The 144,179-nt window shown below is 39.2% G+C and overlaps 5 protein-coding genes and 1 non-coding gene across 12 annotated transcripts; 4 read left to right on the forward strand and 2 right to left on the reverse strand.

Annotated features, from left to right (window-relative positions):
• Window positions 1–11,957: 11,957 nt before the first annotated feature.
• LOC132629584 (small nucleolar RNA R71) lies at window positions 11,958–12,063 on the reverse strand. The gene has a single exon (XR_009578352.1). It is a non-coding gene; the product is annotated as a small nucleolar RNA R71 (small nucleolar RNA).
• A 31,020-nt stretch (window positions 12,064–43,083) lies between these two features.
• LOC132626734 (probable WRKY transcription factor 48) lies at window positions 43,084–46,689 on the forward strand. 3 transcript variants are annotated; one of them, XM_060341705.1, is made up of 4 exons: window positions 43,084–43,681; window positions 43,901–44,044; window positions 44,277–44,767; window positions 45,923–46,689. In XM_060341705.1, the coding sequence occupies exons 1-3, from the start codon at window positions 43,245–43,247 to the stop codon at window positions 44,731–44,733; spliced, it is 1,038 nt and encodes a 345-aa protein (XP_060197688.1). In that variant the 5' UTR covers window positions 43,084–43,244; the 3' UTR covers window positions 44,734–44,767; window positions 45,923–46,689. The 3 variants fall into 3 exon arrangements, with proteins under 3 accessions (XP_060197688.1, XP_060197689.1, XP_060197687.1); XM_060341706.1 differs by lacking the exon at window positions 45,923–46,689 and adding an exon at window positions 45,880–45,897; XM_060341704.1 differs by lacking the exon at window positions 45,923–46,689 and having other exon boundaries at window positions 43,085–43,681; window positions 44,277–45,022.
• A 2,501-nt stretch (window positions 46,690–49,190) lies between these two features.
• LOC132626735 (uncharacterized) lies at window positions 49,191–55,293 on the forward strand. 4 transcript variants are annotated; one of them, XM_060341709.1, is made up of 6 exons: window positions 49,191–49,423; window positions 51,075–51,189; window positions 53,257–53,622; window positions 54,588–54,618; window positions 54,701–54,760; window positions 54,843–55,293. In XM_060341709.1, exons 3-6 carry the CDS (start codon window positions 53,618–53,620, stop codon window positions 55,041–55,043), a joined length of 297 nt encoding a protein of 98 aa, XP_060197692.1. In that variant the 5' UTR covers window positions 49,191–49,423; window positions 51,075–51,189; window positions 53,257–53,617; the 3' UTR covers window positions 55,044–55,293. The 4 variants fall into 4 exon arrangements, with proteins under 4 accessions (XP_060197692.1, XP_060197690.1, XP_060197693.1 ...); XM_060341707.1 differs by having other exon boundaries at window positions 49,206–49,423; window positions 51,075–51,185; XM_060341708.1 differs by lacking the exon at window positions 49,191–49,423 and adding an exon at window positions 49,456–49,723 and having other exon boundaries at window positions 51,075–51,185.
• A 351-nt stretch (window positions 55,294–55,644) lies between these two features.
• Window positions 55,645–57,074, forward strand: LOC132621240 (peroxidase 40-like). The gene is made up of 4 exons (XM_060335429.1): window positions 55,645–55,952; window positions 56,024–56,215; window positions 56,295–56,460; window positions 56,549–57,074. Exons 1-4 carry the CDS (start codon window positions 55,698–55,700, stop codon window positions 56,944–56,946), a joined length of 1,011 nt encoding a protein of 336 aa, XP_060191412.1. The 5' UTR covers window positions 55,645–55,697; the 3' UTR covers window positions 56,947–57,074.
• A 798-nt stretch (window positions 57,075–57,872) lies between these two features.
• On the forward strand, window positions 57,873–73,113 carry LOC132628732 (uncharacterized). Its single transcript, XM_060344495.1, has 3 exons — window positions 57,873–58,206; window positions 72,481–72,556; window positions 72,900–73,113. The coding sequence occupies exons 1-3, from the start codon at window positions 57,873–57,875 to the stop codon at window positions 73,111–73,113; spliced, it is 624 nt and encodes a 207-aa protein (XP_060200478.1).
• A 13,340-nt stretch (window positions 73,114–86,453) lies between these two features.
• LOC132626737 (flowering time control protein FCA) lies at window positions 86,454–114,926 on the reverse strand. Of its 2 annotated transcripts, none has more exons than XM_060341712.1 (18): window positions 114,317–114,926; window positions 109,345–109,415; window positions 108,638–108,716; window positions 104,172–104,254; window positions 104,043–104,094; window positions 103,846–103,913; window positions 103,234–103,300; window positions 102,602–102,681; window positions 102,446–102,513; window positions 102,244–102,306; window positions 102,003–102,165; window positions 94,033–94,116; window positions 93,378–93,890; window positions 92,869–93,063; window positions 92,580–92,786; window positions 92,470–92,505; window positions 87,283–87,328; window positions 86,454–86,974 (listed from the first exon to the last, which is right to left on the reverse strand). In XM_060341712.1, exons 1-18 carry the CDS (start codon window positions 114,618–114,620, stop codon window positions 86,967–86,969), a joined length of 2,187 nt encoding a protein of 728 aa, XP_060197695.1. In that variant the 5' UTR covers window positions 114,621–114,926; the 3' UTR covers window positions 86,454–86,966. The 2 variants fall into 2 exon arrangements, with proteins under 2 accessions (XP_060197695.1, XP_060197694.1); XM_060341711.1 differs by having other exon boundaries at window positions 93,378–93,938.
• Between the last annotated feature and the right edge of the window lie 29,253 nt (window positions 114,927–144,179).

Consider the following 144,179-nt stretch of genomic DNA (forward strand, 5'->3'; position numbering starts at 1 on the left):
TACACAACAAATATTTCAAACTATTCGGAATAGGATTAAAGCCTTTAAAGACTAGTATCACATACAATTAGTACCCTTTTCTCTCCATATTCCTTGTGGGATTCGACCCCAACCTTGTTTGGGTTATTATATTTGACAACGACCGCTTTACACCACTCATAGGTGTAATTTGACCGTATCAGTGACACTGTCCGGAATGTAATCTACCGCACTGGCTGCATCGCGGTATTGGGGGTCTCCTCTGGCTATAATCTCCCCCAAACTGAGAACCTGAGGCTCTCGAACTCTGACCCTGTCCTGAATGAAAGGAGCGATCAAATCTCCTACCCGTAACCTGAGGAGGTGCACTAGTCGCCAACTGGCCTGAGTGTCTAGAATATGCCTGTCTTGATCCCCCTCTATAGTCGCTAGCGGCACCCATAGATCTGGCTCTCTTATTTCTCCCTCTATCAATATCACGATCACTCCTTTGCGGATGTTGTTGTCCTTCTAAATTTTGGGCATGGGCTTGGATGCGGGAAATATCCATCCCATCTTGCAATGAAGCCGTCAAGCAGTCCTTGAACAAATGTGGCCCTAAGCCACTCACAAATCTATGCACCCGATCTCCCATGTCGGCCACCATAGTCGGAGCATACCTAGCGAAAGAATTAAACTGAAGGATATACTCTCGGGCACTCATATTTCCTTATTTCAAATTTAAGAATCTATCCGCTCTAGGTTGGCGGACCTCGGGTGGCAAATAGTGGCGGATAAAGGCATCTACAAATTCTTGCCAAACGGGAGGAGGCGCATTCTATTTTCTTGATGATATCCAATTATTTTACCATAAGACCGCCACATCCCGGAGTCTATAAGATGCCAACTCCACAGATTCAGTTTCGGAGGCATGAATAATCTTCAATGTTCTCAACATTTCATCAATAAAACTTTGCGGGTCTTCATCCGGCTTTGACCCAAAAAACTCCAGAGGATTCAAACTCATGAAATCACGGGCTCTAGTACTAACGACCCTGTCACTTGAAATCGAACCCTGCCGCTGTGCCTGGGCGGAAACTAACTGCGTCAATAGATGAATAGCCTTAGTTACTTGTTGACCGGAAGTAGCCGGTGGAGGAACTGGAGGCATAGGAGCTGGAGCTGAAGCTTCTTCTTGTTCTTCTATAATAGGCGGAGTAGGAGAAGTATTAGATGGAGCCTCATTATGTGATTCCCCCTTTTCTACATTCATTGGCGGCTCCCTTTCTACCCGCCTTTTCATCGTAGTATTGCCCTTCTGGGCGGCTGTAACTTTTCCCTTTAGCGGCATTTCTGAAATCATAACACACTATTAGGGAGGAGAAAATATTATACACGGCTCTATCGCACGATCTCATAGGAAGAAGAATGGTCATTTTCCCTAAATGCCCTGTAGCCTCCTATTTATTAGTGTGGCGCGCAACACACCATAAACAAGACTCTACTAGACACGGCTCGTAGCAATTTCCTAGGACTGAACTGCTCTGATACCACTTTTGTCATGACTCGACTAGGGGCCATGACGGGTACCCGCGGCTAACCACCGAGCACCGCTCATACCATTACCCATCGTACACATCAAGCGTTCATTCATTAACCTTATACTCAAATCATGGGAAAAACCACTTTTCACTTCGAAACATAATTACCTTTATATACATAAGCCCTCCGGCTATCAAAATAATATATATGTACATACGAGGAGAAACCTTGAAACCATATTACCCACACATACGTATCTACGAGCCTCTACTAGAGTACTAGATATATGGACGGGACAGGACCCCGTCATGCCCAAAATATATATATACACAAAAGAATAAATCAATGGCACCTTCGGAATAATAGGGTGCTCTCAAAGTGTGCTAGTAGCTCCTACGAGTCTGGATCGCCTCCCTGCCTACTTGTGGGCATGAACACAGCGTCTAAAGAAAACGGACGTCAGTACGAACAATGTACTGAGTATGTAAGGCATCAACAATAATAATACATCAATGAAATAAGGAAGCATCAAATGAGGAGAAACCTGTAACTTACTATCAATTATAAAAGAAATAATGCATGTTGGCTTACTCCATAATCATCATCATATCATGTATGCATATTTGTATAAGCTTCCCGACCATATAGGTACGGTGTGATAATCATTAACCCGCGACCAGGCCTCTCGCGTCCGGGGTAACCATCTCATGCCGCCCACTAGTGGTGTCTGCCCATGCCATCTAGACATAGTGTATATGCTGCCCGCCTTAGCGGTGTCTGCCCGACCATATAGGTGCGGTGTAATATCACCATCATGTACTCATCATAATGCATGCATACAAACTCAAAGACAACTATTATTTATCGGGGTGACATAAGGTCGTGAACCCCCGATTTCATTATGGAGCATTCATAAGCATTCTGCTTCACCTTGATGGAATTAGCATATAAGGTGAGTGTATACAATAAACAACATCAATGGATCGTAATTAACATCATTAGCTTTTGTAGAAACATCATATCGTTTACTCTAGGATCGCCAAGTTAGAAGGTTGAAAACAAAGGATGTTGCATCGGTTAAAGTGTTGTGGTGAAATCATAATAATGAGGAAGCTACTTGGGAAGCAGAAGAGGACATGAAGAAGAGATATCCTCACTTGTTCCCTATTTCAGGTATGAGTTAAATTTTGAGCTATTCGTTCGCAAGGTGACTGTGTGGTTAAAATTCGTGTTGGTTAATTACCTTCCTAGAATACTATCCTCATTCGGGGACGAATGATCTTAAGGGGGGGGAGGGGGATAATGTAACACCCCGTAAACTTGAACTAGGTGTGGATGTGTAAAAATCTAGTATTAAGATGATATTATATCTATATGAATCCATTCTTGATAAATTCGAGTGGAAGATGGTCGTTTTGAAGTCAAACCAACTAGTGAAGTTCTTAAGGCCTCTTAAATTCGCCTAAGTTTTGGTAGGTCTGTCTTCTGGGCTATTTTAATGAAAATGTGTTATGAATTTGGAAAAACTTTCTTGATGAAAGTTGTAAATCTTTGAAATATCTTTTCAATGGTAGGTTGCCCAGCCCAAGAAAAGTTGAGTACAAACAGTTATGCCCGTTTTACTGAAGCTTGTCTTCGCTGGAAATTTGGCCTGTGTTACGGTGAGACATTACGGACCGTAACACGTGTTACGGGCCGTAACATGGAATCATAACATCTCAAAAATCACCTGAACTGTCTGAAAAATTCCACTAAAGGACGGTCCAAAGAACGGTCCGTGACACGAAGGACGGTCCGTCCTTCGGGGGCGTCATTTGGCCCGTTTTCACCAGAAAAATATAAATAAGACACTTGTTTTGTTTATTCCTCCACTTTCTAAACAACCCTAAGGACGAAAATCATTCCCCCAAGTCTTCAAATCAAAGGTAAGGACATCCTTAACATTACTAATTCATTCTAACATCAAACCCATGATTCTTAACATGATTTTTGTGACAAAAACCTAGGGTTTGCAACATAATTCATTCTAAAGTGATTCAAGCTAGGGTTTTAGTGTTCTTTATTAGAAAAGTGAATTGTTAAACCTTGTTTAACAAATTAAGGTATGTCTCTCTTTTAAAAACCTTATCATGGATATATGTTTTCTTCTCAAAGGTTTTTTATTGAATAAAAATGTGAACTTTTCTTGCAAAACCCTAATTCATGTCTTTACTTGTGGTTGGTGTGCGTGAGGAGACAAGCCCACATTAAACCTTGATTGTATTATCTTCTATATACGTATATGAAATCATAATCGTTTTCTTCTATAAATTTTATTCAAGATTCTTTAATGAATGGGAGGAAAAGTAATCTTTTCATGTTTCTTGAACTCTAATTCATGTCTAAATGATGGTTAATGTGTGTGAGGGGACAAACCCACATTAAATCTAGATTGTAACAAACCCTATATATGTATAAGTTATTATGAATGTTTTCCTCCACGAGAGATGCTTAGTAATGCTAGTTAAGAGTTGATAATGACATTCTAATTGATGAATTGAGACATGGAAATCTTTTGTAAAGGAGTTATATGTTTTCAAAACGTTGATTGGAATGACTTATTCTTTCAATATGGCATAATGAACTTTAATGTTATTGATGGTGTGACTACTTTGAGATAAATTGTGAATCGACTTCTATGCCATGGACCTTGTTGTTGTGTTTGTCTTCCTATTCGGGAGGAGGAGTAGCCACTATGGATCCTAGTGTATTAATTGCCTTGCCATTCGAGGGGAAGAGTGGCCACTTCCGGGTTCGCTACCTGGAGCGTATTAATTGCCTTGCTATTCGAGAGGAAGAGTAGCCACCGTGAATCCATATTCTGGTGTATTGCGCAGTGTGCCTTGCTATTCGGGAGGAAGAGTAGCCACCGTGAATCCATATTCCAGTGTATTATGCAGTGTTGTTGATATTGAGTTGGGCCTACATGGGCGATTGTGATATCCATCTTTATTATGGAACTGGTATTTATGCCTGATCGATTTAAAGCATAATTGAAACTGGGATTTTGAAATGGCTTTATAAACTGTTTAACAAATGATATTAAGAATCATAAAGTGGAATGACAGTTTTTATACTATCTTTTCAGAATTGATTTCTTTATGTATTATTATATTTTATTTTTATATTACTTATTGTCTCCGAGGCACTCACTGAGTACGAAGTACTCAGGCATACCATTTTTTTTATGGTATGTTAGGTAACAGAGGAGAGCAGGTTCTTGATACTTCAGGCGCTTAGGAAGGACTTGTTGTTGCTGCTGATTTGGTGAGCCCACACGTTCATTCATGGGACACCCTATTATTTTGTTCATTTATTATTAGTTTTTGGGATGCGTCCCGATGAGTCAGACTATTACCTCTTTATCCTAGAAGCTCCATAGTATACATTCTTGTGGGTAGTTATTGAGTTTTGTTAACTCTTGGGCGTTTGTCACGTTTTGATTAACTTTTATGATATTAAAGACTTCCGCTTAGTTAGTTCATATATGCATGATTTGCTTACCTTTATTTTACAAACTGTTGGAGGCGAATGTTGAACCTGGCGGGTTCAAGTGTTATTATTTTATCGTTTAGGTTCTTTCGATGTTGTTCATGACGTCGGATGCCGGTCACGTCTAGGTGGGTTTTGGGTCGTGACAAGCTTGGTATCAGAGCCTAGGTTTAAATACATCCTAGGATTATTGTCGGTGTCTGTGGAGCTGTGTCTAGTGGAGTTTTCCTTGTGCAACCTGATCACCTGCATGACCGAGAAACTCCCAGGACATTTATAGGTGTTTCCTATTCTTCTTGATTCTAGATTGTTCTGTAGAGCTTAAAGTCCCTTTTAGGATCGTTCTAATTCGCTTGTTAATTTGTGCCTTGTAGAAATGACTCTGACGCGATCCAAAAATGGTAAACGAGGACGTCCCACGAAATTTAACCGAAATCTTGGGGGCGCGAATGCTGGTACTGGAAATGAAGCTGGAAATCAAGCACCACCCCCAGCACCGCCTGCTCCTGCTGTTCCTGTTGCAGGTGTGCCTGAGATTGGTACTATGCAAATGGCTATTCAAATGTTGACTGCTTTGGTTGCGGCTCAGCAGCAGCGTGGAGGTGTGGGACCTCATGGTGGAGGCAGACTTAAGCAATTCCTAGACTTAAAGTCACCAGAGTTCTTTGGGTCACGAGATGTGGATGACCCCCAACACTTTTTAGATGAGACCTTTAAGGCATTGAGGGCAATGGATGCCCAGGATTCAGAAGCTGTGAGGCTTGCTTCGTATCAGTTGAAGGATGTTGCTCACGTATGGTTTGAGATGTAGGAATCTGAGAGAGGTGACGCTGCTTTAGCTCCGACGTGGGCTGAATTTGAAGAGGCGTTCATGGAAAGGTTCTTGTCTAATGAGGAAAGAATTGCTATGGCTACGAAGTTTGAAAAGCTAGAGCAGGGTAACAAGTCGGTTCGTAAGTATAGTTTGGAGTTCACTCGTCTGTCAAAGTATGCTCTATACATGATTCCGACTGAAAAGCATAAGTTGACTCGTTTTGTGAAAGGCTTGGTACCACGTATCAAGTCTGCATGTACTGCTGTTGCTATGTCTCCTACTTGCACTTTATCATCTCTGGTTGGGTTTGCTGAACAACAAGAAAGTTGGAAAAGTGAAGAGAGAGTGGATCGAGATTAGCACAAGAAGGCCCGATCAGCGGGTGGTTTCAGTGGTAATAATTATAAGGGAGAGCAGAGTAAAGGGTATTCTGCACCTGCTCAGTCTGGCACTTATTCCCATGCTAATGTGCCTTCTGGTAGGCAAGGCCAGAATAATAATAATAATAATAATAATAATAATAATAATAATAATAATAATAATAATAATAATAATAATAATAATAGTAAGTTTTCGCAGGGAAGTAGTCGTCCGCCAGTGTGGGAGGATCGTATCTGTCATCACTGTGGTATTAGGGGGCATCTTAAGAGGGACTGCAGAAAGTGGCTACGTGAGATGGCTGCTATGAATAACCAAAAGAATGATTCGCCTGCTTCTGCATCTGCTAAAAATCCGCCTGCTGGTAATGCTATCAATAATTATCAGCATACTCGTAATAATGGCAAAGGAAAGGAAGTTGCTAATACTTCTGGTGGAGGGACAACTCGACTTTATGGGTGACTCGTAAGGAGGCAACTGAGGCTTCTGACGCTGTGGTTACAGGTATCCTTACCATCTGTTCTCATGATGCTTACTCATTGATTGATCCGGGTTCAAATTTATCCTATGTGACTCCTTATTTTTCTCTTGATATGGGTATGAAACCCGAACCTTTGTTGGAACCTTTTGCTGCTGATACACCTTCTGGTGTTCCTGTTATTGCTTCTAGGGTGTATAGAACTTGTGTTGTTGTGATTAAGGGACGTGAGACCGTGGCTGATTTGTATGAACTTGAAATGGTGGATTTTGATGTAATTATGGGAATGGGCTGGTTGTCTGCGTGTTATGCTAATGTGGATTGTCGCCATAAGTTAGTTCGTTTTGCTTTTCCCGATGAGCCTGTTATTGTGTGGGAGGGTGAAATTGCTAAGCCAAAGGGTATATTCATTTCCTATCTTAAGGCTCATAAGATGATTACTAAGGGGTGTATTTACCATTTGGTTGTTGTCAATGATACAAAAGCCGTAGTACCCGAATTTGCATCTGTTCCCATAGTCAGTGAGTATCCCAAAGTATTTCCCGAAGATCTTCCTGGTATTTTTCCTGATAGAGTTATTGATTTTGGAATTGATGTTATCCCCGACACCCAACCTATTTCTCTTCCACCTTATCGTATGGCTTCAGCGGAGTTAAGGGAATTAAAGGATCAATTGAAGGACTTGTTGGATAAGGGTTTCATCCGACCAAGTTCCTCACCTTGGGGTGCTCCAGTCTTGTTTGTTAGGAAGAAGGATGGGTCCCTTAGAATGTGTGTTGACTACCGTCAGCTTAATAAAGTGACCATTAAGAATAAGTATCCCTTGCCTAGAATAGATGATTTGTTTGACCAACTTCAGGGTGCTATGTTCTTTTCAAAGATTGACCTGAGGTCTGGGTATCATCAGTTGAAGATGAAGGAGGAGGATATCCCGAAAACTGCTTTCCGTACGCGTTATGGGCACTTTGAGTTTCTAGTCATGTCCTTTGGGTTGACTAATGCGCCTGCTGCATTCATGGATTTAATGAACCGTATGTTTAAGCCGTATCTAGACCGCTTCATTATTGTGTTTATTGATGACATTTTTGTGTACTCTAAGAATCGTGAGGATCGTGCTAATCATTTGAGGATAACTTTGACAATACTTGAGGAGAACGAGCTGTATGCAAAATTCTCTAAGTGTGAATTCTGGCTTGATTCTGTGGCTTTCTTGAGCCATGTGGTGACTGGTGACGGCATTAAAGTAGACCCTCAGAAAATTGCAGCGGTGAAGGATTGGCCTAGACCCACTAGTGCGACTGAAATTCGTAGTTTCTTGGGTTTGGCAAATTATTACCGAAAGTTTGTGGAAGGTTTTTCGTCAATAGCCTCTCCACTGACTAAATTGACACAGAAGACTGCTAAGTTTCAGTGGTCTGAAGCTTGTGAAAAGAGTTTCCAAGAGCTTAAGACAAGGTTGACTTCGGCTCCTATTTTAACGTTACCTTCGGGGTCTGGTGGATATGTGGTGTATTGTGATGCTTCTAGAATTGGTTTGGGTTGTGTGTTGATGCAGAATGGTAAATTGATTGCTTATGCTTCGCGTCAGTTGAAGAAGCATGAGAAGAACTATCCGACTCATGACTTGGAGTTGGCTGCTGTGGTATTTGCTTTGAAAATTTGGCGTCATTAGCTGTATGGTGAGCATTGTGATGTTTTTACTGATCACAAGAGTCTGCAATATATCTTCAAGCAGCGAGAGTTGAACCTCAGGCAGAGGAGGTGGTTAGAGTTGTTAAAAGACTACGACTTGAATATTCTGTATCATCCTGGTAAGGCTAATGTGGTTGTTGATGCTTTAAGTAGGAAATCTATGGGCACGTTGGCTTATTTGCGTGCTCATGACATGCCCATGGGAAAGGATATTCAAAGGCTCGCTAGTCTTGGGGTTAGGCTTGATGAAACTGAAGATGAAGAGGTAGTGGGAATCACTCTATCACGGTCTGACATGGTGGAAAGGATAAAATCCAAGCAATATGATGGCGAACTTTTGGCAAAGCTGAGAGATGGAGTGAAAAGGGGTGAGTACACTTCATTTACTGTTGGTACAGGTGATAGTGTTCTGCGGTTGCAAGGACGATTGTGTGTTCCTGATATTGATGGTCTTCGACAAGAATTTGATGGAAGCCCATAGTTCTAATTATTCAGTTCATCCGGGATCCACCAAAATGTATAAGGACTTAAAGCAGCATTATTGGTGGAGAAGCATGAAGGTCGATATTTCTAACTTTATGGCTAAATGTTTGAATTGTTAACAAGTGAAGGCTGAACATCAAAGACCTGGTGGTCTGGCTCAGAATATCGAGATTCCGCAGTGAAAGTGGAAGTGGGAGGTGATCAATATGGATTTCGTTGTGGGTTTACCCTGCACAAAGGCCAAATTTGATTCGATTTGGGTGGTCGTAGATAGACTCACGAAGTCTGCCCATTTTCTCCCAGTAAGGACGTCATATACCGCGGCGGAGTACTCTAAGTTATATCTAAAGGAGATAGTTAGGTTGCATGGTGTTCCGACATCGATTTTATCTGACAGAGGTATAATGGTCACCACCGCCGTGCCGCGACGTTAAATCAAGCGCTTCTTGGGAGGCAACCCAAGTGTAATGTTTATTTTTTAGTTTATTTTTTTATTACATATAGGGTAATGGTTGTTTTGGTGCAGGAATATATTGCAGAAAATATTGCTGAAAAGTAGGTAAGTTCAGTTGTAAGAAACTATCTCGTAACATTGCAAAATACGCCTGCAGTTTACGGACCGTATTATCGTAAACCAGGGCGTATTTAACAATGTCACAAAACAGTAAGCACTGCAATGTCACATGGCAGTTTACGACCATGGAGGACGGACCGTATTTCACAATACGGTCCGTAAACCTGATCGTAAACTATCATGAGGCAATACAGTGTACTGCCCGCATCAACATCTCTAAATACGGGTCGTAAATCACTTTACGGACCGTATTTAGAATAAAAAAAAATTAGGGCACGATCGAAATATAATAAAGGCCAGCGTTTAAAATCAAGGGCAGAGAACAATTATTGTTTGACATGATTGATTCTTTATATGACATTGTGATTATTGGGGTATTGTGTGTGATGAATGACTACTTAGGAGGTCACAAGTGTAAAAATGATTGTCCTTATGCCAATGTGTGTGTGAGTTGTTAATTTAATTCTGTTTAAGCATGTATAATCTAGAACTTGCCTGGTTGGTCTTGTTTGAAATTTGAAAGTTAGTTTGGTTGTGAAATGATCTTAGGCTTTCTTTGTGTAAATAGTCACTTTGCCTAAATAAGCCTCACCAAAAGCTGAAAATATCACTAGTTTCCCTTTTTGAGCCTTTTGACCTTTTTCTTGATACGCCGAATGAAACCTCACCCGTTGTAAAATATATCCATCTTCGCACCTGTTCCCTCCTTGATGCTACTAGAAAGATGAGGCTATGTGCCTAAGTTGGGGGTGAATTAAAAATGTGAAGTAGATGTAAGAACATATGTTGGGGGTGGTGGAGTTTGCTAGTAGAGAGTCGATGTGGTAGTTGCATATATATAAAAAAAAATCAGAAAATTGAAACACAAAAAGAATTGCCAGTTGGATAGGAATAAAACCACATCGAGGTCGAAAACTTGAAAGAAAATAAAGGGGCTGGAAAGAAAAGAGGCGAATCAAAGTGAAGAGATGTTGTAGTGTCAAGGAGGGTGAGTCACTAATATCCAAAAAGTATCCTACCCGTCCCTAAGCCTACATTACAAGCTGAAACAAGTCCTAATGAGATCACAACCGAACGAGCCTAGGATGAGAACATAGAAAATAAGGGCAAGCCTATGGTATTTGCATGTGTAAATATGAATTTCTTGTTGTATATATGTGTGTTGGGACATTCTATGGTCTATGTGAGGGCATAAGGATGAGAATTGAGCAATAGAAAGTGACCACCTAAAGTAGCGTTTGTGTGCATCATAATATGTTCGATAATGTAATGTCATGCATTGAAGCTTCATTGTTAGTCATAGCGTTCTTGAGTTGTGTATATTGCTTTGAAATAGAAAATTGGGGTGGTCCTTTGAAGAAAAACATGCATGCCGGTGGTTCAGAGTCAAAACCAATGTAGACATTGTTATTCTATGATATCTAGGTGTTAGATTGAGTCGTTGTTTGCATGGCTTGCTTGAGGAGAAGCAAATACTTTAAGTTGGGGGTGTTGATATGGCGTGATTTTACGCCACAAATCGATGCTTTTTTGCTATAAGTTTTACTTGTTTTTAAGCAAATCTATGTGATTTTACGTGATTTTTAGTGTTTTTCAGGTGACGGAACAAATTTGGCATGACAATAGTTGAAAGTGCAGAACCAGGTCGTAAACTCAGTTTACGGTCCGTATTCTACAATAAGTGCATTCATATAATGATCCATTATAAGTATATCAAGATCAATACCCATGATCATACACTCTATCTAACGGGGACACAACCTTAGTTTCTTTTACCATAAATTTCCACCAAAGCAAGTAGATAGCAATTAGTTATAGAAAAACCAACTTTTACCAAAATCATCGGATTAAGACATTAGACCTAGAACTTAGCATCCTACGACTTTAGTAACCTTTTCACACCATATTCCCTGTGGGATTCGATCCCAACCTTGTTGGGTTAATATATTTGACAACGTCCGCGTTATACCATTAATAGGTGTAATTTGAGCGTATCAAACTTTGATTAAAGTCTTTTGCTTATTCCATCACACCTTGTTTGCTACTTTGTGTAAACTAGGTGAACATGAATCAAAATCAGCAAAATCAGCGTGCTGGTAATCAGGGGAATCGGTTGAACAATCAGGCGAATGAATCTGATGATTAGAATATTTTCGTTGATCTTGTTCCAGAGGAGGACTATGCATCTGCTATTGTTCAGCCTCGAGTTGGAGCTGCTACTGTGAAAATTGACTCCTCTCTATACCAGCTGTTGAAGCTTGAGGGGTACTTTCGGAACTCTACCGAGAATGACCCTCAACGTTATTTGCAGAATTTTATGGATGTGTGTGCTAATCACATCCAGAACAACGTTGCACAAGATGCTATTCGGTTGAGGTTATTCAAATATTCCTTAGCTGGAGAGGCAAGATCATGGTTCGAGAAGCTGCCCAGAAATTCGATTACTTCATGGGCAGAGATGGTGACCGCTTTTCTCACAAAGTGGTACCCCCCTAGCAAGAAGGCTGAGATTCGTGACAAGATATATGAATTTAAGCAGCGACCGGGGGAACAACTATATGAAGCCTGGGATAGATTCAAGGAGTATTTGCAGAACAGCCCGAATCATGGTTTTCCAGAACATATATTGACGGAGAAGTTCTACCGAGGGTTAGATCCAGTGACACAGTCAGTAGCTAATAATGCAGCTGATGGTTGTTTTATGAACAAGACCTTTCGACGAGTGACCACCATACTTAACAAGCTGACAACTCATAATCAGGCTTGGCACTCAAACAATGCTGATGTGGTACCGTATGGTAGTGCTATGATCCAAAATATAGTGAAGGAGAATCAAGACACCCAACAAACATTGGCAGAACTTGCAACAAATAGTTCCTTGCTGACGAAGAAGTTTGATGAATCTCAAATCAAGAAGGTAAATGTTTGTGAGGATGATACAGTTTTTCCAAAAGGGATGTACCATGCTCAATATGGTCCGTTCCTTGATGGGCCACATATGCAGGTTGAAGATGCGAATTATGTTAATAACTCTCAAGCGAGTTATCAAAGACAGAATTACCAAGGTAGCTATCAGAATCAGAATCAATGGAGACCTCAGCAAGGTCAAGGTGCTTACAACAACTCTGGGAACTACAACAATAATTATGGTGGTGCAAACCAAGGGAGCTACAACAACAAAAACAATTTTGGGAACAAGAGTTCCAATCCTTATATACCACCGAAAGGGCAGTCAACAGAGCAAGGTAGTTCGAAAGTTGAAGCAATGCTTGAGAAGATTCTGGCCAATCAATCTAAGTCTGAAAGGACTTTATCTGGGCTGATAGAAATAGTGGGTTCCCATACATCGGCTATTCAGAAGCTTGAGTCGCAGATGAGGGATATTTATAGAGAGCAGCACCCTCCTAAAAAGGGAGGGATTCCGAGTGACACTATTCTGAATCCCAAGAATGGGGGAGGCGGTGTAGACCGTGTGTTTGCCATCACTACTAGGAGTGGTAAAACACTCCAGGGGGCTGCTGAGAAGGTGATTGATCTTGAGCCGATAGATGAAGAGGATGAGGTGCAGTCTGAAACACCCATTATTGCTGATGAGATTCCTACTGACAAGAAGGTTGCTGATATTCCAGAGATGGTGAGAGATGCTGATGACACAAGTAAGCAGGCTGTGAAAGGGGCTCTCCGCCCTTTGACGCAGCTATTCAAATCTAAACCTCCCTTTCCTCAGAGGTTGGTAAAGAAGAAGGAAGATGCTAAGTTTGAGAAGTTTAATGATCAGCTGAAGCAGTTATCTCTGAATTTTCCCTTCTTGGAAGTTGTCAAGGAGATGACCGGTTTTGCTAAATATTTGAAAGATCTGCTGACCAAGAAGAAGACGGTTCAACATGAAACCGTGAGTTTGACTCACACTGTGAGTTCCATCATCTCAACCACAACTGTTCAGAAAAAGAGAGATCCTGGGGCGTTCACCATTCCTTGTTCTATTGGGCACCATGATTTTGCTCGCGCTTTGTGTGATAATGGGGCGAGTATTAATTTGATGCCCCTTGCTATATATAAGAAATCAGGTTTGGGGATGCCAAGGCCAACTACGATGAGGTTGCAGATGGCTGATAGGTCTATCAAAAGACCTGTTGGGGTGGTTGATGATGTAATTGTGCGGGTTGGTGATTTTATATTGCCCGCAGATTTTGTGATTCTTGACTGTGCTGTTGATCGGGACATTCCTATCATTCTGGGGAGACCTTTCCTTGCTACAGGGAGGGCTCTGATGGATTCGGAGAAAAATGAAATTAAGTTCCGAGTCAACAATGAAGAAGTGACGTTTCAGGCTCGCAAAGGGATGAAGTTACCAAGTGCTTACGAGAGTATTTCGGTAATTGATTCATTTGATGTTGTTGATGAAGCAGTGGAGTTTAAGATGGAAGAAGAAAGTTCGGGTGAAGCTCTAGCTGGTATTCTTATGAATTTCGATGCTGAAGACCTGGAAGGCTATGTGGAGACAGTTAATTCACTTGGTGGGTTGGGCTCATATTCATACCACTTAAAGAAGCTGAATCTCGATCTGGAAAATAGAACAACTCCTCCAGCAAAGCCTTCGATTATTGAGCCACCTAAGTTGGAGCTTAAGCAGCTCCCATCACATCTGAAATATGAGTTCCTTGGTCCGGACAATACATTACCGGTGATTGTTTCAACCCTATTGACTGAGGAGCAGATTTTTCAGCTGTTGGAGGTGTTGAGGGAGTATAGACGTGCTATTGGTTGGACCATACCAGACATTCGAGGTAGTCCATTTGGGATATGTGAGCACAAAATTCAGTTGGAGGAGGGTAGCAAACCGAGTGTAGAGCATCAGAGGCGACTGAACGAGAATATGCAAGAGGTCGTCAAGAAAGAGATCATCAAATGGCTGGATGCGAGTGTGGTTTACCCAATTGCTGATAGTAAATGGGTGAGCCCAGTCCAATGTGTTCCTAAGAAGGGCGGCATCACTGTTGTGCCGAATGCAAAGAATGAGTTGATCCCGACTAGAATTGTCACCGGATGGAGAGTTTGCATGGACTATCGCAAGCTCAACACAGCCACTTGCAAGGACCACTTCCCTATCCCCTTCATTGATCAGATGCTTGATAGGATAGCGGGGCGGTCCTACTATTGGTTCCTTGATGGTTATTCAGGCTGCAATCAGATCAACATTGCTCTAGAAGATCAGGAGAATACCACTTTTACTTGTCCTTATGGGACGTTTGCATTCAGCCGGATGCCTTTTGGTTTGTGTAATGCACCAGCAACTTTTCAGAGGTGCATGATGTCAATCTTCTCTGACATGGTATAGGATTTCTTGGAAGTGTTCATGGATGACTTTTATGTGGTGGGTGATTCATTTGAAGATTGTCTTGGCTATCTGGGTCAAGTGCTAAAAAGGTGTGAGGAGACCAATCTGGTTTTAAATTGGGAGAAGTGCCATTTTATGGTGAAGGAAGGAATCATCCTCGGTCACAAAATCTCTGAAAAGGGAATCGAGGTCGATTAAGCGAAAATTGATGTGATTGCAAAACTTCCACCACCTATCTCAGTCAAAGGTGTCCGAAGTTTCTTAGGACATGCTGGATTCTACAGGCGCTTCATCAAAGATTTCTCCAAGATTGCCAATCCAATGTGCAAGCTTCTTGAAAAAGAGGCTAAATTTGTGTTTGATGATAAGAGCCAGAAGGCGTTTGAGGAGTTAAAAGAGCGTCTCACGACTGCTCCTATTATTCTTGCTCCTGACTGGTCCTTACTATTTGAACTAATGCGTGATGCTAGTGGTTTTGCAATAGGTGCTGTGCTTGGGCAGAGGCACAATAAAATTACGCACCCGATCTATTATGCAAGCAGAACACTGAATGCTGCACAGATGAATTACACAGTGACGGAGCAAGAGCTGCTTGCCATTGTGTTTGCTTTTGAGAAATTTAGAGCCTACTTGTTGGGGTCCAAAGTAGTGGTTTACACAGATCATGCAGCCTTGAGATACCTCATGGCAAAGAAGGAAGCAAAGCCGCGACTGATCAGATGGGTGCTATTGCTGCTGTTATATCCCGCATTTTGTGCATTCGGATAATTCACGATAATCGCGGGAAGATTAACAAGCAAGGCCTTATTTTTATTGTGTTTGGCATATGAGTTGTTTATGAAGAATTTAGAAGCGGAAATATTAAGAAAGGCTAGGGGAAAAAAGGTAAATTTACAATATGACTCGTGGAAATATGGAGGAAGGCGAAGGGTAAATTTGGAATTTTGAAAAATTAAAAGTTGTCATGAAGTGCAAAACAAAACACAAAAAAAAGTGGGCTTGATCTTTTGGGCCAAGGTTGGCCATCCACCCTCCTTAATGGGCTAAGCCCATGTAGAAATTAAATAAATGAGTTTAAAAGATGACTAATTAGTCATCTTATTCATTGAATTCTCTAGAAATTTCAAGACATGAAGAACAAAAGAGAGGGAGAAATAAAGACCAAGGCCATTTCGGCCAAGATCAAATCCAACAAGAACCTTGGAGAAAATTTTCTTTAAAAATCATTTTCTACTAATTGAAGGGTCCTTAGCAAGTTGGAGTGGTCATTGAAGCAAGAAAAGCACATACTCATACAAGTTGTGAGTTCTAGCCAAGTGAAAAAGTGAAGAAAAAGGTAAGGTTTCATCTCTTTTATGTGTTATGGATGGTTTGTGAGTATTATAATGTGTGGAAATGGATGAAATTCATGAAATATATGCATGCTGGTTGTAGCCGTGTGGGTGGTTGACTTATGTAGAAGTGATGAATTAAGTTTACTTAGTACCATGATTGTTGTGGTTATAAATGGTTCATGCATGTTGTGGTATGTTGAAGTGAATGAAACTCATGAAAATATGTAGTGTGCATGTGTGGCCGTGTGGTGCTAGAGAGTGAGCAAATTTTATCTTGTATGTTGGTTGTTGTTGTAGTGAAATCTATGGTGGAAAATGGAAGCTTAATAATTTTAGTTTAGGTGGTAATTGTTGGAAACTTGTTCTAGAAGTTTATGAAGATTGAATATGATGTTCTTGCATGTATGACATATAAGGTTGTTAGTATGGTGTTGTTGGAATGTATATTATCAGGTTGTTATTGTTTTTATTGGAGTTGGAAGGTTTTGAAAGAAGTAGTAAATTGATTAAGTTGTTATAATGTATCTTGGATTGAATATGGAAATTGTTGGTGTGGTTGTTGAAATTATGTTGATAGTTTGGCCGGGTTGAATTCCCGGATTGTCGTTGATTAAATTTGCCAAGTTGAATTATTGGGGGATGGTGTATTTACAGGGGAAATGCTGCCGAAATTTCGGCAGACAAAGTGTTACTTTAAAGAATCAACTTCTAAACGCTCTAATCAATGTTTGGTAAACGTGACCAAATTGTAGATTTTGGCGGATTTGCAACTTGAATTTGGAGTAGCATAAGGAGCGGAAAAAGGTATGTAAGGCTTTACCCTTCCTTCTATGGCATGTCTTAGACGTAATATGTTGGATATGAACCTCGGGGACAACTCTACCCTCCGGAATCCGCGCCTAAAGTTTCCCCTTTTTCATTCAGTGGAATTGAATTAAAAATTGTGTGAAACGTTGGAAAAACTTCTTAAACCTCTAGAACTTGCATAAATAGGACCCGACTACCTTAAAACCCTCACAAGTAACACCATGACATGTAACATATGAAAATTCTGTACGCTACCTCATTCGGCCCGAGGTGGGCCCGTAGCTCCCGGATTTTCCTTATGGCTCCGTTTGACCTATTTTGGAGTAGAATCCAAAGAAAGCTTTTGATCCTTGTTCCGTTTATCCAACGACAAATACTGTACCCATTCTAATGAGAATAATCCTATGATGATAATGATAACAATGAATGAAGGAAGAGAATATGTCTATGATAAGTATGAGAAGAATGATTCCATGACTACGGGTCTTAAGCTAAGGATGCAATATGAGTATGAAAGTATCAAAGTAGTTCTTGACCTTAAATTCAAATCCTTGGTTATGACACCATCTTCTAAAGATTCCAAAGGCATGACCCCCAAGTCGTAAAGTCTCAAACGTTTTTCTTGTATCTTCGTTACTTGCAAAAGTTATATGTCTATAACTCCAAGGTATAAGTCTTTTCCTAATAGTTCATAATTGTTTATTTCAAAATGTCCATATTTTCCGAAAGCCAAGTTTTAAGAGATAGGAAGCTCTTATGACTAGGATGATGAATATGATCTTACGATGACAACGATGAAGTCAAAGATGAGAAAATGTCTATGATAGATATGTTGACGATATGTTCCTACTATGTATATGACAATATGACAATGTTAAACTATGTCTTGATATCTCAACTCTATTATGGGTAATGACTACTTTAAAGGTTCCGAACATATGAAACGATGCCTCATGACCCTATTTTATATTTTCTCATAATGACACTCTTCATTGATAGTCTCGCCTTATGATACTAGTTCCTTCTAGGTAAGACGAAGCGATCACGGTTATTCCATAATGTAATCGGAGGTCACCGACCTTACGTCACTCCGATGGATACATGATTTTTTTTGGGCTCTCCTGCATGCTTATATGACATATGTATATAAGATATGTATATGCACATGGGGTGGGGGAAGGGATACATGGGGGATGGGAAGGGAAACATGTTTCATTGCCACCTGGTCAGCTGGCTTATCATCCCGGACGCGGGATGCCCGGACGCGGGATATATGGGCGAGCCGACGTATTTCGACGCTATGTGGGCGAGCCGACATTGTTCGGTGCTATGACATGAGATGATATGATATGACACGACATGATATGACATGACATGCTATGACAAGATATGCTATGACACGACATGACATGACATGATTTGATACGATATGAGATGATATGATAAGATATGACATGACATGACCAGATAAGTATGCATGGTATCCGCCCTCAGCGGCACTCATATGTACAGGTTACTCTTTTATTCTATGACATGTTTTACGTTTCCATGCAGTTATTATTCACACGCATATTTCTTACTATGTTACTATTCTTGCCTTACATACTCAATACATTGCTCGTACTGACCCCTCTTCTTCGGGGGCTGCGTTCATGCCGCGCAGGTACACCCAAAGGATGCGAAGTTAGCATAGAAGATGTTCTAGCGGAGTTGGTAGGCTCCACTTGTCCTGGAGTGCTGCCAAGTCAGAGTATATGTACTATGACGCTATGTTCGAGGTTAGAGACTTTGCAGACAGAGTCGTGGGTATAGAGTGTCAGCTTTGTAGACGGCTTCGCCAGTCAATATGTTATTATGTCTCATGTCACGGGTCCCACATGATTATAGACTTTACTTATGAAAAGAAAAAGAAAAAAAAGGATTGGAGAGCTTACTATGTATTTATTTCTTAATTGGTTCAAAGGATTATATGTGTAATAAGAGTCAGCGGGTTCGCTCGGCTCCGAATGTGGGGTCGAGTGCCCATCACACCCTAGTAAAGTCGGGGTGTGACAGCTGCAAGAGTTTTATTTTGAGGTGAAGGACCGCAAGGGTACTGAAAACCAGGTTGCTGACCATCTCTCTCGACTTGAAGAGGCTGGGAGACCTTCTGATGAGCTTGATATAGATGATGATTTTCCAGATGAGAGGGTGTTGGCTGTGTCAAATGAGGTGGCACCGTGGTATGCTGACATTGCCAATTATTTGGTAACAGACATAGTTCCAGAAGATATCAAAGCCTACCAAAAGAAGAAATTCTTGCGGGAGGCTCGGCAGTACTATTGGGACGAGCCTTATTTGTTCCGAACATGCGCTGACAACATCATTCGGCGTTGTGTTCCGGAAAGTGAAGTGATGGCGATTCTAAAGGCGTGCCATGACTCTCCTGTTGGGGGTCATCATAACGGAAACCGGACTGCGTCTAAGGTACTTGAGTGCGGCTATTACTGGCCGACTATTTTTCATGATGCTAATCTATTGGTGCGGTCCTGTGATCAATGTTAGAGGCAAGGGAATATCGGCAGAAGGCAAGAGATGCCTACGAATTTTGTTATGGAGGTAGAAGTGTTCGATGTCTGGGGGATTGACTTTATGGGACCCTTTGTGAGTTCGGGTGGCATGAAATACATCTTGGTTGCTGTGGACTATGTGTCAAAATGGGTAGAAGCGGTGGCTTTACCTAATAATGAGGCCAAGTGTGTTATGGGTTTCCTCAAGAAGAACATATTTACTCGTTTTGGTGCTCCGAGGGCTATAATCAGCGATGGTGGATCCCACTTTTGTAATAGAGCTTTCGCGGGACTGATGGAGAAATATGGTGTAAAACATAGGGTGGCAACACCTTATCACCCTCAGACAAGTGGACAGGTTGAAGTGTCCAACGGGGAGATCAAGAGTATTCTAGCGAAAACAGTGAATGCAAATAGAACTGATTGGGCCCGCAAGCTCGATGATGCTCTACGGGCATACCGGACTGCTTTCAAGACTCCGATTGGGACTTCACCCTTCAAGCTTGTATTCGGAAAAGCTTGTCACTTGCCGGTTGAACTTGAGCACAAGACTATGTGGGCGCTGAAGAAACTGAATATGGATTGGGAGGAAGCAACCAGTCTCAGGTTGTTCCAACTACATGAGATGGATGAATTTCGGTACCAGGCATATGAGAGTGCAGCACTTTATAAAGAAAGGATGAATCAATATCATGACAAGAAGATCCTGAAGCGAGAGTTCTACAAGGGTGATCCTGTATTGCTGTTTAACTCTCGATTGAAGTTGCTGCCTGGTAAGCTTAAATCAAGGTGGTCGGGTCCGTTTGAGGTGGTAGGTGTTTCACCCCATGGAGCAATTGAGTTAAAGTCCGAAGATGGTACTCGGACATTTAAGGTGAATGGGCAGAGATTGAAACACTATCACGGAATGGTCTCGGAGGAGAGGATTGTCGATCGCTACAGGTTGAAGCACCTCGGAACGAACAATGATCTGGTGTACCAAGATAAGGAGTGAATGGTCACCACCGTCGTGCCGCGACGTGAAATCAAGCGCTTCTTGGGAGGCAACCCAAGTGTAATGTTTATTTTTTAGTTTGTTTTTTATTACATATAGGGTTAATGGTTGTTTTGGTGTAGGAATATATTGCAGAAAATATTGCTGAAAAGCAGGTAAGTTCAGTTGTAAGAAACTGTCTCGTAACATTGCAAAATACGCCTACAGTTTACGGACCGTATTTCACAATACGGCTCGTAAACCAGGGCGTATTTAACAATGTCACAAAACAGTAAGCACTGTAACGTCACATGGCAGTTTACGACTATGGAGGACGGACCGTATTTCACAATACGGTCCGTAAACCTGATCGTAAACTATCATGAGGCAATACAGTGTACTTCCCGCATCAACATCTCTAAATACGAGTCGTAAATCACTTTACGGACCGTATTTAGAATTAAAAAAAATTGGGGCACGATCGAAATATAATAAAGGCCAACGTTTTAAATCAAGGGCAGAGAACAATCACCCCCATTAACTTCCTTCCATTAATTTTCCTTCCATAGAAATGGTTCTTCCCTAACTCCCCCTCATTCCCATGATTTCCCACCATAACCCATCATCTTCCATCTTTCTAAACACCATAAATACACAACTCACACCCAAAAACAAACCCACCCTCACCAAAATTCGAAATCTCTCTGCCCTAGGTTTAAATTTGTTTGTGATTGAAGTTGTGCTCTCAAAATCTGTGCTTATAGTGATCTATTGGTTCATCATTTAAAGGAATAGGCCATAAAAGGAATGCAAAGAAAGCGGGGGCCCAAAGCACGGGCAAAAGAAAGAAAGCGCGCTCGGATTCGAGGTTGATAGATGAATCTTCCAATTCGGAAGGGGAACAATCAGGATCCAAGTACGTCGAGGTTATACTGCCACCAAAGGTCAGGGGGCCCCAAGCAAGACACAGCGGAAACGCCATCACATCCCTCACCTATGACCCCGTCCAAGTCTGCGTCGGAATCCTCCCAGTCTGAAGAGGGGGATTATGACGCGGAAACATCAAGCAGGGGGGCAGCCACCCAAACGGATCCGGAGAGTGACTTAGCAGGGCCTAGTGATGGTAATGATCTGGATGATGGTACGCCGCCTAAGGGTCGTAAACTGGCCGTAAGGACAAAACGACTGGAGGAAGAAAAACTGCGGTTCTCGGTAAAAGGGTCAAAACTGGGGGACAGCCGCCGCGGAAAATATTTGAAGAACGGCGACTGATTTTCGATGGTATTTCGGCTCATCCACAGTTGGATGATACCATCAAAGGGTACAAGTTAGATGTGTTCACTCATTAGCCGGGAGAGTATGCTCCGCATATTGTGCGGGAGTTCTATGCATCATATGGGGTTGTCTTGATGTCGATGAAGAAGCCGAGTCGTGCTTGGCATGAGATTCCCATGCTGGAGAATGTGACAGTCCGGAACTCACTGGTTGATATTTCCTCCAAAGCCATCAACAGAGTCCTGTTTGGTGATGATTTTGCGGCTCCTACTGATCTGACTCATCTGAGCCTGTTCCTAGACAAATGAGACAGGAAAGACAAGAAATCTGTGAGGGAATGGACTGCTGCAATTATCACATCTGAGCCACATGAGCAAAAATGGACTAATGATGGGAAAATCAAGATTGCTAAAAGCTGTTTGTCCACAGAGGCTAAGTTTTGGTGGACGTTGCTTCGGTTTAGGATCACTCCAACCCAGGCAGATAATACCCTCTCCACCAGTCAGGCAGTCACGATTGACTCATTGATGTCCAGGTACCCGATGAATATTGGGGAGCTAATAGCTGAGGAGCTGCATGTGCGGGCACACAAGCCCAACCAGAACATGGTATTTCCGTGTCTTATCACGGAATTGTGTAGACGGGCAAGGATATTTCAGCTTCCAGACTGGGATGGTACCATCACAGCTGCTCATGTGGGGGATTAGAGGAAGAATAAGGTGAAAAGCAAGAAGGACCAAGAGGCAGATCAGTCTGGTGATGACGAAAACACTCAGCTAGAGTTGAGTCCGAGCCGTGCTTATGGGACTGATCCAGTGGAGTCCGAGATTGGTGCTGCTACCACTGGGGCTGATGCTCCTACGACAGGTGTTCCAAAGGCTGTCGATACACAGGATTTTGCAGCCACACTGGGTGTTTCTGAGGCGAGACCTCCACCACCACCTCCGGCCACACAGGGCCCTCCTTCGGGGTCTGCCACTGCCGCTGCGACAGCTGATCCTGTTGATCCAGAGCTGGAGTTGCTGCGCTTCAGCCATGTTAACTACAGCCAGATTGCAGTCAAAGCGGTGAGGACTGAAAGGCAAGTAGAAAAAATATTGTAACAATTTAAGCCGAAAGTGGTGAGAATAGTGCAGCAGTTGGTTACTGAGGCGACCACAGAAATATGTGCTGAGTTTGATAAAAAGCACGAAGTGTATCAGGCTAGACTAGACAGCTTTGAGGCGAAATTGTTGACTCGAGAGCAGACCACACCCAGTGGGGAGTCTAGTTCATTGAGGAGTGAGTTGGAGAAGCTGAAAAAGGAGCTTGAAGCACTCAAAGTGCAAGGTATGGTAGTCGCACCAGTGCCAGCACCACGTGCCATTTTGTCTACTACGTTTAAGGTGCTGGATCTGCTGGATTCTGAGGAGGAGGCGGAGGATGCGGAACCTTTTGTTCGCGAGTCGGGAAAGAGGGTCCGTGAGCCATCTGAGGACCCAGAGGGGTTGGACAAGAGATTGAAGAAGACAGAGAGGAAAGAAATGTAGAAGGAAGAGAGTGGCGCCGTTACCGGGGAACGAACCCGGGTCACCCGCGTGACAGGCGGGAATACTTACCACTATACTACAACGACGTAAAGAAAAAGGAAAGAAAAAAGGGTAATTTCAAAACCGTATTCCCCAGCAACGGCGCCAAAATTTGATACGCTCAAATTACACCTATTAATAGTATAACGCGGACGTTGTCAAATATAGTAACCCAACAAGGTTGGGGTCGAATCCCACAGGGAATATGGTGTGAAAAGGTTACTAAAGTCGTAGGATGCTAAGTTCTAGGTCTAATGTCTTAATCCGATGATTTTGGTAAAAGTTAGTTTTTCTATAACTAATTGCTATCTACTTGCTTTGGTGGAAATTTATGGTAAAAGAAACTAAGGTTGTGTCCCCGTTAGATAGAGTGTATGATCATGGGTATTGATCTCGATATACTTATAATGGATCATTATATGAATGCACTTAATCTCTATGTGAATCTCTACTATTTCCCAATAAATAAAGATTACGTCTTTCTATGATTTTCCCAAATATAAGAAAGTAACCATGAAGAACGATTAATCATGCCAAGTAAATTCTTCTTATTCCTAAGTGAATTTGTTAAACAAAGTTTAAAGCTTTGAGTCCTTGTTAGTTATTCTTACCAACCCTAATTATTTTCCCAAATAAATCAAGGTTTATGGCTTTAATCAATGTTTGCAACCATTAATTATGAATGAATAATGAAGAATAACTAAAACCTAATAATCCATTATGTGTATATCAATCACAAACCCAATCACAAAACACCCATCATTGCGTTCACAACCTTAGTAAGGAAAATTAGCTACTCATGACAAAGAACAAGAAATAAAAAATTGAAGAATTCATAATTGCTTACTTTGGAAGAAAAGAGGAATTGATAATACTTGAATTGATGTTTGAATCTTCAAAAACCAAAGAGTATTTAATGTTCTAAGTCAAGAGACAAAAATATAATAACTGATGTCTATTAAAAACCCTACAATGACTATTTATAGGTTTTGAAAACATAAAAGTTACAGATTTGCACTTTGGTCCCGTCGTTACGAAATACGGTCTGTAAAGTGAAATACGGACCGTAAATCAGTTTACGACCAAGTCGTCCTTCTACTTGTGATCAACTTCCGTCTTTTGGAATACGGACCGTAAAGTGGTTTACGGCCCGTAAACTGCCTGGTCGTCTTTCAACTTCCAAAACTCAGACTTTCTGCAAATGCTCGAATGGTTAAATACGTGTTGGAATACGGACCGTAAACTGAAATACGGTCCGTAAACTGAGCTCGTATTTCACCATGTTCTCAGCCTGCCTTTTTGTTCTGTTTATTCTTTAATACGACCTGGAATACGGCCCGTATTGTAGAATACGGACCGTAAACTGAGTTTACGACCTGGTTCTGCACTTTCAACTGTTGTCATGCCAAATCTGTTCCGTCACCTGAAAAACACTAAAAACCACGTAAAATCACATAGACTTGCTTAAAAATAAGTAAAACTTATAGCAGAAAAGCATCGATTTATGGCGTAAAACCACGCCACAACAAGGTATGCAATTTACTGCTCACTTTTGGAAATCCTTTCAGGAAGGTTTGGCTACTAGAGTGAATTTGAGTACTGCTTTTCATCCTCAAACTGATAGGCAAGCAGAGAGGACCATTCAGACTTTGGAGGATATGTTGCGTGCTTGTGCAATTGATTTTGGAGGAAGTTGGGATGAACACCTACCTCTGGTGGAATTCGCTTACAACAATAGTTATCAAGCGAGTATTCAGATGGATCCTTATGAGGCTCTTTATGGGAGGCGTTGCAGATCTTCAATTGGGTGGTTTGAACCTACCGAAGTAGAATTATTGGGTCCTGATTCAGTTCATGAGGCAATTGAAAAGGTAAATCTTATTGTGCAACGACTAAAGACCGCTCAGAGTAGACAAAAGTCTTATACGGACATGAGGCGTAGGGAATTGGCATTTGCTGTTGGTGACAAGGTTTTCTTGAAAGTTTCACCTATGAAGGGGGTAATGCGTTTTGGCAGAAAGGGCAAGCTTAGTCCTCGCTACATTGGTCCTTATGAGATTACTAGAAGAGTTGGGAAGGTAGCTTATGAGTTGAGATTACCGGCTGAGATGTCCATGGTTCATCTGGTGTTTCACATTTCGATGTTGAGGTTGTATAAACCTGACCCCTCTCATGTGTTGAACTATGAAGAGGTTGAGATTGATGAATCCTTGTCTTATGAAGAAGAACCAGTTCAGATTTTGGATCGCCAAGTTAGAAGGTTGAGAACAAAGGATGTTGCGTCGGTTAAAGTGTTGTGGCGAAATCATAATACTGAGGAAGCTATGTGGGAAGCAGAAGAGGACATGAAGAAGAGATATCCTCACTTGTTCCCTATTTCAGGTATGAGTTAAGTTTTGAGCTATTCGTTCGCAAGGTGACTGTGTGGTTAAAATTCGTGTTGGTTAATTACCTTCCTAGAATACTATCCTCATTCGAGGACGAATGATCTTGAGGGGGGGATAATGTAACACCCCGTAAACTTGAACTAGGTGTGAATGTGTAAAAATCTAGTATTAAGATGATATTATATCTATATGAATCCATTCTTAATAAATTCGAGTGGAAGATGGTCGTTTTGAAGTCAAACCAACTAGTAAAGTTCTTAAGGCCTCTTAAATTCGCCTAAGTTTTGGTAGGTCTGTCTTCTGGGCGATTTTCATGAAAATGTGTGTCGAATTTGGAACAACTTCCTTGATCAAAGTTTTAGATATTTGAAATAGCTTTCCAATGGTAGGTTGCCCAGCCCAAGAAAAGTTACGTACAAAATGTTATGCCAGTCTTACTGAAGCCTGTCTTCGCTTGAAATTTGGCTTGTGTTACGGTGAGACGTTACGGACCGTAACACGTGTTACGGGCCGTAACATGGAACTGTAACGTCTAAAAAATCACCAGAACTCTCTGGAAATTTCCACTAAAGGACGGTCCAAAGAACGGTCCGTGACACGAAGGACGGTCCGTCCTTCGGGGGCGTCCTTTGGCCCGTTTTCACCAGAAAAATATAAATAAGACACTTGTTTTGTTTATTCCTCCACTTTCTAAACAACCCTAAGGACAAAAATCATTCCCCCAAGTCTTCAAATCAAAGATAAGGACATCCTTAACATTACTAATTCATTCTAACATCAAACCCATGATTCTTAACATGATTTTTGTGACAAAAACCTAGGGTTTGCAACATAATTCTTTCCAAAGTGATTCAAGCTAGGGTTTGAGTGTTCTTCATTAGAAAAGTGAATTGTTAAACCATGTTTAACAAATTAAGGTATGTCTCTCTTTTAAAAACCTTATCATGGATATATCTTTTCTTCTCAAAGGTTATTTATTTAATAAAAATGTGAACTTTTCATGCAAAACCCTAATTCATGTCTTTGCTTGTGGTTGGTGTGCGTAAGGGGACAAGCCCACATTAAACCTTGATTGTATTATCTTCTATATACGTATATGGAATCATAATTGTTTTCTTCTATAAATTTTATTCGAGATTCTTTAATGAATGGGAGGAAAAGTAATCTTTTCATGTTTCTTGAACTCTAATTCATGTCTAAATGGTGGTTAATGTGTGTGAGGGGACAAACCCACATTAAACCTAGATTGTAACAAACCATATATATGTATAAGATATTATGAATATTTTCCTCCACGAGAGATGCTTAGTAATGCTAGTTAAGAGTTGGTAATGACATTCTAATTGATGAATTGAGACATGGAAATCTTTTGTAAAGGAGTTATATGTTTTCAAAACGTTGATTGGAATGACTTATTCTTTCAATATGGCATAATGAACTTTAATGTTATTGATGTTGTGACTACTTTGAGATAAATTGTGAATCGGCTTCTATGCCATGGACCTTGTTATTGTGTTTGCCTTGTTATTCGGGAGGAAGAGTAGCCACTATGGATCCTAGTGTATTAATTGCCTTGCCATTCGAGGGGGAGAGTGGCCACTTCCGGGTTCGCTACCTGGAGCGTATTAATTGCCTTGCTATTCGAGAGGAAGAGTAGCCACCGTGAATCCATATTCTGGTGTATTGCGCAGTGTGCCTTGCTATTCGGGAGGAAGAGTAGCCACCGTGAATCCATATTCCGGTGTATTATGTAGTGTTGTTGATATTGAGTTGGGCCTATATAGGCGATTGTGATATCCATCTTTATTATGGAACTGGTATTTATGCCTGATCGATTTAAAGCATAATTGAAACTGGGATTTTGAAATGGCTTTATAAACTGTTTAACAAATGATATTAAGAATCATAAAGTGGAATGACAGTTTTTATACTATCTTTTCAGAACTGATTTCTTTATGTATTATTATATTTTATTTTTATATTACTTATTGTCCCCGAGGCCCTCACTGAGTACGAAGTACTCAGGCATACCATTGTTTTTTTATGGTATGTTAGGTAATGGAGGAGAGCAGATTCTTGATACTTCAAGCGCTTAGGAAGGACTTGCTGTTGCTGCTGATTTGGTGAGCCCACACGTTCATTCGTGGGACACCTTATTATTTTGTTCATTTATTATTATTTTTTGGGCTGCGTCCCGATGAGTCAGACTATTACCTCTTCATCCTAGAAGCTCCATAGTCTACATTCTTATGGGTAGTTGTTGAGTTTTGTTAACTCTTGGGCGTTTGTCACGTTTTGATTAACTTTTATGATATTAAAGACTTCCGCTTATTATATGCATGATCTGTTTACCTTTATTTTATAAACTGTTGGAGGCGAATGTTGAACCTGGCGGGTTCAAGTGTTATTATTGTATCGTTTAGGTTCTTCCGATGTTGTTCATGACGTCGGATGCCGGTCACGTCTAGGTGGGTTTTGGGTCGTGACAATTCTAAGCTACCACTCAAAGATGTCACTATTCTCACATTTATGGCCTATTTTCCATCTCCTTCTACAATCCAAATCTTTCAACCTCTCAATACCTTAAACAATATGGAATGATCATAAACTTACCTTAGATAGTGTAGCAATAAGCCTTGAGTGGAAATACTTCTCTTGCACCAAAACCCTAGTTCACTTCCATAGGAATTCCTTGGCTTGGATGAAATTTCATGTGTTTCATAAACTTAACTCTCTTGGTTTGATGAAGTTGATCTTGAATCTCTCTTGAGTTATTGTGGAAGAAGTGTGTGGAACCCTCTAGAATCCTTGAGAGATATGAAGAAGTGTGGGAAATGAAATTAGTGAAGTGGGATCACATTTATATATTTGAACTTAACTCAGCCCGTCGGGACTTCCACGGACACTTATACGGTCCGTATAACATTGTACGGCCCGTATAAGTGGTCGTGGTTCACCACCAGGGAAACATCATCTCTGCTGGGTGTTATACGGACCCTTATACGGACCGTATAATGTTATATGGACAGTATAAGTCGGTCGTATAACCCCATTTCCCCGAAATGATCTCCGTCGTTCGTTTGACCTCCAATCCTTATGGAACCTTCTTGACACTTGTTTAACACCTCCTTACCAATCCAAGGAACATTATAACTCTTCTCCAAAACATCATTAAGCTCTCATTAATTCGATACTCTTAAATCTTTCCTAACGCACAACATATACCTTGCTTTCCTCAACAACTTTCTTCTCTTACCTCAAATGCCTTTGAAATCTCAATTAGGATCCTCAAATGTTATTTCTTACTTATCGAGACATCGTATACATCGTACCCTTCGTTAGTCTATCCACTGTACATTAACAGGAATTTTTTCGAGGTGTAACACTTAGAACCCAGTAGCTTTAAAGAATTAGAACCCCGAACCCACAAGCTTTGAATCCTGGCTCCGCCTCTACTTCTAACTTCTCTTCCTTAAGGGGGGGGGGGGGTGTTGGATAGGCTTTTAAAAAGTTTCTTATAAGATAAAATCCAAAAGCCATAAGTTTGGCATTTGGCTTATTTTTGTACTTTCCTGCCAAAAAGTAAGTGCTTTAAGCACTTTTTATCTTTGCCAAACGCCACAAAAACTAGAAAAGTGCTTAAAAGCCAATAAGCACTTAAAATAAGCCAATCCAAACACCCTCTTATTCTCTCTTACTTTCCTTCATACTAACCAAAAGAAATTCATGTCTTCATCTTCCTCTCCTTCCCGAAATCAAGCCCTTGTTCCTTCAGAGGAGCCGTTGGATAGAGCTTTTGATGCCTTTTCCGACTGTGGGACCCACTTCTCCTCCTCCTCCGCCGACACCAAGCAATTGATTTTGGATCCACTACTGGAGACATTGTTCCTTCCATTCTTAACTTCTCAAACTATTTTGGTTCAAGCTAGCAACTAAGATTGGTCTTGGGGATACGTTTTTTGATATTTGAGACCTCTCTCCATCAGGTCCGCCTCGATTGCCAATGGGGTCCTGAGGTGAAAATTTTTCTGGCCTTGGAGAATGTCAGTATTGCTCACCATGCCCTAGGCATATCGATGGTTTATACCCACCATTTCACCATAGGCTTTACTTTGCCAGTCCATGAAGTGATTGAGACGTTTTGTCGCCGTTATCAAGTATGTGTTGCTCAGGTGGCACCTCACATCTAGAGGATAGTGCGGTGTATCCAATTCCTGGTAGACCAGGCTGAGATTCCCTTTACCATGAATCACTTGATTCATCTGTACTCCCCTCGCCTGTTCCGGGAAGGGATGATACACTTGGCCTCCCGAGGTTCTCGGGGCCTTATCACCAGTGCCCGAGGATGACCATGACCGGGTTGGTATGATCGATTTGTGATGGTGCATACGGACCTTCTACATCGCATATCTGCTGATCCTTTCCCTGAACAATGGAATCCCGTCTGTATGTATCCCTTCTTCGCACTATTTTGTCTTTTTTTTATCTTGTATTGATAGGTGTTGCTTTTAACCCCCTGTCTCGCATTTCTCAGCGGTCCTGGTTGAACAAGATTTCATGCCCGACCTCTTCGGATGGGTGATGGCCATCCTGCACACATCCCCCGAGGTTGAGAGGACCCGGAGGAGTATCTTTGCCAACCGCTGGAGATGTAAAAACCATGGTAAGTCAGGAAGAAGTTCCTCGATTCTATTTTGTCCCCCTTTTACCCTTTTTATTTCTCAACAAAACTTCTCTATAGGCCTTCCTGTTTGTGGATCATCATTCTGAAGAGTCCCTTCTCGAGAGAAAGCCCGGACTAATATCGCGCTGGCTGATACCGCTACTTCGGGTTCTCGCAAACGAAGATCCTTGAATCTTAGAGGGGATAAGTTCCTAGGTTAGGACTCGCCGCAGGCTTGTCCAATATTGGCAAAAAGCCATGCAGAGGGTGGTCGACTTGGATGTAGATGATGAAGGGGCGGCGACTGGTGAAGGTGCCAGGGGCTCATCTGCTGCTGCTGAGGAGACCTACTATGGGGATGCCAGGGGTGCACCCGGCGATCATGGTGCTGGCCCTTTAGTTCGGCCGTCTTCTCCTGACGGGCCTCGCCTTGACTTGGAAGCATCCCTTTCTCACCTAGCCGAACTATTTCTTCAGGTATGTAGTTTATCCCCTTTACGTAGGATTCTTTACTGTTTCTCACGAAGGAATGATTTTTTCACCCGTTGTTTGCGCAAGGTCATGCTAGAACGATTTTCGTCATTGATAAGGTCAGGAGCATGCCTCTCTCCATTAAGAGAGTTAGAAAGAGTGAGGTTCGAGAATTTGCACCTTTGTGCAGACTTTTCAGGGTTTGCATCTTGCCATATTGCCATTGAAGAGCGGTGGCGAGAAGCCAAGAGAGCTTTATCCAATCGAGAGAGGGCTTTCCAGCAACTGACTGCCACTTATCAGGAGCTCCAGGAGAGGGCGGCTTGAGCCGAAGAAGAAGGGGCCATCGCCCGAGGTAGGGTGCAAATTTTAGAAGCTTCCCGAGCGCAGCTTCGAGCTCGTCTTAACAGATTACAACTCCTTCGGGCTGCTGATAAAAATATGGCTAATTTCATGAAAGACTTTGTTGTTTTGAAGAACCGGGCGGATACTCTCCTGGAAGTTCTCGAGGGCTGCATTACAGATCTTTCTTCAGCCTAGACAGAAGCTGAGGTGGATGTAGCTTCCACCGAGATTGCTCTGGAGGACCCCATGATGAGACCCCCTCTACCTCTGATGCTTCTGACGATTCTTCGGGTGGTGAAGGTGCCCCCTCCTGCTTAATTTGTGGTCACATTTTTGCGGGCATGTGTGCCCTTTCAGGATGTTATGGCCTGCGTGCCACTTTTATATTCTACTTGTTGGATATTCAGGCTGGTGTGCCCTTAGAATGTTTGGTGCTTGAGCCATTGGGCTCTTTTATTTTTTGCTTCCGCAATGAATGATGTTTACGTGCTTATTATTATTTATGTGTTCATTTTTACGCTTTGACAAGTGCTTTGTTTGCAACAATCATGATTACTAGTAATCTTGTTGGCTTTTATTTTTAACACTTAACCGTCATGGCGTGACCACTATGCCCGTCTACCAGAACTATGTTCATATCTGGGTGTTGGTGTTTAAGTTAAGAACTGATGACCAATGCACGCATCTTTTATTTTAGCATTTTTTGTTTGAGGTCATCATTCTTAACTCAACACGGGCATGTCACTTCCGGAAATACTTTTTGCGATCAAGAATTAATCATCTGATTCATAATAAAGGGGGGCCCTCGATTTCGATGCTGATGAAGAAGACTTCTCAACCTCATTTAATGGCACAAAGGTTTATGAAACCTGCACGCTCAGAGGCTCTAAGGCCGTGTCGTGTGTTTGAAGCGGTTTTACTGGGCCGTGTGGCCTTCGAGTTCGGTTATGGCCCGAACATTTTGAGCTCATAAAGTATCTTGTCGAGAATAGTTGGGAAATAAATGTAGATTCTTATTCGATTCTTGAGTATGGGATGAGATGGTCATCCTATTTATACATGAACTTTTTTACAAAATCTTAATAAGAGCAAAAAAAAAGGACGGGGCATTCTCTGCCACTCGCCATCAGTCCTAATCATTCTGTCTTTCGGGAAAATTTATGCTTTAGCGACCTTGCTAATCTACCAGGTATCCCCTTCTCTCTCTCTCTCCCGGTGCTTGGATGTGCGATGCCGGAGACTTTGAGGATCAGGTCACAGGCATTCCGAGACTTTTCGAAGACTTTGGCCCCGACCAAGTTGGGACACGTTTGGAGTTGTTGCCTCGTTAAAAATCTTGCCGGTAAAATCCAATTGGGACAAAACTGCAATCAAGAGGCCCGGACTGTAATCAGTGACAAAGTCCTCCAAGACTTGTGGCTTAATGTCAGTCTGGCATTGACAAGCGACATTGTACCCGCATACTTCTATTGTCCAGCTCGCTAACCTACCCGAGAGCTCGGGTTAGTGTAAGATAGTTCGCAACGGGAACGTCATCACTACGTAAATCGGGTAACATTAGAAGTATGGTCTCAACTTTTCGGGTCGTGTCTATCAGATCCAAGGTCAACTTTTCGAGGGGTGGATAACGCACCTCGGCCTCAGATAAGGCCTTACTAGTATAATAGACAAGTGATTACGTACCTTTTTCCTCGCGCGCCAACACATCACTTACCGCGGCCTCTGAAACTGCAAACTAGATGAGCAAGGGTCTGCCTGCCCCCGGCCTGGTGAGCAATGGTGGATTCGAGAGGTATTTCATAGATCTTTCAAGGCCTGTTAACATTTCGGGGTCCGTTCGAAGTGATTCTTATTGTTTGGATACGTGAAAAGAACCTCTGGCAACGTTTGGGTGACCTCGATTCCCCTGTTGGTCATGATGAACCCTCAGAATTTGCCGAAGCCTACTCTAAAGACACATTTTTCTGGGTTCAGCTTCAGGTCATGGGCACGAAGGATATCGAGCGTTTCTTGCAAATGTATTACATGTTCCTATATTCCTAGGGATTTGACGATTATTTTATCTAAATAAATTTCTATACTCCGACCTACCCGTTGTTTGAACATTTGATTGGTTAATCGATGAAAAACAGTTCCCATAATTTTTTAAGCCAAAGGGCATGATATTATAGCAATCAGTTCTATGTTTCGTAACGAACGAAGTCTTTTCCTGATCCGCTGGGTCCAACCGAAGTTGGTCGAACCCTGAGGACACGTCTAGGAAACTGAGCAACTCGTGCCCGGCCACTGACTCGATAACTTTGTCTAGGTGGGGCTTAGTGTACGAGTTTCTCATGCAAGCCCTATTTAAGTCTTTCAAGTCTAAATATATTTGAAAACTGGCGGGTCTCTTAGGGAACGTTACTACATTAGCCAACCAGGCGCCTTTTCTTTGTTTGATGGGCTGGCCATCTAGATTCATGCTTATCTTATGGGCGGTCAATTCTGGAGAAATCCTTGTCATATACAAACCCGACCAAGTGAAGCTATTCATGTTAATTGTCAAGAATTTGAGTGATTCTTCCTGGGACTCTAGGTTTTGGCTCGAGACCAGGTATACCTATTCCTTTGGCAGGTCCGGACAATAAGCAGTCAATTCCAGATCCTCCGCCGTAATGCTTCATGTGTCTGCTTCTTCCGGCGCGATGAATCCTCTTGGTATCTTTACCTGCGATTCCCTGCTGGGTGGGCTTTTGCCCTGTCCTCCCTCGAGTTTGACCACGGGCTGGGTGCCAGGGCCGAAATTCTGTAATTGTCAGCGATTTTCGCCATTTTGACCCTCTTTCGTGGTGGTCAGGATTGCATTCCCTCGAGGGGTTGGAAACTTCGGGATCTGATGGAAAGTGGAAGGGACTGTCCCTATGGTACGTAATCAGCGCCTCCCTATTATTAGATTGAAAGGCATCGAACAAAGCCTTCGATGAGACCCCTTCCATATGCGTAGTTAGCTCGATCTGTCCTGGGGATGTTAAAGTTAGAGAATTGGAGAGATATTACCAATGCTTTAGTGTGTGATCCCCCGAAGTCTTTTTCTTTCTGCTTTGCTGATCGCGACACAATCTCCTAAATGATCCCTCCCACCTTTTCTGGGAGGGGAATGTACTCTGCTTGGCGGCCCTTAGGACACCTCACCGATAATTCTCCCTTCGAAAATCACATTGACCGTACCCAAGGGCGCCCAGACCGCCTATTCAAGAATTTTTTTAGGTGCCCCCTTTGCCATAGATCTGTCACATCATAGCGCATGTGCTTGCAGTTTTTGGTCGAGTGCCTCGGAATGGCATGATACTCACACCACAGCTCTACGTCGCGCCTATTGGGGTTAGATCGCGTTGCTACTGGGTACCTTTCTTCCTTCATTCTTTTTATTTCCATGACCAGCTCATCATCCTCTATGTTAAAATTATACGATGCCACACTCAGTGGGCCCGGGTCGTTCAGTGAGGTCTTCGGCGGTGTCCTTATCTTTCCCGGGCTGGCCTTCATATCGTGGCCTACGAATTCTTGCGTCGCCCCTTGGGGGAAGGAGGGCTACGTATGGTTCATACCAATTTCTCGGGTTTCGTTGCCTGACGTGAGAAATGTTCATAGGTTTTTCCTGCGGCTTGCTCCTTGTTTCAATTCGGGCACCGGTTCTGAGGATATCCTCTATTCTAATTTCGGCCGCGTATCTATCGTGTACCTCGTCCCAGGATTTGGTTGGGCACTCCTTCAGGCGCTTCTTTAATTTTCTCAACGCATCCGAACCATTGGTGTTCAAACCATCCGTGAATGCCGCTGTGGAGGTGGTTATGTGTTTTTTCGGGTCTGTGGTTTTGTCATATTTGGGTATGTCCAGCATCTTAAACTTCTTTGGAATAGGTGCGGGGGCCGTGCTGAGTTTATATGGGATCTTTCCATATTTCCTTGCTCCTGCCCCTTTCAAAATGGAAGGGACCCTGGGTACCTAACTCATTCGGTCATAGAGCTCCTTTTCCAACTTGGTGATTCTTGTTAGATCTGCATTGCGCCCAACTGGCTGCAACTCCACCTGTTCCGCATTTGTTTCGGGAGTCCCGGGTGCCTTGAAAATCTTCAGGTTATTCGAAGGGTGGCTGATCGGCGCTTTCTCAGTCAGAGAATCCAAAAGCTCCTCTATACGTTCCTTCATCGCGTCGTTCAATGCTAGGACAACAACCCACATCATTTTCGATGAGGGGCCCTTTGCTTTGTACATTCCCTATACTCTATAGCGAAGGCGTCTTTTCCTTTTTTTTCCAGAGTAATGTTTTCTAGGAAACATTTCCCTACTTTCCGCTGATCGGTTAGGATGGTCTTCCTTAGCCGGGATCTCGTCATGAACCTCCATCGAGGGAGGCACTGCCTCCTCTCTTTCCCCCTGGTTATCCAATCCCGGGTTGTCTTTCACATCAAGGTTTTTCGGTTCACCGACCGTGAGCCCTGCGGATTTCTTGTTTTGGCGGAAGTGCTGCTACTGGACGTGCTACTAACTGATCCAGGCATGGTCAAAAGTGCTCCACTAGAACAACTCCAAATGCAAACAGATTTTAAGAGTTTCTGCTATGAATCAGGACGACTCCATACCTGTCTATCCCCACAGACGGTGCCAAACTGTTTTCCGGTGAAATCGGGTTTAACCAAAAAAATCAGTTAGAGATTTATTTTTATTGGGTTTAAAAACAAGTGGGTCCTATCCAACCCTGAGAATTCTTTGGCGAGATCGATTTGGAGTGATGTAGAGCACGGGTGTAAAAGAATACGGAATAATAATGCGGTAAAGATAAAAGCTAATAATAATGAACTTTCATGTATATTGCTTAGAGAAAATAATAGGGTTACAAATAGTGAGAGGAAGGAGATGATCCATCGCTTCTATCTAGCCATCTCAACAACACTGGGGGCCTAAAGCTAAACTTCAGAGTGAGGCCCTATTCTTTTTTAAATGAAAGATCGTCATATGTATTTTTATTTATTGTCAATTTTTCTAGCTTTTTTAGAAGTGAAGTCATTAATTACTGTTTTATAAGTGATTTGTTCTAACAATTCTTTTTCAATTGATAATATAGCTAATTTATTCAATCTATCTTGAGACATTGTTGATCTTAGATAAGATTTTATCAATTTTAATTTTGAAAAACTTCTTTCGGCTGAGGCAACAATTATATACTCCCTCTATTTCAATTTATGTGAGCCTATTTCCTTATTAGTCCATGCCAAAAAGAATGACCATTTTCATATATTGGGAAACAATTTACCTTTATGCAATCATTTATAGCCACACAAAATATATGTGAATCATATAACACCACAAGTTTAAAAATCTTCTCTCCTTTCTTAAACTTCATGCCCAGTCAAACAGGTTCACATAAATTGAATGGAAGGAGTATATAAAATACATCTTTAAGGAAAATATGGGACCCCAAAAAAGTTGAGGCCCCAAGCGATTACTTTATTGGCCTTATGGTCGAGCCATCCCTGCTTCCTTATATAAGCCAAAGGGAAACTTTTCTAACCGCAAAGTTCAGGCGATGTGACATGACTGTAACCCCACGTGCGTCTCTGCCATGACACACTGATCGAGGCTTGCGGACATGACCCGAGTTGGTGAGGGTGAAGGCCAGCTGTGTAGATACCCCGGACTTTTTGAGCTTCGGGCGGTGAAGACTAGCCCGGATGCGTGTTTTGCCCGATACAGTAGCGAGTTCGATTTTGTCGTCATTTGGATTTTTAACAGAAAGTTCTAACCGGAGTAGGAGTATTTCGTAATTGTAGAGACCTCTTAAGTGCTCTATGAAAGATTAACTTGATGACAAGTGAAATGATGTTGATAACGTATATGTTTGGTAAATGAGCTAGAAAATTAAACTAGGAAAACTACAAAATTTCCTAATATAAGGAGACAAACTCGAAGTTATGGTCTTCTTTTTTTTTTTTCTTTTTTTTTAAATCGTTTTTATTACATAGGGGGGAAGGGAAATGGGGAGGGGATTACAATGTGGGGATTCGAGCCCTCACCAACAAGGTGAAAGTTAAGGTAGTCAACCAACTGAGCTACTAGATCTCTACGAAGTTATGTTTTCCGAAATGTAACATAAATAAATTTTTAAAGGGTAAAAAGATAAAACGTCAAAATCTAATGGCACGCGCTATTTCTAGATGGGCTTACGTAAATAAAAGGGAGATAACTGCTGATGTTAAAAAGAAAATGTGAATTTTTGTCCGAAGTAAATCACAGTTAACAGCTCAACCTATCTTTTGGGGAAAATCAAGTGTAGTAGGAGTATATCTGATATGATTATTAACATAATCTTTGTTAGGGAAAAGAAAATGTCTGCTCCACGTATTCGGCAAAATGTTACCCCTGGTTTGGTATAGTGGTATTCAATTCAAAGTATTACTATCGTCAGATGGGGAAGAGATTTCATGATGCTTTCAAGGAATATTTTAAGAAAATTGTATTTTATTTAAATTGGATTAGATTAGAATTGTCCGTCTATTAGTTAGGAGAAGTGACATTGAATGATTATTTTTTTCCGCTTTAAATAGTGATCAAGGTATGTAGTTTATCTGTGGTAGTTTGAAAACACAAGAGACGCATTGATAAAAGGTCACAATATATCCGAAGAATATTTGATTTATATCCACTGCGTAAAGATATAATTTGTGTCAATTAACAGGGTAATTGTATTTTACACAATCAGCATAGTTTGATTGATTTTTCAAGGTTATTTAAGAACTTTTCAGATTATACACTCAATCTCGCACAGAAAGTTACCTCAAGTTGCTTTATAGTTAATACAAAATACCCATACATTGTCATAGCTAGATAAATATTTAACTCATCCAAGAGTTGCAGCTTTACACCGTAAATTAATACAGTATGAAATTTCATGTGCATTTTATTTACTGCAAATTCTCCTTGTCAGCAGTGCCACCAAAAGATTACCATAAAAGCCAGCAATCAACTAACCATATTGCAATTAGAGGAAACAAAGGGGAATAAAAATTAGTCTTATATTAAGAGTGGAAGCGTAGTTTATGAACAAAATGATGAAAAAAGAAAAAAACGTGAGGACAGGGATGGAGCAGAGGGGAATAAAAAATTAAGGTAGGAAAATGAAAGAGAACGTAGAATGCAAGTAAAACCTGGAATTAAGAAATCTTACAATATTTGCATGTGCTTTGTCTCTATAAAGATTACACTACAGTAAATATTAGCCGTCTGTTTTGGGACCATGCTCCGTGTATCATGCCGTCTTTTCTTCTCTTCTTCTCATTTTTGGACACCATTCACTATTTCCCCTAAAAAACTCCTTATCTAATTGGCCCTTAATTATTCCATTGTTAACTACTCCCTCCATTCACTTTTACTTATCATTTTTTAATTTACACGCCTCTTAAAAATTAATAAATAAATTATATATTTTATCATAATATCCAAATTAATTGATGTATAGTCTCAGTAGACTTAAAAAATAATTTAAAAATGAGTAATTAATGTTAAGAGTAAAACAAGAAAGAAAGTTCGTCTTTTTCTTGATATGCTAAAGTGGACAAATACAAGTAAAAATTTCTAGTTAGTATAGTGAACAAGTAAAAGTGAACGGAGAGAGCATGTAAAAAGAAAAAAAAATACAAGATATATAAAACATCGCATGCAGTAATAGTATCATATATAATATAAACTTAAACATGAAGAGGAGGCATAGATATAAGAAAAAGAGACCCCGAGATCATTTGACATAGGAAAACTAAAATATTCTATTTTTCAAGCATTGAGACTATGGCGATAAAATTAAACAGGGGGATTATGCATGTTAAAGGTCATGTTAGGGTAATCAGCTAGCATAAACCAATTTCATTTTCAATTTGTCTACAAAAGGAAAATCTGTCGCATACTGATGTTGTCTGCGGCTGCTTGTTAATAGGTATAACATCACCAGTAAATAAAGGGACATTTTATGTTCTTTTTCTGTTCCCAAACATGACGAGAATTTACTAAAACCTGTGTGGTGACAAATTATATATATATATATATATATATATATATATATATATATATATATGTATATGGCAATTAATGAAATTAAAAGCAAGTGATTATTAAAGAACCATGTTATTATACTTTATTTTTGGTACGAATGTTAGGTGGATTTATGCTAACCATATTGGTTGATATTTCTTAGGCTGTTTTTCACTCTACAATACTTCAAACTAGTTTAATTTCGAAATTGGCTAGTATTTGTAAACAGTGAAATGATATTTGATTCCCAAATGGGTCCTCAGATAAAAGTTATATTCTTGTTATATGTTGTTCCATAATATTATAGCTCTTGACAAATACATTCGATTTTATAAAAAGCTAACATATATATTCCTATTAAAAGATCCTTCTCAAAGAAAGATAATAAAAAAGATCGATGGCATCACCAAAGGTTTTGTTAAAATACAACCAAATGATATAAAAATTGAATGAGGTTGGCTGCGGCAATATATTTGTTTATTTCTCTAATTCATCTGTTTGCTTTATATAGCTACATTAGTCTCATCTCGTATATGATTCTCATGAGTTCCTTTGTGTAATTAATTTCAACAATTCTTGAAAGCAAATTGGAGTTCGCTTTTTTTTTTTTCTTCCAATTTTCTACGACGAGTGGCAGTAAACAAATTTCACGCATTACGTAATTATATAGATTCGAAAGCATATATTGTGATCGGCTGAAGCTACGTACCAAATTTGGGTCCCTTAGAACTATAGCGATTGGAACCTATCAATAACATCATATATATTAGTTAGTAAATGATCATCACTATAAGGACTCTTCTTAATTATGGTGTAGACTATGCAACCATCATAGCTTAAAAAGACGAGGGCCCTATATCATTCACAAAATAATTCCGATAGACCAACTATAGAAATAACACCAAAGAATGTGACTTTGATTGGGAAAAAATAGGAGGTAAAATAGAAATATATACTAATTCACTATACAAAAGTAGAAATAATAATGATGATAATATTACCGGAGCAGAACACAAACTTAACACATGTGACACATAATTTATATTTCACGCATCTTGTTTGTAGTTCATAAGTAATTAATAATTGGGACGCTATATAATAAATTACCGTGGTTAGAAATGGCACATGTGCCTTCTGATTGGGAAAAAATAGGAGGTAAAATAGAAATATATACCAATTCATTACATAAAAGTGGAAATAATAATGATGATAATATTACTTACTGGAGTAGAATATAAATATTGCATGTAACACATAATTTATAGTGTACGCGTCTTAGTAATTCACAAGTAATTAGTAATTGGTGCGCTGAATGTCATTCTGACTATCTGTATTAAAATTATCTTTAATGATATAATTGATAACGCGCGAGACTTTAAGTTAAAATAGTAACTGCGTTAAAATTCATATATCGAAAAAATGAGAAAAAAATTAGGAAGTGTGAGAGGAAATTAGAGAAGAGGGAGGATTGAGAAATCATTTTTACAAGATTTTTATTTTTATACATAAGAGATTTAAAAAGATTATTTTCTTCTATTTAATTTATATAAATGGCTATAAGAGATCATTTCCGCGTATTGAGAAGGGAAGGAGGACATTTACTAGGCGCTTGGCCATAGAAACCAAATATTTTTTCACTTTATTTGGTACTTTTGAAGTTGAAGTTGAAGTTGAATGAAGTCATGTTTGGTTATACTTTTTGCAAAGAATATTTCGTTGTTGAATGTATTAAAAGGTGTGTTCTAAATTATACTTCAAGTTGTATTTTGAAATTTTCATGACCAAACGCTGATTTTCAAATAAAGTGAAAAAAATTTCTGGAAAAAAAGTGAATAATTTCGCATGGCCAAACGAAACGGGTCCTAATTCTTTTCCCTCAAGAAAGAGTGATTGCTTTGTAAAGGGGAAAATGGGGAAAGGAAGGGAAGAGCACAATTGTAAATGAGCCAAAGTTTCTTTATAGCACTTTACTGTTCACACGTGTAGGATGAGCCCCCATTCACACTCTCCGGTAACCGGTCAACAAAGACGCGTACGAAATCGCCGAGTATTTTGCCGCAGCGGTGGTCCTCTTCCTCCTACATTTATTGCAAAAAGCTCCCCTCTAGCTGGAGATATAGTAACGTGCATACTGACACTATATGTTATGAATAGATTAAGCCTTCTATAATCTATAGGATTGCTATAAAATATAATTGTTTCAATTTATGTGAACTTATTAACAATATATTAAGTTTGTGAAATATTTTTGAAATTTGTAATTGTAATTTTTCAAAGGTTACTCCCTCTGGTCCATAATAAGCAGTAATTCTTTTGGCTTTTGACACGGCTTTTAAGAAAATACTAATTCTTAGAAAAAAATAGATTTTTAACTAACTTATTCTTAATTGAATGATCCTTATTTAATATAGTTTCTTGATTACATAAAAACTCACTTATTTAAATAAGGGTAAATTTTAAAATAAAAACAATTGATACCTTCTTAATTATGTAAAAAGAATACTTATTTTGGACCAAAATAAAAGGTCTAAATGATACTATTAAAAGTAAAGGGCTAAAAGTTATGATCTTAAACATGTCATATATTTGTGCGCACTAGAATTGTTTTTTATTGAAAGTAAAATGAAAAGTTCAATTAAATTATTTCTAACTTTTTTTAGAAAATCATAGTAAAAAATAAATATAAATTAAAACGGGTAGTATATGGTGGTTATTATTGTGTTCTGAAATTTCTTTGGTTATATAGTACTAGTACGTACTATGAGAATGCAAGTGCAGAAGATAGAAATAGAACTTAAAATCAGAAGTGATATAGTGAATACAGGCAAGGTAAAAAAGGAAAAAGCATTTGTGCGATCAAAAGCAATAGATGCAAAGAAAAGATAGTTTCATTAGTAGAATTTGAAGTTTTGAACTCTATTTTTAAGCAGTGGAGAGCAATAACTGCAATTTCAATCTCAGGTTATTATTTTTCAAGTTTAACGCTGTGCAACATTAAACTTCTTAAAATTTGTTATGAATATGACAATTGCGAAAAGTTTATAGGTAATTCTATAAATTAAGCAATTTTTTCTCTTATCATGATAAAATTATTTATATTACAGGTTTTCGTAACAAGTGGCATTGACAATTTGACATCAGCTCCCATAAATTTTGTTTTAATTAATTTATACAGTAAATTTCATGGGTGGTCATCCAGCTTTATGGCTATTAAGCAAATGTCACTATTCCTTTTTTTGTTGCATAAAAAATATTTAATTTTGATCGGATTTGATAAAATCCTACCTGAAATGTGAGAAAATAACAAAAATATCCCATATGGTTGAGGGTAGGTTCAAAATGATCAGTTAAGTATGTTTTTGAGCAGTTTTGATCTTTTAAATTTGCCAAAAATGAAAATTTACTCCCACCCTTATTATCCTTTCTCAAATGTCAAAATTTCTTAGCGAGCTTAATTCGGTATCTATTGCCTAAAGAACTAACAAATTCCTCTCAAAAAACATCAATACATACATTGGAATTGGTGATGTGAAATCTAAATAGGGTATTGTACCTTGCGTTTAGAATACACACAATGCACACTGCTGCGGCAGAAAATATTTTAAAGCGGCCATTATTGTCGTTCACATGCATTTACACAATGTTTGAACAATAATCAAATAAATAAACTTACCTAGTATCATGTCAAATTGTCAATTAAATAAATCAACTTACTCAGCATGGTCAAAACCAGCAATTATTTTCCATTTGAACACGGTCGTACTCCACCGGCATTTACCGGTCAACTTCAAACTCCTAGGTGAAAAAAAAATACCCCACCCCCCCTCTCCCCTCTCCTCCCTAATAAATAAAGTGCCGAAACAAACAAAAAAGTCTCTTCACTCTTCAAACCAAAAACATAAAGCCTATACAAAAAGTCTATTTTTCTCTCTCTCTCTCTCACTGCCTTTTGTTGTACAGTGTAACAAGACTAGAGTTTTGAGCAAAGAGATAAAAAATAAACCACAAATGAAGAAGAATCTATGCTTTTGATCAAGTCCATGGATGAGAAGGAAAACAACAATCTTAAACCAGAAACAAGTACAGCCTTATTCTCCGATCATCAGATTCCGGCGAGTAATAGTAATTATTCGTTATCAAGCATCTTTGATATGCCACCATGTGAAACAGAAAAGGGTTCTTCTTTAAGTTTAATAGAAACCATGTTTGCTTCTCATGATCAAATTACTACTTCTATATTCGATTTGCTTCAACCTTCACCACCACCACCACCACAACCCTTATTGATTAATCCATCTCAAGCACATGTAGCCAAGATTCCATCTGAGAATATTGTAAATACTCCTAATTCGTCGTCCATTTCTACGTCATCAAATGAAGCTGCACCTAATGATGATCAACAGACGACTAAAACAGTAGAACAACAACCTGATGATCATCAAGACAAGAATAAGAAACAGTGAGACTTAATTAAATTTTGCATCTTTATGGATAAAGACAGTCTTTTTTATGTATTTTATAATAAAAGTTTTTTTTATGCATTAGTCAACACAATATCCAGGAAGATCTTGGTTTAATGGGGTTTTTTCTTCTTTACGCAAATGATAATCTGATTATTTGCAAATTAAATTGGGAAAAAGAATTAATGATTGGTACTGTTTTTGGTGGACTTAATTAGGTTAAAGCCGAAAAAGAAGAAGCAAAAGAGGGAAAGAGAACCAAGATTTGCGTTCATGACGAAGAGTGAAATTGATCATTTGGATGATGGTTTTAGATGGAGAAAGTATGGTCAAAAAGCAGTGAAAAACAGCCCCTTTCCCAGGTATATATTCACACCTACACGCAAACACACGTTTACACACACAACTGCATAGACATAGTAATTACTAATGGTCTTAAATAAATGCTTGTTTATCTCTTAATTAGCTAGCGACAATCTTTATTTCCTCCAGTTCTTTTATAATCATAATGGAATACCTTTCTTGCTTTCTTACTTTTTCAACTTTTTATACCATTTCTGTTCTTGAAATGACATGCAAAATTTTGTGATGAAGGAGCTACTATCGTTGCACCACTCCAACATGTGGTGTGAAGAAGAGAGTGGAAAGGTCATCTGAAGATCCTTCAATAGTTGTTACAACTTATGAAGGTACTCACACACAACCATGCCCAATTACACCACGTGGCAGCATCGGCATTCTGCCAGAAACCACCGGGTACGGTGGCTCAATTGGTGGTGTTGGTAGTACTTCCTCTTTGTTTTTCCCGCAATTTCATTATCAAGTGCAACAACAACAACAACAACAATCGACCTATTTTCAGACACCAACATTACCTATAAACTTTACTAGTACTACTAGTGATTCCTCCTTGTTTTCGACTACTAATTCATCCCAAGAGAGAATGTTTTCGCCTTCTACGTCTTCTTCTTCCTCTTTGGCTAGAGATCACGGGCTTCTGCAGGATATGGTGCCATCACAAATGAGGAGAGATCCAAAAGAAGATCAGTAGGAACTAAAAAGGGCTTTTTCTTTATGATCAATTGGTATGTTATTTTTCTGAACTGGTGACTAATGATAAGGTTATGATCTTTAGATATGAAACCCCTCAAATTAACTATTAGAGACTTTTCCCCTGATTAATTATTATTATTGTACAAAGACTAGCTTTTCAGCTTATTAATTAACCATAGCAATTAAGTTCTTTTCATTTATGGGGTTAGCTCTTTCATGTAGCAGGATTCTTTGTACTTAATTACTAATATTTCATATTTTTGAAGATTCTGGCCCTTCATCTTTAATTTGTATTCGCTTATCTTGTGCCTCTCTTCTTCATGTAGTTTTCTTTTTTTCGGGTAGGGGTTAATTTCTGTAGCTTTAAAATTACTGAATTGCATGCATGTGTATTTGTTCTTGACATCAGCGGAATATATTGTCCAGACATTTAGGGTTTTCTCATTGAGTTAATTTGTCAAGGAAGCCTCAAAGCTAGCTGGTTCGATCGATCGGAATATATACAAAAGCAGCGTAAGAACCCAAAACAACTATGACAGATTTGCTTTATTTGAAACTTCCCCTCTTTTCTTCTTGGATGAAATTCTTTTCTCTATATCTTTTTAACTTTAACCTCTCGCTGGAAAAAATAAGAGACAATTGAAACCCCATATTGTTCCTACTAAAAGTCACTATTTTCCGAGTGAAAAATGTTCAGTGACTATTCCCACAGATATTTTGATTGAATCACTAAGAAGAAAAAATAGTAGTGTTTTCACACAGAAAATTAGGAAGTTTCTCAACGTTTCAATGGGAACCTGTTCCCACCATGTGTTTTCCCAGTGAGCTGATTCAGTGGAAATAAGGTGGAAAATCATGTTTTATAGCCAAATTTTCCACTGAATGTCGGTGGAGAAAACCTGAATTTCTAGTAGTGCCATTTCTTATTATCTAATAGTCACTCCAATCAAATGTTATACTGATGACCATATGAAATAAGAAATTATAGTAGATGTTCTCTTATCTAAGGGTATCGATTTCTAACTCTCCACTAAGGTAGCCACCAAGATATGGCTTTAATTAATTTTTTCCTATATATAATCTTAAGGTAATTGCGATTACTAACTTTTGAGCTAGTGTATTGTTTCTTTTTCTGTATAACCAGCTGGTATTCGGTACCCACTGACTCGACTAATCCAAATTCACAGCCACGTAAAAGCCCATTGAAGCGGAGAAACATTTACTGCCAGAGGTTTCTACATTCTTAGAGCTCGAATACAGGACCTCTAATTAAGGGTGGACGGGCCTCATCCCACCACACCTAGAAGTAAAGTTGTTATGTTGATCAGTTGTTATCTTGATCAACTCTATGTATAGCCTTGTACTAGAGCAGCTATATGATATAGTATCAATTAACTTGAACTTCCATTGTACCATGGATCATGTTTCATCACTTCATTATTTAGTGAAGCATTGTAGCTAGCTCAAAAATGATAGTGATGACGGTGGGTTTGCTGGCTCAGTGTTCCATTTTAAGCTAAATCTCAAGGAGCTTTCATCACTAGGAGGGCAAAGGAAAGGATGTATGTGATGATCACTAGGAGCATGGCGTCAGATCTTGTTAAAGATTTTTAATTAATGCATAGTTCAAGTACTGGAGTTGGACAGCCATGTCCACATGACAGTCTTTTTGCTCGAAATGTCCACTTCAATTCAATACCATAGGCTAGTTCAGGCCAAACATCATTTCTTGCCTACACCATTCTGATTCCAACTTTGATGCTTAACTGTTCACCAAACTTTGCCTTATATTAATCTCTCCACACCTTCTACTTCCTCTTCCCCATCCTTCCATATTAATTACTACTATATACTTCCCTATATCCAGCAATCTATTTCCAGGCATATATATATGTTACATGGTGATTCTTCAATTCCCCTTCACGAGATTCTTTTTTATTCATACATATTTGTACAAAATTCTGAGCACGCTCCTATTTCTGTCAGGTCATGTGTTGTGACAAGATCGGGCAGGGTTTTAGAGGAGAAAACATCATATAATTCATCAATGCCGGATCAGATGACAATAATTAAACAGAAAAATGACTAAGTAATGCTGTTATACTTAGTTACATGTAATTTCAATATTTTTTTAACTTTAAAATCTTAAAAGCTAGCACATGATCAGAAATGTTCTCTTTTTGGGAAGGATGTAAAAAGAACCTTTTAGAGAAAGAACTTTCCCATACTAAGGATGTAAAAAGAACCTTTTAGAGAAAGAAGTTTCACATACTTAACGCCATATTTGTTTAGAGATATGTATAAGTATTTTGCAGATCTTTCATCACTTTTGTGTGATCGAGGTCAAATAAGCTGTGAGTATGCGAATTAATAACTTTGGCAAATTTGCGCCTCATTACTCAAATATTGAATTAAAAACACACACAACACCTGCATAGTGCTTTTAATTAATTCCAAAATTAAATTGATTTCTGTCATCTTTAATAGTATATAGTTGCATGTTTCATTTTGATTCAAAACTTTTGAATGAATCCAAAAGATCAAAAGCTAAAAAAGCATCGCCATTTTTATTCCTGTATTATTTGTATAGTTTAAAATTGAAGCTTTCCAATTAACCAAAAGTTTGAAACAGCTTAAATGTCGTAATCGAGCTTCATTCGTCTTGTTGACGCAATTTCACATATTAATGCATGAGCTTATCTCTAACTAGATGTACTCTCTCCTTTTAGTTTACCTTAAACTTTTCGATGTACTCAAGGATTTAAGTGTGTGGTACGTTTCTCGGGAATATTTTCTGTGCTTGATAAATTGTTTCTACATCATTTTCAGAATTTCAGTGTTGGTCGGGTATTAGGTAGGTAACTTCAATTAATAATAGAATCTGGAAGATGATCAAGTATGGAAGTGGTCTTATTTGAATGTAAGTTTGACAAAGTTAATGTTTCGTTTAATCAAGTGAAATGACATGGATCAAGAATTAAAATATATAGTTCTAGAGGAAATTATTTAAATGAACATTCTATGTATGTGTTACCGAACACACCCGATTGTATTTTAAGAGAAACACACAGGTTTGTAGCATTTCCAGGAACTATTTGCTTGAGTCAAAATTAAGCAGCTAGCTACTTTAATTTCTTTTTCTTCATAAGGAAATCGGTGATCTTAGTTACAGCCAAACAAAAATAACATGATGAATGCGATGGAATCGTACTTAAAGCTGGAGAATTCTACATAAGGAATCAGAATTCAACAAAAATAATTGGATTTCACTGTAAAGGGACGTGAATTTTCAAATATTCTCTGCGAGACACTACATTGAAATATTCATCGTAGCTGGATATTATTGTATTTTTGCCAATTTATTATTCTTATATCACGTTAGTGGTATTTCCCTGTACCTATATTTCATTATTTAGCCCATAGTTTTTCCCGGATTGGCGATAAGAATGCGTGGAAAAAGGGTCAAGAATGAAAGTATGCTGAAACTTCTTAATACCTATCCGTATAAAATATACAAATTAGTCAAAAGTAGATCCCTTTACAATGACTTATAGGAAAGAAGATCATAAAGTGAAGATTTCATGAATTATTTGACTATAAAAACAAAATACTCACGTATTCATGGTGAGTTCTTGTACAAGAAACCTCTCTACGGCATTTACATCACTTGAGTAATGTGATTATACAAAATTAACAAATGATTTATAAAAAATTTTCAGCATAACCAATGAAGATTGGCCAGTTAGTTATCGTTGAAGTTGTATTTTAGGGTGCGTTCGGTATGAAGGAAAATATTTTGTCGGAAAATATTTTCTAGGAAAATAAATGAGTTTCTTACATACTTTTTTGTGTTCGCTACGTAAACCCAAAATATTATTCTAAACGCATTTTTATATAATCTAGACAAATACTATGAGAGATGGGGGTGTGGGGTAGTGGGATGGGGGCTACAGGGGTGGGGTAAATATGAGGTATGTCGGAGGGTCGGAAGACTGCAGAACTTTCTTTCCCTACTTTTACTAAGAAAGTTATTTTTAAGTAATTTGTTTTCTAAAAAATTTGACCAACCAAATATGGAAACACGCCGTTAATAGTAAGGAATTGAGGTCTTGGACAATAAAATCCGAAACAGCCCAGTAACGCTATTTGGGTTAAACTTGTGTTATAGCCCAGCTGAAAAACCTAATTGGGCTATAGTAGACAAAGTAGAATAACCCATTGGGCTTTTGTGGAATGTACAATTTGCAGGATTGCCCTTCGCTGGAGGTGGTCTTTAATTTTTACCCCTCAAAATGATGATTTTTTTTTTCCACCTCATTTAGGAGGATTTATAGTGATTCCACACTTCCCCTCCAGTGTGACTCGAACCCAGGACCTACCGGTCGTGGGTGGAGGTGCTTAACCACTGAGCCATCCCTCACTTGTCAAATGGTGATTTTTAAATTCTGCTCTTCGGGTAAAATTTTTGTCCGTGCAAATTCTGTCTATATCCATGTAAATTCTCCTTAGACCCAAATAGGCATAATTTTGCAAAGTCTGCGTCACGAAAATTCTGCCCTACAACTTTTTGTTAACTCAGCTGGAGTTCAAACCCACAGTACATGTATTTAGCATTTGGTCCAATGTCTCTACCTCTGAGAAATACATTGTTTCCGGTGGCCAGCTACCTTCTCTCCACAATCGCCGAGGTCAGTTTCACCACTACGGAAATTATTTTGTTTCTTTCTTTATCTTCTTCAAACTTTTACTTTTCGCTGTATAAACTTGACCTCAAAGTTTGTTTTTCCTACATTCTACTTTAAATGCTCTCGTCTCAACTCTGAAATGCACAGCCACACAGAGGTCCAACTTATTATTTGTTTGATCTTTCCGTTGCTTAAGTTCAACGCATTGTGTGGCATATAATTACTTGGTGAATTTAAACACCTTTCATTTCTCAGAATATGCACATTTTACAATGATTTCCTCTACACATGATGTCGCCACAAGTAAGAATTGGTAATTCATTAGAGGCTACTCTACTGGGCTGCTAGTGTTTTACACAGGAAGCTTTTAAAATTGGTGCCTTTTCAATAAACAGTTAGTAAATAGAGGGTGTTGGGAGTAGAAAAACCTTGGTTCGTGGTGGTCAAACTCTTTGATTTTTCATTAAAAGTTTCTTGCTTTTTGGGAGGTGGTATGAATTAACTTGAATGAAGTTCTAAGGGTCCAGTAATCATTTTTTTGCATGTCTAGATCATATTAGAAATGGGTTTAGTTTATGATTTTGTGTTGTGTCATTATTCTTCTAGTTAACATACTTTTACAATTCAAGGTAGGGGTAAGGTGTGTACACACACTACCCTCCCCAGACTTCACTTATGGGATTACACTGGGTTGTTGTTGTAATTCAGATTGAAGTTTCAATGGCAAAAGTGGAGAGATATTTTCATAAAGTACCAAAAACAACTTCCACGTCTCAAAATCAACCTAATGAGTCTATTATAAAACGGGATGTTTACATTGTATAGCTCCCCACCAAAATAGTAGCCAACAAATGTAATATTTTTGTATACTAATGAAGATACTCTCTCCATTTCAATTTGTTTGGCTGGTTTTGTCTTGGCACGGAGTTTAAGAAAGTAAAGAAGGCTTTTGAATCTTGTGGTATTAAAACTAAAGATATGTAGAATGTACCAAAATGTCCTTTAATCTTGTGATTTTAAACATGTCATGTGAAAAGTTAGAATTAAAGAGTCGCCAAAAAGGAAAGAGGCATTCTTTTTGAAACAGTGTAAAGGGGAAAGTAAGATAAAAAAAATTGAAACGAAGGGAGTACATATTTTGTACATAATAGTGTATATTTTTTGTATATTTGGCTAGCGATGTAATTATTTTTTGCCGACCGGCCGAATATGTAACTTTCCCTTATAAGAAAACATTTCAAGAAGTGAAAACTCGTAGAGTACAATTGTAATAATATACTTGAGTTATGCTTTCACTAGTAGAATTTTCTTTTGTTGACTTGTTTATATTAGTTTTACTTTATATGATTGCCAGTTATATTACAAGTATTTTTTTTTTATTTAGCTAATATTACGCAGTTTGATTTTAAAATTACGGTGAAGGCATTCATGGAATTTTTTATTTGCTTCTTCAAAGTGTGAACACCCTCAACGAATTCCACCTTCACCACTGCTTGGAAGTATTTCTTACATAATTTATTTATTTTTTTGGTTACATAATAATTTGAATCAATCAATTGAGCGTGTTTCAAGCTAGAGTCGGCTAACTGATGAGATTGAATGGTTTATCAAAATAAAGAGTTCTCTAAGATATAGTGGTTTTACGTTATTGTAGGCAAGATGAAGCTTATTCGGGGTGTCTTATGGGCTGCCAATGCTTGCCTATCTCGTTCTTCTCGATATCATCCTCAAGTTTTCAGGACCTTTTCTGCACTTCCAAATTTTGGTAGGTACTATTTATTCGATTCTCTCTCAAAATTCCATTACTGTCATGCCAAGTTGCAATTTTTATAACTACAAATGTGCGAGGTTCGGTTTTCTCGACTTTATTTTGAATCCTATCATTGTTGTTCAGCGATTTTCTATGGGCCCAATTTGCTTTTCGTGCTTGCGAAGCTAAAAGCTTTTGCTTTAGTTACACACTGAATTTCTTACACACTTTTTGGTTTTAAAATCTGGTTTGGATACTAGTTTTATTTTTTTTAAATGCAAAAAGATAAAAACTTTTAATTGATGTTCAGAATGAAGTATTGCTTGCTAGTCTACATAGTTATAGGACAATGCATTTTTGCAGATTGAATATAATGTGAAGAGGGAAGCTTCTCCAATGTGACCTCCTTTTTCCATTCACTGATAATTTTAGGAGTTGATGGAAACGACAACTTCTTTTTTTTCCGACTCAAAACTACACCCCCTGATATTCTATTAATCTGGTGGCCCACATCAAGATCCATCTTTGAGAAAATAACAAAAACCATGGAAAATCTGGTAACGCTGATGTTAGTACTATTGGTTTTTGGCACCAATCTACTACTGATAAAATTTAGAATCGGTCATGACTTGTAGCAGATATTTGTACCAAGAATGCAAACCTTTTTTCCCAATTAGCATCAAAATCCCAAGTTGCTCCAAATGGGCAAAGTATTTCTTCCATTAAATCAAGATTAGGTGTTTTAATAGATTTCTGGGTTACCTCATCATCGACATCACGAAGGTTGTACAACTTGTTGATCATTGCCACTAAATAGTCGATAGTCATCCTTCTTTACAATGGATTCATTGGTGCTTTTACTAGGTTATTGTAAAATTCCATTACCAATTCTCTGGTTGTTTTGTAAAATCCTTCCACTTATGGTGCTTATTGATTTTGTTGATGAAGACATCTTATATGTCATCTTTGGAGTTGAAGTCCATCCCCTTTTCATCGAGTGAGGATTTTTTTTGTTTAAAACCATTTATCACCAATAACAAAGGATGAGGATGACTTAAATCAGTATTTTGGAGAGCGAGAAACGGAAAAAAGCGACGAGGCTCTCTTCACCGAAGCAAGAAATCATTAAGATGTCTTCATCAAAGAAATCATTAAGCACCATCAGTGGAAGGATTTTACAAAACAACCAGAGCATTTTTATGTGGATTTGGTCATGAAATTTTACAATAATCTAATAAAAGCACCAACGAATCCATTGTAAGAGGGATGACTATCGACTATTTAGCGGCAACGATCAACAAGCTACAACCTTCGTGATGTCAATGATGAGGTAACCCGAACATTTAACAAAACTCCTAATCTTGATTTAATGGAAGAAATACTTTGCCCCATTTGGAGCAACTTGGGATTTTGATCAAATTGGCCAAAAAGGTTTGCATTCTTGGTATGAATATCTGCTTTAAGTCAAGACCGATTCTAAATTTTGTTAGTAGGAGATTTGTGCCAGACACTAATAGTACTAACGTTAATCGATTTTCCATGAGTTTTGTTATTTTGATGGATCTTAATGTGGGCCCCTGGCTTAATAAGAATATTAGGGGGTGTTATTTTTAGTTGAAGAAGTTGTGGTTTCCGTCAACTTACTAAGAATATAGTAAGTTGTGTTAGCTTGAGGAGGATCCAAGAAGCATGATGATACGTTTAGTAAGTTGTGTTAGCTTGAGGAGGATCCAAGAAGCATGATGATACGGATCTTAAATGCTGAAGTAACAAGATAGACACTGGCCACACTGTTCCTTTTGAAAATCGTCTGCCTTTCATGTTGGACAATCCAAACTGAAAGGGCAGTTTGGCACATTCTACATATCTTTAATTTAAGACCACAAGTTTCAAAAGTTTTATTTACTTTCTTAAACTCCGTGCCAAGTCAAAACCAAACAAACAAATTGAAACGGAGGGAGTACTTTTTTATTGTGGAATTATGTGCTTCTTCATCATTGTTCATCATCAACTTTTTCATGTATATCCATTTTCTCTTTTATCTACACCCCTGGTAATGGACACAACTTTCCTTGTCACTACACAGCCGCTGACGATAAGCAAAGCACCAACTCATTTGAGTCTGCTGAAGACTTTCAAAGATGAATATTCGGTGATAGTACGGGAAACAGGCCAAGTTCAACCTCCTTTTTCAGAAAGCTTGATAGGGCTGAAAAGTCCTATGATAGATCTGGTCCGGGATCCACGTTCAGTTCTGGGAACAGATCTAGTTTACTGGATGGTCTGGTGAAAGTTTTGATACATTATCAGATGGGATGGATGGTAAGTTGAAGGAAGCAGCCAGATATTTTGAGTTTGATCCTGATGAAGTAGAGAAAGATGATTATGCTTACAGAGCAGATATGACCTTTTGGCCTGGGAATACTTATGAAATCAAGTTATGAGTAATGAGGTAGCATTTCTTGCATGCTTTTAGCATCTTGAGTATCATTGCCATATGAGGATATGTCTCATTGTGGTTTTCGTATAACTTGCACCCTTTGACCTTTCAACAGTTTATATCAAACATTCAGATGTTTGGGCTGTGCTAGAATTGTATACTCAAAGTGCTTATTTCCTAGTACACCTTGTTTTCAAGCTTCGTTCTCTGTGGCAAGAGCAAAATTATGGATGGTTAATTTGTCACCATAACTCAACCTGTCCTCTTTTGCGCTTTTTTCTCTATGGTGCTGTCATGTCCACCTCTAAGCTTTTCATTATTATCTGCAAGATCTTGATCTTAGAAAACCAGGAGTTCGCAAGCCCTTTAAAAGGGACGAATTTGAAACTACGACAGAGGAAGTTCTGCGCAAAGCTGATTTCAGGGTTGGTATTCTTGGTTCTGCATCATTTTGACCATCTGTCTTTAAAATGCAACGGCGACATACCCAGTGTAATCCCACAAGTGGGGTCTGGGGAGGTTGCTGTGTACGCAGCCTTACCCTACCTAGTGTAGTTAGAGAGGTTGTTTCCGATAGACCCTCGGCTCAAATAACGCATATCAAAAGTCAAGTATGTAAAGCAAATATAGTAGTGAAGAAGCCAGTCTGGAAATAGTGAAGAAGATAACAGTAGCAACAACCAATAATACGATAAACGAATTAAATGAAACCACAAGTAATAATAAAATCGAAGAATAAGATAGTAGGAGAGTAATGATAACAATACTGATAAGGAAACTAGACAACGCTCGACTACCTACTAACCTTCTACCCTAATCCTTGATCTCCATATCTTCGTATCTAGGGTCATGTATGTCTTTAAAGTGTATTCGTAATATCTGCATGTGGAAACACCCTCAAGCACGTAGATTGCTTATTTGATATACTTAGCCTCAAGTTTATCTGCTGATCAGTTTATTGTTACTGAATAACACAGTCCAACTGGAATGTTGCTTACAAACATACAGGTGTGTTCCTCCTGAGAATTGCCTCGTAATTATGGCCTAACGGAGTTATCTTATTTATACGTTTAACAAATTTTCAATACAGAATGTGAGGTTCCTAGCTAACTTCATAACGGAGGCTGGAATTCTCAACAAGAGGAGCAAGGTTAGTAATCAAATCCATCGACTAATTTTGGTGACTGAATACGGGAAATGTTTCTTATTATTTCTGTTTTGGTCATTTATAGACTGGAATTAGTGCCAAGACTCAAAGAAAGATTGCCAGGGAGATCAAAACTGCCAGAGCTTTCGGTCTGATGCCGTTCACCACTATGGGAACAAAGCAGTTTGTATTTGGTAGAACAATGGAGGACCTTGACGCAGATTATGAATATGAGATGTACGACCCCAATTTTGTCGATACAGAAGTTGGTCGGGAACCTCTTTAAGATGCTAGTACTAGTTACTATTTGTTTTAATTGACCATGGTTTGTCCTTGAGGACGTGTATGTATTCTCAGTTATGGCTATGAAAAGATGCTCTATTAGCTGAGATTTTGTTTCAAATTACATATTGCTTCAAAGGACTGCCCTACATAATACACATAGGTTTCATTGTATATCAATGATTTAGCTGTTGGAGCTTTCTTTAGTTATTGTCTTTTGGACATTTTCGTAAACCTATTGGCTCCAAAATGTAGTTCCGATAAATTGCATAAACAACTAAATAATGAATATCAAATCATTTAATTTAGCAATCACATGTTGCAATTGCGATAGGATGCCCTAATTTCATCCTTTCTCCCAAGAAGATGAAGATCCAGTTGCCCAAAATATGAGAGCTGGAACTAACCTCATGTAGAGCAGGTGGTATTAGGTGGATTGTTATACACCATGGGACCTCTCATGTGATGTTCATTTTCCAATTTGACTCATTAGCCTTAGACTGTGTCTTCCTCTCAACTGCTCTTCCTTTTTCTGTTTGCACTTTGCAGTTAGCATTTCCTCTATTTAAGGCCTCAACTTTCAGTATTAACTTCAAAAACCACAACTTCCAATCGAATTTTCTCATCAAGCTGCTATAAAACCCAAAGAAAAAATTGAATGGCTCCCTTTCTAGCTTCTTTCTGCATAATGGTACTGAGCTTTTCAGTAACATTTGCAAGCGGAAATATTGTTGCCAACAAGTCGGAGGAAACATGCATTGATGCATCCATCGTGTTAAGTTTTGGTTTGTATCAAAACAGCTGCCCAGAAGCTGAAGCTATCATCTTTTCATGGGTGGAAAGTGCAGTGTCCCCAGACCCCAGAATGGCTGCTTCTTTGCTTCGTCTTCATTTCCACGATTGTTTCGTTAATGCAAGTCACACATTTTTTATTTTATTTTGTGTATATTTTTTATGTTCAATAATTATGTAAAAGTGTTTCAGGGATGTGACGCATCAGTACTGCTGGACGATACCCCTAATTTTACCGGAGAGAAAACAGCCGCACCAAACCTGAACTCATTAAGGGGTTTTGAAGTGATTGATTCCATCAAAGCTGATCTAGAATATACTTGTCCCCAGACTGTATCTTGTGCTGATATTCTTGCTATTGCTGCTAGAGATTCTGTTGTCCTGGTATATATATATCCTGTTAAAATGATTCAGTTACAATATTGGAATTTTCTACTAATGCATGCATGTATATATATTGCAGTCAGGAGGTTTGGGGTGGCAAGTGCAAATGGGGAGAAAGGATAGTTTAACAGCTAGCAAAACAGCAGCAAATAACAACATCCCTGGACCAAACTCTAATGTAGCCACTCTTGTTTCCAACTTCCAAAATCTTGGTCTTTCTCTTCAAGACATGGTCACTCTCTCTGGTAAATTTTACACAAGCCATTGGTAATTGTTTTTCTTTTTGTTAATTAAGATATTTCGCTAATGTAAGAGTAATTAACGATATTGAAGGTGCACATACAATTGGGAAGGCTAGATGTGCTACATTTAACTCCAGGCTAAATGGGGGTAACAATCCAGACATGAACTTGGATTTCTTGCAGTCACTGCAACAACTATGCTCAGTTAACACTACACTAGCAAATCTTGATGACATGTCCCCATCAACATTCGACAATCAGTACTACGTTAATCTTCTCTCAGGAAAAGGCTTGCTTGTCTCTGACCAAGTCCTAGCAACTGGAGATGACAATACTAGAGAAATTGTGCAGAATTATGTGGACGATCCATCTGCCTTTCTTGAGGATTTTAAGAACTCCATGCTCAAAATGGGAAGCTTAGCACCACCAACTGGAACAAAAGGCGAAATCCGTGTTAATTGTAGGGTCGTTAATCAATTTAATTATTAGGGGAAAAAAAAACGTTCTTATTAGACTACTGTATTAATTAAAGTTGGCAGGTATTAGCCGCAATGGCCAAATTTGTAACGTCCCATTACTATTGATATCATTATATATATGTCATGTGTGTTAATTTCTTCTCTTTAAGCACTATTTTGATTTGTTTTGTATACGGTAAGAACCGGGGTAAAATGTTATGACCTTCCGACGAGAGGTCGGAGCAAAATAGGCACGTGGACTTCAAAATGTGATGTTGGTTCGAGCTCGGTGATTTGGATGAAACGAAGTCCGAGGGGTCATTAGGCCGAAGTGATGCTGGTTAGCATAAACACGAGAAATTCGTGATGGGTTGGATGTCTCGCCGCCCATCCCACCGTCCGTTACGCTACAACTGTTGTGCCGCCATTAATAGCAGTAATTAGTATGTTTTACCATATTTGGGGGGAGCATTAGGGTTTTAACTCTTGTACTATAAATAGAGGCAAACCCTCTCATTAGGAGGCATCGGATTTTACTCTCATACTCTTACTTTGTAAAATTTCATACGCAAGTTCAAGTTATATAGCAAATTGGCTCGGGCACATAGCTTCATACTCTGCACCGGACCAATTTCTCAATTTCAAGCAATACACGATACAGGCCATTTCTGTCTCTATTTGTTACGTGCGATTGATTATTAACTAATTGTTATTCCATATTTCATTACGTATTTCATATTTCGATACGTTAATAATAGATTAAACCACGTATCCTTTAAAGTGCGTATAAATTCAATTGTTACCTTTTTAGGGGTAAACAGTTTGGCGCCCACCGTGGGGCTAAGGGTAATAGTGGTGATTTGTTTGCAACCTTACTTTCACTTGTTCTCTTGAAGTTGTGATTTCATGTTAAACACAAAATGTCAAACATCAGCCAATCAATTCACTTGAACAATAATGGTGAACCAGGTCACCACAGACAAAATTAAGGCCATCGAAGATATTGAAGTGGTTGATAATGTGAAAGCAGTGCAAAAGTTAACCGGGAGGATTGCATCTTTGAGCAGGTTTATCTCTCGGTCTTCAGATAAAAGTCATCGGTTCTTTTCACTGCTGAAAAAGAAGAATGACTTCGTGTGGACACCGGAGTGTCAACAAGCTTTGGAAGAGTTGAAGCAATACTTGTCGAGTCCACCCTTGTTGCATACACCAAAAGCAGACGAACAATTATTTTTGTACCTGGCAGTATCCGAGGTTGCGGTAAGTGGCATTTTGGTTCGGGAAGAAAAAGGTACGCAATTCCCAATTTATTACATAAGCAGAACTTTGGGGGGTGCGGAAACGCGATATCCTCATTTAGAAAAATTGGCTTTAGCTTTGTTAAGTCCATCTAGAAAGCTGAAACCTTATTTTCAATGTCATCCTACATGCATAGTAACCACATACCCGTTAAAAAATATCATGCATAAATTGGAATTATCTGGTAGGTTAGCAAAATGGACGGTAGAAATTAGTGGTTATGACATTGAGTATAAACCCAGAACGGCTATAAAGTCTCAAATTTTAGCAGACTTTACACCCGCAATGGTTCCCGTGGTGGAAAAAGAACTTTTGTTAACTTCGGGAAAAACCTCAAGGGTCTGGACCTTACACACTGATGGAGCATCGAACGTGAAAGGGTCCGGACTAGGAATCGTACTTAAGTCTCCCGCAGGTGATATTATCCCGCAGTTAATAAGGACTTTAAAATTGTCACGACCCAACCCCGTGGGCCGCGACTGGTGCCCTACTTAGGCACCCCAAACAGACTCACAGCCAGATCATCGTATTCAGACTCATTCAAACTCAACATACGTTATTTGAACTGAAAATGAACAACAGACGCCAGACACGAACATTTATCGAACACTTATCTTAAGCGGTCGCCCGTTCAATTTAGTCAAATCAAAATCAGAAAGGTGGCGGAATATACGTCGCCCAAATGCACACACACACATCAGAAGGGGGGGCGGAATGTACATCGCCCAAATGCACACACACGTACAAACTCAGGGGCCGTCTTGGCCATAGTAGCGTACAGGCCGCTTAAGAAAGCACAACAGATTCACATACAAACACACCGGACCCACGACCCACAAATGTGACTACAGGCCTCTAAACAGAACAGAACATACGAACATATGACGGGACAAGGCCCCGCCGTACCCACACATCCACAAATGTACAGAATACCCACACAACAAAAGGTATGTACCAAAAGTTAGGCTCCGGATCAAAGGGAGCTCTCCAACACAGCAGAATGAGTAGCCTAAACCGGAGGACCACCCAAACGAGCTTCTGTACCTGCGGGCATGAAACACAGCCCCCGAAGAACCGGGGGTCAGTACGGGAGAAGTACTGAGTATGTAAAGCAGAAGGTACAGAAATCACAAACACAACTGGAGTCAGAAGAACAAACACAAACGTCAAAGTAGCAAAGCAAACCTGTGCGGAAGGCAAATGTACAAATGCAAATGAAATCATGTATAGGGTTTAGGAACGTGGTCACCCCCGACGCTGGTGCCACAACACATCATAACTCCAGAAGTTTTCAAATCTCCGTACAGTCTCCAGACACATCATATCACACACATATCACATCATCAGAACATATCAAATGCCATATCACATCATAACTCCATAGACGGTGACCGGCCCTATGGCGAGGCCTCGGAAACCGTATCACATCATAACTTCCGAATATGGTATAGCGCGCACGATCACAAAGCCGGCCCGGGTACCGACGAACGAATTCATAGTGGATGGCACGAACGGAGTAGTGCAGAAACCATATGTATATTAAAAGTAAGTTACCGGACTCGACATATAGTTACATATAGGGATATACCGACGCCAGAGGGCTCGGTGTAGAAGTCAGGTCGATCGAAATTAATGTATGGAAGTCGCGAAGTTTCAGACTGCAGAACCTTTGGAAAAACCATTCACGGATCATTTTCCGAACATCTAACATCATTCATAGTGCAAAACGTTCCATGACGTTATAGAAATTTTCAAACGAACCTTTGAGTCACAGACAAATGATTACTTTTCATATCGAACGAAAACAAACCAAACAAGTTGAATAAGGGAAGCCTCGGGGCCTGCGGGCCCACCTCGAGTCAAATTGAGGCGGCGGACACAAATCACTGACCCTAGGCTCCATAGAGCCATCTACGAAAGTTTCGGAGAGTTTCGGACACAACGGCAAAAGTTATGAAGGTTCGAACATTCTTTCAACCAAATACAACGAATAGGGTTCAATTGCGCTGAATGAATAGTATCCAAACTTGAATCTAAATTTCCAAGAGCAGAGTTATCCCCGAGGGTCCGATCTTAACCTAGTATGACTAGGACATGCCAAAAGAAGGATAGGTAGGCTTTACATACCTGGATGGCGCCTTACGCTCGTCAAACCTCAATTCCCGTTTCGTCCGAAAACTGCAAATGGTCACTTTTACCAGTAACTATTCATGAAAGTTAACATTTTCATCTTTGGGCTATACTTGGCTACCGAAATTTCGGCAGCACTTCCCCTATAAATCTAACATCCCCGAGACTTAGCTCGGCTCAAAATACAACAACAACAACAACCCAAACATCATCAAACAACAAAACCCATAATCAAACCACTCTAGCTTCACAATCCTACCTTACTACACAAGTTGACAATTCTTGATTCAAACTCCAAAATTCCAAATCTACATCCATATCATTCAAGATTATTCATTCACATTACAAACAAGTTCCAAACCATATACAAACTTTCCCAAAGTTCATTACTTTCCATATTTCATTCAAAACATCAAAAGTCACGACGAACATTCTAACTTGCGTCGTTTCTTTCCGAATTCATTAACATCAACTATAAATCAGATTTAAAGTCTTTAGCACCCTAAATATACAATGATATACACACTTATACCGAAGGTATACCCATTCCGATAACGTCCGAAATCATTTTCCAACGCCCATTTAATTCACTAACCAATCATTTACGTCCTAAATGTTATAACGACGCCACAAACCAACTAAACAAGATAAAATTCCCATACCTTTGCACTACATATAACTCACGGCCAACATACCATATACACACACACCCACGGCTTTCTATATACATCAAAGTTACGGGATTCTCGTCTATTCTTAATCCTTAACACATTCATAACAATTCTATAACATTAAAGGGGCAAAATTCTTACCTTTTCTTGAAAACCCGACTTGTCGCAAACGAGGTTCTTGTGCCAAACTAATTATACCCCGTTGAAGAGGGCCTTGAGTACTTCACAACTATGTAGAAATTAAGATTTTTGAATCAATAACCAAGCTTGGAAATTTTTCTTTCCCTTTTTCTTTAGCTACGGCCGAATGCCTCTTTTGTGGTGATCTTTGATTTTTTGTTCTTTGTTCTTGATAATCACTAAGTATGAATCATATATATCCACTTATAGATCATGTGCATGGCACATGATCATTAAGAAAGGGCTTGGGCCATTGATATGGCCGGCCACCCCTTCAAATTATTGGGCCTCATTTTGTTTTGTATTTCCTTGGCCCAATTCATAAAACATCCCGTTTTGTAATTCCCGAGACTAATTTCCGAAATTCCAAATTTATCCTCGGCCTTCCCCGGGGTCTTAACATTAATAATTCCATAACCAACATAGTCATATTCACTAAAATCAAATTATGTCCTTATAACACACAAGTCGTAATTATTTCTCGATTTCCAATTATACGAAAACGCGGGACATAACAAAAATCGACTAACAATGAGGCCGAGTATGAGGCTATGATTGCAGGTTTAGAGCTGGCCAAAAGCTTGGGAGCTAAAGTCATCGAAGCAAAAGGTGACTCGCTTCTAGTCGTGAACCAAGTTAACGGGGTTTTTGAAATAAAATATGAAAGGATGCAGAGATACTTGGAAAAAATCCAAGTGATTTTGCATCGATTTAAGGAATGGACCATGCAACATGTACCAAGAGAACAAAATAATAAGGCTCATGCATTGGCCAATTTGGGTTCGTCAGTAGGGGCGGAAGAATTTAACTTCGGTACAGTCGTTCAATTGAAGAACTCTGCGGTACAAAACGGCTATGCCGAGGTAAACACAACAAGTTTGACTTGGGACTGGCGCAATAAGTATATTGACTATCTTTAAAATGGGATCGGATCCTAAGGAGTCCAGAGCTCTTCGGACCAAAGCGGCGAGATTTTGCTTGATTGGCGGACAATTGTATCGTCGATCTTTATGTGGCCCTTTGGCTATATGTTTGGGGTCTGGAAAAACAGATTATGTGATGCGCGAAGTCCTCGAAGGGGGCTTGTGTCAATCATTCGGAACAAAGTCGTTGATGCAAAAGTTGATCAGGGCCTGTTATTACTGGAATCAGATGGAAGAAGATACAAAGGATTTCGTCCGGAAGTGCGACGAGTGCCAGAAGCACACACCGATGATACACAAACCGAGGGAACTGATTCATCTTGTCCTGTCTCCATGCCCATTTATGAAATGGGGAATGGATATTGTCGGACCTTTGCCTTGGGCTCCTGGTAAGGTACGGTTTATTTTATTTATGACTGACTATTTTTCTAAATGGGTTGAAGCGCAGGCCTTTGAGAAAGTCAGAGAAAAGAAGGTCATTGGCTTCATTTGGGTCCTATCATTTGTCGGTTCGGTATTTTCACGACCCAACTAGGGGCCGTGACGGGTACCCGGGGCTAACCACCGAGCACCACTCGTTCTACTACTTATCATGCTCATTAAACGTTCTTTTATCAAATTCATACTCAAATTATGAGAAAATCATCTTTCATTGGAAAACATGCATACTTTTATATACATAAGCCTTTCGGCCATCAAAATAATATATATACATGGCGGCAATCTCGTGAGACCATAAAACCCACACTACGTATCTACGAGCCTCTACTGGAGTGCTAGACATAAGGACGGGACAGGACCCCGTCGTGCCCAAAATATATATGTACACAAAAGAATAATCATAAGCAGCTTCGGAACAATGGAGTGCTCTCAAATCAGCTACTGGCTCCTACGAGTCTGGAGCGATATCACCTCCCTGTCTACCTGTGGGCATGAACACAACGTCCAAATAAAACGGACGTCAGTACGAACATTGTACTGAGTATGAGAGGCATAAACAATAATGATACGTCAATGAAATAAAGGAAATATCAATGAGGAACATCTGTATCTGACTGTCAATTATAGAGGAAATAAATTATGCTGTCTTACTCATACTCATCATCATATCATATATGCATAAATGTATAAGCTGCCCATCCATATCGGATCGGTGTGATAATCATTAGCCTGCGTCCAGGCCTCCCGTGTCCGGGGTACCATCTCATGCCGCCCACTAGTGGTGTCTGCCCATGTCACCTAGACATGGTGTATACATATAGCTGCCCGCCTTAGCGGTGTCTGCCCAGCCATATAGGTGTGGTGTAATATCATCATCATGTGCATGCCATAGGCTTATCATATTCTCATCATACTATTATCATAATGCATGCATAATAACGCAAGAATAGCTATACTTTATCGAGGTGACATAAAGTCGTGAACCCCCGATTTCATTATGGACATTTATAAGTATTCTGCCTCACCTTGAAGGAAATAATATATAAGGTGAGTGTAAACAAAAAATGACATCATTAACGTTATAGGAACATCATATAATGAACTCTAGAATCTCTATACTTTAACTCATCATCATCATTAATGGGCTCATAACATATCTCTTATCTCATATAGCTATTCATGAACATAGGCTCATAGTTTTTTTTTCGGAATGTAGGAAATCATGAAGAGGAAGGAAAAGTCATGCCATAGGATTCATGCCATTAGAAATAAAGGACTAGCCTCACATACCTTTTACGTTGAACTAATCTATCGCTTGCTTGTTCTCCTTCAATGCCCACGTTTCTACCTTCAAGAGAATTCGCATTAGCATTAGTTAATCGACCATAAGAACGTGTCACTATTTCTAGGGAAAATTGGGCAGCATTTCCTTTGTTTCTACTATTTTTCCCATACTCTATATCAATTCCCAAAAATTCATAATATACCAATATCGCAAACAACAATCATCGTTCATCTACATTTCTAACAATTCACCATTTGCCTTTAATTTCTCCACAGTTATGGTTATAGCTCACTATAGCGTTTTCTCATATATAATACTTATTCCATGTTCTAAATGTCATTCACAAACTATTTACAATCACAACATTCCAATATTCATAATTCAATCCAAACTATTGTTCAATAATGACACTATTCACTCATTCATGACCCATTTTCTATGTCTTTCTACAATTCAAGTGTCTTAGCCTTCCAATACCTTAAACAACATGGGATGACCATAAAACTCACCTTAGATGATGGATGAACAAGCTTAGAGTAGAACTTCTCTTCTTGCTCAAAAACCCTAATCCACTTCCCTTGGGTTTTCTTAGTGTAGATGAACTTTTACTAGGTTTCACACACTTGATTTCATGGTTTTGGTGTAGTTGATCATGGATTTCCTTTGATTTCTTGTATATGAGTATTGGAGAGTGTTATATATTTTTATTGAAGAGAGGAGAGTGGAAAATGAAATGAAATGAAATGAAGGAATGGTCCTTATATGATTTTAATTTCTGTCCCGACCAAGATATACGGACCAACATATGGTCCGTACATTTTATACGGGCCGTATGTTTGGTCCTGTAGGTTATGCCCCTCTTGGCTAAATATACGTCCTAACATACGGCCAGTATATTTTATATGGTCCGTATGTTGGGCCGTATAGTGCCCAGCTGTTCCGTTTTCGTTCTCGTCGACTCGTTTGATCTCCCCATCCTTATGGAACCTTCTTGACACTTGTTTAACACCTTAATACCAATATAAGGGACGTTATCACTCATCTCCATGACACCATTGTGCCATCATTAACTCGTCGTCCATAATTCCTACCCGACACATAACATATCCTTTATTTCCTTTGACAAGCTTCTTCCTTTTAGTCAAATGTCTTTGAATCTCGATTAGGATCATCAAATGCTATTTCTTACTTATCCAAATCATCGTATACCTTTTTCTCCTCGCTAGCCTATTCACTGTACATTAACGGGGAATTTTCCAAGGTGTAACAGGTATTCCCACCGAGATAACATGTGATAACGACTGACAGTTCATTGGCAATAAGGTTAATAATTTCCTCAAAGGTTTGAAACTTAAGAAGATTTTATCAACTCCGTATCACCCAAGTGCGAACGGGCAAGCAAAGTCAACAAATAAAACCATTATTCAAAATCTAAGGAAGCGCTTGAAGGAATCTGAGAGCAATTAGAATGAGGTTTTGCGGAAGTACTTTGGGCGTATAGAACGACCTCAAAATCGAGCACTGGTGAAACACCGTTTTCCCTAGTTTATGGTGCGGAGGCCTTAATTCCTGTGGAAGTTGGGGAGCGAAGCATAAGATTCCAGTATGCAACGAACGAGTTAAATGACGAGGCTATGACTGTAAAACTTGACTTAACAGATGAACTTTGCGAGACTGCGTTGGTCCGTTTAGCAACACAAAAATAGCGGATGGAAAGATATTATAATCAAAGAACGAACCTTCGGCACTCCCAAGTTGGGACTTTGTACTACGAAAGTTACCCTTCACACCCAAAATCCCAACAATGGGAAGTTGGATCCGAATTGGGAAAGACCGTGTAGAGTAACCGGGATAACTGGTAAATGTTCATACCAACTAAAATCTGAAGATGGCCAACAGTTGAAAAATAATTGGAACGTGGCACACTTTAAAAGATATTATTGCTAAGGTATGGATCGCTAACCCTTTGTGAATTTCTTACGTTGTTTGTCAATTTTACCATGCAGGTACAGACCGGAACAAAGTCCAAAAGGTTAGAATTAGGTCTGAAAACACGTGTTGCACTCTTTTTCCCTTAGCTCGGTTTTGTCCCAAAGTAAGTTTTCCGACAAGGTTTTTAATGAGGCAATAATGTACAACGTGTTACTTTCATATCGAAGGCCAGCTAAATGTTGGGGACTGCCCAACATTGGCTTATAGTGTTTGACTCCTCCTACTTCGAACACAAACACTAGGGGACTGTTATACCCTCAACAAGTCTAAGGTAGCTCGATGAAGCCTCGACAAGTTCGAGGTAGCTCAATAAAGCCAGATATTTTTTGCACTGTTTGCACTAGGATTTGTTGTAAGGGCTAAACGATCAAATGAGTCATGCCCGGCTAGTTTAGTTGCTATGGCAAAAAAGTTCGAAGGAGTCTTGCATCAGTTGTTTGTACAAAATATGTTTGAAATGAGAAAAATACTTCGGTTAAAATTCGTGTCAATTATACTCTTGCATGAATATTTACGTAAACATTCTTTAGCAATTAATCTTTGAAGCCCACGGGCTACCCTCAACAGGGGACTGTCGTCACAAAATCAACGAAACAAAACGAAGGCATTAAAGCCATAGTGACCCGAGCCTAATTTGTAAAGACTTTAAATAGTCTAAAAGGGGTTAGAAGTAATTAAAATTTCAACCCGTATGCCTGAAGTGATTTGGAGACGTCCGAATTCACAAGCATAAAAGTAATGCCCTTACATATGTCATCAAGAGACAATCACTGGCAGAAAAAGGCACGGTATAAAACGAACCTAAAAATTTTAAGTTCTTGTAGTTAAGTTGGTTCGAAATTTCGTTAAGGCGAAAACTGTTTTAAAGATTTACTCAAGGCCGAGCTTAGTTCGTGTTTGGATAGGGTAATGTTAGTAATGTTATCTGATTCAGAAGTCATTCGTTTTAATCTTATTTGGTTAAGTATTGAAAGAAAATGCTCGAAAAGCAAACACCGACGGAATAAAGTCGAACCGAAGCTTCCATTTCATATAAACAAAAGGGTGGAGATTAACCTTGACAAACTTACAAATAAGTCAAAAGAAAGGAAAATACAAAGGCTTTCTAAAAACCTATCTAATCCTTCGAAGAGAAATCAGAGCCAGGGCCTTCGGGATCATCCTCCGAGCTATCTTCGAGGAGTGTTTTCTATGCTTTATCCTCGACTACCCTCTCTTGCTCAATCTTGGCAACAATATCCTCAATGCCACCCTGACCTTTTTCTAAAGCAACCCTCCAAGAATTCTATTTCATGTGCTCGGCCTTTAGCACAGACTGAGCCCCGGCCGCGTCAATGTCAGTACGGGCCTAGTCCTGTTCATCCAAAGCTTGCTATAGTTGGGCCGTCAATTCGGTATTTATTTGACTTAGGGTGTTGACGGCATGGGTAGAAGTTTCAAGCTCACCCCTGAGCTCTTCGTTATCTTTGGCCCAATTTTCTGCCTTTTCCTGGGACACCCTTAAGATCTCTTTCCCAGAGGCCCTCTCAGCCTTAATCCGGGAAAACCTATCCCCGATGTTGACATCCTCAACCTTGAGAGAGTCTACTTCTTACTTCAGTTGGGCGATAGTAGCCTTGTGCTCCTCGAACTGCTTAGCAGAGGAGGCATCCTCAATGAGCTTCTTGATGTCTGCCTCAAGGACGTCATTTTTCTCGGTCATATGCTCGAGGTCATTCTTGACTCAGAGGGTTTCTTTTTTAGCTTCATCAAGCTCAACTCTGAGAACCGAAGGATCACCAATTTATTGCAGCTGATCTTCTTTTTGCTACATGAGAAGTTTAAACTTCTCGATTTCTCGGCCTTGGGCGTCCAATTGGCCCTGCAGATTATCCATCTCCCGCATAACATGAATGAAGCCTTCGTTCTCAAGTATGATAGGCTATAAAGGGAAAATGAAGCTAAAGATTAACAGGCCGTAAGAATTACTCGAAGCAAATAAAACTTTTAAAAGGGTGGAATGTTTACCCGGTTGGCAGCGTCCATGCTCTCATTGAAGAGACATTTCCAAGAGACTCTCTCCATCTTCTACCTATCGAATTCCAACACGAGGGGTCGAAGATAGCTGGCTACCCCGACAGGATGAGATAAGAAACTGGTATCCTCGGGGATGGTGATAGTGGCCAACCTCATCTTATTTGAATCGACGCTCGGAGCCGGGAAGGTACCCACGAGCTTTGATCGCAAACCATATTCAAATTCCTTGGGGGACCTCCTCGGCTGTTGTGGAATAGCAAGGTGGCCAAACCCAGAGGCACCTACCATCACAACGGATGTGGTAACGTCCCCTTCATCGGGGAACATACTATCGAAATCATCCTGCCCGAAGGTACCGACAGAAAGAGAAAGAGTTGACACGTTTTTCTTAGCCCTCTTGGCTACCGGATCCTATTTCGAAAATATGCCATCCTCAACGATGACAGTATCCACTTAAGGTACGATGACCTTTAACTGAGTATGATTTTGGAAGGTTTCGACAATGGGGACTGAAATATTTTTAGTCGTGTCATCAACAATGGGTTCGGTCAAACCAGCCATGACATTCTCCTCCAAAACATCGACTGGAGCAGGATCCGCCTCGGTAGCAGCAGTAGTGGCGGCATCGGTCCTGACTTCCGCTACCAATATATCATTATTCGGGAAGTCTCTTAAACCTTGAACTTGTGAAGGGCCGCCATCAGCTTTGGAACTTTTCGTTATTCTTTTGACCCATCAAAGATGACTTCGGGGGCTTGGAGGATTCGGCGTTCTTTTTTACTTCTCGGGGAATGGCATGGATCCCATGGGGATTATCTCCGCAGTTTTAACCACGACGAAATGTTCCAACCAGTCTTGGTCTCTGTTCTTATCGATGCTGGAAATGATGGGGTATTTCCCTCGTTCATAGAGCTTTACAACCCCACCGGGAAAGATCTGCAGACTATATAGCTGGATCAAATGGTGTAAATAAATTTCACTTTGACATTATTCTCCAAAAAGCGGAGACAAGTTACAGTCCGCCAAACGAACGGACCAATTTGTGCGAGGCATATATTGTACGTTTTGCACATATCGAGGATGACTTGATCGATCGGAGAGTCAAGGTTGAGTGTGAAATGATAGGTGTATACGTTTGAGTATCCGTCCCTAAAGGTGGTAATGTCGTCATCCCGATCTGGAACAACGACCTCGGAAGGTCAGACTGTCCGGCCACAATTAGTTCGGACTCATGGGAGGCCCTTTTCCTTGATCGAGGAGGGGTAACATTTGACATCATAGCCTCTATCAAAAAAATTCGGGGACTTTTTCAGAGCTGCCTCGACCGCGAATTCGGCGTCGAAGTGATAGTTCGAAGGCAAAATATCTTGAGCTCGGGGTTCGTAGAGATCGACCTAAGTGCTAACATGGAGGCTAGCAACGACGTCGGTCGCCAGAGGTGGAGAAGCGGCCGGTGAAGCGTTTCTAGAAGAAGAGCTGGAGTTCATTGCCATTTCTTATGACGATTTGAAAATTGGGATGAAGATTTGAAGATTGGAACGAAGATTTGAAGATTAGAATGAAGATTTGAAGATGGATATGAAGTTTTGAAGGTTGGCAGATGAAGATTTGAAGGAAAGCAAGAACAAAGTTAAAGATTCGGAGAAGTTCAAAGAGTAATTGATCGAGTGGTAAAAAGTGAAAAATTGAAATTTTATAGAAGAAGAGTAATAATGGCGAGACGTTCCAATCTGAGAATCTAAGGGGCAGACCAATCAGGAAGACACACATGTCTGAAGTCAGAAAGACATGATGTAAGAGGACGTCTGATTTCCCGCCTGTTTTCGAAAAGAAACTTACAAGAGAAGATACCGAGGTTATCATTCCACTTTCCATCACTCCGATAAACTTCGATCAGGGAAGTGTGGGAACTATCTGTATACGGTAAGAACCGAGGTAAAAAGTTATGACGTTCCGATGAGAGGTCGAAGCAAAATAGGAACGTGGACTTCAAAATATGATGTTGGTTCAAGCTTAGTGATTCGGATGAAACGTAGTCCGAGGGGTCGTTAGGCCGAAGTGATGCTGGTTAGCATAAACACGAGAAATTCGTGATGGGTTGGATGTCTCGCCGCCCATCCCACCGTCCGTTACGCTACAACTGTTGTGCCGCCATTAATAGCAGTAATTAGTATGTTTTACCATATTTGGGGGGAGCATTAGGGTTTTAACTCTTGTACTATAAATAGAGGTAAACCCTCTCATTAGGAGGCATCGGATTTTACTCTCATACTCTTACTTTGTAAAATTTCATACGCAAGTTCAAGTTATATAGCAAATTGGCTCGGGCACATAGCTTCATACTCTGCACCGGACCAATTTCTCAATTTCAAGCAATACACGATACAGGCCATTTCTATCTCTGTTTATTACATGCGATTGATTGTTAACTGATTGTTATTTCATATTTCATTACGTTAACAACAGATTAAACTACGTATACTTTAAACTACGTATAGATTCAATTGTTACCTTTTTAGGGTAAACATGTTTATTTGGTTTAAATTTAAGATAATGACTACACAATTGGATGACTATTTAATAGTTCCAAAGTCACTTACGACTTAAACAAGAGTATCAATACTTTCCTAATCAAAAGCTATCTGTGATAGTTTCACATACTGCAGGTTCCCAATACCTAAATGACCGCATTTGTTTATGTTCAGTGAGTGCTCCTTAATTATACACCTTCATCCTACTTTTTAATTATGCGCCTTCATTTTCCTTTTCCATTTAATATTTTCACATTTTATACCAAAGTTGTAGATCGACGAGGAATATTGTCACGATCCAAATTAGCTCCGCGTGATCAATACTGAAAGTCTGAACATAATAGTCATAACTCATAAAAACTGTGTAATACTGAAATTACGAAGTAATTAGGTGGCAATTAGGGTCGGGCTAGGCAGGGCAAGCCTTGATCCGCGCTGCCCTGCCAAGTTTTCCAAATTTTGTCCAGCCTCTTCCTGCCCCATTTATACACTTTCATTTCTCTCTCTCTCTCTCTCTCTCTCTCTCTCTCTCTCTCTCTCTCTCTCTCTCTCTCTCTCTCTTTGTATTATTCTATTTATATGTTTTAGATTTTTGGGTTACGCTATTTAAATAACATAGGAGAACGTATTGTTTTCCCTGTTAACTACAGCCAAAGAATAGCACGCTGTTGAGTATTATCCAGATAATTTTATATTTTCATGCAGCTCATGCAAGTGTGGAACTTTTTAATAGTAATTTGTTAGTAACAAAGAAGCGATCCTTTGTAGACATTGAAAAGAATATGAGTTTCTTGTCATTGCCTGCCTAAACAATTACTTCCATTGCCCTACACTGTATTTTCAGCCCTGCACTTCATATGAAGTTATTGGTCACTTTGGGTCTTTCTACGCTTAAATTTTCTTTTAGATTGAGTTTATAACAAAACGTTTATCGTTTCTTCTTAAAAATAATATAGTAGTAATTTTTATTTCTTTGATTAGACGCTCAAGCTCAACATGTTAATGTTAAATAGGCACAGAACAAAAAAAAGTTCAACTGAATCATTTGGGCCTGGCCTATTTTTCTATATAACCCACCACCTTCCTTGTCCCATTTAAATTTCTATTAAAATATTTTTTGTCCTCCCATGCCCTGCTCCAATTGCCATCTTTAGGGCAGCCGAGGAAGGGGGCCACAAGGGTGATATGGTGTCCAGGCCAGCTTGCGTACCTCAACTAAATTCACAGGATATCTGCTACATCCCACCTGCAACAAGTATCAAGTAACTCTGTCCACCAAGACTTAAACAGATAGGGAAAAAAACACCTAATGTTTTTTGTCTCCTTTGAGATTTGAACCTGAAACTGTTTACCCCAAAAAAGGTATAGCTGAATTTGTTAAGCGCGGTCTAAATGATACGTGAAGTGATTTGTTATAGATAAGAGTAAGGTAATAACAATTAGTAATGAAATCAAGTAAATGTAAAGCAATAATGTATAAAATAAATCTGGTCCGTAAGAACTCGGAGAAATCTCTTAATGAGAATGACTCCGATTGAACACTCAGCCTTTAAGAACACTTCGAACCCCGAAACAAAAGAATATATAGAGAATAAAGTAATTATGTTGTATTGCTATATGATTTCAAATGATTTACAATAGAATGAGAACCTCTACTGATACTAGAGTTATGGGGTGCATGATCCATAAATCATGCCCCCTTGATTACCAATATTAATGCTGCAGTAAAAGGAAATTAAAAGGTGATAAAGGGTCATAAAGCCTAATAAAAACTAATAAAGGCTGGAGGAATCTTGGAGTCTTTTGTAACATTTCTATAACGATTACATCTTGAATTACTTCTTATCGGCCATAGGTTTGCATCCGGTGTCATCATGGTTGAGTCACCACTGATTGGCCATCCTTTCCACGTGTCGCTTCCTAACTCGTCCAACTCTTGAGAACGGGTTTTACTATATACAGATAATTCCCTCATTACTCACTAAGATGTGACCGGAAAGTGGAAGATTTTCCCCTTTTGCCAGAAATTCATGTAATCACCATCGCGACTGCCTTATTAAAAACCTTGTCAGAAAATCCAATTGGAATAAAAACCAGGCGAAGGGAAAAAGATTGTAGGACTTAGGGATTCAGATGACAACTCTGCCACTGGTTTTTCTACCGTCAACGGCTGGTTGGTGCTGGAAAAGTAGCACCACCGCAGAAAGTTCGATATCAGGTTTTTAGTGTTCACTGGAACTTTTAATCTCTGACTTTTCACTCTTGGATTTTTAGTTTTACCCAAAACTCTTCTTTGAGTTTTCACTCTTGGGTCTATAGTTGTACTCGAAACTTTTCTTTGAGTTTTGACTCTTGGGTCTTTAGTTGTACCCGAAACTTTTCTTTGAGTTTTGACTCTTAGGTTTTTAGTTGAACCCGAAACTTTTATACCTCACATCCTCAGAGACCACATATGTTAATGACCACAAATGTTCTACTTTTGGTTCTAGTAAAGTCTGAGAATTTAATGCATCCAGTTATCTTTACGAGCGGGAAAAAAGGCATCCGGCCTTTAGCCATTTGATTGGATGGCTTTGTAAGAGAGGGCCCTCTTATGTTTATGGTGCTTGTGAGAGGATGTATCCTGTTCATCTGGCAACAATTGTTCGGATTCGTAATCCTTATTTGATTATAAGTGTGAACAAATTTAAAATTGATTTTGTTCATTCGGACATATACGAGAGTGTTTAGAAGGTGCAAGTTTTTCTTCATTCTGTTTCTTGAACGTACACAAGTGTTTAAAACTTTGCATATACGACAATTTACAGGAAATGAAATTAAATACATTGCAAGAGAATTGCGGTCGGGCTGACATCTATTGGGTCTAGCTGATTCCTGATTCTGATTCCTTATATATTTCCGGGGCTGATTTGGCAGTCCCAAGTCCTTTTCTTTATTCCGGAGGCAGTTCGTGCTATCTCTGGTATCCTATACGGACATGATGCCCTTGGGCACAATGCTTTTTTTGTCGTTGTTCCGAGCCATCTTCATATGCTTCTGGTACTTATTGTTGCGGTTTTCGCTGCTTTGATGCGACAATCCCTAGTGTTCGTAGAAATTATTATTCTTTATCTAAGTTGTTTTTTGGCGACTCGCTCCGAAAATGCTCCTGCCTCCTATCAATCCACGATCATGACGGATATGGTTCAAACCGATGTCTGGAATGCCTCCGATCAAAGTTCAATTGACCTTGATTCCGGATCGTAGAAGATGTTTATATAGCTACCTGATCATCTTCTACGCGAATCTTTGACTCATACCTATTGTGAACATCCACCCAAGTTGCCGCGAGGTATTCCAGCAAGTTTTCCTTTAACTTCAGTGAAGCACTTGAGCTTTTTGGGTTCAAACCCTTAGTGAAAGCCTCTGCTTCCTATTCATCTAGCACTGAAGGAAACATTATGCATTGCTTCTCGAACCTTATCACGAATTTCCGCAATAGTTTTATGTTCTCCTGGGATATTTTGAATATATCTGCCTTTTTTGCTCATGCATGTGCCTTGATAAAAACATCTACAAGCATTTCAAAAAAGTTAATTGAGTGTTCAGGGAGTAATGAGTAACATGTCATTACCTCCTTGAACAATGTTTTCCCAATTTTTTTTAATAAAACTGATTCAATTTCATCTGGTTGCATATCATTGCCCTTCAAGATGAAAGTATATGACGTCACGTGATCTTAAGGGTCTTTGGTTTCGTCATATTTGGGCAGATCCGACATCTTAAACCTTTTAGGGATCAATTTTGGTGATGCATTCAGTGGGAACGACAACTAGATGTATCTCTTCAAATCTGGCCCCTTCAACAACGGTGATGGCCCCGGGATCTGATCTATCCTCGAGTTGAACGCCTTGAGCTCTTTCTCGTTCCGGTCCAATCAGCCATTCAACTCTTTTTCTTTTCCAACTGACTGGACAAAGCCTGAAGGTACTACATGAATTCCGGTGTTGCATTGTTACCGGAGCAATTACCGCTACCTTCCCTTAGATCCACCACTGTGTTAGCCAAACCTGCACCGGTTCCATCATTTTTTCCTGGAAAAGCTGCAATCGCCTTTTGCTGCTTCCCCAGCATGTCAAAGATTTTTGCTAATTCTGATCTGGCAACTCTTACTTCGTCTCATCATCATCATTGTCATTCAGAGACAAATCGTTCCCAGTGTGTTTGGATCCCTGAGGCCAAATCATGGGCTAATTATTTCTTCCGTCGACTTCTCCTGTAACCGGATCAATCTCTTGAGCAGTTGTGTTGTTCAACACATCATTGACTTGATTTCCAGTGTTTTCCATAATTTTTAGTTACGTTATTTCACAAAATTGTAAGTGATTAATAAGGTAATTAGAGCAACAAAACAATATCACAATTATCCTTAGCCCCACGGTGGGCGCCAAATTTTTTACCCAAAAAAAGGTACAATTGAATTTGTTTAGCGGTCTAAAAGATAAGTGAATTGATTTGTTATAGAGAAGAGTAAAGTAATAACAATTAGCAATGAAATAAATGTAAAGCAATAATGTAATAAAATAAGTCTGGACCGTATGAACTCGGAGAAATCTCTTAATGAGGATGATTCCGATTGAACACTCACCATTAAGAACACTTCGAACCCAAAACAAAAGCATCTCCCTCTCTCTATATATAATTGCTGGACTTAAGCCCAGTGAGGTGGCAGCCACACAACTCAGGATTCATATTTATCTTTTTTGTCAGATTTTTGGACTTTTCACCTACTTTTACCAAGCTTACGCTCAGTTAAAAAAATGGAAAAGGGCCAAATATACCCCTCGTTATACTTTGGATCTAAATATACCCCTAACATTATACTTTGGGCACAAATATACCCCTTCACCCTTAAAGTTGACCAAGGTGGAGGCCAATCCACATGACATTAATATTTTAATAAATAAAATACCATGTGGCATGCCACCTCATAATTAAACTCAATTTTACCCCTCCCCTGCCCCACCCCCTCCTTCCATTTAATCTGTCACCATTAGCACCCCCACCCCGCCCCTCCTTCCATATCATCTTTCAACATTAGCACCTCCCAAAAACATAAAGGATTGATATACCATTTTGTGCACTTTAGTTTCTCCATCCAATATAGTTTCCCTTTAATTTGAAGTTTAATAGATGCCATATGATTATGTGTAATAACTATTGTTTCTAAATTGAATGTCTATTCTTGCAGGTTTGGGATGTCTTGAGTAATTATGATGTCGTTTGCTTATTCTTGGACGGAAAGATGGACTTAGAATCTGACAACGAGGCGGAACAATGTTTCTTTTCTACTGCACTTCAGAGTAATGCAAGACGATACGGGTGCAAAGTGTGTGTTAGGGGGGGGGGGGTGTTACACCTCGGAATTTTTCCGTTGGTACGCAAGTGAACGAACTGGTGAGAATGACATTTGATGACCCTAGTTGAGATATTAAAGATGTTAGAGATGAAGGAAGAGGATTGCCAAGAGAAGGCAAGAGCATTTGATGAGTATCGGAAAGGAATTACGAGCAACGAGTTAGAAAGGACTTGATGATGTCTTAGAGAAGAGTTATAATGTCCCTTAGATTGGTATTGAAGTGTTCAGCAAGTGTTAAGAAGGTTCCATAAGGATCGGAGATCAAACGAAGTGGCGAAACTAAGTTCAGTGACTGGTAGGTTATATGGCCCATTATACGGACCGTATAATGGACCGTCAAATGGTCACAGTGAAGGTTGCTCACTGGTGACGTTTTACGGTCAGTTATACGGACCGTAAAACCGTTATACGGACCGTATAACGGACCGTAAAATGGTCACAGTGAAGGGGTGCAGGGCAGGTCCATTCCACGGTCTATTATACGGACCGTATAACCATTATACGGACCGTATAATGGACCCAACAGATCAGTGAATGGGTTATTTAATAGGGACCAAGTTCATAAAATCATTTCCACATTTCATCCTCTCTCTAAAACATCTCTCTACAACTTTTATACAAGTTTTCAAGGGTATTAATCCATCAACAACATTAAACAAGTAAATCCAAGGTAGAAACCCATCAAGGGTCATTTAAAGTCAAGAAACCCAAATGGAGAAAAACTAGGGTTTTGTTCAAAGTGGAGTATTATCAACCAAAGCTTGTTCCTACAACTTCTAAGGTAAGATTCATGATTTTTACATGATGTTTAAGGTATTGGAGAATTAAAATGCATGGATTGTAGAAAATATGGTCCACTAGGTCATGAATGATAAATAGTGACGCTTTTGAGGAGTAGTTCGAATTGAATCATGATTATTGTTGTATTGTGATATAAATGTGTTATGAATGATGTTAAGACCACGAAATGGACATTGTATGTGAATGGGCAAAGTTGGATATGGTGACCATGAATGTGGATAAATGGAAGTAAATTAAGAATGTGGATAATGTGAATGATTAATGGCAATTGTCATGATATTGTGAATATGTTATTGACGTTTGGGAGTTGAATTATGCTATGAAGGAATGTCATACAAATAAAGGAGATGCTGTCCGATTTTCTCTAGCTTTAGTCATGTATGCTAGACATCAATTCTAATGATAGTATGACCTTAATGAAGGTAGAAACGTGAGCATCGAAGGAGTACGTGCAAGTGTAGAATAATTCGACGAAAAGGTATGTGAGGCTAACCCTTCTTTCATAAGGCATGGTTCTTGGCCAAATTCCTAAAATTCCTCTATATGAGTGTGTTGCCTTCACATGGTTAACATTCTGAGCTCATAAGCTCACGACCCTTGATATGTACTATGATTATACTATGTTCCTCGTATGACGAGTAAGTCCATAATGTAGATGTAATGATAACGATGAGAATAGTAATGATAATGATATCAAAAATGATGAAAAAGGGTGCCTACGGGCTATTATACTTATGTGTGCCTATGAAGGGCTATAATGAACCCCGAGCTTATGATGCCGGGTAAGACTATATGTATATGACTATGTATAAAGTATGTATACGATTACGTAACGCGCGCACACATCTGCAGATGGTACGGATAACCCTGAAGCCTTGGTAGGGCTAGGTGGAAATAACATTGAGCCTTGGTTGGCCAAGTATGTACGAAACACCGAACCTTATGGTCGGGTACGCTATGTATGTATATAAGGATATGGCTATGTATATGAAATGAATATGAATGTGATAAGACTATGTATAAGAATACGAATAAGGACATGTATACGAATATGAGCACAAGTATGGTACGAGTATTATTATCGGATACGAACGACGATGTATGCAAGTAAGCGACATGATGATGATGATGATATTACTGTCTCCCCTCCTATGCTATCTATTATGCTTTTATATTGATGTTGATCATGCTTTACATACTCAGTACATTCTTCGTACTGACGTCCTTTTGTTTGTGGACGCTGCGTCATGCCCGCAGGTGCACAGGGAGACAGACTTGATCCATAGCTGCTTATTCAGAGATTGCATAACAGAGCTCCATTTCTTTCGGAGCCGTAGCTTTTGGGTACTTACTCTTTTGTGTATATAGTTATGGGCATAGCGGGGTCCTGTCCCGCTTATACGATATGTCATACTCTTAGAGGCTCGTAGTCATGTGTATGTGGGTAGAGATGTTCGCCCATGTCGGCCCATGTTTTGTATATCATTTTGTCGGCCACGTTGGCCCATGGATATTGATGTGGCATAAATGCTTATGATGATATAAATGTGCGGTTGTCCATATGGGACTAGTTGACGAATGAATGGAAACGCATGTATAATTATGTGGTTTACCTAGATGAAGTATAAGAGTAAGCTAAGAGGGTGCTCGGGTGGGCTAGCACCGGGTGCTCGTCGCGGCCCCGAGCCGGGTCGTGACAGGGGGTTGGTTGGTAAATTGGGATTTGGTTAGTGAGGTAGCATGCCATATTACATTTACTTCATTAAAATATTAATTTCATGTGGAATTGGGCTCTACTTTGGTCAACTTTAATGGGAGGGGTATATTTGGCCTTTTCTGATAGTATAGGGATATATTTGACCCTATTCCAAAAAAAAAAAAAAAACCACCAGTCACGCCTTACACTCTGTTTGGATAGTTGTTTCCCGTGGTTCATTAATATACATTATGATATGATACAGTATGGTGTTGTATTGTATTAATGAACACAATGTTTGGATAGACTGCATCGTTTGTTGTGGTTTAATAACAGTTGTTTTGTTTGGTTTGACTAAATGATACTGTATAATAACTTGTAAGTTTACTTAAATACCCTTAACTCTTAATTAGAAGTTAGTTTATATATATATATATATATATTAATGAAACTCAGGTAAAGAATAAAATAAAAACTTTAAAAATAAGTAGGAGGTGAAGGGTGGGTCGGGTGGGGGTGAGTAGTTGTGGGTGGTGAGGTGTAGTGCGCGGGGGTGGGTGGTTGTGGTTGTTTGTGGTTTGAGGATGGGAGTAGTGGGTGGTAGGGTAGGATGGGGTTGGGTGGTGGTGAGGGGTAGTAGGTGGTAGAGTGGGGATGGGTGGCAGACGGGTGAGGTGGTGAGGGTGGGGGTATAATGGAGAAATGAAATACGTAAACATTCAAAAATCACCAAATCCGCGATTATAAAAATTAAACTTTTTCATGGTTATATAACCATGTAATTACAATGGGTTTACAACACCATACAACATAATTTTAAGAACAATGTATAAATATGATTTCACAGAAAATCATACATTTATGAACCACGGGACAAGACACCTTTTAACTTTTTGTAACTGATCTCCGTTTACTCCTCTTCCTCTTTTTTTCCCTAGCGTTAACTTTTGGTCTTGCTTTTCCCACAAACGATATCCATGGCTACCATTTCCAAAGTGAAGAACAACAAGATGTACTTAACAGATTTTATAAAAATGGGGCAATACTGCCCTCGTAAAGGAGTATTGCGATTCTTAACTCCTATTTAAATTTTGGAGTTTATTGAAATTAAATCCACCATATACATCAAATTCACATGACTGGTGCAGTGGTGCTTACTAGATTTACACCGACGACCGGATATAGTCATAGTCTTTGCCTCTGCTTGCCACAAAACGTCCTCTTAACGAATACGGTTACATATACTCCCATTCTGCCTTTGAAGTGATTAGTTTTTGTTAATTCAGTTTATGTCGTCGTTCTTTTCAGAACTAGCAAAAGCTAGGGTTTGTTCTTTTACTCAGTAGAAACATAATTTTCTTGTGCTTTGCTAGGATATATTTCTTTTACTCAATAGAAGACTTAATTTTGTGAATTTTCTTGTGCTTTGCTGGGAGATATTAGGATAGCAAATGCAGAAAAGAATGATCTTTTAAAGGATATCTAGACAAGTAACACGAGAAGTGAAAATGCGGTTGTTGATATATACCTTTATAAGTTGATGTCTTTTTTTTTTTTTTAAAGTGCTTCTGCAAAGTGAGCTAGTTAAGCGCAAAGATTAGATTTTTAAGGCAAACATGACCATAGAAAGGCTACCCAGTTCATTTTTTAGAGAAAGGCTACCCAGTTCATTTTTTAGATTATGGAAATGAGTTTGATCTTTAAGACAAACAGAACCATAGAAAAATCACAACTATTTTGAAGCAAAGGTTGCTGTTTAGGACAATGACAATAGAGAGAGATAACATTCATTATCCGTATTCTTGAAATGGGTACTTGTATGAATTTGTGAAGAAAAAAAATGATTTTAGGCCAAACGTGACTACCTAAAAGATTATGACAGTTCCTTCACCAAAGTATCGAAATAGGTTCTTGTGTGATGTGGGTTGGCTGAGCAAAGTTTTGGTTTTTAGAGCAAATATGATGATATAAAAAGATTAGAACAGTTTGTTCCCCATATTCTCTGAATGGGTACTTGTGTTACATAGGGTTGTTAATCAAAGATTGATTGTTAAGCAAAAATGGCCATGGAAAAAAATAATGTAGTTCATTTTCAAAATTCTCGAACATGGTAGTTGTGTCACGTGGTTTAGTTCAGAAAATTTGTTATTTTCAGGGGGAAAATGGCCATAGAAATAGTACATCAGTTCATGCTCAAATTTTTTAGAAGGGGCATATAAATATGGTTGGCTGTACATGTGTGTTTCCGTGTATCTCACTTTGAAGAAACAGTTTTGTTTTAGTATGATATGATTATTAAGGTGCAGAAGTACAATGCCATAAGCTGATCCATAGACAGAGATTATAGCACATCCCAGTCAGGCACATATCGAAGAAATCTAATAACGCAAAAAGTTGGAAGCTGCTTTGACAAGGAAGCACTTTTTGGACATAGAAAAGCACAGTTTCTTGGATAAGAATGATCAGGAAACTGAATTTTCTGTCGCTGGAAGATCATGTATGGAGACATGCTTCTCATTTCAAGTTTCAGAACCAAAAGCTTATAACCAACCTAGACGATGAGGCTAAATGGGTTATAATTGAATTTATCCACACCTCTATGATGTTCTTACCTGTAGTGAAAACCCAAATTAAAAATGCAACTTTCAACCCAGGAAAATAAAAATAAAAAATAAAAAGAGGTTGAATATGGATTCAGGGAAGGAAGATGAAGTTGATTTAAGATTTTGTACTTGAACGTGGTATGGCCAAAAATGATAAAGCTAGGCAAGATGCTGAAAGAATTGCAGTTAAATTACTTGCTTCGAGTGTAGAAGTTAAATGACTTATCTCTCTCTATCTATCGTTATTTATTTGATGTCAACTATTATTAGCTCATTGTATTGATCTAGCTCACGACCTGATTTTTTCAACTGGTGTTGATGACTTGGAGTGGCATACTAAATGGATAAAATATTCATCTCCTTAATTATATATAGTCATACCGCATAAAGCTTTGTGAACATTGATTTCACTTAGAGAAAGATGTGTAAGCATACAGTGAAACTGTTAGACCTCTGTTGATGCACATGAATTCTCTTTCCAGCCATTGATCTAACAAAAGAGGCCCTTTGATGCAAAGATAGCTACTTTCTGATGCATGTTTTTGAATTGTGCAGAGCACTTACGGCTGTAGAACTTAAGAAGAAGGTAGCTCCCGGGAAGAAAGTTCACACGCAATGTTGTTAACACTGTAATAACATATTTTCATATCCGGTAAATCAAAACTGGAGTCAAGATGTTTCCATCAAAGTTGTCAACCCTGTCTTTAATAACACAGAAGTATTATTTCAAAACTCAGTTACTCTTTGAGATAATATTTCTCTGTTATTTCAACCCACTCTCAAATGATTTGTCTTTTATAGTCACTTCGACTCATTGAAATTTCTAACTTGGTTTCTCCCGTTTATGGGAGCTTATGCTGATATCTCTATGATTTTCATACTTCTGTAACTTTCTTCTCACCATACATACAAGGAAGAAAAAGATCTAGACCTGGTAAAACCATGTGCCTGAGTCCTTTGACAGTGAGAAGTTGCAAGTGAACTTTTGTTACAGTGATTCAAAGATTTAAGAGAAAACAGACAGAATTCGAATTTAAGTACATTATCTTTTTTTACAACATTTTTTTACAAGGTGACTGGAAAAGCTGTGACGATTGACGAGGCTATTAACCATGTGCACTCCCTCTACCACCGAGTTAAGGTAAATACTTAGGCTGCTTTGTTTTATAATACGCAAAAATTGTCTTTGCAAATTAGTGTCGAGTTTCCGGATAAATATTTGTTTGATGTGCTTTGCCAAAAAGAAAAACAACCTACAACTTCCGTTTCAATTTGTTTGTTGGGTTTTGACTTAGTGCGGAGTTTAAGAAAGTAAAGAACACTTATGAATCTTGTGGTCTTAAATTAAAGATATTTAGAATGTACCATTATAACACCCCGTATCTTAAAATAAAGGTTAGACTCGTATCGTTAGAGTTTCAGAGGAAATTTGAAGGTTTGAACGTTTTGCGAAAGTGGCTGAGGGGCCTACTTCGGGTAACCATAACACCTTGATTCGTTGGGAATTTGGAAAAGATTCTTAATGAAAGTTGTAGTACATAGAAATACCTTTCTAGGCATATAAGGATCAGGCCAATCGGAGTCCGGATCAAGTAGATATGATCGTCTCAAAGTGGCTAATAGAGGGGTGCTCAGATTCGATAGAATCGGCTAAATTTTCGCTAGGTCTGTCTTCCATCCCTATTTAGTGAAAATATGTTAAGAATTTGAAAACACTTAAAACATGAAAGTTGTATCTCTTTAAATAGCTTTTCAACGATATATTGTGGAGCCCGAACGGAGCTTTGTACTAGGAGTTATGCCCATTTTACTGAACGCTATTGACTGAGTGTAAAAGTGACAGGGGAGCTCGCCGAGCTCGCCCCCAAGTGAGGCAAGGGTTCGCCTTGGACCGCGCTCAGCGAGGTGGGGGTCCAAAAGTGGGAAAAATTCAAGAAAATCATCTAAGTGTAAAATGGACAAGGGGGATCGCCCCAAAGCGAGGCATGGGTAAGCCATAGACCACGCTCGGCAAGCCTGGGGATCCAAAATGCCCCATGCTATAAATTCAACACTTAACTCGAAATTTCAGTTATTAGACATTACAACTTCGTTCTAAAGCCCTAAGCAGTCGTTTTCATATTCAACTAGTCTGTGCTGAGCCTCAGTTCTCCGAGGCCCTATCTTTATCTTTATATTCACTCAGTTAGCAGACAGTATTTCAGTATTAAGGTATGCCGAGGGCCTTGTCCCGGTAGTCAGTCAGTATTTCCTTATTCAGTAGAGGCTTCACAGATTACAGTCAATCAGATATTTCAGTATTTTGTTGGATTATTGAGTTAGCCCTTTTGGCTACCACTTATTCAGTATTGCAGACTTTTAGTATTTTTTCCGCACAGATATATATTTCAGTCAGTTTTTCTCACTCGATTAGCGTGTGTTTATCATACTTAGATATCAGTATACCATATGTTGATCCAGCCGTCTGATTGGTTCGCTCGGTCACATGCAGACAGGCACCGAGTGCCGCGTTACGCCCAGGTCATGGTTCGGGGCGTGACAACCACAATGCCCTTTAATCTTGTAGTCTTAAGCATACCACGTGAAAAGTTGAAATTAGAGAGTTGACAAAAAAGGACAGTGAACGGATTAAAAAGGAAAGTAAGACAAACAAATTGAAACAAAGAGAATAATATTTAAAATATTTCCAATTCCTTAATTTTTAATCTTAAGTTGTAATGCATGTTCCAACTGATTGAGAGGTAAATATTACTCCATCCGTCCTATAATAAGTGTCACCTTAGTCAAAAACACCCACATTAAGAAATCAATAATGCAATATAAAGTTCACTAAATTACCCTATATATAAAAATAAATTACTTTTTTCTTTTGATTAGAGCATGCATAAGTAATAATCCTTTTGACACTGAGAATTCAACAATACCAAGTTATTATGTGACTTTTCCAATCATCATTTAGATATTACTTTAACTTGTCATTTTTTGTTCTAAGGGTAGAGTTGGAAAAACTAGTCAATTTTTGTCTTGGTTTTCTAAGGTGATACTTATTATGAGATTTTTTTGGTTAAGATGACACTTATTATGAGACGGAGGGAGTAGCAAAATAGCTGAAATTCTGTATATGTATGCTTTCATGCTATTTATCTCAATGAAGTTGGCTAATCTGAATTCGGGAACGGACTTCAACATGAAACGTCTTCTCTTGAGGGATGCAAGTCACTCAAAAATATGTTGTTACCAATGAGCTTTTGACTTCTTGAACATAATAGTTAATGAATTATGTGACAGTTTCATATGATTCGATCCAATGGATTTTTCAGCATACAAACAGAGGAAGCTGCAGAGTTCGGATTTTGGAGTTATAAAGCTGGTTTAGCGAAAAATTTAGTTCCTCTAGATCAGTTGAGAATAAAAAAAAGCCAGGATGTACAAAAGAACTCTTAGTACAAACCTTAATCATATATCAACTTGAAACAGCCGCTTGGCAGTGGTGTAATGACTTATTATCTCCTCTGCAGTAGCATTACAAGCTTTCTTTTACTTTCTTTTTTGATTGTAGCCTGTTTTACTCATATTTTTCTTCTATATGACCACTCTGTTTAATACTATTTTATTTCATTCCCTCTCGATTATTTTCATTTTGGTGATTCAAACTTCCAATTACTTGTGTTTTTAATTAGTATCTTAATCACCGCTTATACAGTTCTTGATTGGTGTTTGAGACTAATGAGGAGCTAGCATATATGAAGGTAGCAATTGCAGTGATGAGGTCAAGTATGAAAAAGGAGGAATGAAGTACCATGTGAAAATTAAAATGGTTGAAGAACATGCATGAAGAGGATTAATTATCATGAAGTGAAGGAACTTGAAACAATTTTCCCATTTTCTTTAATTTATCCTTTCCTCCTTCCCTCTCTTAGATTTAGATATTCCTTTTACCCTATAATTTTGATAAATACATTATGCGAAGCACAGACAAATTTACTAGTATAGAGATAAGAGAATAAAGTAAGTATGTTGTATTGCTATATGATTTCAGATGATTTACAATAGAATGAGAACCTCTACTTATACTAGAGGTATGAGATGCATGACCCAGAAATCATGCTCCCTTAATTACCAATATTAATACTGCAATAAAAGGTGATAAAGGATAATAAAGGGCAATAAAGCCTAATAAAGGCTGGAGGAATCTTGGGATCTTCTGTAACATTTCTATAACTGTCACATCTTGAATTGCTTGTTGTATTTTTAAAGACAAATACGTTTACACCAAAGTTACTGAGTTCGGCCGAAACCCCGACTACTAGCTCCGCCCCTGGCTCGAATGACCTGTCTCTGCATCCAAAACGATAAGGATTGAGTACACCGTTACAAGTTACAACACTTAATAAATCTATTGCCAATTAAATGGCGGAAAAAAGGCGTACTAAGAAACAACAGCAACAACATGAAATAACATAACCTAAAATGAATAAGTAAGATAAATATTTCATAACTGAACTAAAACACTGAACTGTACTGAAACTATGAATTAAAAATTGATATATGGAGCTGTAAATTGAGAACTTAGTTTGAAATACAACTTTCCGATGTAACTGAGAATATTCATGCAACTTTTATCTTGAATTAGAGTTCGTAATTGTATTGGCTAAAACATGTTTAATTGGTTAAAAACAATAGAGTTCTAGCCAAGTTACAGGTTTGGCCCGAAAAAAAAATTACGCAGACATCTAAAGAAAAAATAAGGAGAAATACAATTGGGATAAAATATGGATTATATATTAAGAAGAAACAAGAAGTAATACAAATTGAAACAAATAAGTCATTGTATATGATTACATTGTTGAAAACACCCCTCCTTAAAAGTTATTTCATTATATATTTTTTTGTAACCCCATTCGCCTAAAAGAGTGTATCATGTTCTGTGTCACGTCAACGTCTAAAAAATCAAGGCTATCAAATTGCCAAATTTGGAACGGTAGCGTGATCGAGATTAGTTCAGGCATGTAAATGAATAAAACACGTCAAATTAGGGGTATCCTAAGTATTCCTCCATTCAGCTTCTCCAACCTTAGTCACAAGCTACATCGCAATGGAGCTAAATTGTCAATCTTTGTTCAACAGTTCAAAAATCTGATTGGTTAGGGAAAATGTTTGTAAAAAGTTGACATTTTTCGAAATATTGCCATTTGATATTGTAAGAGTAAGGACTTCGGATGGAAATTGTGATGAATACGATACCATATTTGGTCTGATAATGGTGGAAGCCTGGTGGTGTGGTTATTTGTTGCCCCAAAATATAGTGCTGATTGTTTTGATAATATATCGTCTGATATTTAAAGTTTTTGCACCCACTTTCTTAACACTTCAATATTTGGGACCTGAAGTAACAAACATATACGATGATATAATACTGGAGTTGCCAAATTGCATGATACGAACAAAAATAGGCCAGAGTTGCCAAATTGCAGGAAACGAAACAAACAATAGGAGATCACGTGGAGTCCTAAGTAGCAAAAACGTAGAGAAGGAAAATATGAACTCGGAAATATAGACGTCAAGCAGAACATAAAACAAGAGAACGTCACTTAAGAAAGCTATAGCTCGTTATACATGTTAACATACCAAAGACGGGCCATAGGACACAAAGCACGTAATAAAAACTAATGAATGGTGGCCCAAGCAGATAATAATACAAGGCAATGCAACCATCTCATACACAACAAATTATGACGCTCGAATGATTTGGTTTTGTTGAGGCTGCTGGGGAGGGGGGTTATTTCTAGACTACAGACATCTTTAAACCGGACTATGGGCTCTGGTATAATACGATACAGTAGGGGCTAGTATCAAGAAAAGGCTGGAAACCTTGAGGAAGCACACAATGTAATCTCTAAGCATTCAAATCTACCACATGGATGGGCATGGGAGCATCGACTCCTTGGGATAGTGTACTCAACACTGTAAATTTCTCTACCAAAAGATATTCACAGAGTAATGCTACATCTCCTTTGTAATCAGGTAACACAGTACAAAATTGTGGCATCTGCTTCCAGCTAAGTGCATCATTTAGCCACAAAACTCAAGCTCCTGTGAACATAAACAACAATAACTGTAAGTAAGCAAATTCTCAACTGTAAAATAAAAGACATGGACAAGCATGCCACTCAGCAAAAGATGCAACGGCCTGGCCATTGCATAGCCACATCCAATGTGAAAAGCCCATCTCAATTAAACAGTAACTTTACATCTCCAACTCACAGCTGATGCATAAACCCTAGTTCTAGAATGTTTATATGCTTGAACACCAACCCGCCAAAACAAAAGGGTTGCAAGATTATCAAGACACTTTAGCTATTTATTGACCAACTTAATAAATTCTGTAGAAAAGAAGAGACCTGCAGGCTTGTTTTTCCACATCCATTCCTGAGAAGCTTGAATCCCCTGTGAAGAGTAAGAAGATTAGAGGATATGGCATTCAAATGCACCACAAACAAGTCCATCCCCTCTTAACTGATAGTCCTCAATCTATTCATTAGATAGCTACACTAATAAGAACATTACGAAATAATTGAGGATCCTTTAATCAATCAACTTGTTCCTTACTGTTACTGCAGATATGCATGAATCACGCTACATAAATTTACCATATATATTGATGATAAAACAAAGACCAGATAATAACCTATATCATTGAAGATTTTTTTGCGAATAAAAGCACAAAAAGTTTAAACTCTAGCAGAAAGTTGAACTGCGATAATGTAAAGCATGATACCAAAAATGGCCCTTATGGCTCAATTGGAGCTTACAGGTTTCTTTGACCACTAACACAGCGAAGGTTGCACCAAACTGTCTTTACACTAAAGAAGAAAGCCCCCTCAAAAGCAGATTAGGGGTTGATGAGGAAACAGACATCAGTGATTGTCAGCCACTATTTTGCTACTTCGACTTAAAGCCACTTGACTGTTACTAGACAAAAGAAAACCAAAACCAAATAGAGACACGGAGTACTTGGACCCGGAGAAAACACATCCAAACAGAACGAACAAAATTTTCATCCTTTCCCTTCTCAGCTGCGGGGAAAAGTATGGTCACAGGCATTTCGTCAAGTACTGTGGTAAGGAGTGTAGAACCCATAACAGGAAAAATCTTTCATCTTCACTCTTCAGCACCAAAGGGTAATGCACACCAAAGGGAAATGCAGAAAGCAGGTATCAGAAGAACATAAGCACATAGATGATTTCATTGCTAGAGACTGAGTTCAAGATATTTCTACTTTTTTATTTACTTCATAAGGAGTCAAATTGAAGAGACAGGATGGTAAGATATGACTTAGTAGTTGAAGCGGAAGAAAATGCTCTCAGGCACGTCTATTGAGGAAAGGTGCTAAACTCTTTTCAATCACTAATGAGTTCTTTACCGGGCACTGGGACATCAGAACCCTTTGGAGGATATTAGTTTTTCTTCAATCATTCATTAGTGATTGTTTAAAAACTATATTTAAGGATTCAAATGGATTATAGAATTTATTTATCGGCAAGTGACTAAGTCATTCGAAATTATTAGGAGTTATTCAAAATCAGGAACATGGTACGAATGGGTGGAGCGCAGAAGGCATTTAATCAGGAGAATGTCTTTCCACAATGCATTTGGCCTCGGAGGGGTTTGGCAATCTTCGCAAAAAATGGGATTTCAAGGATCATCCGGCAAACTTTTACTGTTCTGATAAATTGAATAACTTTGGTAGATTTATTAGTCAAGTAGCAGTGCAAAGGTAACGCAGATCTGTGATCAGTCTACCAGATATTTCATTCAATGTTTTGCAGTTGAGACGAAAAGATTTGCTGACAGTGAAGTCTAATTCTTTTTTATGAAGCAATAAAATAACTAACAGATGGCATAAATACCCGTATACAATAAGTATACCAAAAGGTAGAGGAACCTCACAAAAAGATATGGTTCTCAACGAAAGACACCCACCCATATATAATGGGGTCTCATGGGTGCACCAAAACATTATAAGGGAAAAGAGGCTACTCCTCAAAGCTCAGGTGTACAAAGCTCTTCTTTATTATCTAAAGCTCTTATATTTTCATCAAAATTATCTAAAGCTCTTATTTCTCTCTCCAAATAGTCCACATTAAGTGCAAGTGAGGCGGCGTCCCAAACCCTACGTCATCTTCTCCGCCTTCTGAAAGTTCAGCTGAACATTGCTTCTTTAATTGTACCTGGCATCACCCACTGAAAGCCAAACCAACCCCGTACTTATCTCCACAAACGAGATGCAACCAGACAATGTAATAGGAGGTGGTTCACATCTTCACCCGAGCATTTACATATGAAGCACCAACTGACACACGTAATTTTCCTCTTCCTCAAATTCTCTGTCATTAGAATCACCCCTCGTAGCTAACCACTTAAAGAAACACACATTTCTGGGTACTCTAGGAATCCATACCAAAAGATAAGGAAAGGTTTCCTCCTCTCAGAAGCTTCTCATAGAAAGACTTAATAGAAAATATGTCATTATTCCCCTCTCCCCACCTCCAAAACATGTCTCATGTACTAGACTTCCTACATATGTTGATACACAGACTTGGTAAATAGCCAACCAAGGAAACTCAGATCTTTGGCACAAGTTCATCCAGCAATCGGGTGATAATCAAAGGGGTCTCCACTCTGTCCGATGGCGATTTTCTGGATAGGTGTTGGTTGGGAGTTTAGACAAAGTTCGAAAATGGGCACCACGAGTGGGGTGTATGAGATGAGTGGGCTTTTATCTTCCTTGGTACTTTGTGAAGCTAAGTCTGAGAAACTCTAGCCCCCAGGCTCATCCTAGCTGCGTATGGACTAGAAAAATCCAACTGTATCCAGTTAAGGATAGGTGCCAGAGATTAAATTATTAACTGGGATATTGGGTGCGAGCCAAGTTCTCCTCCAACTACTTACTTGGGGATGCCTTTGGGATCAAGGCACAAAGATATGAAAATTTGGGATTGGATGCTAGAAAGATGTGAAAGGAGACCGGTCAGATGGAAAGTCAGTAGTTGACATTGGGGATAGATTGATTTAATCAACTGGACTCATTACCAACTAATATGATGCCTTTGTTTCCTTTACCAACAAAGATTGACAAGATATATGAGGCCTTCAAAAGGAACTTTATATGGCAAGGAAACAGAGAAGGGGTGTTTTCATTTGATAAAATGGAATACATTGATCAGAAGTAAAAAGGAAAGGGGTCTGGACCTAAGGAACTTGAAACTACAAAACTCAAGTCTACTTACGAAGTGGCAATGGAGATACGGCCTTAAAGAACAACTCTTGTGGAGGAGAGTTATCAGCGATAAGTATGGGAATGGGATGCATTGAATTTCAGATGCGGTCACCACTACTATGGCACAAGTGTATGGAGAACAATCAGAAGCTTATGGTCCTCTTTCAAAGAAAATACAAGCATCAACGTCGGAAATGGAAGAAGACATATTTTTGGATAGATAACTGACTTGGACAGGGGTCTCTAAAGATCCTTTTCCCTGATATCTTCAGTTTAAGTTAACAACAAGATGCAGCAGTAAATCAAATAGGGGACCGTTGGGTTGGAACTTGAACTTCAGAAGACTGCTACAGGATAGGGAGATACACAGAGTTGCTGAGTGTATTTCTGCCCTGGAGCATTCAAAGGGTTTGAGGAACAAGAGGGACAAACTAATCATCTTATGACGGTTTGATTCATACTGGTCAACAAGCTACATTGTGGCCTTGGAAACATACATGGAAAGTCGTTCCATACAAGGTAGCTTGTTTTGTCTGGCTGATAGCTAAAGAAGCCTGCCTGACTCAAGAAAACTTAAAGAGAAGGGCCATTCAGTTATGCTTAAAATGCTCTCTCTGAGGGAAAGACTCGGAAAGTAACAATCATCTGCTTATTCACTGTGCAATCACTAACCAGCTTTGGCAGCTTTTCTTAAACATGAAGTCATTAGATGAGCAATGGCTAGACTGACTTGTGAATTATTGGCATGTTGGAGCAGCTTGGGCAGAGCCGCAGAGGTACCCGGCAGAAGAACAAATGGAAAATAATACCTGCTTGCATTTGGTGGTCTATTTGGAAGAAAAGAAATGCAAGATAATTTGAAGATAGATACACTTCCATCCAGAAGATCAAGTTGAACTATGTCTTACTTCTTCATTTTTGGTGTAATGAAAGATGCATACATAGATGATTCTGAGTCTATTTTAGAACTTTTAGAATCTTTGTAGAATCCTCGTAAGTAGCACCAAGGATCCACTGATGTAACTTTGTTCTATAAATATAGTTACCAGCACTGCCATTGTGCTCAAGTTCTATAATACTCCCTCTGTTTCAATTTGTTTGTCTTAGTTTAAGACATAAGAAGACTTTTGAATCTAGTGGTCTAAAACTAAAGATATGTATAATGTACTAAAATGTCCTTTAATCTGTGGTCCAGTGTTTAGGATGGCGAAAGGCGAGGCGTGGCGACAAGGGCGAGGCGTGGCGTGGCGAGCGCCTTTTAGGAGCGAGGCGAGAATTAACACAAAAAATTAAAATATTAAATATGCATATATAAATACCCAAAAATTCAAATACTCAACAAAATACTAGCATATATTTCAATTGAAAAACTAAAAGTAGATAGTTGATAGTTGATACTAAAGTCTAAAAGTCTCCAACTAGATAGTTAATACGTCATAAGGTCCCTAAGTGTTAGCATTAACCAAATTATAACGAAGCAACATCTATTCTTCTTCAAGATCTAAAAATTCTTCAACCACAAGGCTAATCTGCTGCCGGAATTGGGTCACCGGCCGGCTGCCGGAAAGTCAGATCTGCCTGGAAAAGGCTAATCTGCTGCCGGAAAAAGCCAGCCAGAAGAAGAAGAAGAAGAAGAAGAAGAAGCTTACCTGAAAGTGGCTGAAACTGAAGGTGGCTCTGCTGCTGCCGGTGGAAGTTGGAATAAGAAGAAGAAACCAAAGAAGAAGGAGGAGGAGACGCAGCTGCTCTGGAAAAATGATGAAATAAAACCCTAGAAATAATATTTTACTCTTTATTCTCAATATGTTTTTAAAAAGTCAGCTCTTTTTTAAAAAAAAATCAAAAGGTGACGCCTTGCTCGCCATACGCATTCGCCTCGCCTTGCTCGCCTTGCCTCGCCTTTCTGAAACTGCCACGCCTTAGCTGGCTATGGCGAGGCAGGCTCGCCTTGCCACGCCTCACGCCTTTTGGCGTAAGGCGAGCGCCTTTCATAACACTGCTGTGGTCTCTAACGTGCCATGTAGGATGATGAAGTATAGAGTTGTCAGATTAGGAAAGATACATTCTTTCCAAAACAGACTAAAAAGAAAAGACAAACAAATTTAACCTAAAGGAGTACATGTTACCTTTATTGAGAAAAACTACATGACTTAGTAGTTGACACTGTACATCACAAGCTATAAATTCTACGTTCACCAGCCTGGCAAATATTTTACTGGGAATATTAAGGGCCATTTTCTACAGTTGAGTGAATGATTTACAGAGATTTAAAAAACATATGATCAGAACAATAGTAGCATAATGGTACCTGAATCGATTGTTGACCTGTCATTCCAACTGGGTACTGGAAAATCAAAAACACATAATAAGATATCCACTGAAATCCAAGTCCTCTGAAAAGTATGGTTAAATACGAACCAGAGTAGCTTGAGAAGCTTGTTGCAATAATTGAGGAGGGCGCACTGGGGTTTGGACATGTGTTGGAAGCTGACTCCGAGGCTGTGCTTGCATTTCAGGAACTTGTTGGGAAGGAAACCCCCGTGGTTGAACCTGAATATCAGACTGTTGGACCGACAGTTTTTGCTGCTGTTGTTCATATGATATCAGCTCCTCCGGCTTTTCCCACTAAATTTCAAAAACAATGCATAAGTACTTAGTAGGTGGCCTAAAAAATAGAATAACCGCAGGCACTACAGCAGATATTTACCCTGCTTTCTCCAGTAGTACTGTTGTAATAGTACTTGAATCCATCAGGGGACGTGTGCTCTGTCCAATTACATTTCACCAGACTAGTAGTCTGGTTGATTCCAGATGCAGCAGCTGTAGCAGGAAGTGCATCTGCTTTTGGTTGGACAGCAGTGGCACTAGGTGCCGCCTGCAGAACATGCCCAGGCCATGGAGACTGCAGGACAACATACATTGTGAGCAAATAACCTCAATTCGAACAGTAACATTTACTCTCAATACTCGAATATTCTTGAAATATTTATAGTAATGGTGAGGAAAACACAAAACTGAGCCCCAACTAGAACTGGATGAAACAAAGGACATAATGGGCCATAGATGATAGAACATACAAGTTTATAGAGAACAATGGCCAGTAGAGACCATATATCATTCCAGTACCATAGGAAATTATTTTCAAAAAGAAAAAATTGAGAACCGCAAAATCCTAATTTTCAAGAAATTCCATCATGAAAACTTTCTCAAGTGTACCTGTTGTTTAGCATCTTGGGTGCCCTGGTGGACTGCTGAGCTTTGGCTAGATGGTTGCATGAGCTGCAATTGTTGCTGAAGCTGAGTAAAGGTTTGCTGTGATGATTGAAAACTCGCCTGCAGCGTTTGGGTCTGTTGAGACAACATCTGTGCTAGTTGGGAAGGTGGTGGATGAAGATGTTGGACCAACTGCTGCTGAAAAGGCTGCTGGTTTGTGTTTGCAGATGCAGCATGTATTTGCATGTTGTTACTTAAAGGTGTATGTCCCATGGGAGATGTCATATTATGCTGCACCTGAGGCTGAGAAACAGTTGATTGACCAGTCAAACCAAGCGACTGCTGCAACGGCATTCCCTGACGGAAAGGACTTTGACTGGCAGAGTTGGACATTTGTACTTGATTTGTCTGTCTGAATAAAGCATGAGAAGTTGGTCCCTGTGACAGAGGTGTTGAGGCTGGAGGCTGAAGCTGCACGGAAGATGGTAAATGCTGTGGTGACTGAAGTGGCTTCTTCTGTAGTGGAGAAACTTGTGGGTCAACAGTGGGGAATTGTTGAGTAGACTTGCCAACAGAAAAACAACTTAGCACAAAAACAACAAACAGAAATCATTCTTAAGATTGAAATAACATTAAGCAAGTTTCTATAAACACATACCAGTTGCGATGGAGGAGCAGAAGAAGCCGCAAGTCCTGTAAGCAACCCATTTCCAGTGCCACTAACACCACCGAAGGTGCCACCCTAAAAGTTTGTGCAAGCAGATACACTGTAATTTATATACAGATTGAGAAACTAAGCCCACAGGCAACAACATCTTCTGGATATTCAATAAACTATTTCTCCATCAAAAGTTAGTCAGGGGCAATTTCTTCTGGAAACTACATTTAAATAAGTTGTAGTCTCATAAAGCGTTCCAATTAAGTATTCTGATACATACAACCAAAGGCCACAACCATACAGATGGTCTTCTACTCAAATTATGCCTAGCGATAACGTTGATACCACTTTAGCTCGCATTTTGCTATTAGGAGATCACAAAATCATTCAGATTAGATCATCAAACACAAATTATAAAGAGTGACACATTGTAAATTGGGTTCTAAAACTAAAATCCTAGATGAATCAAAGCAAAAATTTAACAGTGAATTCTAAAACCTGATGAGAGGACATCAGAACACAATCAAAGAGACATGATAATTTATGCCTCTATTCTATTTATTAGTATGTTGGCTTCTAGATAAGACAAATATCAGATACAAGTCATAAAGAAGCAATTAATGTTTGAATTTAGGAGTAATCTTTGTTTTATACCCCCTCTGTCCCAAAAATGTCACCTTGAGGGTTTCAAGGAGAATGTGAAAATGTGGTGGCTATCCTTCACTGTTACGGGCAGACCGGGGTATATTTTAGCTGAAAAACTGAAAATGCTAAAAGGAAAGATGAAAGAATGGAGTAAATCCAACAGAGGCAACTGGAAACAGGAAAAAGAGGAGATGTACACCAATTGGCCAACTGGGAATCCATCCAGGAACAACGAAGTCTCACAGATGATGACCTTCTTCAAAAAACAAACCTAGCTTTGGATTTTGAGAAGGTGGTTAAAATGGAAGAGATAGGGTGGAGACAAAGATCAAGAATTCAATGATTGAAACAAGGGGATCAAAACACCAAGTACTTAGGCAATCAAAAGTTTCTATCAAAATCTTTACAAGGAGCCAGAGGAATGGAGACCAGAATTACAGCTCATGAACCCCACATGTATAACTGAGAAGGAGCAGAAGTGGTTACCGAGAACAATTTGATGAAAAGGAAATCTTAGATAGTATCAAGCTACGTGCTATGGAAAAGGCACCTGGTCCAGATGGATTCCCCATGTCCTTTTATCTTACTTCTGGGATCTACTCAAAGATGATATCAAGAACACTGTTCATGATTTTCATGCTGAGAGAAGTTTCAATGCAACTTATGTGGCTCTCATTCCTAAGAAAGCAGGGGCCTCAGAATTGAAGGATTTCAGACCTATAAGTCTGATTACTGGCATGTACAAGGTGATAGCAAAGATTCTGGCTGAAAGGTTGAAAAAGGTGGTAGACAGGCTGGTTAACAAACACCAAATGGCTATCATAAAAGGGAGGCAGATCATGGATGCCGCACTCATTGCAAGTGAGTGTGTGGACTCTAGATTGAAAGGAGATGTGTCTGGTGTCATGTGCAAGCTAGATATTGAAAAAGCTTATGACCATGTAAATTGGGAATTCTTGGTGAACTTACTCAGACAAATGGGATTTGGGGAGAAATGGCTGGGTTGGATTAGGTTCTGTATCAGCACTGTCAGATTTTCTATTCTTGTGAATGGTGAACCGGTTGGATTCTTCCCATTAGGGAGGGGACTTAGACAGGAAGACCCTCTATCTCCCTTTCTTTTTATTTTGGCAATGGAAGGATTTGACAGTATGATGAGGATAGCAATACAAAACAGGTGGATCAGAGGTTTTCAAATAGGAGGTATTAGAGGGCAAAGCTAAGGAAATCTGTCATCTGCTTTATGCTGATGATACAGTTATCTTTTGTCAACCCATTGAGGAACAGATAAACTACATCAGATTGATACTTCTGTTTTTTGAGACCACTTCAGGCTTGAAAGTAAATTGGGGGAAGAGTAATTTGTTCACAATCAAAGAGGTTGCCAACTTGCAGAGTCTGGCAGAGATACTAGGCTGCAACATGGAACATCTACCTACTGTTTATTTAGGCATGCCACTGGGCAACAGACACAAAGAGGCAATGATATGGGATGGCATTGTAGAGAAGGTTGAAAAGAGATTGACAAGGTGGAAGATTCAATACTTATCTCTTGGAGGAATGGGCATCAGAAACCCTGGGAGACAGAACAATAGCCTCTTAATGAAATAAGAAGGTCAAGCTTTATGGAAGGAGGTTATCAAATGCAAATATGGTGAATATAGCCCAAGGTGTAGTAATGTCAGCTCTACACCCTATGGAGTTGGGGTCTGGAGAACAATCAGAGATCTTTGGCCTAAGCTAGCAGGGAACATTACCATAAAAGTGGGAGATGGTAGTAAAACAAAGTTCTGGGGAGATGCTTGGAAGAATCAGACCCCTTTGAAGGAAGATTTCCCTGATTTATTCATCATATGCAACAATCCTGAGGCAACTGACAACGAGTGTTGGACTACTCAAGGGTGGGATTTGTCATTTAGGAGACTTTTGAATGATTGGGAAGTGGACAGGGTGGCAAATTTGCTACATGAACTAGAGGGCTTCAGTGGCACTACCTCAGATTCAGACTCTATTAAGATGGAAACATAACAAGGATGGGAAATTTTCAGTTAAAAGGGTCTATGAAATTGACAATGCACAACAAAACAGAAACCAGCAAATTTTGTGGAACAATGTCTGGAAAAATATAGCATCAACTAAAGTGAAATGCTTTACATGGCTGGTAGTTAGAAGGGCTTGTTTGACTCAGGAAGTTTTGAAGAGAAAGGGACAGATCATTGTCTCCAGATGTCCACTATGTGGGGAAACAGATGAGACCAACAGCCATCTCTTTCTGCATTGTAAATTCACTGCACAGTTATGGGCTTTATTTTTTACCCTCACAAACACAAAATGGACCATGCCTGAGCACACTGCAGATCTACTGAGTTGCTGGATTAGAAGAGGAGGAAGCAAGAGCCAAAAGAAATGGTGGAGAATTATCTCACTGTATCTGGTGGACTGTGTGGAGAGAGAGAGGAATAGCAGAAGCTTTGAAGATAGGTCCAATTCCGTTCACATAGTTAAATGGAATTGTATTGTATCTTTTTATTTTTGGTGTAAAGAGAAAGAAATAGAGGAATCAGAGCTTGTAGACTTGTTAGGCTCTCTGTGAGTAGTATCTATCCTTTTTCTTTTCTATTCCTTTTTTAAGGTTGCCAGCATCGCATATGCTGAGGAATACAACGTTACCATTGTTTAAAAAGAAAAAAATGTCACCTTTCTATAACTAGAAACAATTTAACTTTAAAATTCTCCTTTTTACCCTTAATGAAATGATTTATAGCCACACAAATGTCTAAGACTTGTTTTAGACCACACATTTCAAAAATCAACCTTTCTTTCTTAAACTTTGTGCCAAGTCAAATGGTGCCACATAAATTGGGACGGAAGGAGTAACAAGTATATGAGTAGTTTGTGTTTGAATGGTAAGGACAGGTAATGAAATTCCTGCATTCACAAAACCAGAGATCACCCAAAGAAATTTGACCAAGAATGCAAACACAACAGTCTTTTCCCATCCCCTCACTCCCACCCCCACCCCCACCCCCCAACCCCGGTGGCCAGCAACTTTCCGGTGGCCTCCCCAGGTAAGTTGTCTCTCTCCTAGGGTTTGTGACAACCCTATACTCCTCTTCTTCTCCTGTCTTCTTCCTCTTCTCTCCTCTCTCCTTCTCTCTGATCCGACATATTCGAGCTCCCAGCCGTGAACAGTGATTCCGGCGTGAATAGGTTTTGTCTAACTGGAGTTGGTACCTCCAGTTTTTATTTTTATTGTTTATTTTTTAATTCTCTGTCTTTTGTCCTTGCAGCTAATTTGAATTCTTGCACTACTTGTTTCGTTCTCGTCGTAGTAGTTACACTTTCATCTACATTATTGCTAACTTGTGTTTTAATATTGATTCCTGCCTGGTCGAGTAGTTTATATTTGCTTTACTGGCTTTGGTAGACGATGGTAGACTAGGGTCATGTTCTCGGACGGGGGTGAGGGTTAGAGAGGGTAGGTGGGTTAAGGGAGTCTCTAGTCTGCGAGTAGGGTCTTGGAATATTGGGACTCTAACGGGGAAGTCCATCGAACTAGTTAAGATTCTTAAGAAGAGAAGGATTAACATAGCTTGTGTCCAGGAGACTAAATGGGTAGGATCCACGGCTAAAGATGTGGATGAATATAAGTTATGGTTCTCAGGTAGGTCGAGGGATAGGAATGGGGTAGGCATTTTAGTAGATAATGACTTAAGAGAACAGGTGGTAGGGGTTAAGAGGGTTAGTAATAGGTTGATGACGATTAAGCTAGTCTTTGAAGGGTTTATTTTGCACATTATTAGTGCTTACGCGCCGCAAGCGGGCTTGGGTGAGGAGGTGAAAAGACGTTTTTGGGAGGATTTGGATGAGGTGATGGGAGGTATACCGTCCACTGAGAAGCTATTCATCGGAGGAGATTTCAATGGGCACATTGGGTCAATTTCAGGGGGTTATGATGATGTGCATGGAGGTTGTGGTTTCGGGGACAGGAACGGAGGAGGAATTGCACTGTTGGATTTTGCAAAATCCTTTGGGCTGGTGGTAGCCAATTCGAGTTTCCCAAAGAAGGAGGAGCACTTGGTAACCTTTCGTAGTTCGGTGGCTAAGACGCAGATAGACTTTTTACTCCTTAGGAAGGAAGATAAAGGTCTCTGTAAAGACTGCAAGGTGATTCCGAGTGAGAATCTAACGACCCAGCATAAGCTCTTGGTGATGGATTTGGAAATCAAGATGAGGAAGAGAAAGAGGGTCGTGGATGACAGGCCCAGGATCAAATGGGGGAGTTTGACCATGAAGGGTGCCCTGGAGATCGGGGAGAAGTTGAGGGCTATGGGAGCCTGGGAGAGTAGTGGGGAAGCGACCGACATGTGGGATAGGACGGCCAGTTGCATTAGGGAAACAGCTAGAGAGGTGCTGGGGGTCTCGAAGGGTAGTCGTGGTCGGCACCGAGGGGACTGGTGGTGGAATGGAGGAGTTCAAGAGAAGGTGGAAGCAAAAAAGGTGGCGTATACGAAGTTGGTAGACAGCAAGGATGATGAGAAGAGGCGAACGAATAGGGAATTGTACAAGAGGGCGAGGAAGGAGGCAAAGTTAGCAGTTACGGCGGCAAAGACAGCAGCTTTTGAACGCCTGTATGCAGAACTAGAGGACAAAGGCGGGGATAAGAAGTTGTACAGACTAGCCAAGGCGAGGGAGAGGAGGGCGCGTGACTTGGATCAGGTGAAGTGCATCAAGGACGAGGATGGCAGGGTACTAGTGGAGGACGCTCTCATTAGACGGAGATGACAGTCATACTTCCACAAACTCTTGAACGATGGTGGGGACAGAGATATTGTGTTGGGAGATTTGGAGTACTCTGAGAGGTGTCGTGATTTTGGATATTGTAAGAGTATAAAGATTGAGGAAGTTAAGGGTGTTGTCCGTAGGATGAGTAGGGGTCGAGCGACCGGGCCCGATGAGATTCCTGGGGAATTTTGGAAGACTGCAGGCAGGGCAGGTTTAGAGTGGTTGACCCGACTCTTTAATGTCATCTTTAAGACGACTAAGATGCCCGAAGAATGGCGATGCAGTACAATGATTCCATTGTACAAGAACAAGGGCGACATTCAAAGTTGCAACAACTACAGAGGGATCAAGCTGCTAAGCCACACTATGAAAGTGTGGGAAAGGGTGGTGGAGATGAGGGTGAGGAGAGGCGTGTCTATCTCAGAGAACCAGTTCGGATTCATGCCGGGGCGCTCAACTACAGAAGCTATTCATCTTGTACGGAGACTGGTGGAGCAGTATAGGGAGAGGAAGAGGGACCTACACATGGTATTCATCGACCTAGAAAATGCATACGACAAAGTGCCGAGAGAGGTTCTATGGAGATGCTTGGAGGCTAGAGGTGTACCTGTGGCGTACATTAGGGCGATCAAGGACATGTATGATGGGGCCAAGACCAGGGTAAGGACTATGGGAGGAGACTCAGAGCACTTCCCAGTGATGATGGGGTTACACCAGGGATCAGCTCTTAGCCCATTTTTATTCTCCTTGGTGATGGATGGGTTGACGCGGCAAATTCAAGGTGAGGTGCCATGGTGTATGTTATTTGCGGATGACATAGTCCTGATTGACGAGTCTCGCAGCGGGGTTAACGCTAAGCTGGAGGTTTGGAGACAAACTCTGGAGTCTAAAGGGTTCAAGTTGAGTAGGACCAAGACAGAGTACTTGGAGTGCAAGTTCAGTGAGATAGTGCATGAGGCTGATGTGGAAGTGAAGCTTGGCACCCAGGTCATACAGAAGAAAGATAGTTTCAAGTATCTTGGGTCTATTATACAAGGAAATGGGGAGATTGATGATGACATCACACACCGTATTGGTGCAGGATGGATGAAATGGAGGCTTGCCTCTGGAGTGTTGTGTGACAAGAAGGTGCCACCGAAACTTAAAGGCAAGTTCTACAAAGTGGTGGTTAGACCGACTATGTTGTATGGGGCGGAGTGTTGGCCAGTCAAGAAATCTCATGTTCAGAAGATGAAAGTGGCGGAAATGAGAATGCTGCGATGGATGTGTGGGCACACTAGGAGCGATAGGATTAGGAATGAAGTCATCCGAGACAAGGTTGGGGTAGCCTCAGTGAAAGACAAGATGCGAGAAGCGAGGCTGAGATGGTTTGAGCACGTGATGCGGAGAGATGCAAATGCCCCAGTGCGGAGGTGCGAGAGGTTAGCCAGTGACGGTTTCAGAAGAGGTAGAGGTAGGCCGAAGAAGTATTGGGGGGAAGTGATTAGACAAGACATGGCGCATTTCCTGCTTACCGAGGACATGACCTTAGATAGGAGGGTATGGAGGACTCATATTAGGGTAGAAGGCTAGTAAGTAATTGCGTTTATCCTTTCTTACGAGTAGCTATGTTGCTCTATAGTTTCTTGTCTCTTGATTTCTGCGAGTATCTGTTGGTTTATAATGGTTTATAATGGCTTATTTACTTTCACTGTTTTCATCTTCATAACTGCTTTGATGTATTTGCCCGTATTTGACCTTTCTTATGCTTTCTCTTGAGCCGAGGGTCTTCCGGAAACAGCCTCCCTACCTAAGGTGGGGGTAAGGTCTGCGTACACTCTACCCTCCCCAGACCCCACGTTGTGGGATTAACTGGGTATGTTGTTGTTGTATGCAATAAGAAAACCTGCATCTGCAGATAAATCCAGGATGTATTACAGGTCTAAGAATTGGTTCTAGTTATGACTATAGCATGTATAGCATGTAGCACCCAAGGATGTGGCCTAGTGGTCAATGAAGTGGGAGCAGAATCATGAGGTCTCAGATTCAAATCTCAGCGAAGGCAAAAAACACACTAGGTGATTTCTTCCCACCTGTATTGCTGGGATGTAGCAGATACCTGGTAGAATAGTTGAAGTGAGCGCAAGCTGGCCGCCGGGACACCAATGTCAAAAAAAAAATGACCATGGCATGTATTGGTAATAAGGATGATTAATTCTAGTTTCCCAGGAAAGGGTAGGTAACAGATGGTGTCATTTGCAGTAGTCCATACCTGATGTATCTCTCTAATTCCTACCTAGCTAGACATATTTTTGAGGTAAAAATATATTTACCAGAACTGGCTTGCTTCCCCCTGCAACTATTGACCACCAACATACACAGAAGATGTACATTTACCGTGTCACCCCCCAGTCTATTTATTATACAGGTTTAGGATTGAGTACATATGAATGCTTGTGCTCAAAAAGGACAAACAAATAATTACAGCAACACAGTTGCAGCTTTCCCCTCATAAACAGTTTATCCGACAGCAACAGAGGATTCAACACTGTTTTCCTTACCAAAGCAGAAGGCGTTGTTGTATCAGCGGATCTAGGAGGAAATTGATTTCCAAACCCATGCATCCCTTGGTTGGAAATTGGCCTGAGAATTTGTGGACTCATAGGACGCCAGGCATTAGGGCCAACTTGGTCTTGCAAAGGCTCGCCAATATTAGGCGGCGGTCTACATACCAGAGGAAACGAAGAGTCAGTTCTATATTGGGGAAAACCTCAGTTGCATATGCAAAAACTTAATTAATACCTAATCCCAGGTGTTGGGAAGCGAGGTCCAACACCAGGTCCACCAAAAGCTGGTCCACCACCTCTGAAAGGAGTGAAAAAGAGTGATAAAGCAAATTATCACTAACTAGCAGAAAACAACAAATGCACTGGTTCAAGCGAAGCCCACTCTGGAACATCTTTTCTTTTCATAAAATAAAGCACATTGGTATCTCATGAAATACCTAGGTTGTTCTCCAGGTTTAGGTCTCTTAGGTTCAGCAAACCGAACAGTTAAAGGTTGATCGCACCCCTGGAATTGTAAAGGCAATTACAAATTGATAAAAGGATTTAATAATGGTATCAAACCAGGAACACAACTATTAAGATCATAACCTTACCCTCATTGTATACTTTCCACTCAGAGAGTTTATAGCTGCCATTGCCATATCTCTATTAGAATATTTGACGAATCCACAACCTTCAAAGTAGTTAAAGTTAAATTAGTGAGGGTGAAATAAACTACCAACAATACACCCCAACACTTCATGCTTGAATTATTGTTTCAAATGTTCAGCATCCCCCAGTGCAAGTAATCCAGGCAGTAGTTAGAACTCAGTAAGAGAACAAACAAGGACTATGGGAAAGCTAAGATTATATTTTTCCCTCAGAAAAGCGACATCTAATTTTTCTTTTTACACAATTAAATTAGTGAAAACAAAAGGACCGTGCACTTACTAGTGTCAAGACAGGTTAACATGACAATATGGCTCCAGAGACCATTTAATCTATTGGTCAAGGTAAACAAAATAGTGGACATCTAAGAAAGGATGAGCCTATAGGTAAATACTTATAGCTGCAAAGCACCAAAGGAATGCTCAACAATAGTTAGCCATAAGTTTGCTTCAACCTGAAATATGGAGTTCAGAGCCTTTAGGCACTATCATGGAAAAGAAACTGGGTCTCATCGTGCATAGCAAGCACAGACAAGGCGCGCATTCATACAGAATTAAAAAGACTCAATAACACAAACCACGACTCTGCTTCGTATCATCACGCATGAGATAGACATCTTCAACACGACCATATGGTGAAAATATCTGAAAAGGATCGAAAAAAACATATTTAGTTATAGTTACTTCTCAATAAATAAATACACTACACAACAGATGAAAAGCACACAAAAAAGCAAATCATTCAGAAAATCAACAGCATTTCATATTCCAAGCCAAATCTGTTGACAAGAAAAGCTATGTACTGTGTCGTGTCACATTCACATGACATGATGGAGTAATATGTGCATCACCAAATTGGAAAGTTTTTCAATACCTCACTGGTGGGCGACTACTATAATTAATCCACGAAGACGTGTGTAAATGTATGTATGTTATGAAAATTAGATGGGGCTTTGAAGATACAAGGAACAAACTTTCTTTTTGTGGATCAAGAAAGGAGTTGCATGGTTTGGCTACGACCTATGCACTCAAAGAACCAGGCTCTTTGAGCAGCAGCTATGCAAGAATGCAAAGTTGTGGATTCGTCACATGCTACGCGCATTAATAGAAAGCTATCTATGCAAAAGATGAAATTCCAATCGGAAAAAAAAAAACATGGGAAAAGAAAGAATATCTTGGCATGTACGTACTTCTTCAACTTCCTTCTCTGTAGCTTGTTTGTTCAGTGACCCAACAAATAACTTGTACTCGACTGCACCTATCAAAAGAGAAGAACAAAAAATGAGTAACAAACTAACAAGCATAAAGTCCCTTTCAACCAACTCAAACGAAATACTATCTGAACTAAACTGCTGAGGTAACTCAGTAAAAAGAGAGTAGAAATTACCAAGGCGTTCACGTTCACCATCTGCATATCTGACTTGAATAGGACCAATTCCCTGGTAAATACACAGATGAATTAAGAATTGAAAAATGAGCCAAAAAAATCTTCCAGTATCTCAGCAGTAGAATTTACCCCAGGCAAAGTATATTGATTGTGCAATGCTCTTATAGCTCTGTCAGCTTCAGCTGAAGTAGCATACTTAATAAAACAACATCCTGCAGAAGTCGAGTTATATCCAGATGTTATCAGATTCCACAAACTTCTCCAGCATGATACATTAGCAAATACATAGAATGGACTTAAGGGATAGCAAAAGGGTAATAAATCACTAATATAACAATGAGAAGTTCGCGACAACAAATCATCTTTTTTTTGCTGATGTGCAAAATCAATAGTTCAGTTATAAGCCCACAAGGCTTCGGGCTTGAACACGCATATATGATATTCATTCATCCCATCAACAGTGAGGCATACACGCTGCTTGTTTAAGTCAGCCAAATACACCACCCAAACGGGTAGGTATCTCTAACGTAGATATGAGATCCAATCAAAGTCATGTACTTCCTTAACCCCATATAAGACCATTTGAAGCCCCAATGGCTTTACAATGTTTGACTATTCCAAAGACAAAATTATGATAGTTCCAAGCCTCTTCCTCTCAATCTCTCCTCGGTCACTGATGACTGAACTGAGTTACTGAACTCAGCCTTCTCAGAATGCTATTTCAGAAAGTCAGGTTGAAGGAAAATGAAAATAAATCAAAGAATTGAGGGAATAATATATTCTGCAATTGTAACATTTTTCTTTTTCATTCAGTTAATCACACAAAGACTAAATAGTAGAAGAGGAGAAGCAGGAACGCCCTGTTCTCCCAAAAATTCGAGAAGTTAAAATAACCAAATACATTTTGTAGGTAGATAGCGCTATTGATTGACCACAGCGTGGAAGCTTGTAATTTTCTTTGTATCTCGGAACATGCACTTCATAAAATCATAAAAATCGGAGTAAATAAGGGTGCTTAAAGTTGCAACAAAAAGAACAAGTGCCATCTCAGAACTACAAAATTAATAACTAAGGTGGAGAAACAGAGGAAATCTTGTAACTGAGAAATCATTTGAAAATTAAAAGTTTACATAGCACAGAATTAATACAAATCAAAATACTCCAAGTGGGGATTCTTCCACTTAATCAGACAACACGAATGAGGCTAACCATACATCACTTGTCAAGTATGTAGTACAATCAAATATTGCATAAATCAGGACAAGGTATGCAACTTATCACCAAAAACATTCAATCACAAAATATTCATAGCCTGATGCAGATCGATTAACAAACACTTATAAAGAAGTGAATGAAGGACAGACATGGGAACTGCATCAAAGACCAAGAAGCAGACAATGGAAATAGCTTAAAGATACAAAGCACAAAGAGAAACGAAAGAGAGAACCCCATCACTGAAAATCAGTATCAGTAACCTGACTCCCATGTGAAGCAACTGACAACAGTACGCAAAGCGGATAGCACATTAAACCACTTTAACTGTAATATATCTCAAAATAAAAACCCGTACTCCCCTGAATTTTGTTGATGGTGACAGACATCAAACATCTATCATACCACTATTACTTTTTTCCTGATATATTTTCTACAGTTCCCTAGAGACTTTAGTGGTGAAAGTGTTCTCATGCATGCAGTGTTGACCAACCGTGTCATTCATGCAACTGCTCTGTCAAATCACCAACACTATCCACCTTTTATGGCATAATGATGATATATGGCAAAATTGAAAAGTAGCAACACTCAGGGTACAAACCATACACTCACTACCAATGTTTATAAAGCAGGACAATAATATGAGGGTCCCATGCAGACAAAATAATCTGTTGTTAGCTCAACAAAGTCATGAGAAAATAATATGCTGTTTGATGGAGCTTAATGAACACACATGCTATGCAACTCATGGGTTTTGTTAATGGAAAAGCATCAGAGGGACCTTTTCCCCAGAGATCGCAATCAATAATACACAATCAACCACACTAGTAGAATGAAGCCAACCACAGATAAAATAATACATCTTACAAGGAAATTGCTAAAGCAGCCTGCATTTGATGATGAACTTCATCAAGAAAATTACACATACTATCCATTAAAGTACTCAAATCATATATCAACCATGCCACCACACGGCAAAAAGCAGTGTGCATAACCCTCTTTGTTCTATAAGGATGTTACAACCCTGTAATGGAGCAAATCTAGAATATACACAATGCGGCATACGATGAACATGCATTTTATTAATGAGCAACTACCATTACATCTGACAATTGTTGTTGACCCTGAGGCCAAATCTCAAAAACCAACCGCACCAAGAGCATTACAGTACTTAATATTACATCCAGATAAATTAAAACGCCTAGATTATCATAAGAACCTCATTCACCCGTGAACATCATCAAACAAACATTAAGAAGCATTCACTGAGGAGTTCACTTGCATTGAGGTAAATAATCCAGATATCCACAAGGCCCCAATTAGCACAACCAATGAGCTGAAGATGGAATATTAACATCCTAGACATCACATTCATCCGGGTAAATATTTAAAAAAACCCTGGGGATACATTCAAATACGCGATATTGCACCAGCAAAATAGAAAATGGCAATGACATGCCATCCACGCATCTACCACCAGACACACTCATTAACCATGCACTGCATGTTGCAAATGATAAGCGTACAAGATATCAAGGAGCTGTTAACTAAAGCAGGCTGTGGCTTCATAATCAACCATATGCATTCATCTGACCAGGATATGAATGGAGAAGAATAAATGTCAAAATAAGGCACTGTAGAACAATTTCACTATTATCTCAAACCATTATCATATGAACCTCATTCACCCGTGAACATCATCAAACAAACATTAAGAAGCATTCACTGAAGAGTTCACTCGCATGCAGATATCCACAAGGCCCCAATTAGTGCAACCAATGAACTGAAGATGGAATATTAATATCCTAGACATCACATTCAGCCTGGTAAATATTAAAAGATCCTGGGGATACAAATACGCGATATTGCACCAGAAAAATAGAAAATGGTAATGACATGCCATCCACGCATCTACCCACCAGACACACACATAAACCACACGCCGCATGTTGCAAATGATAAGCATACAACATATCGAAGAGCTGTTAACTAAAGCAGGGTGTGGCTTCAAAATCAACCATATGCATTCATCTGACCAGGATATGAATGGAGAAGAATAAATGTCTAAATACACAGCACTGTAGAATAATTTTCACTAGTATCTCAAATCAATCATAAGAACCTCATTCACCCGTGAACATCATCAAACAAACATTAGGAAGCATTCACTGAAGAGTTCACTCGCATTGGGGTAAATAATGCAGATATCCACAAGGCCCCAATTAGCACAACCAATGAATTGAAGATGGAATATTAGTATCCTAGACATCACATTCATCCTGTTAAATATTTAAAAGATCCCGGGGATGCATTCAAATACGCGATACCGCACCAGACAAATAGAAAATGGCAATGAAAAGCCATCCACGCATCTACCCACCAGACACACTCATTAATCACACACCGCATGTTGCAAATGATAAGCATACAACATATTGAGGAGCTGTTAACTAAAGCAGGGTGTGGCTTCAAAATCAACCATATGCATTCATCTGACCAGGATATTAACGGAGAAGAATAAATGTCTAAATACACATAGCACTGTAGAATAATTTCACTAGTATCTCAAATCAGCATCTAGCAGCCATGTCAGCCACGATACTCTGATGAAAGAGAGAATCTATTCATTTGCTCTGTTGTTTGTTGTCATACATCAACCACTATGAAAGATAAGCTTCAGATGAAATCTGGGCAAGCTTCAATAAGTCAATCATTCCCCAGAAGTGAAAAGTAGATAATATTGGACTGCTAATTAACACGATAATTTACCAAGAAATACTTTGCAATTCATCACTAACTTCTAAAGGAGATTTGCTAAACATCCAGTTGGACACACCATCTCTATTTGATGGCACAGATTCACATCCATAAAACATTCCAAAATTGGATACTATAGAGAGAAGCATGCATCAACACGACCAATTTCCATGTCTACAACAACTGAAGAAATCATACAACTACTCCAATGCAATAGAAGTTGGTCATAGCACTAGGTAATAATCCAAATGTCAGTTATCTCAAGTGCTGTACATCCAGAGATTCCACAAAGTAAACACAGAAAACACTTACGCTCACATAACCTAATACAACAATCCCACACTCTAGTTTCTCCAACTAACGCCTGTTCTACATAACAAGAACCCCTCTTCACTATTGTCAACTGCCACAGAAAGGTTGATTCATAAGTTTTATTCTTGTCTTCTCCTTGGTTGACAGCATGAATGCAAAAGACAGTTGCAATCAATACCAGGCATCCAGACAATTGTGGAAAAATAATTGACATCAAACAAGATCTTATACTGCTCCTTCAGCCCTCAAAGGTCCTGAAAAGAGACATGTAGATCCAAAGCAAATTTGCAAAAGAAAAAACTAGCAATACATACCTTGTTGTTGCCCAGTTCTCTTATCTTTGATGAAAGCAACCTCGAGTACTCGTCCTTGTTCCTCAAACAAAGGTCGGATCTGACATCAAACAAGAATGAGCAACTAAATGGACTGAGCGTTGAGGAAGAATAACAAGCACACTCTCAAATGATACAGGTTGAATAAAAGGAAATGATGGGATTGCAGCAATCTTGGCAAATAATATGCATTGATGTCTAGAAGTTAAAGGGAAGAATATCCAGTGAAATGAACTTCCTAGAGCACACAGGTCATGGCAAGCCAAGTCATAGTGACTGCCTTGTCACAGGCGGGACCAGTGCTCAGAAAATGCTCGGCTCAACTACTTTCTGTTAAGAGAAACCGACATCAACTGCAAGTCACCAGTCAGTCCAAATACCAACATATTATGTGTCCCTTCGCAACGTTAGTTTATTCTTCCCTCTTTAACACGATATCAAGGTCAACAGTTTGCTAACACGACGAACTAAGTCCATTCCAATTTTAGATATAAAAGGCAAGAATAAAGAAATATGGTAAAAAAAGGGAGGTGCGCCGTCTGGAAAACAAGGACGCATATAGAGTAGGAAAACAAGGAAGCATATAGAGCAGGAACCAAATACTAGTGTCGCCTATTATGAGTATTAACAACAACAAGAGAAAACAAAAAAAACAAAAAATACAAATATAAACATTAACAAGGACTTACATCTTCTTCCGTTGCTGTTCTTGGGACAGATCCAACAAAAAGTTTGGCAAAACCACCTCCATCAACTTGTTCTGAATGAATATGGATAACAATGAATACACTAAAAAGTATAATCAAACCCTTAAAACAAAGCAAAAAAAAAAACAGAGGAGAATAAAGGACCTATCAGGTATTAATTATACACTAAGACAACAGTGAGCGCCAAGGAACTCCCTTAACAGAACACAGAATCTATATTTCACTGACCAAGCAAAACGCCATTGCTTTTTAGTCAACAAATTTCATTAATAAACACCAAGTAATGCCCCCCCCCCCCCCCCCCCCTCCTCTCTCTCTCTCTATTTCTCTCTATATATATAAACAATAACTTAGCTTTTTGTTCAAGCAAACTATAGGGCTTTTAGTTTCGTTTCATCTAGCCTGTATGCAAAGAAAACGAGCATTCTTATATATATTTACGCACACACAGAGAGTTGACCAACAATATGCTTACATGCAACTTCTTGATAAAGTATGTCTACATGTAACTACTAAGTATATTATCTACACAGGATTTCCAGCTAAAGAATCATGAGGCCTGACATTCTGATCTAGAAAGTACATAAGAGACATCTGAAATAGAATAACGGTTTGAGAACTAAGTTTAAATAAATTAGAATACTCTTCAAGCTCGAGGTGTTAGGGCCCATTGAATAATGCTGGCTCACCATACAATCATCCTTGGGCTAGATGACCATTTTAAAGCCCACACAAGATCACAAGCCACATCTAGCGTAGTGCCGTTGCAAACTCCAGGGTAATTCGTCCTTCTAATTTGGTCAGAGAAATCACCGGAATCAGTGGGCACACGGTTCAAAACTCGGTAGATGATGCGCTAACCCCTCTACCCTTCTCCACTTAATACCATATGTTTATCTGCGACGTGATTCGAACCGTGACGTGTCCCAAACCCGCACATCACATGATATGCTCTTACCACTGCACCAAGGCCCTGGGGGATCTAATTTGACTTTAACTCAGAGAAACAACACATTTACTGCTTTAAAGAGTTGTAATACCGCAAATCAATGCTATCTCGCACTGGCAGAGGGCCTGTAAGAAGTAGGGGCGGGCCCACATTGAGTGAAGAGAGTGCTCAAGCACCCATTAACTCTGACTCAACATTATGTATATTTATATGAGCCAACTTCGCCTCAGTCCCAAACCAGTTGGGTTCAACTATAACCATCACTGACAATGTTTCTTCATATAACTCAACTCATGTGACTTAGGTCTTCCGAGAAAATTAACTTCCAAACAAGTTGGGGTTGACTATATGAACCCTTATTGAATATGTATCTCCATATAACACAACTCAGGTTATTTAGGTCTTTCAAGACAATTCCCTTCTCTGTTATTTTTGGTCTACCTCAACCTCTTTTAACACCTTCACATACCATAGTTTCACATGTATAGGTCTATACGTTGATGCAGGACATTTGTAACCATCTCAAGCGACTATTTCTCACTTTATCCTTAATGTGTGCTACTTGCAACTTCTAATAAATGTGGTCATTTTAATTTTATCAAATCTTGAATGACTGCGGATTCATCTTAACATCCGCATCTCCGCAACACTCAGTTGTGAACATGTTAGACTTTAGCGGCCAACGTTCACTACTATATTACAGTGTTAATATTAAACTTGTTCTATAGAACTTACCTCTCAACTTGGTAAGCATCATTCTATCACATAACAACCCGATGCACTTCTCTGTTTCAAACATTCGGTTATAATTCATTTTTAGAAGAACCATCCAGATTTAATTCTATAAGTGACATTTTCATTTGTCACCCATTCTCTTAAAACGAGCCTAGATAACTACATTGTTTGCATTGTATTGCATGTGTTCGATCTTACTTATCCCAATAGCTTACTCTATAAAATTTAGCCAGCACGAGAAGAGTGAAGTTGTCGAAAGTGCTTTTCCTTATTCAAGTTTTAGGTTGTCAGCCTCGCCGATTTCACTAATTAGCACAATGTCGGCAGCAGATAGCATAACCATAGGACCTCATCTTGTATTTTGTTGGTTAGCTCATCCAAAGCTAGGGTGAACAAGTAAGGTCTCAATACCAATCCCTGATTTAGACCCATTATTATGGGAAACTCCTTGTATCTCCTGCTAATGTTCTAACGCTAATCAGGGCTCCATCATACATATCATTTATGGCATTTACATAGTTAATCATAAATTTTTTTATTCTCCATCACCCTCCAAAGGACCTTTCGTGGTACTCTTATCACATATTGTCTCTAGGTTAATGCGCACCATGTGTAGATCTTTATTCCTTTCACAAATATTTATATAGGAACTTACTTTTACCATTTCAAAAAATATATATATATTTATATAGGAACTTAATGTAGTTCACATAAAGTTCTAGTGAGCACCCAGAATTCGTGTGGATGGATGGGTGCACCAATTAGGTTGGACATTGAAAATAGTAACGGGAAGTGAAAGAACAGCGATTTCATCTCCTTTACAGCATAGTTTTATAACCGAGTACAAATTCATTGCATCCTTTTCCGAGGTCAAGAATCCCCCTTCTTCCACTCCACCCCGAAGAGTAGGGGTGGGCATGGTATAGTATGGTACGGTATTTGAAACTTCGGTTCGGTAACTTCGGATTTCGATTTTCGGTTTCTAAAAATACTATATCATTACCATACCAAAATAATTCGGTATGGTTCGGTATTTCAAAGTTCGATTTCGGTATTTTTCGGTACGGTAATTCGGTAACCATAGTTTGTTTGACATCAACTTACATATATACTCATATAATAAAGGACTATGACTTCGACTTTTCAAGGAACGTCTCAATTATATTAAACTAACACCTTACACATGTAGACATATTCAAATGAAAGTACAAACAATTTTTTTCGTTATTCAATTACACAAAAATGACATTTGAATCACGATAGAGTAGTCGAAGTTACAATGTCTAAACAACATTAACCAAAATTAAGCATAATCCTTAGTCCTGTACAATTTTACACCAAAAATTCCATTTAGTGACATCCAAAATCTAACTTGAATGAGATGTATTTTTTTGTACAAAAACTAGTCTATATATTTAATAGTATTAAATATAATATATATGGATTGTATATGTAGTATAAACTTCGGTATGGTATACGGTATCTCCGTATTCTTTTTATAAATACCGAATACCGCACCGAATACCAAACAATATTAAAATGCATACCAAATACCGTAATATCGAAACTGCGGTATTTAAAATTTCGGTTTTGGTATGGTATTCGGTATATACCGTACCATGCCCCCCCCTACCGAAGAGTAACTAGGAGTTCTTTTTCGATTCATCCCTGGCCTCATTCAAGAGTTGTTTTTGATCCAATCTACAGGAATTAATAAAAAAAAGGCAAATCCCTTATGATACTATTACCAGTTCTTCCTCCTGAATTGGGACCAATCATTCCGATAGATGGGGGTAAACTCATGCGCTCAGATATAATGAACTCTATCGAAGAGTTATCTATTGGAACAATAACCTGAGAGTAATAATTCCATATTGATCCGAATTAATCCATACGCTCCCATTTTTAATAAGATTTAGTAATGTTGAGTACTTTCATTCAACAAATCCTCTCTTTTCTTCTTGAGAAATAACTAAAACGGCCAAAAAAATTACCATAAAAGAATTTCCCCTTTCTTTTTATTTCACTAATTACTACTATTTCAAATACATCATGGTACGGGATTACTTGGACAACAAGATCAAACCTGATTATCAAGCAATATTTTCTACGTAATACATTCAGATCAACATGAGAGTCAAACTACATTGCTAGACTCCATGTTGTATGACTTTTCTCTTCTATTTTTTGTATTTCAAATTTCAAAAAAGATAGAAGAGAAAAGTCATACAGGGTTATATCCTCCCTTTCATTTTCTATTTGTATTTATTTATCATTGCTTCCATTGAATTTTGTGTTCTATAACGAAAAAATCTCCTTTTTTTCATTTTTACTGGACTTTCTTCTTTTTTGATCCTCAATGCTAACTTTTCCTTTCTTTCACTTTTCCGTCTCCCTTTCCTCAATCATTATCGCAAAACGCGGAACGAAAAAAATAAAAACCCAAAAACACAACCATCTTGAAAAAAAATCAATCCAAATGCATTGAAAACAATTGAAGAGCAGGCAGAGACTCCAAGGTTGATTCGACAAGGTCTCCACTATAATTCATTCTTCCTTGAGAAAATTTCACAAACTAAATTTTGTTTTTATAATATCAGGAATGGTTATGTTGTACGATTGGTGTGCTGCTTCATTAAAAGAATTTGGAGAATCCACTTCCATCAATCATAAATGAGTTGGTAGAGCGTGAATTGTAGATACTATCTTGTTTGGCTTAAGTATCATGCAAACAAAATCGGGTTGTATTTTTTATGAAGATAAAAGGTGGAATGTTAGTATTTGGTGCTTTCATTTAGGAACTGCTTGTTTTTCTATAAAAGATTTATTACATAAGAGGGTTGGGGAAGGGGAAATAGGGGAGGGGCTTACTAGGTGGGGAATCGAACCCTCAGCAACAAGATGAAAGTTCAAGTAGCCAACCAACAAAGCTACTGAGATCCACGTTCATTTAGGAAGGTCTGCTTAGCTACTGTAGGGTTTTTTTTTTTAATTTTAAGCCGAGGGTCAATTGGAAACAACCTCTCTACCACACAAAGGTAGGGGTAAAGTCTGCGTACATCCTACCCTCCCCGGACCCCACGGAGGACCCCACTTGTGAGACTACACTGGGTATGTTGTTGCTGTTGGTCGTAAAGAAATTGGCAATTTCTGCTAACTAACTAATATCCATTCTGCTCCACTCAAGTCAATTTGTTCCAATTGTAAATAACTCACGTTCAAATTACTGTAACAAAGAAGGAAAGCAAATATGAAAAGTTAGAGGTATACCTGGAGAAGAGCCACTTCTATCAGAAAAGGGGTAACCCCGTTTTTGGCCCGAAAGAGGACGTTGCGGAGGCAGTATCTGGCCGTGGGCTCCACCAGTATCAGTAGGATTAGGGTACCGAGGAGGAGGGCTATCGAAAGCCCGGTGGTGGCGGGGTCCACGGTATGCATCAGGGCTATTTCGACGATGTTGATGTTGTTGAGGAGATGGCGGACCACCCCTTGAATGCTTCTTGTTGTAATGAAATGGTGGCTCTGTGTTGTTGTTGTTATTTCCATATCTCTCTCCTCTATGTTGTCTATCCATGAAGATTTATTGAAATTGGGTTCACGAATACAGCTATCTATTCTTAAACCCTAGAATTTTTTAGGATTGAAGAAAAATGGGGTTCGACTATTGGGGTCTCATAAACCCTAGAGTTCTTTGTGCTTAACTTAAAGAACAAGCTATGCTTGCTCTAGTTATTAATGGAAATGGCTATTAAAGGGTGTGTGTGTGTGTGCGTAGTGGATGACGGAACTGATAAATGTGTGATCGATTATGGCAGAGTGACGTCGTTCCGTTTGGGCGAGAGAATATGCTATTACTTGTTCACCTGTGAGTCTCTGACGTCTAGTGTGTTCTCCCTTGCATACTTTTATTACCACTACTCACTCCTGTTATTTTTCGTTTCCCGAGATAAAAGTATAATATTGATTCACATTTTAAATTGTATTTTTTACCAAATTGACATACGAAACGTTGTGACTTATAATAATTTTCATGTAGTTTTAAATATATATATTTTAATTTTAAAATAAATTTTTTTAAAATATTGAGTTAATCTAATTTAATTTAACTTCACAATTTAATCAAATTGACTTTCGAAAAGCAAAGAGTATAATATAAATTGGGAGGAGCAATAGTTCCACTAGGGATGTGTTCGGTATGAAGGCAAATGTTTTCATACAAAATAATTTTCATGAAAATAAGTGGGTTTTATACTTATTTTCTTGTGTTTAGTACGTACGCAAAAAATATTATCCTAAAAGTATTTGTATATAATCTAGACAAATACTATAAGGTGGTGGAGTGGGGTGGGGGTTAGGGGAGTAGTAGTGGGTGGGGGTGGAAATGGATATGAGGTGAGTTTAAAGGTGGGTAGGAGACAATCAATGTGGAATGCCACTTGTAAGACTTATTTTCTTATTTTTATTACGGAAGTCATTTTCTTCATTTTTAAAGACACTCTTTTCCTAAAGCAAAAATAATATAACCAACCGAACATGAAAAAATTTAAACACATTTTCTAGAAAATGTTTTCCTTCGTACCAAACACACTTAAGATTGGCTACATAAATTTCCATCAACAGCAATAGCTTGTTTGGTCAACTTTATAAAAGATCAAAAGTATTTATTCTAAAATACTTATTTTAGAAATTAAAGTTTTTGGCTAAGTTTTAAATTAAAATTATAGTAAAAGTTTAAATTTATCAAATTAAAACTAGCAGTAACTTTTTTTTCGTAATTTTACACTTCAATTTTTTAGTGTGTGTGTATACGAAAGTTGATTAGTTTGGGAAGTCAAACAGTCCTTTCTTTGACTATGATTTTCTTCAACTCTTTTGGTATATTGTGAATTATTAATTATGCAGACTTATAGTATTTTTTTATTTAGTTTTCAAATATGTAAATTTTATTATAAAATACTCGAAGAATCTATGTTTGAAATCGAGTCAAAGAAAAAACTGTTTGACTCCCAAAACTGGTCAACCTTCATATGAATTGGGACGAAGAGAGTACAATTTATGTGTCATACTTTCTGATAGCTCCATGGGCAAGGATGACATTATAGAAACCCAAAGAAGACCGTCGTCAAGGTCACAAGCTAAGGATATACAAGGCAAGGTTGTTGGGCTTCAATTGGAAATCAAGAAGATACTTATCATGGAATAAGAGCCTAAGAACGAGTCCAAGAATTGTGGAGAAGAATGGGTAAGTACTACACATATTTCATGATTCAAGTCCAACTCCAAGAGGAGGAAGATCGGGGCCCACATGGATCCCAAAATCAAGCCCGCAAGGGGCTGGAATTTCCGCCTTAAATTGGGCTTAAATCCAACCCATATTTGGATGGAAAAAGTCGCGGACAAAGTGACCTTTTGGTAACCTTTTTCCTTATTTTATTAGGGAAGAACTTTGCCAACTATTTTACATGTTTTTCTAGTTTAAACCTAGTTAGGTTTTAATATTTAATTATTTTCATAAAAGTAGATTCTAATCTCATGCTACTTGGGATAAGTTTTCCAAATATATAAGGGTGGATTTTGTTATTTTCATTACACAATATTATTATTATTTGAGAGTTTCTCTTTGTCATGACCCATATCATATGTCATGAGGACATCCACACTATCCCCTGGTGGGTGAACCCTTCCTTTAAATAAATTATTTTAAGAAATACATGCGGAAGAAAAAAGAATTTATTCCAAGTCAATAGATTTATATATATATATATATATATATATATATATATATATATATATATATATATATATATATATATATATATATATATATATATATATATATAGCATAAGTACGGATGTAACAACAGGTACCGTCCCAAAACCTGGTCTGGACTCGTACAAGAGCACTAATACAGTACATCATCCAAAAACTGAATACGAGTCTAAATGATAAAGTCTGTCCGTGAATCAAAAGGTTATATGGCAATGGAGGGAAATCCGGGGCTGCAATATCCGGTAAGTGGCTCACCATGAAATCTCCGGAAGAACGGCCTCGGGTCACTCTCGAGGTCGCGAGCTGGATCCTGGCTCAAACTCTGCACTCAATAAAAGTGCGGCAAGAGTAGTATGAGTACAACACTAGTACTTGTTGGCATCATAGGCTGACAACGATTAGATAACATATATAAATAGGAAGAAATTAACAAGTAGAGCAAATAAGCAATCAAGAACAATCAAGAAACATGTTCAGGAATAAGATCAGATAGAGTGTATAAAATGCCAAGTAAGACAGTCAATGAATAAATGCATGAATGTAAATGCAATGCATTGCCCCCCAGGCCACCTCTCCAATTTGTACATGCTAAGAGTTATGCCTCAAAGTCATGACTTATGGGGGACCCGCAAAGTCCATGTACCACAAACCTGTTTCATCCACCACGTTCATCTGCCTTTGAATCTATGCATTGTTTGAGATAGAACATTCATGTACCTGTTCAGCCAATCTCTTTCCTTGTTCATCTGCCGTTGAACTGCTTCTGAGATATTGGCTGGAGCATGTTGACAGACCTGCTTCATATATCTGTGTTGCTCTATGTTTGTCTTCTTCACATGCATTTATTCATTTCTGGAATAAATCATATCTTTAATCTTGAATCACTCTTTAACTTCTGATTTTGTTCTTGCTCTGTGATGGAACATTTTTGCAGACCTTTCTGTTAACCTGATTCACATGCTTTGTCAGCAAACTCTTTAGTTGAACAATTTCTTCCTTCTGAACATGTCTTCTAAGTCTGAGTCACTTCATCTCTCCTCTTCTTCATTATCTCACCTTTGTTGCCATGTTCAATTGTTCTATTCATGACATACGCTGAACATCTCTGTGTGCCCTTATAATGGAACATGTCTTATGCCTTATTCCATTCATGGATCTATTCATGCCATACACTGAACATCTCTGCGTGCCCCTATGATGGAACATGTCTTATGCCTTGTTCCATTTAACTTGTCACGCCCCAAAACCCACCCTAGACGTGACCGGTATCTGACGTCATGAACAACATCGGAAGAACCTAAACGATGCAGTAATAACACTTGAACCTGCCAGGTTCAACATTCGCCTCCAACAGTTTATAAAATGATGCAAACAGATCATGAATATATGAATTAAATCAGCGGAAGTCTTTATTAATCAAATACTTAGTTAAACATAACAACGTGCCCAAGAATTAATCAATAACTCAACAACTACCCACAAGAATGTATACCATGGAGCTTCTAAGATAAAAGGATTAATAGTCTGACTCATTGGGACGCAGCTCGGAAAACTAATATAATGAATAAATAAATAAACAGGGTATCCCACGAATGAATGTGTGGGCTCACCAAATCAGCAGCAACAACAAGTCCTTCCTAAATGCCCGGAGTATCAAGAACCTGCTCTTCTCAATTACCTAACATACCATAAAAAACAACAGTGAGTGCCTCGGGGACAATAAGTAATAAGAAAATAGAGTACAATAATACATAAAGAAATCAGTCCTGAAAATCATGTGAAACCAATGTAAAAACAGTCATTCCACTTGTGTGTCTCAATAAGAATTATCAAAACCGATTGCAAGGCCTCCTGTCAAGGTACAACTTCAAATATGCCTTTCAATTGATCATGATTAACAACAACAATTCCATGAGAAAATAAGAATATCACACATGCCAATACATGCCCAAGAATCAAGCGCATCGAAGGGGTGACCGTAGAGGTTCCCTTGTCACAACGCACCACACCGTAATATGAAATTCAACGGTGGCTATCCTTCCTCCCGAATATCTAGGCATAATCACACCCCAGGTAGCGAACCCGAAAGTGGCCACTCTTCCTCTCGAATGGCTAGGCATTATCACACTAGGATCCATAGTGGCTACCCTTCCTCCCGAGTAGCTAGGCCAAACACAACAATCAAATTCATAACATGGAAGCTGAATTATAGCATAGAAGCTAAATCACAATTATCTCAATGTAGTCACACTATCCATTAGCATTAAGTTTGAAAATGTTTCCACTTCTTTAAACAAAGTTCAATTGTCATAGTTTCTCATGAAAACCTCATTAACAACCATTAACCCTTATATTGATCATCTCTTATAGAGGGAAAACAGTTGGGATCACATATACATGTATAGGGTATAGTACAATTAAGGTCTAATGTGGGCTTGACCCCTCACACACACCAACCATGATAAAGACATGAATTAGAGTTTCAATATATAAGAAGGTCAGCTTTCTATTCGATAAAGAACTTTTGAAAAGAAGTCATGCATTCCGAAATAAGGTTTTCAAAAGAGACATACCTTAATTAAGCCTTACGTAATTCGACGATTTACTTTTACAACGAAGAACACCCAAAAACCTAGCTTGAGTCACCTTGAGAAGGATTACTTTGTAAACCCTAGGTTTTTCATTCAAGAATCATGTTAAGAGTCATGGGATTAATGCTAGGATTGATTAATAATGTTAAAGATGTTCTTACCTTTATGTTAGGAGACTTGGAGAAAGGGTTTTCGTCCTTAGGGTTTATGGGAATGGGAATAAGTCATAAAATTAACTGAATCCCGCTATTTATATACACAGCTGGCAGCTAGTGAAATACGGCCTGAAATACGGACCGTATTTTAAAATACGGGCCGTATTCTGTGACCGTATTTAACAATAATGAAAAACAGTGAGCAGTCCTAGGGAATAGGTGAAATACGTGCAAGGTATATGGACCGTATTTCAAAATACAGGCCGTATACTATGGTCGTATTTAATCATAACAAAAACAGTGCGTAACCTAGGAGAGTGGGTGAAATACATCCAAGGTATATGGACCGTATTTCAAAATACGGGCCGTAAACTCTGGCCGTATTTTATGATAACGTAAAACAGTGAAGTCCAATCCTCCAATACACTTTCACAGTTAACTTAGATTTACGGAGTGTTACATAACTGCTCTGAGACTGAGTCTGTGTTCAACTCCTTCTTCGCTCTGCCTTCTCCTGGATTTGCTTCTGTGTAATGGAACATGTCCTTGGACCCGTTCTTACCATCCCATGCTAGCCGTCATTTCATATCTCTTACACTGTCTGGGACCTTCTACTAGCTTCCCTCTATTGCTTTCCCACCCCTTATTTCAACTTTGTATGTTATTACTGTTTGTTCCTGCTTGGAGTATTGTTCTTATCTTTTCCTCTATTATTAGTCTGTTCACTTAATGTCTTTTATATTGAATTGCTTGTTCTGGTTTGTCAATCATCAAAACTATATACATGGCTTTATGCCAACAAATTTCCCCTTTTTTGATGATGACAAACACTAACTGTGTAACCTATTCTGAACACTCGAATTTTAACTAAGATTAACCATGTTAGCGTATGGGTTATAAACCAAGTAAGCACACATAGAGATCTTTCCCCTTTTGACATCATTAAAAAGTAACCACTCAAAGCAGGGAAACATCATTATAGACATGCATTATCAATCCATGATTTGAAATAGTAACAAAACAGGTCATTTTATAAAACAAGGACTGTGAAACACAACATTGGTTAAATTCAAACAGGGCTATAAGGAGGACGCGGGATCTTTGGTGACGGATTTAAGTAGTTTTTGAATGGCACTGGTGTTTCCCTCCCTTTCCTTATCCAAGGTCTGCTGTAAGCCGGAAACTCGATCATTCAGCTCTTGTTTCTCCAAACTATACTTAATATGAAGATTATCCATATTTTCCTAGCGTAGCATCTTAAGAGTAGTAATCACAGCTTCCTTGGCTACAATTTGATCCAGTAAAACCTGTCTTTCAGTCGTGTCTCCTTCCTCTGGATCATGATACACAGCTTGATCCTTGATTCCAATAACATCTTTTGTGGTCTGATACTGCCATACCTTAACTGGCACTTGAAAATACTCAAATATGTTAGCCAACCAAAACCCGTATGCAAGTGCATATTCCTTGTAACAATTCTAGCCATGTGTTGAATCATGAGGCTAGGTAGATTGATTGGAGCCCCAGTGTCTAACCTTTCCATTAACATCATATCCAGGCAACTGACTCTATCTCTTCCTTGACTCCTTGGAAGGATCATCTTGCTAACTACTTCAACGTACAGCTGATGCAGTTTTATCATTTCCCTTTTCTGTACTCTCCTGGACCTTGTATTATTTGGATTGTTAGATAGCTTTTTGGTGATTTCCAAAGCCGTGACCATGTCATCAAGTGATGGCCATTCTCCTTTCACATAATGTGCCCATCCTTTTGTAGGCACAAGAAAAATTTCACTCAATTTTTGAGCAGTGAGAGTAAACTGCACTCTAAGTACTGTGCTGGTTAAGTCAGTGTTTGTGAAGGTTGCATTTATGTAGAACTCAATCACCTGTTGTCTGGCCAGCTTCCTTTTTTCTTCTCTAGGTAGGAATAGGTCATTCCAATCCTGTAGTGCTATCTTTTCTAGTAAGATGATCATCCCCGGTTCTTCTTGGCCAGTAATTACTCTACCCCTCAATAGCACTATTGATTTAAGATACTGAGTACACTTCTTCTTCACTTTCATCCAACTCAAAACTCAAATTGGTCTAAGACCTTTTTGTTGATGAACGAGTCTTGACCCTAGATGATTGGATCTCATAGTTACAACAGTCTTCCCCTTTGTCCTGTTGGTTCTTTTTTAGCTTTCACCTAGTGTCTCACTCTTTCCTTCTGTATTTTCAATGCTGGTGCTCATACCTTTTGATCTTCTGCTTGCTTGCAGTGCCTTTTCAGGTTCAACATCAGCGTGCCTCTTCTTGACTCTAGTATGAGGAGTTCTGGTTGGGAATTGACTTTATTTTCTCTCAGTTATTTCCTCTATAGGTTTCATTATCGTCTCTATTGATGCTTTTCTACGTCTTCTTCCAACCTGAGAAATAGGAGTCTCTTAGTCATCTTTACTGGTAGCAGCACCTTCTTTTCGAATAGGTTGCACCATTTGGTCTATAAGGCCAACCCATTCCTTGTCAGGAACAGGTTCCTTTACCTGTTCTTCTACTATATGAATGTTAGCTTCTTGTATTATTTCCTTTCCTCTATTTTTTCCTGAAATAATACATCCTTCCGACTACTTTCTTTTAAGATACATAAGGTGTAAATTCGGCTTCACTAAAGGAGTTTAACGAGGATTTTAAATTCTTAGGACATGTATGTGCATTACAAATATATGGATAGATATGCATACCTGTCTCCTGAGGACTTGTCCATATTTCCATTTCTACGTTTCTTTAATCCAAAGCGGTCATCCTAGTCTGTTGTAGATGCTTGTGAGACTCTTTTGGTTAATTCAAGGTTTAACCCCTTTTTCCATAATATTCCCCTTATACTATGCAATTTTCCTTCGTTTATTGAGAGTGACCATAATTTCCTTTTGATTTCTCTTATACAACCTTGAGGAAGCCTTTTTATATCCTATGTTCGCTTGCTTCCTGTCACCCTTCTTTTTCAACAACAATCAGGGCTTTGGAATAGGATCCCTACATCGTATGGATCCCTTCCCTTTCCTTGATCTATCTTTCTTTTTACCCCGTTGTGTTGGGGGTTTTAGTCGCCTTACCTCTATTTCTTCTTCTCCCTTCTTTGTGGTATATTTAGGCCCAGTAATGACCCTATTCCATATCTTGTAATCTTCTGCCTGTAGATGGTCCTTCATACGAGCTTTCCACCATTGATAGTATTGTCCATTAAGCATTGGTGGCCTTTTGGTGGACTGACCTTCTGAGTGTCTTGTTGGAGGTGCAACATTCATTATTATCTTCTTCAAGGTGTTAACCCTTTGAGGAGAGCCTGATATGATACCACTTGTTAGCTTTGCACGACCTACTTGTCTGTCCTAATGTATACTCACTTTTAGCCTATGGACAGAACACGTTACCTAACCTGTTTTATGATTGAGTTTGCGGAATAAAAAAATCAACAGGAAGGTAAAGAACATAGTATTTTCATGTGAAAACCACCCGGCTCAAAAGGTGATGAAAACCCCGACCCACAGACCTATAGGATTTCTCCAACAACTTTACTACAACAAGATCCAACTGTGAGTTACAAATTACACCCTCTGTAATCTAACCCTTAAACTCCAGCCTTGCTACCCAACCTCTGACTAGCAAGCTATCTCCAAGTAGTAAACTTCATACTTGGAGTTAGAATTACTTGTATTTACCTGCTTGCTTTTTAATAAGCTGATAAAAACACAACTCAATAAACCAACCTAATACACAAATCTAGGCTCCAGAACTGGGAAACATTATTCAGTAAAACAGCTCCATCAATCCTTTGTTGTGTAATAGGGACGCAATCCCAGATTTTTGAATATGCTAGATATATCTTTTAACATCACAATATTCTGAACTCTCTCTTTGTGGGTGCGCAAACTTCTTCTTAGAAAGACCTGAGTATGTATAACATTGAAGCTCCGTAGGTCGGTTAACACAAAACCCTTTCCTAGTCGGTCAATGACACGTATGTAGGGTTTGTATAGTATTTGGATTCTTGCCTTGTTGAGTCCGCTCCTTGTACATGTAGGAGGCTTACTAATCCCTACAAATATGGCAATGAATCTTTCATACTTGACTGCCAAGTTCTTTCCATAATTCTACAAATCCTAGTTTCCGTAGGACTTGCCCTAGAATATGTTCACGAACTTGTTTCATCCACCTGGTTTGTCTGCCTCTGAATTTGTGCACTGTCTGAGATAGAAGATGCTCATGTACTTGTTCCACCAATCTCTTTTTGTTACACCTCATAAAATTTCGCGTTGTTTTTCATAAGTAAAGTAATATGGGTTGAAGGTAGTATGAAGTTTTTAAAAGGTTGCGGAAGGTCGTATATGAGTTATAAGTGGGTACCTAAAGGTTCTAGATCATACGAGTTGAAGAAGATACAATTCGATGAAGCTCGGGAAGTGTAAGGCATGACTGCATCGCAGATGGCCATCTGCGTCGCAGTCATGGTCGCATATGAGAGTCAAGGCTGAGGAATTTTCTGGAAATTTTTGGAAATGATCTACGAGGTCATCTGCGGCCGCAGATGCCAACGCAGATAAAAGTTGATGGCCGACTTTGGTTGATATATTTTCATTGGTAGCCTCATTTTACATCATTTTTCATACCTCTCTCATCCAAATACTCCCTACAGACCCCCAAACTCTGTCTCAAGCCGAAGGAACATAAGTTAAGTGATCCAAGCCCAAATCCAACTCTCCAAAGGTGGAAGATCATAGTAAAGGCGTTGGATGCAAGTTGAAGTTTAAGTTCTTATTGTTGTTGCTGAGTTTTGAAGATTCTTAGAGGTGAAGCAAGCTCAGTAAAGGTAAGAGTTAACCTCTCATATATGTATTTGTAGTGTTAGAAGTCATGAATAAGTTAGTTGGTTAAAGAATGATAGGGGAGAAGGTGAAAACCATATGTTAGGTTGTCTTTGTATATTGACTTTGGGTTGAAGTTGTGTTGATGGGATTTTGTGGCTGGAAATGTTTGGTTTAGCCTGTCTCTATTGTGTTGAATGTTGTTCTTGTGTTGTTGAGTTGTAATTTGCTTTGAGCCATGTTGTTAATGTGTTTTTGAGCTAAAATCTTGTTGTAGGGATAATAGTTAATGTTGGGATTGTGTCAAGGTTGTTATACTTGGTGTATTTGGAAGAAGGAAGTATATAGGTGTCATATGCGAAGCGTATATCAGACTGTTTTATTGTATATCTCTAAATTTTGATGATATGAGTTTAAAGAGGATCTTATGAGGTTGTTGTATTGACTGTTGGCTGTTGGATATCTTGTGATGGTTAAGAAATAGGGGAAATGTTTTCATTTCATTTTAGAATCGATTTATCATTTGATATACGTGATATACTAGTACCATCTAAGCTTGAAAATGGCTTCCTTTGTTATAGGATTGGAGTACCAGTTCGACGGATTCGTTGTGGGATTGTGTTGACGACTTGAGGTATGCTAAGGTTAACTTTCCTTCTTTTAGCATGATCCATATGAACGAAACGTAAACGCAATGCTACTCCATAATGATTCCATTCTTAGCAACCAGAGATGTACTATGTTGATTCAAGTTCTAGTAATATTGTTCTTAGCAAGTCCTTCTCTAGATTTCATATGCCTCGTAGAGTCACTTGTTGGTGAAAATGCTATCTCATAATGATGATCGGAGGTGTAATGACCTTACATAACTCCGATAGATTCAGGATGCACTCTTATCATATTCATGCATTGCATATATGTGTATGTGTGTGTGTGTGTATCGACATTATGACCCCACGTGTGTTATATACGCGTATACTTATATTATATCTATATGGTTTATGGGGAAGGTTACGGCGTTATATACGCACCACCACCTGATCAGCTGGTCATATGATGATGATTGCCGATATAATTAGATGGGATGCCCACAGAGGCTTGACAGGAGTTTTATATATATATATATATATATATATATATATATATATATATATATATGTATGAGCAGGCGTTATCTCCGTATATATACAGTACTTTTGCATATCATTGGCCCTCAGAAGCAGTTCTGATATACAAGTTGCATTCCTTTTATCCTATGTACTTTTTTGTTTCCTTTATGTTACTTTAATACCTTAAATACTCAGTATATTGTCCGTACTAACGCTTTTTTTCGCCTGAGGGACGCTGCGTTTCATGCCCGCAGGGTGACGATCTGCCTTCGTAGGTTGCCGTTCTGCTGATATTGGAGCACTCCGCTTGTCTCGGAGTTGCTGTCGTGTCTTGGTACGTATATTTTTGTTGTACATATGGGTGTGGCGGGGCCCTGTCCTGACCTTATTATATCATGTACTCTAGTAGAGACTTGTAGACAGTTGTGGTACAGTTAGACGTTGTATGCCCTCTCCGGCCTATATTTTGTTGTATAATTGTCTATGATGGCCTTGTAGGATCGTACAGTTTTGTCCAATATGGTTATATACGTATGTCCTTTTGGGCTGGCTTCTTTTCTGTATATTTCTCTTATGATCTAGTAGGTTACCATCTGATGACCCTCGTGGTCCACCCTTGTGTACGATTATGTTAGGGAAGCATCATTTAGCGATGCTCGGTAGGTGGGTCTCGGGTGCCCATCATGGCCCTCCGATTTGGGTCGTGACACTTTCCTTCTTCATCTGCCATTGAACTTCTTCTAAGATATTTGTTGTAACATATTGACAGACCTGTTTCGTATATTTGTGTTGCTCTGTGTCTGTCTTCTTCACGTGAGTTTATTCATTTCTGGAATAAATCATGTCTTTAAACTTGACTCACTCTTTGACTTCTGATTTTTTTCTTGCTTTGTGATGGAACATGTTTGCAGACCTGGCTCTTCTGTTAAGCTGATTCATATGCTTTGTTTGTAAACTCTTTAGCTGAACAATTTCTTCATTCTGAATATGTCTTCTGAGTCTGAGTCACTTCACCTCTCATCTTCTTCATTATCTAACCTTTGCTTCCTTGTTCAGTTGTTCTATTCATGACACACACGGAACAACTCTGTGTGCTCCTGTGATGGAACATGTCTTATGCTTTGTTCCATTCATGGAATACACTAAACATCTCTGTGTGCCCTTGTATTAGAAAATGTCTTATGCCTTGTTCCATTTAACTGCTTTGAGACTGAGTCTCTGTTCAACTCCTTCATTGCTCTGCCTTCTCCATATGCTTCTGTACAATGGAATATGTGCTTGGACCTGTTCTTACCAACCTGTGCTACCCACTATTTCAGATCTTTTACACTATCTGTGATTGTCACGCCCTAACTCGGGGAACGTGCGGGCACCTACTATTTCCCACATAAGTAGGCGAACCCGTCCCTTATGCAACCAACCAACAATAAATAAATAAATGAAAAACTCAAGAATAATGCGATAAGTCTAACATAATATATAAATACTAAGTACGGAAGATAGACGAATCCCAAAATCTGGTCTGGTCAGTACAATAGCTACTGAATACTATTACAAGTCCGAATAGTCAATACATCATCTGAAATAAGTATTGTCTCAAAATAGAAATGGGACAATAAAGAAGACAGAGTCTCGGGATGCATGGATCATCAATAGCTCACCCTTAGAACTCTAAGAGCGTTGCCTGGGGATCAGTCGCGAGGTGTGGAAGTCTCTCCAACAGCGTAGTCTGTACTCATAAAAAGAGTACAACAAGGTAGCATCAGTATAAAACACGGTACTGAGTAAGCATCACAGGCTGAAAACAGTTAGATCACGCGTGCAAATAAGGAAATGGAAAGATAATCATGCTCATAGACAGATACAAGTCAACAATTCAACAAGTCCAAGTAGTCCAATCAATTACCAAATGATGTCTCAAATATTTCACGAATTCAAACATAACCCAATAAGTAACCAATAACTCAAATATCACCGAAGATCAATATCAATCCAAATTACAATAAGAACATATAATGTGTATGCAAATGGAATGCAATGCAATGATACACACATGCTCTGGGGGATGATCCACCTCTCGACACTCATGACCCATGGGGGACCGCTAAGTCCATGTACCGTCATTTTGTATCACACAGCCTAGAATGACTTCTCCATTCAATATCATTGCTAACCACTCTGTATCACACAACATATAGATGGATACACAAATATAGTAATGTCGCATGAATCATGCTTACCTCCGTCATCACCATCTTCCAATATCAAGATCAAGACAAATATATCATGGATAAGAGAAAGTATGTCATGCAAAGAGAATATCATAAATAACATATGGATTCCAATCAATTCATATAAGGACAACCATCATAGGACAAGTATCACATGAATCCATTCCTTTCAACCAGTCTCCCATAATACATAGAAACCACCAATTCACATAAGAGAAGCCAAGCATAACCTAAGGACTCTACAGGCCATGAGCCCGAACACATAAGTTACACAACAGTACCAACCTAAGAATTTCGTCTCAAACTTCACGCCTGAAGGTTCACATGATGTCTCCAACAATTTCCTAGTACTACATATGAGTCTCTAACCGGAGTCTAACCAAAAGGTAAGCCATAGCCTACCTGGAGTGCCGAACAAGAATCCCAAACAAATCAATCGAGCGCCTTGCCCTTCATCAATGCCTCCAAATACTTAAGGTCTATTTATACGTAATCTAGATTAGAAATCATGAAGAACATTACCTATATTGCTAGGCTTTTAATTTGGTCAACTTAAGCCTATGGAATTTGGGGAAACGGGCCCACAAGAGCCAAACGGGAAATTCAAAAGTGAAACATGCAATTCAAGTATCAAAACCCACAAATCAATTTCCAAAATAACTCAATATTAAGCTAAATTTGTATTTAAAGAGAAACCCCTAATTTTGGGTATGAATCATAACTCTTAAATTCATAAATTGGTTACTAGTAATGAAGGATTCATGTTTATGTAGCTATTACCCATCAATTCCATACTAATATAAGCTTATTCCATCAACAAATCAAGGTTTGATAATGTTACACCTCGGAAAATTTTCCGTTGGTACGCAAGTGAATGAACTAGTGATAAGTATGGGTGTATGATGTTCATGAGCAAGAAACGACGTTTGATGACCTTAGGCGAGGTTTCAAAGGAATCCGACGTAAGACGAGGAAGTTGGCTAAGATAAGGCAAGGTGAGGTGAGCAATGCATGTGCATGGATATGGATGATTAAAATGAGAAGTCTAAGAAATATGGAAAGTTGTGGAATTGCAATCTGCCCAGTGGTCGTAAAGTGCAAATACGGACCGTAAACTGGTATACGGTCCGTAAACTGCCAGGTCGTAAACTGGCATGCAAAAACTTCAACTTTCTGCCAGTTGAGGAAATGGTAAAATACGACCTGGTTTACGGACCGTAAAGTGATTTACGGCCCGTAAAGTGATTTACGGCCCGTAAACCATGGTCGTAAATCACCATGGTTGCAGTCTAAAGTTTCTGGTTCTGGAAATGGTTAAAGACGACCACGAGGGACGGTCCGTAAACTGCAATACGGGCCGTAAACCGTGGTTTACGACCACTATTCACTTCAACACAAATTTTTAAGTCATTAAATAAGGGGACCAAGACTTGTTTTATTTCATTTCTACATTACACTCCTTCTCTCTAAAACATCTCTCTACATCCATTATACAAGTTTTCAAGGATTATAAGTCATCAACAACATTAAACAAGTGAATCAAGAGTAAGGAAACCATCAAGGGTGATCCAAGGTCAAGAAATCCAAATGGAGATAAACTAGGGTTTTTCTCAAAGTGGGGTATTATCAACTAAAGCTTGTTCATACAACTTCTAAGGTAAGATTCATGATATTTACATGATGTTTAAGGTATTGGAGAATTAAAATACATGGATTGTAGAAAATATGGTAAGATGGGTTATGAATGATGAATAGTGACATTTTGAGGAATAGTTTGAATTGAATCATGAATGTTGTTGTGTTGTGATATGAACATGTTATAAATGGTATTAAGATCATGAAATAGAAACTTTAGACGAATGGACGAAGTTGGGTGTTATGACCTTGAACATGGGTGAATTAGAAACAATTGAGAAATCTAGATAATGTGGATAATGTGAATGACTAATGACCATTGTTATGATATTAATGAAGGTAGAAACGCTAACATTGGAAGGGGACGTGCAATTGTAGAATAGTCCGACGAAAAGGTATGTAAGGCTAACCCTTCTTTCATAAGGCATGGTTCTTGGCAAAATTCCTAATTCCTCTATATGAGCATGTTGTCTCCAAATGATTGATATTCCGAGCTCATAAGCTCACGATCCTTGATATGTACGACGATTGTACTACGCACCTCATATGACGAGTAAGCCTATGATATAGAAGTAACAATAACGATGATGATGGTAACGATAATGATATTAATAATGATGTTAAGGGTGCCTAAGGGCTATTATACTTATGTGTGCCTATGAAGGGCTACAATGAAACCCCGAGCTTATAACGCCGGGTAGAATATATGTATATGAATATGTATAGAGTATGTATACGATTACGAAACGCGCGCACACCTCTGCAGACGGTACGGATAACCCTGAAGCCTTGGTAGGGCCAGGTATGAGTAACCTTGAGCCTTGGTTGGCCAAGTATGTATGAAACACCGATCCTACGAGGTCGGGTATGTTATGTAAATGCTATGTTTATTAAATGACTATGTATATAATATGAATATGAATGTGATAAGACTATGTATATGAATACGAATAAGGACATGTATACGAATACGAGCACAAGTATGGTACAAGCACTATTATGGGATACGGATGATGACGTATGTGTACTAATACGTATGAGAAATGGAAAGTCCCTATGTAAGGCAAGTAAGTGCCATGACGATGATATTATTGTCTCCCCTCCTATGCTATGTCATATGTTGTTAATTATGCTTATATATCGATGTTGATCATGCTTTACATACTCAGTACATTCTTCGTACTGACGTCCTTTTGTTTGTGGACGCTGCGTCATGCCCACAGGTGCACAGGGAGACAGACTTGATCCATAGCTGCTTATTCTGAGATGGCATAGCAGAGCTCCATTCCCTCGGAGCCAGAGCTTTTGGGTACTTATTCTTTTGCATATGTGATTATGGGCATAGCGGGGTCCTTTCCCGCTCATGTGTTATGTCATACTCTTCTTAGAGGCTCGTAGTCACGTGTATATGTTTAGATATGTCTGGCCTTGTCGGCCCATGTTTTGTATATCATTTTGTCGGCCACATTGACCCATGTACATTTGATGTGGCCTAGATGCCAATTACGATATAACGGTAATGTCGCCCAAGGGGGCTAGTTTGATGAATGAAAGGAAATGCATATCTAATTATGTGGTCCACCTAGATGCGAGCATAAGATTAAGCTAAGGGGTGCCCGGGTGGGCTAGCACCGGGTGCTCGTCGCGGCCCCCTTGTCGGGTTGTGACAGATAATCAAAAGTTTATTCAACCAAGAAACTCCAAAAACCCTCTTTAATCGCTATGTTATTGGAAGAATCTAGCATGAATTAGGGAGTTTCTAAGGTGGATTTGTAACGACCCACCTGGTCATTATAGTTATTTTGACCTAATTACCCTGGTTGACCCTTCCCCATGTCGTGTTAGCATGATATATAACTTAATAAAGTCATTGGGTTGGGTTCGGCAAGGTTCGAGTATAAATTGAGTCATTTATGGAGAAACTAGTTAAGTTGTCGAGTTAGAGTTGACCATGGTCAACGTCGGGTTAGGATGACCTCGTGTCTATGTTTTGGAAGTTCCAAGATGTTATTATGATGATTTTGAACTTGTCCACAAGTATTGGTGAGGTTCCAAGGAGTTTCAGATAGGTTTGGGATTTTGTCGCGCTCGTATTCGGTGTTTTCGCCAGAGGCCTGTGGATAGAAATGGCTCCAGATTGATCATACGACCTTTGTTTTGAGTGGGGTTTGAGCCATTAGATCTGTATCGAAATTACGAATCTATAGAAAAACGAATTGATGCGTTTGACCTCCGGCTGAAGGAGTTATGTTCGTTTTTGTTCGGGCTGTTCTAGCTGGCCGCTGGCAGCGACCAGAGGACCGCTATAGCGGCCCAAATGTGCAGTAGGTCCATTTTTAATGTCTTTTTTTCAAGTTTTTCCCATCGTAAACCCAAAAACACTTCCTTAGAATGTGATAGGCTATTTTCCGAGGGCTAGGGTGAAGTTCCTCCTTGAAGGTAAGTGCAAACCCTTACCTGATTCATTATTTCTCCTTCCTCAAATCCCTTGACAAGCTTAGGCTCCATTAATGGTGAGTGCAAGATTTAAAACCCAAGAATTGATGAAACCTTCAATAGTTGGAGGGTTGGGGAGAGAGCAATGGAAAAGCATTCACAAGCACTTTGGGGTAAGATTCTAACCTAGTATTCATTATTTATGTGTTGATTATCATCATCTCATAGTCATTCCTACACACTAATTGTGAAGAACTAATGGGTTAAGAACCGTAGGGCTAAAAATAGAAAAGATGAATTTGGATATCTTGTGATGAATAGAATTCCATGAAATTAAGATTGAAGGTTAACTAGATGATGGGTAACATAATTGTGCACTGAATTTCCCATCTTACCCTCATGAACCCAGATTCACATTGTAGGGGTATTTTAGACATTTTTCTAAAAGTATAGCAATACTGGTATCGCTAGACTCATTTAGACTCATAAAGTACTATTTTGACTATATTGTGTCTGAATATTAATAAAATTTCAGTTTTGCCCTTGTGGCTCGGGTTTAGCTATTTTGGGCCCATTTTGGGGTTTCAGGTAAAACTATGGCAATATGGGTATCCTTAGATTCGTAATCTGACATAGAATTCATAATTGATAGACGTTAAACGTTTTGAGGTTCTCCAAAGAGGAAGGCAAGGCTATGGTTTGGCAATTTGAGACTGTTGCTCGACATTCCAGGTAGGTTATGGCTTACTTTAGTTAGACTTTGATTAACGAAACGTATGTATTGTATAGAATTGACGGGAGAAAGCATGATTAGGTCTTCAGACATGGTGTTTTGGTTGGATATTAGCTAGGTAGGTATGACTTCTGATTTTGTGGGCTCGTCGCCGTTACTTTATGCACTGAAACATGAGGTGTAGTTGTATTCATACTGTGACGATTCGGGATGGATTTCTATTAGGTTGATTGATTGTTGATGGTGTCTTGTGACCTCGTTATTGTGATTAGACTTATTACCTGAATTGTCGTGTTGTACTCAATTCCCTCTTATTGTGACACATATCATCGGAGAAAGGAAGGAATACTGAGTTTAGACCTAAATTGTGATGTATATAGATATGATAATACGTAGACGAACACTTGATGAATGATTTACTGTTGATGATAATATATAGAAAAGTGGAGCTTCTTAGTAATACAAGACTTAGTTGTGAGGAGTACTTGCTACATGTGGAAGTAAAGAGGGACATAGACTATTATGTTGGTTGAGCTGATTGTATGATTCATTTCATGGCTGAGTTGATCCAAGTCATAATATGACTTGTGGCTTTGTGACTTGTACCTTCACTGTTACTTTATTGGCTTGTATTGATTTACCATGTTTACACTCACTTATGCATTCATATACTTATGCATGATGGAAATGGTTTGGAAGACTTGTGGCATGGTGCCTTGTGTTTGACGTTGATATTGCTGATTGTTCATAGTCCATACATACTAATGAATTGAAATAAATTGAGACATACATTGTGATGTGAAATGGTGCAGAAGTTAATATAATCTTCTTGATGACCATGTGATACAAATTGATGACAATTGTGGTGAGAAGCTAATATGATCTTCTCAATGAAAATAATATACTACTTGATAATTGCTCATTAAAAGGTATGTAACAGTGTTTCTTGTATAATCGAGTGGCTCCGGGTCCGAGGCTCTTTCCGGAACGGAGGGTGTATAAGCTCAAGTTCGAGGTAAATTTCGGGCAGAGGGCAATAAGTGACTCGGGTCCGAGGAGTGTTCCGGAGCGAGTGATACATGATGTGGATTCGTGACCAAGGTTCTTTCCGGGTCGGAGGATTTATGGCTGGGGTCCGAGGAGTGTTCCGGAACGGGTGGTACATGGACACCATGGGTCCCCTGCAGGTCATGACTACTGAGCTATGACATCAGTAGCATATGTGTACAGTGTGTATTTGGCCAGGGCATTGCATTACATTGCATTGCACGTCATCATATTTTGCATTGCGCATCATTATATTTTATTCTTCATTATTATATGCTCGTTTGTTCTGATTTTTTTATGGATGCTGAATGTCTATTGTGATATAAATTTGACCATTGACTGTGTTAAATTTTGGATTGGTGACTCTACATAGGGAAGGAACTTGGACTTGTGATTATCGGATGAGATTATTGAAACTAGACAGACTTGTGGTTTAGAAGCTTCGTCTTAGGCTGTGACTCTATTATGTGACATTCTGTGACTTGGATTTGAGTATTAAGTGCCTATTTGTTTATCTTATTGATTTTATACTTATATGCGTGAACTAATCTTAGTCGGCCTATGATGCTTACCAGTACATAGTGTTTGTACTGATACTACCTTGCTGCACCCTTTTTGAGTGTAGATTGTGTTCCAGAGATTTCATCCAGACTACATCTCTAGCTTGAAGCTAGTTTTCTCGATCAGATCGAAGGGTGAGCTTCCATCTATGCCATGCCACCTGAAGATCTCTCTTTCCAGATGTCTATTTTTATTCCCGACATTCTTTGTAACTATATTTGAGATATACTTCATTCTTTAGATATTGTTAGCTAGAGTCTTTGTACGATGACTTTCAAAATTTGGGGGTGTAATAGTTAAGACTTCCGCACTTATATTATCTATTAAATATGAATTGTTTTATTTACTTATTTATTCATTCACATGATCACTGATTGTTTGAGTATAAATGTTTAAAGAAGTTAAAATTGGCTAATGATTAATGGGTTAACGGGTAAGGGTTCACCTACTAGTAATAATAAGGTAGGTGCCCGCACGATCGGTAATTAGGGTCGTGACAGTTGGTATCAGAGCTTTAGGTTCGTGAATCTCATTGTACAAGGACGTGTCTAGTAGAGTCTTGCGGATCGGTACGAATTGCTCCGTACCTATCTGCGAGAGGCTATGGGACATTTAGGAAGCTTCCCCTTCTGTCATTCTTTCGTGCTACTTCACTCAAATTGGTATCTAGACGATTCCAATTGGTATATGCACTTTCTTATCTTATTCGTCCACGAATGATTGAAACCCCTTTCCTAAACTCTTATGCGAGCGGTTTGTACTATGGCATGGCCTAATATCGTACTAAATGCGTCTTCCTGATTCAGAGGCATGATCCAAGTTCAGTTTCTAGTTGTGACTTGAAGTTTAGTTGTATGAGTTGTAATTTAGACTCGTTTAGTGTGTTTGCATAATCTTGTCGAGAAGCAGAACATTAGATAGAGTAATCCCCACTATTAGGAAGGGAATAATTGGTATTTGACTGTCCCGGTCCTTGTATAAACCTTAACCACCTTAGCCGGTGACACCTCTCCGAGAGTAAAATGAGCTAATAGAAACTCAAATGTAGAAGTTCAAGAACTGAAAAAACTTGGCTTGTTTGTGATTATTGTTTGGTTGTAAGGAGTTCATTTGGGGGTGACGTAGGAAATTAGAACTCCGTTGGGAATTTCGAGGCCACGGGTGAGTTGGTATAGTGTTCTTAGGTTGTTTATGTTTGTGAGGCCTCGAATGAAATGTTAGGTGATAGAGTGGAAAACTGGGCAAAAGTCGAGCTTACTGCCTAAAAGAGACCGTTGCGGCGGCACCGCTATAGCGGTGAGCCCCTCGCTGCCAGTGGTCGATCACTGTTCAATCTGTCCACCGTGGCGAGCCATGTCCCTCTATGGCGACGTCGCTATAGCGGAACTTGGACCACCATAGCGAGGGTCTGTTTTTCTTTTGGATCCGCTGTAGCGGGCATTTGGCCACCATAGCGAGACCGCTGCAACGGTGGTTTGACCGCCGCAGCGGTCGTTGGGAAACAGTAGGCCGTGTTTATAATTTGAATTTATTTCTTCTGGGGGTGAGTTCACTTGCCTTATTTTATGATTATCTATCATCTTAGGCTTCAATTAATAGTGCAAATGTATGGGGACTTGTTGGAGAAGATGAATTTCTACTTAGCGTTGAGAATTGAGTAATAGGCTTTAAATATTAGTTTAATTGGTAAGTCTTGCCAATAGTAAGATGGGATTTCATGAAGTAGTAAATTATAAGCTTGAATCTCTAATCTAGACTAAGATTGATTAAGGATAAAAAGGGGGATCGTTCAAAACAAGAGCTAATGATTTGAGAGTTATGTTGAGGTTGTACAATGTGAAGTCGACTCGATGGTTATGTATCAATTGGTAAGTTCTAGTATGTCATAGGCTACAGGGGACATTGGTTGGATAACAAAAACGGAGACTCTAGTGCTTAACTTGATGCGACAACATAAACTAGTTTTACTAAATATTTCTCTCTCTAAAAGGAATCCCCCAAGAAACTGCTATAACCGTCCACCGCCGTTGGGCATCTCACCCAACACCACCATCGATGGCTCCGGCCACCTCCACCGGGCAGCCGCCTGGAATAACCACCACCCTCTCAAAACCTTCCACATCAAACAACGACAAATCCACAAATACTCCTCCAAATAGCAATCAGATCAAAGAAACCTACGCACAGGCGATGCATGTCGCAAATGGCACAACAGCAACCTACAAAGCAATTAAACTCGGATATAGACCATATGAAATCAATAATGGAGTATCAACTGTGACCTTCACCACCGAAGAGGAGACCCTTCTTGCCCACAACTGCCGACTAACGCTAGTAGGAAAATTTTCAAGAAACAAACCCCAAATCGACATAATTCGCAAAGAAATCAAGAGGAGATTTCCGATGAAAGGCGAAGTACAGATAGGGCTTTTTGACTCAAGACATGTATTTATTGATTTCACAGAGGAAGAGGATTGCAAGAATATCTACTATAGCAGATACATCCCATTCGGCACAGATGTGGTGATGAGACTTCAAAGATGGACAAAAGATTTCACCCCATCGGAAGAAACGACTCTGGCACCGGTATGGGTTATTTTTCCTGGTTTAAAATAGCATTATTTTCATTGGGATGCAATCTGTTGACTTGTAGCACCAATTGGATATCCATTGGCACCAGATAAAGCTACAGACTCAAAAACAAGACCCAGTGTAGCTAAAATCAGGGTTGAGATCGACTTAGCAAAACCTAGAATATCGGAAATAAAGATTGTGACTATCAATCAAGAGACCGGAAAATCAGAAACAAATACCCAACAAGTGGAATACGAAGGGGTGCCAAAATACTATTTTAAATGCATGATGCAAGGACATGGGAATTGGAATTGTAAAAGGAATCAAATGGACAATGGAGGACAAAAGCCTACTACAGCACAGAAAAGCAACACCCAAGATGCTCGACAAATGGTTAAGATGGCAAAGGAAACAGTCCAGATAGATAACAGTGAAGTAGGAAGGCCAAAACGGCAAAATGTAAATAACAATGAGACACAAGAGAAGAATGAAGGACAAACTCCAGATTCAGATAAGATGGACATCATTGAGGACAAGGAAAAGGAAGAAGGAACCATGGAGCTGGAGTCAAATTTAAATCAGCAAAAGATGCTCATAGACAACTTACCAAGTAGCAGCCCAGGACAAATTAATTTCAGTCATGAAGACATGGAAGAACTGAGAAAACAAAGCTAGGAAATAGAAAAACGAAAAGGGGGGTCCTGGCAAACAAAAACCAGGCTATTCAAACATGTTTCCCCTGCTGCCACCAGGATGAGACCCCCATATGAAAAGAAGAAAAGAAAGAGGCAGAAAAGAGTCCAATTCCAATTGAACACAAGACAGGAAGCATGGCCACAAACTAAAGGGGAAATAGACCTTGTAAAAGAGAGCAATGCTCCAGAAATGCCACCAAGGATAGAAGGAAGGAGAGCAAAGGAAAAACCACTAGAAATCAATAATAGATATATTGCTCTTACTAATGATCTTTCTTTGAGTGCAGATGAGGAAGCAACAGAAGAACCCCCGGAAAAGGACACAAACTCTGAGGACAACAACAATGATCAACTAGAGGACAACCCAACCATGGAGGGCCAGGACCTCAACAATGAAAGCAACTACAATATGATGCATAGTGACAGTGAGGCTGCTCCTGATAAAGGGGGTAACTCAACAGTGAGGAGGAAGCTAAATTTTGATGATGAAGTCATCAACATCAAGGAGCTTACCTCCTCCAACAATTTATCCCCAAGAGGAACCAGCTTCCTCCAAAAGGATAAATCTGCTACCCCTGAGGATGGCAGATACAACTCTCCTAAAAATTAATTGATGTTTAGTTTCCTATCTTGGAATGCAAGGAGTTTAAAAACCATGGGAGCCTGTGAGAGGTTGAAAAGCCTCAAAACACAGAACCAACTTCCCCTTATCTACATTCAAGAGCCCAAAAGGAAAGCCAAACATCTTATAAAATACATGATGAAGCTGGGCTTTCAACATGCCACTAATAACCTCAATAACAAAATTTGGTTGTTTTGGGACTCTTCCATTACAGTTCAAGTGATTGCTAACTCCCATCAGCTCATTACTTGTCATATTACTTGCATTAATAGGTGCACTAGTTTCTACTTAACCACGGTTTATGCTGAATGCACCATACCTCTCAGAAAACCACTTTGGGAGGAACTTCTAAGTTTGTCGAACAAACCTGAAGGGACCATGGGGGGTGATAGGTGACTTTAATGTGATCACCTGCCCAGAAGAAAAGCATGGTGGTGCACCTTATAATATGCAGAAAAGTATGGATTTCCTTGAATGTCTAACAGATTGTGGCCTCATTGATGCAGGCTATATAGGTGCCCAATTCACATGGTGCAATAACTGGGGACATCCCAAAACCATTTGGAAGAGACTGAATAGGTTGGTATACAATGAAGCATGGTTAGATAAATTTAAGGGTACAACAGTGACGCACCTGGCTAGTACAGGCTCAGATCATGCCCCCTACTGGTCAAGGTAAAAAAGGAGAAGGTAATACCTATTAGATATTTTAAGTTTCTCAATGTGTGGTGTAAACACAAAGATTTCCAAGATACTGTGAAAGAAGAGTGGATGAAGTCAACTCAGGGAACTGTTATGTGGCAACTACATATCAAATTGAAAGCGGTTGCTAAGAGGCTAAGCAGCTGGTCCAGAGCAACATTTGGTGACATCTTTAAAGATGTCAAGGAAGCAGAAGAGCAAATTGAGGACCTGGAAAAGAAGCATATAGCAAATCCAAGTGATGAGACTAGAAGCAACTTGAATAAAACAAAGGGCTGACTTCATTAGACTGGTGAAGAATCAAGATGAAATACTAAGGCAAAAAGCTAAAACAAGGTGGTTGAAGGATGGAGATAAGAACACTGCTTATTTCCATAAAGCTATTAAAGATAGAAGAAGAAAACTGAACCTGGATAGTATAATGGATAATGAAGGACACAGAATAGAAGGACACCAGAATATTGCAGATGCTGCAGTAAAACACTTTGAGGAGCTATTTAAATACCAAGAAATCAAAGGCAACTTCAAAATCCTAGACATAATCCCTCAAATGGTTAATGAGGAGATGAATTCCATGTTGATGGCCAAACCAACAAAACAGGAGGTAATAAATGCCATTGAAAATATGGATCCTGAAAGTGCTCCAGGCCCTGATGGGTTTGGTGCAAAAATTTTCCAAACCTGCATAGACTGTATTATAAATGATGTTCACAATGCTGTTACTGAGTTTTTTGAAGGTGCAGAAGTACCCAGGTATGTTTCTCACACCTGCTTGGTAATGCTTCCTAAATGCCCTAATCCCCAGTCTTTTTATGATATCAGGCCAATCAGCTTATGTAATATACTAAGCAAAATAGTTGCCAAAATCCTTGCTAATAGGCTAGGTAAGATCCTTCCTTCCATTATCTCCCCTAATCAAAGTGGTTTTATTCAAGGAAGATCCATCACTGATAATATATTATTAGTTCAAGAATTGGTTCATGATATTTCTAAAACCAACATTCATGGCAACGTTGTACTCAAACTGGACATGACTAAAGCATATGATAGGGTCTCCTGGCCTTATCTATGAAGAATCATGAGAAAGTTAGGTTTTAATGAAAATTGGATTGACCTCATCTATAGACATATCTCAAATAACTAGTACTCTATTGTACTGAATGGAACCAGGAATGGGTTCTTTAGATCCAATAGAGGCCTAAGACAGGGGGATCCTCTCTCCCCTGCCTTATTTGTAATATGTGCTGAACTGCTATCAAGGATGCTTAATAACCTGGTTGTGGATGAGAACTATACAGGGTTTTACAGGCCTAACAAAGCCCATCATATTACCCATTTGGCATTTGCAGATGATGTCATTCTCTTTACATTAGGTAAGCCTGCTGATTTAAGGAAAGTTTTGAAGATACTAACAGTGTATGAGAATGTTTCAGGTCAACTAATTAATAAACAGAAGAGTTGTGTAGCCTTTGCCCCCAAAGCTAACATGGAGATTATCCATAGAGTTACTCACCTCACTGAGATGCATAGAAAAGAATGGCCCATCAAATACCTTGGCTGCCCTCTATTTGTAGGGAGAATGAAGATTATATACTTTTCAGAGATGGTTCAGTCCATATCAAAAAGAGTCCTATCCTGGCATGCAAAGTACCTATCTATGGGTGGAAGAATTGTCTTAATCAAACATGTGTTAATGGCAATGCCAGTACACCTATTAGCAGCATTGAAACCTCCTAAAGGAACTTTTGAACAACTAGAAGGTGCTCTAACAAGATTCCTATGGAGTGGAAATGAGGCTGAAAGGAAATACCACTGGAGCAAATGGGAAACAATGTGCCTACCATGTGAAGAAGGAGGGGCTGGTTTTAGATGCCTAAGAGACGTTAGTGATGCCTGTATAGCCAAACAGTGGTGGAAATTGAGAACACAAGAATCAATGTGGAAGGATTATATATTGACTAAATATTGCTCGAGAAGCAATCCTATAATAAGGAAGGTGACTGGAGTTCAATCCCAAGCATGGAGAGCCATGAACAAGATAAAAACTCAGCTAGAGGAAAAAATATTTTGGCAAGTGGGACAGGGCCAAATTTCTTTCTGGTTTGACAATTTGACAAGGGAAGGAGCTCTATATAGATTATTACCAGATGATGTAAAACCAAACAACATTATGCTCAATGAAGTTTATGTGAATGGCAGATGGCAATGGAACAAGGCAGGTCTTAGAGTACCTTGGGAAGTGAAATTGGCTATTCAACATATTACAATAAATTTCACCCCATTTAAAAAAGACCAGGCTATCTGGGCACCAAACACAGAAGGAACCTTCACCATAACCTCAGCCTGGAATCTACTTAGGAAAAGAGCTATAGGTGACTGGCATGACAGGAGAACATGGCACAAGAATGTGTCACTAAAGATCAACTTTAATTTCTGGAGAATGCTCAAGGACAGGCTTTTAACTGATAATAAAATAGGCAGATTCAAAATTCATGGCCCTTCCATTTGTTGTTGCTGTTCTAATCACAAAATAGAAACTGTGGAACATCTCTTTGGACAGAGTGAAATGGCACAGGATTTATGGGCTAATGTCTGTCACCCTTTAGGCATCAAAGTGCAAGACCTACCACTTAGACAAATTCTGGTGAACTGCTGGAATTTACAAGCTAAAAATCCTTTCACAAGACTTGTTAGGGGGATTCTTCCCCAGGTGATTTGTTGGGAGATTTGGAAGGTGAGGTGCAACATCAGGTTTAGTCTCATAAACTTCAATAGCAGCAATTCAACCAAGAACATCATTGTCCAGGTGCTTCAAACAGTCAAAAGCCAGTTCCCACTCATAGATACTGATTTAGATTGGCTGTCTTTTTGCAGCAAGTTGACTAAGAACTACACTAAGACAGTCACCAAAATCACCAAATGGTATTCCCCACCCCTCCAATGTCATCAAGTTAAATAGTGATGGTAGCTGTAGAGGTGATGAGTGTGGGGGAGGGGGAATTATCAAATATGACAAGGGCAGGCTAAGCATTGCGTACAGCATCAACCTTGGTAAGGGTACAAGCAACTAGGCAGAGGCTAAGGCTTTACAATATGGAATAGAATTGTGTATGAACAAAGGCTGGTATAATATAGCAATAGAAGTAGACTCTCTACTGCTGGTTCGAGCTATTCAAGGTAAGATCAAAGCTCCATGGAACATTGCACAAACTGTCAGATGGATACAGAGACTGATGGAAATACATCAAATTCAAATAAGACATTGCTTTAGAGAGCCTAATCAAGCAACAGATAAACTAGCTCAGATCAGTCACTCCCATATCAGTTCAGTAGTCTACAATGCATATAAAACTCTTCCAAGACAAGTAAGAGGCATAATTAACATGCATAGATCGGGATTACCAAGTATTAGAGTCAGGCCACAAAGAAATAAATGATATAACTTTGATCCTCCTTGATTTTGTTGGCTACTGAGTAGTTAGAATAGTATATATGCATTAGTTTATTTATGTAATACATATGATAGTTAACACTAACTAAAAATAAGTGTTAACTAGAGTCTGTAACTCGGATCATGCATCACGTTTAGATTCAAGCACTAGAATAAGGCACATTCCCATAGATCATGCATCATATAGATTCATTTAGGTTATCTACTGTACTGTGCATGCATTAAAACTGGAAATGTCCAGTTTTCATAACACATAGGGGTATGGTTTAAGCCCTCCCCTCTTTTGTATTCTTTTTGCTTATCAATAAAATACCACCCAAGTTCTGATTTTGGAACTGGGTGGTTCTTTAAAAAAAAAAAAAGAGACTCTAGTGGTTATTGTGTTACTTATGGCTGGTGAGAGATGATATTATTTAATGTACTATATTTTTGTAATTACCTATGTAGTTGTTGAGCTTGAATATATGTTTGTAGGTTGGTGTTCTCGAGTTCTATGGCATCTTGCTAAGGTAAGGCTTAATTTCGAGATCTGTGAGTTAAATTCCGTCATATTAAAGTAGTAGTGATCTTGGTTAAATTAGTTGTCTAAGTCAGAAAAGGGTTAAGTATGAACTTAGTGAAGCATGTGTCTGAGTCTTGGTTTGTTGAGATAGATATGAGGAATAATTAATAAATTGATGGTAGTTGAGATTTGTCTAAGAGTTGATATACGGTTGTGACTTCTTGATAAATAGTAAATTTGTCATGATGTGAGAAATATAGGGATGTTAAATAGTTCCGATAGGACGAGATGTTATGAAGAGTGTCCTAATGAATTAGTCTCGAGGAAATAGGGTAAATGTGTTGGGGGAATAGATAAGGCTGTTGGGTTTCATGTGGTCCTTTTGGAGCATTAAGTAAGTGATAGAAACAGATAGCTCCGGATAAGTCCGTGATAAACTGTTACTTGTCTTAAACGATTGATAGTTAAAAGGGTGACATAGTTGGCATTAATCAAAGCATGTTGAGATAGGAAATCTTAGTTTACTGATCTAAGAATGATTTGCTGATCACATTGGTGATTATAAGAGTCTAGAGAAGTTGTAATCATTAGAGGAATATGTTAGGATTAGTATGATCAATTTCGATATATTAGATGACGCATATGTGTTATAGCAATTCCTGTGGTAGGTTCGAGTACATAAATATGGAAATTGGGACTTTGAGCTAAAGTTAGAAATAAGCTTTGAATGATAAGATGAATGGATAGTGGTTAGGGCGCACTTAGTGCTGTAGAGGCTTCCGTGTGGTTATGATGCATGTCTTTGGGTTATCGTCAGCCTTCGTACTCCCTTTCTTCGTTCAAGGACGAACGATTGGTAAATTGGTATCTGATGTAACGACCTACCTGGTCGTTATAGTGCTTTTGACCTAATTACCTTGGTTGACCCTTCCCCATGTCGTGTTAGTATGATATATAATTTAATAAAGTCATTGGGTTGGGTTCCGCAATGTTCGAGTGTAAATTGAGTAATTCATGAAGAAACTAGTTAAGTTGACGAGTTAGAGTTGACCATAGTCAACGTCGGGTTAGGATGACCCCGTGTCTATGTTTTGGAAGTTCCAATATGTTATTATGATGATTTTGAACTTGTCCACAAGTTTTGGTGAGGTTCCAAAGAGTTTCAGATGGGTTTGGGGTTTTGTCGCGCTCGTATTCAGTGTTTTCGCCGGAGGTCTGTGGATAGAAATGGCTCCAGATTGATCATCCGACCTTTGTTTTGAGTGGGGTTTGAACCATTAGATCCATATCGAAATTACGAAGCTATAGGAAAAATAATCGACACGTTTGGCCTCCGGATGAGGGAGTTATGTTCGTTTTTGTTCGGGCTGTTCTAGCTGGCCGCTGGCAGCGACCAGAGGACTGCTATCGCGGCTTGGTGAGCGCCACAGCAGCCCAATTTGGCAGTAGGTCCGTTTTTAATGTCTTTTTTTC

The sequence above is a fragment of the Lycium barbarum genome, chromosome 2 (assembly GCF_019175385.1).
Source record: "Lycium barbarum isolate Lr01 chromosome 2, ASM1917538v2, whole genome shotgun sequence".
In the NCBI taxonomy this organism is placed as follows: domain Eukaryota; kingdom Viridiplantae; phylum Streptophyta; class Magnoliopsida; order Solanales; family Solanaceae; genus Lycium; species Lycium barbarum.

Bases quoted from the DNA above. Each gene is read 5' to 3' on its own strand.
- LOC132626734 (XM_060341705.1), top strand. From the start codon at position 43,245: ATGCTTTTGATCAAGTCCATGGATGAGAAGGAAAACAACAATCTTAAA. The intron at 43,682-43,900 runs GTGAGACTTAAT...GGACTTAATTAG, and splicing joins CAAGACAAGAATAAGAAACA to GTTAAAGCCGAAAAAGAAGA. The intron at 44,045-44,276 runs GTATATATTCAC...TTTGTGATGAAG, and splicing joins AAAAACAGCCCCTTTCCCAG to GAGCTACTATCGTTGCACCA.
- LOC132626735 (XM_060341709.1), top strand. The intron at 54,619-54,700 runs GTGTGTTCCTCC...TTTTCAATACAG, and splicing joins TGTTGCTTACAAACATACAG to AATGTGAGGTTCCTAGCTAA. The intron at 54,761-54,842 runs GTTAGTAATCAA...GGTCATTTATAG, and splicing joins TTCTCAACAAGAGGAGCAAG to ACTGGAATTAGTGCCAAGAC.
- LOC132621240 (XM_060335429.1), top strand. From the start codon at position 55,698: ATGGCTCCCTTTCTAGCTTCTTTCTGCATAATGGTACTGAGCTTTTCA. The intron at 56,216-56,294 runs GTATATATATAT...TATATATTGCAG, and splicing joins CTAGAGATTCTGTTGTCCTG to TCAGGAGGTTTGGGGTGGCA. The intron at 56,461-56,548 runs GTAAATTTTACA...ACGATATTGAAG, and splicing joins AGACATGGTCACTCTCTCTG to GTGCACATACAATTGGGAAG.
- LOC132628732 (XM_060344495.1), top strand. From the start codon at position 57,873: ATGGTGAACCAGGTCACCACAGACAAAATTAAGGCCATCGAAGATATT. The intron at 58,207-72,480 runs GTACGCAATTCC...AATAAAAACCAG, and splicing joins TTTGGTTCGGGAAGAAAAAG to GCGAAGGGAAAAAGATTGTA. The intron at 72,557-72,899 runs GTTGGTGCTGGA...TAATGCATCCAG, and splicing joins TTTTCTACCGTCAACGGCTG to TTATCTTTACGAGCGGGAAA.
- LOC132626737 (XM_060341711.1), bottom strand. From the start codon at position 114,620: ATGGATAGACAACATAGAGGAGAGAGATATGGAAATAACAACAACAAC. The intron at 102,514-102,601 runs GTAAGGTTATGA...TTACAATTCCAG, and splicing joins GTGGAAAGTATACAATGAGG to GGGTGCGATCAACCTTTAAC. The intron at 94,117-102,002 runs GTAAGGAAAACA...ACAAACTTTTAG, and splicing joins CAACAACGCCTTCTGCTTTG to GGTGGCACCTTCGGTGGTGT.